We start from the raw sequence: 144,179 nt of genomic DNA, 5'->3' as shown, positions 1-144,179 counted from the left end.
TTCCTTCAAAACCTGGCTCAAAGCTTACTTACCCTGAGATATTTTCTTACTTACATCCTGTCTGATTCGGATTCCTACATATTCCTACAGGATTCCTTGGTATTTATGATGGACTGTTAGATTATCCTGAATGTATTTGGATTTTAGTGTTATATAAATGTGTATATTTTAATGTAAGTTTTATATATATATATATATTAACATCTTTATTGAAGTATAATTCCTTTACAGTGGTGTGTTAGTATATCCCCATATCTCTTCCCCCTTGCGTCTCCCTCCCACCCTCCCTATCCCACCCCTCTAGGGGAACACAGAGCACCGAGATGATCTCCCTGTGCTATGTGGCTGCTTCCCACTAGCTATCTATTTTACATTTGGTAGTGTATATATGTCCATGCCACTCTCTCACTTCCTCCCAGCTTACCCTTCCCCTTTCCTGTTTCCTCAAGTCCGTTCTCTACATCTGTGTCTTTATTTCTGCCCTGCCCCTAGGTTCTTCAGACGATTTAAAAAAAAAAAATTCCATATATATGTGTTAGCATACGGTATCTGTTTTTCTCTTTCTGACTTACTTCACTCTGTATGACAGTCTCTAGGTCCATCCACCTCACTACAAATAACTCAATTTTGTTTCTTTTTATGGCTGAGAAATATTCCGTTGTATATATATGCCACATCTTCTTTATCCATTCATCTGTCGATGGACACTTAGGTTGCTTCCATGTCCTGGCTATTGTAAATAGACCTGCAATGAGCATTGTGGTACATGACTCTTTTTGAATTATGGTTTTCTCAGGGTATATGCCCAGTAGTGGGATTGCTGGGTCGTATGGTAGTTCTATTTTTAGTTTTTTAAGGAACCTCCATACTGTTCTCCATAGTGGCTGTATCAATTTACATTCCCACCAACAGTGCAGGAGGGTTCCCTTTTCTCCACACCCTCTCCAGCATTTATTGTTTGTAGATTTCTGATGATGGCCATTCTGACTGGTGTGAGGTGGTACCTCATTGTAGTTTTGATTTGCATTTCTCTAATGATTAGTGATGTTGAGCATCCTTTCATGCGTTTGTTGGCAATCTGTATATCTTCTTTGGAGAAATGTCTATTTAGGTCTTCTGCCCATTTTTGGATTGGGTTCTTTGTTTTTTTGATATTGAGCTGCATGAGCTGCCTGTATATTTTGGAGATTAATCCTTGGTCAGTTGCTTCGTTTGCAAATATTTCCTCCCATTCTGAGGGTTGTCTTTTGGTCTTGTTTATGGTTTCCTTTGCTGTGCAAAAGCTTTTAAGTTTCATTAGGTCCCATTTGTTTATTTTTGTTTTTATTTCCATTTCTCTAGGAGGTGGGTCAAAAAGGATCTTGCTGTGATGTATGTCATAGAGTGTTCTGCCTATGTTTTCCTCTAAGAGTTTGACAGTGTCTGGCCTTACATTTAGGTCTTTAATCCATTTTGAGTTTATTTTTGTGTATGGTGTTAGGGAGTGTTCTAATTTTATTCTTTTACATGTAGCTGTCCAGTTTTCCCAGCACCACTTATTAAAGAGGCTGTCTTTTCTCCATTGTATATTCTTGCCTCCTTTATTAAAGATAAGGTGACCATATGTGCATGGGTTTATCTCTGGGCTTTCTATCCTGTTCCATTGATCAATATTTCCGTTATTGTGCCAGTACCATACATCTTGATTACTGTATCTTTGTAGTATAGTCTGAAGTCAGGGAGCCTGATTCCTCCAGCTCCATTTTTCTTTCTCAAGATTGCTTTGGCTATTTGGGGTCTTTTGTGTTTCCATACAAATTGTGAAATTTTTTGTTCTAGTTCTGTGAAAAATGCCAGTGGTAGTTTGATAGGGATTGCATTGAATCTGTAGATTGCTTTGGGTAGTAGAGTCATTTTCGTAATGTTGATTCTTCCAATCCAAGAGCATGGTATATCTCTCCATCTGTTTGTATCATTTTTAATTTCTTTCATCAGTGTCTTATAGTTTTCTTCATACAGGTGTTTTGTTTCCTTAGGTAGGTTTATTCCTAGGTATTTTATTCTTTTTTGTTGCAATGGTAAATGGGAGTGTTTCCTTAATTTCTCTTTCAGATTTTTCATCATTAGTATATAGAAATGCAAGAGATTTCTGTGCATTAATTTTGTATCCTGCTACTTTATCACATTCCTTGACTGTCTCTAGTAGTCTTCTGGTAACATCTTTAGGATTCTCTATGTATAGTATCATGTCATCTGCAAACAGTGACAATTTTACTTCTCCTTCTCCGATTTGGATTCCTTTTATTTCTTTTTCTTCTCTGATTGCTGTGGCTAAAACTTCTAAAACTATGTTGAATAATAGTGGTGAGAGTGGGCCACCTTGTCTTGTTCCTGATCTTAGTGGAAATGATTTCAGTTTTTCACCATTGAGAACGATGTTGGCTGTGTGTTTGTCATATATGGCATTTATTATGTTGAGGTTAAGTTCCCTCTATGACTACTTTCTGGAGAGTTTTTATCATAAATGGGTTTTGAATTTTGTCAAAAGCTTTTTCTGCATCTATTGAGATGATCATATAGTTTTTCCTCCTTTAATTTGTTAATATGGTGTATCACATTGATTGATTTGCATATATTGAAGAATCCTTGCATTCCTGGGATAAACCCCACTTGATCATGGTGTATGATCCTTTTAATGTGCTGTTGGATTCTGTTTGCTAGTATTTTGTTGAGGATTTTTGCATCTATGTTCATCAGTGATATTGGTCTGTAGTTTTCTTTTTTTGTGACATCTTTGTCTTGTTTTGGTATCAGGGTGACCGTGGCCTCGTAGAATGAGTTTGGGAGTGTTCCTCCCTCTGCTATATTTTGGAAGAGTTTGAGAAGGATAGGTGTTAGCTCTCTTCTAAATGTTTGATAGAATTCGCCTGTGATGCCATCTGGTCCTGGGCTTTTGTTTGTTGGAAGATTTTTAATCACAGTCTAAATTTCAGTGCTTGTGATTGGTCTGTTTGTATTTTCTATTTCTTCCTGTTTCAGTCTCGGAAGGTTGTGCTTTTCTAAGAATTTGTCCATCTCTTCCAGGTTGTCCATTTTATTGGCATATAGTTGCTTGTAGTAATCTCTCATGATCCTTTGTATTTCCGCAATGTCAGTTGTTAATTCTCCTTTTTCATTTCTAATTCTATTAAGTCTTCTCCCTTTTTTTTGTTGATGAGTCTGGCTAATGGTCTATCAATTTTATCTTCTCAAAGAACCAGCTTTTAGTTTTATTGATCTTTGCTATTGTTTCCTTCATTTCTTTTTCATTTATTTCTGATCTGATCTTTATGATTTCTTTCCTTCTGCTAACTTCGGGGTTTTTTTGTTCTTCTTTCTCTAATTGCTTTAGGTGTAAGGTTAGGTTGTTTATTTGAGGTGTTTCTTGTTTCTTGAGGTAGGATTGTATTGCAATAAACTTCCCTCTAAGAACTGCTTTTGCTGCATCCCATAGGTTTTGGGTCGTCGTGTTTCATTGTCATTTGTGTCTAGGTATTTTTTGATTTCCTCTTTGATTTCTTCAGTGATCACTTCGTTATTAAGTAGTGTATTGTTTAGCCTCCATGTGTTTGTATTTTTTACAGATCTTTTCCTGTAATTGATTTCTAGTCTCATAGCGTTGTAGTTGGAAAAGATACTTGATACAATTTCAATTTTCTTAAATTTACCAAGGCTTGATTTGTGACCCAGGATATGATCTATCCTGGAGAATGTTCCATGAGCACTTGAGAAGAAAGTATATTCTGTTGTTTTTGGATGGAATGTCCTATAAATATCAATTAAGTCCTTCTTGTTTAATGTATCATTTAAAGCTTGTGTTTCCTTATTTATTTTCATTTTGGATGATCTGTCCTTTGGTGATAGTGGGGTGTTAAAGTCCCCTACTGTGGTTGTGTTACTGTCGATTTCCCCTTTTATGGCTGTTAGCATTTGCCTTATGTATTGAGTAGCTCCTATGTTGGGTGCAGAAATATTTACAACTGTTATGTCTTCCTCTTGGATTGATCCCTTGATCATTTTGTAGTGTCCTACTTTGTCTCTTGTAATAGTCTTTATGTTAAAGTCTATTGTCTGATATGAGAATTGGTACTGCAGCTTTCTTTTGATTTCCATTTGCATGGAATATCATTTTCCATCCCCTCACTTTCAGTCTGTATGTGTCCCTAGGTCTGAAGTGGGTGTCTTGTAGACAGCATATATGCAGGTCTTGTTTTTTGTATCCATTCAGCCAGTCTATGTCTTTTGGTTGGAGTATTTAGTCCATTTACATTTAAGGTAATTATCGATATGTATGTTCCTATTACCATTTTCTTATATGTTTTGGGTTTGTTATTGTAGGTCTATTCCTTCTCTTGTGTTTCCTGCCTAGAGAAGTTCCTTTAGCATTTGTTGTAAAGCTGGTTTGGTGGTGCTGAATTCTCTTAGCTTCTTCTTGTCTGTAAAGGTTTTAATTTCTCTGTCGAATCTGAATGAGATCCTTGCTGGGTAGAGTAATCTTGGTTGTAGGTTTTTCCCTTTCATCACTTTAAATATGTCCTGCCAGTCCTTTCTGGCTTTCACAGTTTCTGCTGAAAGATCAGCTGTTAACCTTATGGGGATTCCCTTGTATGTTATTTGTTGCTTTTCCCTCACTGCTTTTAAGATATTTTCTTTGTATTTACTGTTTGATAGTTTGATTAATATGTGTCTCGGCATGTTTCTCCTTGGATTTATCCTGTATGGGACTCTCTGCGCTTCCTGGACTTGACTGACTATTTCCTTTCCCATATTAGGGAAAGTTTTCAACTATAATCTCTTCAAATATTTTCTCAGTCCCTTTCTTTTTCTCTTCTTCTTCTGGGTCCCCTATAATTCGAATGTTGGTGCATTTAATGTTGTCCCAGAGGTCTCTGAGACTGTCCTCCATTCTTTTCATTCTTTTTTCTTTATTCTGCTTTGCAGTAGTTATTTTCACTATTTTATGTTCCAGGTCACTTATCCGTTCCTCTTCCTCAGTTATTTTGTTATTGATTCCTTCTAGAGAATTTTTAATTTCATTTATTGTGTTGTTCATCATTGTTTGTGTGCTCTTTAGTTCTTCTAGTTCCTTGTTAAACGTTTCTTGTATTTTCTCCATTCTATTTCCAAGATTTTGGATCATCTTTACTATCATTACTCTGAATTCTTTTTCAGGTAGACTGCCTATTTCTTCTTCATTTGTTTGGTCTGGTGGGTTTTTACCTTGCTCCTTCATCTGCTGTATGTTTCTCTGTCTTCTCATTTTGCTTAACTTACTGTATTTGGGGTCTCCTTTTCGCAGGCTACAGGTTCGTAGTTCCCGTTGTTTTTGGTGTCTGTCCCCTGTGGCTGAGGTTGGTTCAGTGGGTTGTGTAGGCTTCCTGGTAGAGGGGACTGGTGCCTGTGTTCTGGTGTATGATGCTGGATCTTGTCTTTCTGGTGGGCAGAACCACGGCTGGTGGTATGTTTTGGGGTGTCTGTGACCTTATTATGATTTTAGGCAGCCTCTCTGCTAATGGGTGGTGTTGTGTTCCTGTGTTGCTAGTTGTTTGGTGTGTGGCGTCCAGCACTGTAGCTTGCTGGCCATTGAGTGGAGCTGGGTCTTAGCGTTGAGATGGAGATCTCTGGGAGAGCTTTCGCCGTTTAATATTACATGGAGCCGGGAGGTCTCTGGTTGACCAATGTCCTGAACTTGGCTCTCCCACTTCAGAGGCTCAGGCCTGACACCCAGCCGGAGCACCAATACCCTGTCAACCACATGGCTCAGAAGATAAGGGAGGGAAAAAAAGACGGAAAGAAAAATAAAATAAAGTAAAGTTATTAAAATAAAAGTAAAAAATATATTATTGAAAATAAGAAAATAAAAAAGTGGTTAAAAAAAAAAGAACGAACAAAAGAAGAGAGCAACCAGACGAAAAAACAAATCCACCAATGATAACAAGCACTAAAAACTATACTAAAAAAAACCCAGAAAAACAAAAAAAATGGACAGAGAGAACCCTAGGACAAATGGGAAAAGCAAAGCTATGCAGAGAAAATCACATAAAGAGCATACACATACACACTGACAAAAGGAGAAAAAGGAAAAATATGTATATATATATAAAAAAAGGAAGAGAGCAACCAAATCAATAAACAAATCTACCAATGATAATAAGCTGTATATACTAAGCTCAGATAAACATAAAACCAAAAACAAATTAGATGCAGAAAGCAAACCCCAAGTCTACAGTTGCTCCCAAAGTTCACCGCCTCAATTTTGGGATGATTTGTTGTCTATTCAAGGGTTCCACAGATGCAGGGTACATCAGTTTGATTGTGGAGATTTAATCCGCTGCTCCTGAGGCTGTATGGAGATTTCCCTTTTCCTTCTTTGTTCGCACAGCTCCTGGGGTTCAGCTTTGGATTTTGCCCCGCCTGTGCATGTAGGTCGTCTGAGGGCATCTGTTCTCCGCCCAGAAAGGACGTGGTTAAAGGAGCAGCTGATTAGGGGGCTCTGGCTCACTCAGGCCAGGGGGGAAGGAGGGGTATGGAATGCGGATTGAGCCTGTTGTGGCAGAGGCTGGCGTGACATTGCAATAGCCTGAGGCATGACGTGTGTTCTCCCAGGGAAGTTGTCCCTGGATCACAGGACCCTGGCAGTGGCAGGCTGCACAGGCTCCTGGGAGGGGAGGTGTGGAGAGTGACCTGTGCTCGCACACAGGCTCTTTGGTGGCTGCAGCAGCCACCTTAGCGTTTCATGCCCGTCTCTGGTGTCTGCGCTGAAAGCCGTGGCTTGTGCCTGTTCCTGGAGCTCGTTTAGGTGGTGCTCTGAATCCCCTCTCCTTGCGTACCCCAAAACAGTGGTCTCTTGCCTCTTAGGCAGCTCCAGACCTTTTCCCGGACTCCGTCCCGGCTAGCTGTGGTGCACTAGCCCCCTTCAGGCTGTGCTCACGCAGCCAACCCCAGTCCTCTCCCTGGGGTCCGACCTCCGAAGCCCGAGCCTCAGCTCACAGCCCTGGCCTGCCCTGGCGGGTGAGCACACAAGCCTCTCAGGCTGGTGAGTGCTGGTCGGCACTGATCCTTTGTGCGGGAATCTCTCCGCTTTGCCCTCTGCACACCTGTTGCTGCGCTCTCCTCCATGGCTCTGAAGCTTACCCCCCCGCCCACCTGCCATCTCCGCCAGTGAAGGGGCTTCCTAGCGTGTGGAAACTTTTCCTCCTTCACAGCTCCCTCCCAGAGGTGCAGGTCCCGTCCCTATTCTTTTGTCTCTGTTTTTTCTTTTTTCTTTTGCCCTACCCAGGTACGTGGGGAGTTTCTTGCCTTTTGGGAAGTCTGAGGTCTTCTGCCAGAGTTCAGTAGGTGTTCTGTAGGAGTTGTTCCTCATGTTGATGTATTTTTGATGTATTTGTGGGGTGGAAGGTGATCTGCGTGTCTTACTCCTCTGCCATCTTGGAGCTATCTCTAGTGTAAGTTTTATTGAAATAGAACATGCATACAGAAGAGGGCACATATTATAAGTGTACAGCTCAATTAATTTGCACAAAGTTGATATACCCATGTAGCCAGTACCCAGACCAAGAAACAGTGCCCCTCTGGACCCACTGCATGCCCACATACTTGGTGCCATGTACCGCTAGACCCAGGGGCACAACACACTCTAGCATGACCCTGCCCATACCATAGTTGAAGGTCTTTCCTTACTGAAATTAGTCCATAAAGTCTGGAAGAGGTGACTGTTTTTCTCAAATAAGCAGACACTTACACAAGACTATAAGGATCAAGAAGCATTGGGGAAACATGGCACTACCAAAGGAACATAGTAAACTTCCATCATTGACCCCAAAGAAATTGAGATACATGAATTGTCTGAGAAAGAATTCAAAGTAATTATTTTAAAGAAGCTTAGAGATCTACAAGAGAACAAAGATAAACAATTGAATTAAATTAGGAAAACACTACAAGCACAAAGTGAGCTGTTCAACAGAGAGATAGGAAACATAAAAAAGAACCATACAGAAATTTTGGAGCTGGAGAATACAGTGACTGAATTGAATTCAGAGAGCTTAAATAGCAGACTGGACCACACAGAAAGAAGAATCAGTGCACTTGAAGAAAGATCATTTAAAATAATACAGTCAGAGGAGCAAAGAGAAAAAAGAATGAAAAGGAATGAAGAAAGCCTGTGGGACTTAGACATACCTTTAAGAAAAATAATCTATGTGTCATTGGAGTCCCAGAAGGAGAAGAGAGGGAAAAGGGGGCAGAAAGTTTATAAATAAAGAAATAATGGTTGAGAACTTCCCAAACCTGGAGAGATTCAGATATCCAAGTTTATGAAGTTAATTGGTCACCTTCAAATTTCAGTTCAAAACAATCTTCTGCAAGTCACATTATAATTCAACTGTCTAAAATAAAAGTAAAGAGAATTTTAAAGGCAATAAGAGAAAAAAAAATCTCTCATTCAAGGCAACCCTTATAAGGCAATCAGCAGATTTCTCAGCAAAAACCTTGCAGGACAGGAGAGAATGAGATGTTATATTGAAAGTGCTGAAAGAAAAAAATCTGCCAAACCAAGAATATTTAACCAGTAAAATTGTCCTTCGGAAATCAAGGTGAGATAAAGACTTTCCCAAACAAACAAAAGTTGAGGGAGTGACTTCCCTGGAGGTCCAGTGATTAAGACTCCGTGCTCCCAATGCAAGGGGCACAAGTTCGATCCCTGATTGGGGAACTAAGATCCCACATGCTGTGCAGCGTGGCCTAAAAAAAAAAGAAAATTTGAGGGAGTTCATCACCCTCAAATTTGAGGGAGTTCATCACCCTCAAATCACTAGACTTGCCTTACAAGAAATGCTGAAAGGAGTTCTTCAAGCTAAAATGAAGGATACTAATTAGTAACATGAAAACATAAAAAATATGCAACACACTGGTAAATGTACATATACAGTCAAATTTAGAATACTCTAATACTGTAATATGGTTATGTGTTAAGCACTTAACTCTAGTATAAATGTTAAAGGACAGGAGTATTAAAAATAGCTATAGCTTCTGCTTTATAACAAAATAAATCAGCTATACATATACATATATCCCCAAGCAATTATACTCCAATAAAGATGTTAAAAAAAATAGCTATAGCTACAGTAATTTCATAATGGATACACAATATAAGAAGATATAAATTGTTACATCAAAAACATAAAACATGGGAAGGGGAGTAAAAGGGTAGAGTTTTTATATGCAATCAGAATGAAGTTGAAATCAGCTTAAAATTGACTGCTTTATTTGTAAGATGTTTCAAGTAAGCCTCAGGATAACCACGAAACAAAAACCTGTAGTAGATACACACAAGATAAAGAGAAGGGAATCAAAGTAGACCACTATGAAAAATCATCATTTCACAAAGGAATACAGCAAGAAAGGAAGAAAGGAACTGCAAAACAGTCAGAAAACAATTAACAGTATGACAATAGTAAGTTCTTACTTATCAATAATTACTTTAAATGTAAACGGATTCAATTCTCCAGTCAAAAGACATACAGTGACTGAATGGGTTAAAAAAAACAAGGCTTAAGTGTATGCTGCCTACAAGAGAGTCACTTCAGCTTCAAGCCCACACACAGATTAGAAGTGAATTGATGGAAGAAGATATTCCATGCAAATGGAAACCAAAAGACAGCAAATGTACCTGTACTTATGTCACATGAAATAGACTTTAAGTCTAAAACTGTGACAAGAGACAAAGTTATTATATAATTTTAAAGGGTTGAATTCATCAAGAGGATAAAACAATTGTAAATATATATGCATACAACATTGGGGCACCTAAATATATTAAGCAAATAGTAACAGATCTGAAGGGAATAATAGATGATAACAATAATAGCAGGAGATGTCAGTACTCTACTTTCAATAATAGTTAGATCACCAGACAGAATATCAATAAGGTAACATTGGATTTGAACTATATTTAGATCAAATAGACCTAACGGACATATACAGAACATTCCATTCAAAAGTAGCAGAATACACATTCTTCTCATGTACACATAGAACATTCTCCAGAACAGATCATATTTTATGTCACAAAATAAGTCAACAATTTTTAAAAGATTTAAATCATATCAAGTGTCTTTTCTGGCAACAGTGGTATGAAACTAGAAATTGACAACAGGAGGAAAAATGGAAAATTCATGAATATGTGGAAATTAAACAACATACTCCTAAACAACCAATGAGTCAAAGAATAAATCAAAAGTTATCCTGAAACAAAAGAAAATGAAAACAGTGTACCAAAACTTATGGGATGCAGCAGAAGTGGTGTGAGGAGGGAAGATTATAGCAATAAATGCCTACATTAAAAAAAGAGGAATATCTCTAATAAACAAGCTTACTTTACATCTCCAAGAATTAGAAAAAGAAGAACAAACTAAGACCAAAGTTGGCAGAATGAAGGAGATAACAAAGATCAGAGCAGAAATAAATGAAATAGAGAATAGAAAAACAATAGAAAAGTTCAATGAAACTAAGAGTTGGTTTCTTGAAAAAAATGAACAAAATTGACAAACCTTCAGCTAGACTTAAAAAGGAAAACAAAGAGAGGACTCAAATAAAATTATAAATGAAACAGGAGACATTACAGCCAGTATCACAAAAATACAAATGATAATAAGAGACTAGTATGAACAATTATATGCTAACAAATTTGAAAACTTACCAGATATGGATAAGTTCTCAGAAACATACAGCCTACCAAGTCTGAATAAAGAAAAAATAGAAAATCTAAACAGACCAATAACAAGTAAGGAGATTGAATCAATAATAAAACTTTCCAACAAAGAAAAGCCCAGGACCTGATGGCTTCATAGATGAATTCAACCAAATATTTAAAGAAGAATTAGTATCATCTTTCCCAGACTCTTCTAAAATTTGAGGAGGAGGCAACCCTCTCAAACTCCTTTTACCAGTCCAGCATTACCCTGATAGCAAAGCCAGTTAAGGATACTACAAGAAAAGGCCAATATCCCTGATGAATATAGATGCAAAAAATCTCAACAAAATACTAGCAAACCAAATTCAGTAGCACAATAGAAGCACAAAAGAAGGAAGTTCTGCCACTTGTGACAACATGGATGAACCTGAAGGAAGTATGCTAAGTCAAATAAGCAAGACAGGGAATGACAGATACTGTATGATCTCACTCATGTGGAATATAGAAATGTCAAATTCATAAAAATAGTAGTTTGATGATTATAAGGGGTGGGGAAAATGGGGAGATATTGGTAAAGGGTTCAAATTTTTAGTTAGAAGATGAATAAGTTTTGGGAATCTAATGTACAGCATGGTGACTGTAGTTAACAATACTGTAATGTATACTTGAAAGTTGCTATGAGAGTAAATCTTAAAGATTGTCACCATAACAACAACAACAAAATGGTAATTATTTGAGGTAAAGGATATGTTAATTAACCTTGTGGTAAACATTTTTCAATGTATACATGTATCGAATCATCACATTGTATACCTTAAACTTACATAATGTTACATGTCAATTTTATCTCAGTAAAGCTGGGGGGAAATTTTTAAAATAAATTCAATTTTTAAATTTAAAGTTTGATTTAATTTACGCCATTGTCTATGTTTCAAGGTTGAAGCCATTGCTTATGTATGTCCCGGATTTTACAGTTTTTTACAAGGTTAAAAAAAGAGTTTGTTTTGTGAGGACAGTTTCCAACCTGGGAAAACCTTACATACTCTTTTTAGTGATGAAGGCAAGAAGAGATTAGGAGATTTCTTCATGTTTTTACCCGAGGGAACATCTTTTCATAGCATTAGGCAGGAAATGAAAACTATTTAGGCACATTGAACTTGGCTAGAAAGTTATGGGAGAATTTTAGGTAGGATGAGGTAATTTGGGGCTAGGAAGGAGAGAGGAATTGAGGATAGCACCATTTTCTTTCCTCAACTTTGAGACCAAGTACATTGGCTTCTTTTTTCCTTCTTTCTCCTCCCACCCTTCTGCTGATCCCTTTGGGAAATTTTTGCCTTAAATTAAATTGACAAAAGACTGTTTAATAGGACAAAAATGTCACAGAATTTATTTATACATGCAACATGCATGTATGTGGGGGAACTCAATAAGTAACTCAAAGGGATGATTATAATTTGGGGCTTATAATACCATCTTAACAGAGGGCAACAAATTGTGGAGAAGTGACTAGACAAAGGAAAGGGTGATTTGGGACTTCCCTGGTGGTCCGGTGGTTGGGACTCCATGCTTCCACTGCAGGGGGCATGGGTTCGATCCCTGGTCAGGGAACTGGGATCCCGCATGCCACGTGGTGTGGCCAAAAAAAAAAAGGAAAGGGTGATTTGGGCTTCTAGAGGTGGTAAACTGTGGCAAGGAAACTAGGAAATGTATGGTAAATAAAGGTTGTTTAGTGAAGTTTGTTTTGCAGATGAGTCATTCTTTTTCTGGTACATGAGTTGGGAACACCTTTACAAATAAAGATTTATGTATGGTACCTTTGCAAACAGAAATTATATCCTGGTTTTAGGCAGAAAGGGGGAAGGCAGAGAGTTCCTCCTGTGTCTGCTATTTCTTAATAGTCTTCAGCTCAAAATAGTCCTTATGCTAAAGTGGCATCTTTTGGGGTGGCATTCTGATCCCCTTCACCATATTTCTCTGTTTTTTTTTCTTCATCTACAGTTTTAATCTGCAGTTGGAAGGAATTAGATAACAGTGAAATTGAAGGGGAGACATATGGGAAAATGTCTAGAGCATCACCTATTATAGATCAATTCTGAAGTAACAGTTTCCTCAAGTCTCCTCTGATATGAGTAGTCAGTAAAAACATATCTAGTTATGCATAGTTTTATGTACCTTTCAAATAACTTTTAATCTTAAATAGTATACTGCTGGCCTGTTTTTTTGTTTTTGTTTTTAGCATCTTAGGAGCACTGTAATTCTGAAGCTAAATACAGCATCTGGTGTAGTTCCTATCTCTTTTTCTCAAGTGTTTACCCAGGTGATCAGAGGGAAGGAGAGAAACTGGTAAAAATACTGCTCAATCAGTTGTTTGGACTTGGAAGATAAATTGGTAGTGAATAGATTAAGCCTTTTAGACAGAAGTTGCCTAGAAACAATTGACTTAAGCCACTTAAACATGAACTTTCCTTACTTGTTAAATTAAAGGAATATCCAGAGAAGATGTGGTGTATACACATACACACACACACACACACACACACACACACACACACACACACACTGGAATATTACTCAGTCATAAAAAAGAATGAAATAATGCCATTTGCAGCAACATGGATGGACCTAGAGATTATCATGCTAAGTGAAGTCAGGCAGACAAAGACAGATATCATGATATCGCTTATGTGTGGAATCTAAAAAAATGATACAAGTAAACTTATTTACAAAACAGAAATAGACTCATAGACATAGAAAAAAAACTTATGGTTACCAAAGGGGAAAGAGGGGAGAGCGATAAATTAGGAGTTTGGGATTAACATATACACACTACTATATATAAAATAGATAACCAACAAGGACCTACTGAATAGCACAGGGAACTATATTCAATATCTTATAATAACCTATAATGGAAAAGAATCTGAAAAAGAATATACATATATATACACACACATATATGTATGTGTATATATATGTGTGTGTGTGTATATATATATGGCTGAATCACTTTGCTGTACACCTGAAACTAACACAACATTGTCAATCAACTATACTCCAATAAAAAAATTAAAGGAGTATCCAAATGGCAACATGGATTTTTTTTAAACAATAATTTGAAATATAATATGTTAAGTTCAGGAGACTAACATTTTTTGTATCACCGGTGATGATTCTGAAAGGGTTATTACCCCACCACCCCGCCCATCTATTAATCACAAGACGAATAAAGAGCATGCCCTGCTATTTATTCTGGGATGATACTGGCTTGTGGTTAAGAGTTGTAGGCTATGGATTCACATTTTCTGGGCTTAGAAACTCACTCTATAAATGATCTTTAACAGAAGAAAGTTTAGGGGTTTAGTGGAGTGGGCCATTGTCATTAATAGAGCTTTATAGGATCGTAGGGATTTGATTGCTGAATATATCTCTTGCTGAATTCTAACAAAGTGAAACAAAAAACATGATTTCAGGATGTTTTATTTGGGTCCTTTATTCTGTGGGCCCTTCAGACTTTGGGGTTTTTATTGGGCACAGCTTTATATAACCATTGTTTGATTCTCTTTAATGACATATATCGAATTTAATATAACAATAACAAGAAAATGCTCAGTATAAGATGAGCAAGGCATTAGCCAAACAGAGCCACTTGGAACATGTTCTCTAACAGAAGGTGGCTATTACTGGAGGGAGGTGTCGAGTAGGCATTCCAGAAAGGCAAAAACTACAGCTATCATAGTTTCCTATAGATATATCCAGGTAGAGTGAAAAGTGGAAGAGACCTTAAGAGATCTAAACCAGTGGGTCACAAACCTGGCTGCACATTAGAATCACCTCAGGAGTGTTAAGAATGGTCCTTGGCCAAGATCTATCCCAGAGATATTTGACTGGGGAGGGGTCTGGGCATTCTCCAGGAATTCAGATGTGCAGCCAGTGTTGCATCAATATAAACCAACTTTTCTGAAACGTAGAGATGTTAAAACAGATTCCCCAAGTCTATGCAATTATATGTGGTGGCGCTGACTCTAGGCCTGTGCTTTTTCTAATGTACCATCCTTCCTGCTTCATTACCTTGGCAAATTCTATCTCCCTCTCCCCCTCCATCCTCATTCACAATCCTACCTTTTGACTTGACAAACAGTCTTCTTCTGGCAGTGAAATGGTGTGTTTTGGCTCCAAGAGGTAAATTACTTCTTATGACAAGCACTTTTCCTCCAAGGGAAGCATACTTCACTTACCCTACTTCATGGCACTGTGGGGGGGGGGGTCCACAGAGATGTTAAGCAACAGGAATTCTTTGGTTGATACAGGAGGCATTGTATTAAAAGGGCATGACAGCTCTTTGGAAATACAAAAAGAAAACACTTTTAGGAGCCTCCTGAATCTTGTACATTTTGCTTTGGAAATGAATTCTGAGTTCTTGGGGTTTTTCTGGAACATATGACTTATTTCTAAGATAGAAGTCTTTCAACTCTACTTTTTAAGACTTGTAGGCTTCTGATAAGCTTTTAAAGAGTGGTATTACAGAGATATTTGTGAGACTGGTAAAGTTTACATGGGGAAGATGTAGAATTTTCTTTCTAAAATGAAACAATATTTCAAACATATAGAAAAGAGTAGCAGAAAATATAATGAATAACTGTGTACCTGCCTCTAGCTTTTACAAATCTTAATAATATACCATAATTATAATACATCACAATATAATATAATTTGGTATATAAAAACTTTTTACTAGAAAAATTTCAAAAATACGCTAAAGTAAATATATAGTATGCTGACTACTCATGTAGCCTTTTATCCAACTTTAACACTTATCAATATTTTCCCAACTATTTTTCATCTATCCTCCACCTCCTTTTCTTATATTTCTAGAATACTTTCTTTTAAAATCCTAGACATCAAGTAGTTTCAGTTGCAAATATTTTGGTATGCATCAGTGAGGTTTGTTTGTTTGTTTGTTTATTTTACATGACCACCATGTCATTATTATACCTAACAGAAATAGTGGAAATTTCTTAATGTTGTCTAATACCCAGCCCATAATCAAATTTCCCCAGTTCTCTCAAGGTTTTTTTTAAACTGTTGTTTGGTATAGCAACTTTTTTTTTTTTTTTAATAAATTTCTTTCTTTCTTTCTTTTTTGGCTGTGTTGGGTTTTTTTGTTGCTGCATGTGGGCTTTCTCTAGTTGTGGTGAGCGGGGGCTACTCTTCGTTGCGGTGCGCGGGCTTCTCATTGCGGTGGCTTCTCTTGTTGCAGAGCACGGGCTCTTGGAGCACAGGCTTCAGTAGTTGTGGCACACGGGCTCAGTGGTTGTGGGTCGTGGGCTCTAGAGCACAGGCTCAGTAGTTGTGGCACATGGGCTTAGTTGCTCCGCAGCATGTGGGATCTTCTCGGACCAGGGCTCGAACCCGTGTCCCCTGCATTGGCAGGCGGATTCTTAACCACTGTGCCACCAGGGAAGTCCCAGTATAGCAACTTTTTAATCATCAAAATTTTCAGGGCTTCCCTGGTGGCCCAGTGGTTGAGAATCTGCCTGCCAATGCAGGGGACACGGGTTCGAGCCCTGGTCTGGGAAGATCCCACATGCCGCGGAGCAACTAGGCCCGTGAGCCACAATTACTGAGCCTGCGCGTCTGGAGCCTGTGCTCCGCAACAAGAGAGGCCACGATGGTGAGAGGCCCGCGCACCGCGATGAAGAGTGGCCCCCACTTGCCGCAACTAGAGAAAGCCCTAGCACAGAAACGAAGACCCAACACAGCCATAAATAAATAAATAAATAATTAAAAAAAATTTTTTCAAACATAACCCAAAGTGGAAAGAATGGTATAATGTAACCAGTATTCTATCACCCAACTTCAACCATCAGACAGATGTAGTTTTTAAAGAGCTAAAACATTATTGTATACCTCTTCTGTTGTTTGTATTTGGTTTGTTTTATTTCTGAGAATATTTTAAATAATGTTATTACATGTAGGTAATATATAATGTAAAAAATAAATGTATGGTGTTTGCATGCTTTGAACCATACTTGAATGCTGTACCTATTCTTTGGCAATATGTCTTTTTCACTTAATATCATATATTTTTAGGTTTATTTTTAAATGTTCCTTCTGTGGGTCAGCGGTTTTGGCTGGGCTCAGCTTTTTCTGCATCAGTTGAGATGATCATGTATTCTTTTTTCTTTATTCTGTTAATGCGGTATATTGCATTGATCGATTTTTGTATGTTGAATCATCTTTGCCTTCCAGGAATAAATCTCATTCAGTCATGGTGTATAATCTTTTTAATATGCTGCTAAATTCAGTTTGCTAATATTTTCTTGAGGATTTTTGCATTAATGTTCACAAGGGCTATTGGTCTGTAGTTCTACTTTCTTGTAGTGTCTTTGGCTTAATATCAGGACAGTGCTGGCCTCATAGAATCAGTTAGGAAATGTTTCCTTGTCTTCAGTTTTTTTGAAGAGTTGGAGAAGGATTGGTGTTAGTTCTTTAAAGGTTTGGTATAATTCACCATGAAGCTATTAGGTTGAGCTCTTTGTTGGGAGATTTTTGATTACGGATTCAATCTCCTTACATTTATAGGTTTATTCAGATATTCTGTTTCTTTGTTATTCAGTTCTGATAGATTTTGTATGTCTAGGAATTTGTTTCATCTAAGTTATCTAGCTTTTTGGCAAATAATTGCTCATAATATTCTCTTATAATCCTTTTAATTTTGTGTCAGTAGTAATATCTCCACTTTCATTTTTTATTTTTGTTATTTGTATCTTCTTTCTTTTTCTTTGTCAGTCTAACTAATGGTTTGTTATTTCTGTTGCTCTGTTAAAAGAACAAACTTTTGGTTTTATTGAACTAGTATTTTTAACAATTCTCTATTTTATTTGTCTCTGCTGTAATATTTATCATTTTCTTCCTTATGCTAGCTTTGTGTTTATTTTGTTCTTCTTTTTCTAGTTCCTCAAGATGTAAAGTTAGGTTTTGATTTGAGATCTTCTTTTTTAATGTATGCATTTATAGCTATAAATTACCGTCAGAGCCCTGCCTTCACTGTATCCCATAAATTTTGGTATATTGTGTTTTCATTTCATTCATTTCTAAATAGTTTGTAGGTTCCATTGTGATTTCTTCTTTGACCCATTGGTTGTTTAAGGTTCTATGTGTGTGTGAATTTTCCATTTTTCTTCTGTTACTGATTGTGGTCAGAGAAAATACTTTGTGTGATTTAAATCTTTTAAAATTTGAGTCTTGTTTTGTGGCCTAACACATGTTCTATGCTGGAGAATGTTCCATCTCCACTTGAGAAGAATGTGTTTTTTTTGTTAGGTCTAGTTGGCTTATAGTGTTGTTTCACTATTTCCTTATAGATCTGTCTATTTATTCTGTCCATTATTGAAAGTGGGGTACTGAATACTGCAACTACTATTGTAGAACTATCTATTTCTCCCTTCAAATATATCAGTGTTGCTTTTTATATTTTGGGGCTCTGTTGTTTGGTGTATATATGTTTATAATTTTTATATCTTCTTGATGGATTGATCCTCTTAACAATATATAATGTCCTTTGTCTCTTGTAATGGTTTTTTACTTAGACTATTTTGTCTGATATTAGTATAACCACCTCAGCTCTCTTTGGGTTACTATTTGTATGAACTATCTTTTCCCATTCTTTCACTTTCAATCTATTTGAGTTTTTGGATCTGAAGTTTGTCTCTTGAATACAGCATATAATCATATTTAAAAATCTCTTCTGCCAATTTATGCTTTTCTTTTTTTTTTACTGAAGTATAGTTGATTTGCAATATTATATTAGTTTTAGATGTATAGAATAGTGATTCAGTATTTTTACAGATTATACTCCATTAAAAGTTATTACAAGGTAATGGCAATGGTAATTCCCTGAGCTATATAATGTATCCTTTTTGCTTATCTATTTTATGCATAGTAGTTTGAATCTCTTATTCCCATACCCCTAACTTGCCCCTCCCCCCTTCCTTCTTCCTTTTGTTGACCACTAGTTTGTTTTCTGTTTCTGTGAGTCTGTTTCTATTTTGCTGAATAAAAGCATAAGAAATACAGGAAACTAACAAAAAGGCAGTAGTAATTCCTTCTTTATCATTAATTACTTCAAATATAAATGGATTAAATTCTACAATTTGAAGGCTTAGACTGTATTATTTGCTGCTGAACCCCTTTAGTGACTTTTTCACTTCATTTATTGTACTTTCCAGCTCTAAAATTTGATTCTTTTTATAACCTATTTTTTAACTGATTTCCTCGCTTTGTTCATATATAGTTTTCTTGATTGCTTTAGTTCTTTTTCCATGTTTTCCTTTATCTCTTTGAGCATATTTAAGACAGCTGTCTAGTAAGTTTGTTGCTTGCATTTCTTCAGGGATGATTTCTGGAGATTTGTTTTGTCCCTTTGAATGGGCCATACTTTGCTGTTTCTTTGTATGCCTTGTGATATTTTTGTGTGTGCAGAACAGACATTTGAATGTTGCAGCTCTGCAAACCAGATTCTTCTCTTTCCTCAGGGTTTGCCTTTGCTTTTTTTTTTTTATTGTTGCAGGCTGTAATAGTCCATTTGTTTAGTGGCTTTCCAAATTATTCTTGCAAAGACTGTTTTCCTTGATGTGTATGTTCTCTGAAATCTCTGCTCCTTAGCTTAAGTTCAGCTAGTGTGTTGACAGATATTTCTTGAATGCCAGGAGCTAAAAACAACAAGCAAATAAGAAAAACCAAAACCAAACAATATAAATGAAAAATGTCTCTCCCAATCTTTGTACCTTGGCTTTGTTCTGGGATTCTCCTTCCACACTTAACCTGGCTTGCACTGAGCCTAGGGATTGGCCCAAGGTGAAAGATTGGAGTCTTCTCAGTTCTTTTCTGAGCATGTATCTTGCCCTGGGCATGTGCACAGCTTTGTAAATTCCCACATATACACAGGTGCTATTGAATGTCCTAATTTGCCAAAGAAATTCTCCCCAACTTTTGCTCCTGGGACTTAGGCAGTTTATTGTATATTTCAACATTAACCTTTGGCCCCAAGTGTCAATGGGCTGTTAGTTGGGCTTCCAGTGTTTTTGAATAATGCCCCTTGCTTTTCTGGCCTTAGTCTGAGTTAGGTGAAAGGGAGATAAATACCTTGTATCAGTACTTCAGATAACCCCCAGACAGGTTAGAACAGACATACACAATAATTTGTAAATAGGGTCTGCTTTGTTTTCTCTTGGACCAGGAACCAGCGTCCCACACTGACCATGGGCTACAACTCCTGCCATGCCAGAGGAGGCTTGAGGTAAGGACAAGTAACAACTCCACAAAGCTTTCCCACTGTTTTGAAGTTGCCTTTTTCCTCATTCATTGCCTGCTTGATTGCTGTAAACCTTTGACTGTTTTCCAAAGTTCTGAGACAGTTGTTTTTCATAGTTTCTGCTTGTTTTTTTGATGTTTCTATGGGGGAATGAGAGCTTGGAGCTGCCTACTCTGCCATTTTTTTCTCTAAATTGTATCATGAAGTTCCTTTTAGGAGAAACTTCCTACTCATTGCCCCTAAAGAAGGGCTATTCTTACACAGGTCAGGTGACTCTACCCCCTTGACCATAGTTGTCGGGACCATGGAATGTGTACCCGGTACATAGCTTGGCTTGAAAATATTTTGTTAGTAAAACAGATTACCTTTCTTGGAAATCTGAACTGAGGAAATGAAGCAAATAGTATAAGGAACTGAGGCTAAAAGTATGTATGTCGGGAGGTCACATGATTTAGAATCAGCAGTCACGGGGCCTCATGGCAGATTTTGAGGAAGCAGATATTTAGGAAACAGATACTGAGAGCTACAGAGAAGCCATAAATAAGAGATCATGTGGCTGGTGAGAGAAGAGATAACAGCCAATCCCCAGATTTCCCTTGGCTCCCAATGTCTTTCCGTTTCCAGTGCCTGTGTATCCTTAAACAAACTCTAATTGTCAAAGTTCCTTGTATGATTTCCTGTTTTTCACAACCTGTAGAACTCAGTTGGAACCTGGCACCGTCCTCAAAGGCTTCCATAACCACTCAGACTTTTATGAAATGTGTGTGAGTCACCTCCCTAGCATGGCTTATATTTCTCTTACAAGGCCACCAACATAAATAATGAAAAGGAAAACATGAGAGCAAATGTCTCCAATGAAAGCAACTCATGTGAAAAATAGTCCACGACACCAGATATGACTGGATTCATTCATCCTTAAAAAATAAGCAGTTGCCCTCTGTGTTTTTTGTTTGGCCAAATTCAAAACGTAGTAGAAATTTGAATTTATCTTTGGACCATGTAAATTTCTCTTTTTCCCTGCAATGGAGTACCGTAGTAGAAAGGCTGTGCATGAAAAGATCGTAGATACACCTCAGGCAAGCTTCTCCAAGAAGAGTTACAACTGTATTTACTCAAAGGATTGGCATGGAGAAGCACATAAGAAAGGAGACAACTGCCTTCTAATAGGGTAGTGGAGACAGAAGGCAAAATAGGCACTAAGTTAGACAATTGTTCTGTGTTTGTTTTTTGAGTAGAAGAGGGAAATGTGCTCAGAACAGCTGTGTAATACTTAGGGTGAGTAATTATACTGCCTACAAAAATGCCCCTGCTATTGCTGTTATAAGAAGCTTCTAAAATGGGTGAGACACCAGAACCAGTTTGCCTGCTTACATGCTGAGTCAAAAAAATGGAAAATCCCTTGGGGAGATTTGAGTACTCAAATGATTCTTGTGGAAGTGCTGCTGATTGAAAAGTGGCAGGTGGTGTGTTCACACTGGGATAAATGCCTTTTGAGTCCATCGACATGCACCTTAGGGGCCCACGTTTGAATCAAGCTGAAGGGACACAAGGGGCATTTTTCCTCGTTTTATTATCAGAAATACAGTTTAGGTAAATGACATGGAGTAGTGTTTCTTAACCATTTTTTTCCAACTCATTTCTTTTTTTAACAAGCATAAAAATCTCATGCCCTCCATTAATGTTATTTCAAATTTCTAAGTAAATTAAAATGTGATTTAAACTAAATCAATGTAATGAGACAAAGGAATACTTCATTTTCACACTAAAGACTGATCCTTTTAAAATCACTAAACAAGATAACAGAGTTATCAAGTTGAACTTGCAAGTCAATTTATCAAGTTATCAAGTTAATCAGGTTTCTTGAATGCTTTAATCATCTGTAGCCTTCATGTTTGTCTCTTGTGCTTCTCTATATATAGAGATAGAAAGCTGTATCACATATATATCACACCTCTCCTGAGAGTTATAAAAGAGCACAAAATAGTTGTTGTTAATACATTTGTGAAACAAGACTTTCACATCTAAGTTAGCTACCATTACAGAGTTATGATTCTACTTTGAATCAAGGGAAGATGATGTAAGTGCCAGAAAGAAGGCATAAACAACTACTATTGGAAGGAAATGATAACGGTAAGTTGTTTATGCCAGAAAAGGCTTCTCAAGGTGGGTTAGAGTTGTCCTAGGCCTTGAAAAATTAGTAGGAATTAGATAGGAAGAGGAGATGGGGTAGTGTTTTTAGTCTTTTAGGCTCCTGTGATTTTTCAGAGAATGCCCTGAGTCTGAAGACCCTATGTACACAATCTCCTCATCCCAGTGTTAAGCCTCCAAAACTTTATTGAGATCCTTGTAAAACCCTCTCTTCAATGTCAGTTGGTAGTTTTGGAAACTCACAGGAGGACACGTAATTGTTTTGGGTAGGCCAAGATGCAGCCAGTGACATATATAAAAGAATGTGAAGAGACTGGCTGCGAAGAGGAGACACTTCTCTAGGCAAAATGGTAACTAGCCTGTGGCTGAACTTCATCATAGGCTAGGTTGACTCTGGGCACTGATGTTGAATTCCTGTCGTGCTGTTACATGGGAAACCAAAATAATGTGCCTTCTAAGATGGCTTGTAGTATCTTTGTCTCCCTGAGATGTTGGGTCCGAAATAGAATGGATAGACATTTTAAAAAAAACTCTCAGCTTTTCATATATAATCACTGTCTAATATGCCAAGAAAAGCCAACAAGCTGTCTCAGTTCAGTGGGCAAAACTTGGTGAGCAGCAGACAATTTTAAGGACTCTTATATTGAGTTTTTATTAAGAAATAAACTAGAACAAGGGAAGAAAGAATTGTTACCAAGGCTAAGGCCTGGAATGCAGCACAAGCTCCTTTTAATTGTGCCTGTCAGCCACTTTGCTCTCTAGCCCCCTTGACCTGTTTTTATTTTCTTCCCCTGCTCTGCATTCAGAACCAAGTCTGGAGTGTTTTGAAAGCTCACTATGTGCCTTGAAGCTCTTTTCTCTGGAAATGGTGTAGAATTGGCCACTTAATACTGTTTCCCTCCACTATTGTTCTCTTTTGAGCTGAGTCAAGTGTCCTACAAGTTTGTTTGGGCTCCATTTCCACCTCTATTGCTCTATGGGTATATCATTTAGCCTCTTTTTCAATTTAAGGGGTTCTAACCTTGAGGGAACAAAAAAAAAAACCCTTCAGATGTTTTCTTTGTAAACTTTCAGTTGATTTCAGCTTGATTTTGGCCACAAACTAAATCATTCAAGCATCATCAGTGTTGGCCTACTCTTTTGCTTTCCCTCTTGTCCCACCTTCAGTCCTGGGACCCCACAGTTATCTCGTCCATGCTAGTCCTTGCCTAGAGCATTACAGATAAAAGCATCAAAAGATAACCGAGGCTTTATGCTTAGAATCTTTAAAAGCTTTATATGGCTTCTAAACAGCAACAGGGTAAAATCTGTACTCCTTGGCATGCCCAATGGATCTTTAATACGTGACTCCAGCACACTTTTTACAATCCAGTGTGGTGGGTAACTTGCCTACACAGGATATATACTTCCACACCACCAGGTCTTTGCTCACCCCAGAAACTCTGCCCTGAAGACCCTTTCCCTAACCTACTTCTACAGCCTTCAAGGTCCAACTAAATATGTCACTTCCTCTGTACATTTGACTTATACCCCACTCCCAAATTAATTTTTTCTTAACGGTGGTTTCAGTGAAGATAAGCCAGGTTTTTACTATAGTAACAAATGGCTTCCAAATCTCAGTGATTTAAGTTTAGTTCTCCTTTTTGTTACATGTCCATCTCAAATCAGCTGTGTCTCTCCTCTGAATCATGTTCACTCTGGGGCCCAGGCTGGCAGAGCAGCCTTTATCTGCGATATTGTTGTCAGTTGGCATAGGGAAAAGCAGCGGCTCTTAGCTCAGAAGTGGAGAGTGTCAATTCAGTTCATATTTCGTTGGCCACGAGAAATCCTATGTCATTAGTCATTGTAATGAGGAAGTATAATATACACCCAGAAGGGAGCAGATGATATATTTTTAAATTGAGGAATAATTGACATATAACTTTATACTAGTTTCAGGTGCACAACATAATGATTCAATATTTGTATGCACTGTGAAATGATCACCACAGTGTCTAGTTACCATCTATCACCATATAAAGTTACAAACTTTTTTCTTGTGGTGAGAACTTTTAAGATTTACTCTCTTGGCAACTTTCAAATATGCACAGCAATATTATTGGCAATCGTCACCATGCTATACATTACTTATTTTGTAACTGGAAGGTTGTACCTCATGACCCCTTTTACGCATTTTGCCCACCCCCAACGCCCCTCCCCTCTGGCAACCACCATTCTTTTCTCTGTAAGTTTTGTTATGTTATGTTTGTTTACTTGTTTTGTTTTTAGATGCCACATGTAAGTGAAATCATTCAGTATTTGTCTTTCTCTGTATGACTTATATCACTTAGTATAATACCCTCAAGGTCTGTCCATGTTTTTGCAAATGGCAAGATTTCATTCTTTTTTATGGCTGAGTAATGTTCCATTATATATATAGTCAAAGAGCATAAAGTTTCGTTAAGGCAAAATGAATTAGCTCTAGGGATCTGCTGTACCTGTAGTCAACAACAGTAGAGATATATATACCTAAACATGCCACTTAGGTTTTTTCCATATCTTGGCCATTATAATAATGCAGAACATAGCGGTGCATATATCTAATTATATCTAATTAGTGTTTTTGTTTTCTTTGGATAAATGCCCAGAAGTGGAATTGCTCGATTGTATGGTTGCTTCACTTTTAATTTTTTGCGGAACCTCCATACTGTTTTCCATAGTGGCTGCACCAATTTACATGCCCACCAACAGTGCACAAAGGTTCTCTTTTCTCCACTTCTTCACTAATACTTGTTATTTCTTGTCATTTTGATGATAGCCATTCTAACAGGTTTGATGTGGTATCTCATTGTGGTTTTGATTTGTATTTTCCTGATGATTAGTAATATTGAGCGTCTTTTCATGTGCCTGTCTGCCCTCTGCATGTGTTCTTTGGAAAAATGTCTATTCAGAATTCACTGCCCATTTTTTCAGTCAGATAGTTTTTTTGCTATTGAGTTGTATGAGTTTTTTATGTATTTGGATATTAACCCCTTATTGGATACATGATTTGCAAATATTTTCTCCCATTCCATAGGTTGCCTTTTCATTTTGTTGATGGTTTCCTTTGCTGTACAGAAGCTTTTTAGTTTTATGTACTCCCACCTGTTTATTTTTGCTTTCATTGCCTTTGCTTTTGGAGTCAGATCCAAAAAATCATCACCAAGACTGATGAAAACACCTATGTTTTTTTCTAGGAGTTTTACAGTTTCAGGTCTTACATTCAAGTCTTTAATCCATTTTGAGTTAATTTTTGTGTTTGGTGTGTGATAGTAGTCTAGTTTCATCCTTCTGCATGTGGCCGTCCAGTTTTCCCAGCACCATTTATTGAAGAGACTGTCCTTCCCCATTGTATAGTCTTGCCTCCTTTGTCATAAATTAATTGATCATACAGGTATACCTCATTTTATTATGATTGATTTAAAAAACTTTTTTCAGACATTGATTTTTTTTACAAATTGAAGGTTTGTGGCAACCCTGCATCAATCAAGTCTGTCGGCACCATTTTTCCAACAGTATTTGCTCACTGTGTTTCTGTGTCATATTTTGTTAATTCTTGCAGTATTTCAAGCTTTATTATTATTATTATATTTGCTATGGTGATATGTGATTAGTGATCTTTGATGTTACTACTATGATTTGCTGAAGGCTTAGATGATGGTTAGCAATTATTAGCAATAAAGTATTTTTTAATTAAGATATGTACATTGTGTTTTTAGACATAGTGGTATTGCACAGTTAGTAGACTATGGTATAATGTATATATAACTTTTATATGCACTGAGAAACCACAAAATTTGTGTGACTCTATTGCGATATTCGCTTTCTTGTGGTAGTCTGGGAACCTAATCCATAGTATCTCTGAGATATGCCCATATATGCATGGGTTTATTCCTGGACTCTCTATTCTGTTCCCTTGATCTATGTGTCTGTTTTTATGCCAATACCATATTGTTTTGATTACTATAGCTTTGTAATATAGTTTGAAATCAGGGAGCATGATGCCTCCAGCTTTATTTTTCTTTCTCAAAGTTACTTTGGCTATTCAGGATCTTTTGTGGCTTGATACAAATTTTAGGATCATTCTATTTCTGTGAAAAATGCATTGGAATTTAGATAGGAATTGCATTGAATCTATAGATTGCTTTGGGTAATATGGACATTTTAACAATAATTGTTCTTCCAGTCCATGAGCACAAGATATCTTTCCATTTATTTGTGTCTTCTTCAGTTTCTTTCATCAATGTCTTATAGTTTTCAGTGTATGGGTTTTTAATATCCTTGATTAAATTTATTCCTAGGTATTTTATTCTTTTTGATGCAGTTGTAAATGGGATTGGTTTCTTAATTTCTCTTTCTAATAGTTCATTGTTAGTATATAGAGATGCAACAGATTTTTGTATATTGATTTTGTACCCTACAACTTTACTGAATTTGTTTATTAGCTCTAACGGTTTTTTGGTGGAGTCTTTCAGGTTTTCTATATATAAAATCATGTCTTCTGCAGGTAGTGATAATTTTGCTTCTTCTTTTCCAATTTGGATACCTTTTATTTGTTTTTCTTGCCTAATTGATGTAGCTAGGACTTCCAGTACTATGTTGAATGAAAGTGGTTAGAGTGGGCCTCCTTGTCTTGTTCCTGATGTTGGAGGAAAAGCTTTCAGCTTTTCACCATTGAGTATGATGTTAGCGGTGGGCTTGTCATATATAACTTGTATTATCTTGAGGTATGTTCCCTCTATACCCACTATGTGGAGTGTTTTTATCGTAAATTGATGTTGAATTTTGTCAAATGCTTTTTCTGCCTGTATTGAGATGATTATGATTTTTATTTTGCGTTTTGTTAATGTGGTATATCATGTTCATTGATTTACAGATATTGAACCATCCTAGCATCCCTGGAATAAATCCCACTAGATCATGGTATGTGATCCTTTTACCGTATTGTTGAATTTGGTTTACTAATATTTTGTTGAGGATTTTTGCCTCTATGTTCATTAGGGATATTGACCTGTAATTTTCTTTTTTTGTTGTGTTCTTGTCTGATTTTGGTATCAGGGTAGCACTGGCCTCATAAAATGAGTATGTGAGTATTTCCTCTTTCTCAATATTTTGGAAGAGTGTGAGAAGGGTAGGTATTAAATCTTCTTTGAATGTTTGGTGGAATTCACCAGTGAAGCCATCTGGTCCTGAACTTTTATTTGTTGGGAGGTTTTTGATTATTGATTTAATCTTACTAGTAATCAGTATATTCAGATTTTCTGTTTCTTTATGATTTATTCTTGAAATATTGTATATTTCTAAAAATTTATCCATTTCTTCTTGGTTGTCCAATTTGTTGGCATATAATTTTTCATAATAGTCTCTAATGATGCTTTGTATTTCTTTTGTATCAGTTGTAAGTTCTCTTCCATTTCTGACTTTATTTATTTGAACCCTCTCTCTTTTTTTCTTGGTGAGTCTATAGCTAAAGTTTTATCAATTTTGTTTGTCTTTTCAAAGAACTAACTCTTAATTTCACTGATCTTTTCTATTGTCTTTTTAGTCTTTATTTCACTTATTCCACTCTGATCTTTGTTATTTCCTTCCTTCTACTAACTTTGGGCTTCATTCATTTTTCTTTTTCTAATTCCTTTAGGTGTAAAGTTATATTATTTATTTGAAATTTTTCTTATTTCTTGAGGTAGGCCTGTATTGCTATGAACTTCCCTTTTAGAACTTCTTTTGCTGCATCCCATAGATTTTGGTATGTTGTATTTCCATTTTCAATTGTCTTATGGTATTTTAAAATTTCTTCTTTGATGTCTTCATTGATCCATTGATTGTTCAATAGAATGTTGTTTAATTTCCACATTAATCATGATTTTTCCCATCTTACCGTAATTGATTTCTAGTTTCATACCATTGTGGTCAGAAAAGATGCTTTATGTGATTTCAGTCTTCTTGAATTTATTGAGACTTGTTTTGTGGCCTACTGTATGACCTGTCCTGAAGGATGCACTTGTAAGAATATGTATTCTGTTGCTTTTTGGTGCAATGTTCTGTATATATCTGTCAGTGTTCCAAAGGAAGGGATCTCATTCAGCACCTAGTTTCAGGCTGATTGGAAGCCAGATCCTCATGCAACAGCTTTCAAAGTATGCAAATATATACAGTCCTATGGGACCACAGTTGTAAACCCTGTTGGCCTCCAGACCAGGAGATCTGGAGGTGTCTCTTGGGTGACAGTTGGAAAAATTGGGGCTCCTGATGAGGATATAAGCTCCTTTCTGTGAGGTACTGGTGAACCGTAGCAAAGCTGAGGGAGAGTGTGGAGGTGGCATCCCTTGGCCTACATTCCCTGATAGCACCACTGTACCTTTTAGATTTGTGACAAACTTGAAGCATGTCCCTCAGGCTGAAGCTCCAGGACAAGTAAATAGACCTTTTTCACAGAGACTGGGAGTGTGTTTCAGTTTGCTGTCTGTGCTGTGCCCTGAGGATGGTAGCCTTCCTAGAACTGTCTCTGATTGTCATAGTCCTGTGGGACCCAGGAACGGAAGGCCCCCTGGCCACCAGAGCCAGGCAATCAAGGAGTGTCCCCTGTATGCACTGCATGTGCCTGCTAGCTCTAGCATGGCAGAGGGGGAGCATAGGCTTGGTGCCCACCTGCTGGTTTTAGTGAGGCAGTGGGAGAGTGCAGGGCTGTGGCACATCTGTTGTTTTTAGTGAGGCAGTAGTAGAGCACAGGGTTGGAGCAGGCTGCACCTGCTGGCTTTATTGGGGCAGTGGGAATGTCCAAGGACTGTGCACACCTGCTGGCACTAGCAAGGTAGAGGGAGAGTGCAAAAATGGCACCTGCCAGTGCCTCCATCCTCAGAGAGATTCCCAAAGGGCCCCTACCCCTCTGGCAGATGCTCCAAGAGTAGCAAACAAATCTTCACAAATAGTCTAGGCACCCTTCAAACTGCTGGTTCTGCACTGGGCCTTGAAGCAAGTGAGTCTGCATGTGGACCCTTTAAGAGTAGTATCCCAGCTCCTTATAGCCCTTTGGATTTCCTAGATGTAAGCCCCTTTGGTTGTCAAAGCCAGACACTTCGGGGGCTTGTCTCTCCAGTGCAGGTCCCAGGGGTTGGGGTACCTGATGAGGGGCACAAACCCCTCACTCCTCAGAGAGATGCTTCAGACTTGTGAGATCCCTCCCTATTGTGGGTCACCATGCTGGGGGTGGGGCTCTTGGCGAGACTGCGCCTCTGCCTCACCTACCCATCTTGATGTGGACCCTTTATCATTCATTGTGAAGGAGCTGTTCATTTAGCTTTCAGGTCTTTTTCTGGGTGAATTGTTCCGTATGTAGCTGTAGATTCAGTATATGCATGGGAGGAGGTAAGTTCAAGATCTTCCTATGCTGCCATCTTGGACCTGAAATGAGCAGCTGGTATTTTGAATATTAATATAATCAGCTCAACAATTCCCCATAACACTTTGACTATGTCACAGTTGTATTTGTTGTATAGTGTTATCGTTTATTTATCTTGTTCCTCTGACGTATGAATTCATTAAGAGCAGGGAATGCATTTTATTTATTTGTTTATTTCTATAGTTTACACTGTACCGTCAAGGCACATAAGAACTGCTTAATTGTTTGTTGACTAGCTGGATACATAAATGAATAAATAATTTTTGGCTTGAATCCTGTTGGGACGTTTGAAAAAAAAACCTACTCTATTTAAAATTGCTCAGTGTCTTGGGAAAATATATTTTTGGTGAAATATCCTTATGGTGTCTTTTGGACCTTCTGCCTCTGAATTATTTTCACAAAATATGAAATCTTTGGGAGCCAGTTGGCATCATCATTAGTCACTGGAAATCATCCATTTGACACCAGCAAAAATACAGGCATGACACTTTTTTTTTTAAGTCTTAATTGAGTTTGTTACAGTATTGCTTCTGTTTTATGTTTTGCTTTTTTGGCCCCAAGGCATGTGGGATCTTAGCTCCCCGACCAGGGGACCAGGGATCGAACCTGCACCCCCTGCATTGGAAGGCGAAGTCTTAACCAATGGACCGCCAGGGAAGTCCCACAGGCATGCCACATTTCTCACAAAGGCTCTAAGTTAGTGAAACACCCAGTAGTGAGAATACATCATTGTCCTTTCTGTTCTGAGATGACACAGTTGATGATCTCCCCTCTTCCTGTTTGGATAAGGAGCAGTCTTATACAAATGAGCCTTCGCATACTGAATCAAATTTGCCCATAGGACAGGGCTAGCCTCTCACAAGTTGCTGTGTAAATGATGTTGCTTCAAGTGACTCCAAGCAGCTCTTTCTGCTTCCAAATGATCATTCCTATAGTGTTTCAGGGCCCCAGATTTCCCCATAAGAACTATTACCATGCTCGATTCATTGTTCAGTCGTTCCACCTTGCTTCTGCTCCTTTCTTTGCGTCCTACGCAACGCCGACCCCCCCGCCCCCCCGCCGTAGAGGCAGCAGTTATAGCTTGGCTCTTTTTTCCTACTCCCTAACACAGGCACCTTACATTTTTATAATTTAATTTGGGTTGAGAAATGTAATTTATGCGACAAAAATCTATGCATTGTATACTGGGTGTTAGGCACTGTGCCTTCTCTTAATAAGTTCACAGTCTAGAGGGGATGATAGACAATTAAACCAAGAATTAAAGTGTGGTGTGATAAACGCTATGATAGAGGCATTCCTGGAGTGTACAGACATGGGCCATCTATAAGGTGGAGGTGGTCAGGAGATGACATGAATCTTGAAGGATGAATGGGTGTTGTGTAACTCGGCAGTAGATATTTGAGACTGAGGAAATACCAGGTATATCCATATAATATATAGCATGGGGGTGAGGAAGATCATTTGAACGTTTTGTGAGCTGGCTGAAGCCTAGGATGGCGATTCTAGAAAATGATGCCAGGTCGTGGAGAGTCTTGTTTAAGGCATTAATGGAGGCACTGGGTCTTTAGATTTGAGTTTTAGCATGTTAATTTCAGGTGGAAGAATAAAGCAATGAGTATAAGTGGAGAGAGGGCATTTCTGGTGGTGAGAAATGATATGAACTATAACCTTAGCAATTGGCAGTTAGAAGTCATTGTGATAGGAGGAAGTAGAAATGGTAGAATCTGACTGCTTGCATGTGGTGGTGGGGCTGAAGGGAAGGAGGGAAATAGAAGAGTCTCGGAAAGCTGACAGGTTCCTCATTTGGGTAAATAGATAGTAGTATCTTCTACCCAGATGAAGCTGAGTACCAGGTTAAGGGGCTGAAGAGTAAGAGAGATTAGGGTGAGAGGTGAAATAACAGGGTTTAAAATAGTGGATTTAAGGAGCCTTTATGACACTTAAATGGTGATATGTTGATGTCTAGTAGGTAACTGAGTTAATAGGTTTAGAGTTCAGTAAAAGGGAGTTGACAACTACCAGTGCATAGATTTCAATTAAATTCAATGGAGAGAGGGAGAGAAAATGAGAGAAAGATTGAGAAGGGAGTAAAGAAGAGAGGAAGGGAGAGAGAAAAAAACTATGATCTGAGAAGAGAAAAGAAGAGTCCTGTATCAGTCAGGGTTTTAGGTTCCAAGTAATAGGGATTGAGATTGAGCCCTAGTTGATTTAACTAGAATTGCCAGAAAGGCAGGAGGACCAAGCATGGAGGTTTCCTAACCAGGGTAAGTGCTCCAAATCATGCCAGATGACTGTTACGCTTGCAGATCCCACTGCTGCTAGTATCATAGATTTCACCAACTCTGAGCCACTTTTTACCAGGATGGATTTAACAAGGTTCCTGCTTTATTCTGTTTTTAGTTTTTATATCAGGCAGGGTTCTGACAGGAAATAGATGGCATGCTCAAAAGGGTCACAAAAGAGAATTTGAAGAAGGGACTAGATATTTTCAAAGGAACAGGAAGGGATGGTGAAGCACTCGAGCTAGCAACAGAAAGAAGACTCTACCACCCCTAGGACTGAAGGGGGATAGAAGGGAGCAATTACAAGAACCCAGCCAGATCTAGTACCATAGGAGTGAGGCTGTGGCCTTACCCAGAGGAATACAGCCATTGCCAAATTGCATCTCAGTGAGGAAGAAGCAGAGGGAATAGATACCTCAGCCTCACTCTCCTCTGGCCCTCTTACCTCGTTTTTTTTTTTTTGAATTTTATTTTATTTATTTTTTTATACAGCAGGTTCTTTGGCCCTCTTATCTCTTGCTAGTGTGTTTCATTGGCCAAGCATAGTGGGAAGGATGCTGGCAAGGGGAGCCCAGGGGATGTGGTGTCTAGAGGTCCACTTCTTGAGCACAGAGCAGGGTGGAAAGTGGATCCAGAGGGGTAAATGGGAATATCCAGCATAGCTTCCAGTTCAAATTGTGATTGGCAGAGCCTGGATTATTTAATCATGGCTTGGTTTCTAGGGAACTTGGGGAAGCAAGCCACTGACATTTTCAGAATGCATACTTGGAGTCAGGCTGTATTCAGATGATCAGGGAGAAAGATCAGCCATAAAGAATGACAACTGTCCCCTCAGTGGTCAAGGTTAATGCCCTGGGAAAAAACAAATATTCAGGATAGAGGCATGTAAAGAGCATACTTTGAAAGGCAAGTAAAATGGTGCAGCTAAAGAGGAAGGAAGGAAAACCAGGGAAGACCATAGTCAGATAACCAGAATCACCAGTGTCAGAGGCTCAGAAGGGTTGATTGAAACAAGAGCTGTTTCTCTGGGGTGGTAGGTGTGGAAACTATATCACCAAAAAGTGAATGAGAGGTGATGAGGTGCTGAAAGGGATTGTATATTACTCTCTTTAGAATGTTATGGTTTATGAGGAAAAGGAGAGAGACAAAATAATCACTTGTTTGGGGATGATCATGAATTTGGATGAGGATTTTATTTTTTTAAAGAAGAGAGAACTTGAGTGTTGCTTATGTGTGTGAAAAGAGCTTGTAAAAAGAGTTGGTGGAGGTATACTATGCACTAGCAAGAGAAAGCCCTCTTGCCCTCTTTCTTTTTTCTCATTTGGGTATGCTTTATCTTTCTACCTATCTACCTATCTATGTGTATAAATTTTTAATGGGATTATCCCAACTATGCTATTTATGGTTCATATTTTTTTACTTATTTATATAAAAATAACTACATATTGCTACCATAATTTTTCCAACTTATTGAAGGAAAATTGACAAACATATTCGTATTTATTTAAAGTATACAATGTGATTATTTGATATACATTGTGGAATGATTACCAAGACCAAGATAATTAACACATCCATCACCTCACATAGTTACTCTTTTTTTTTTTTCTTTTTTGTGGTGAGAACACTTAAGATCTATTCTGAGCAACTTTTGAGTATACAGTACTGTATTATTTATTAAGTCACCATGGTGTACTTTAGATTCTCAGAACTTACTCTTATAACTGAAAGTTTGTACCCTTTGACTTACATCTCCCCATTTCTTCCTCTGCTCAGCCCCTGGAAACCACTGTTCTATTCTCTGTTTCTATAAAATTGACTTTTTAGAAATCTCCCTCCACCAGTTTTATTGAGATTTAATTGACATATAGCACTGTATAAGTTTAAGGTGTACAGCATAATGATTTGACTTACATACATCATGAAATGATTACTACAATAAGTTTAGTGAACATTCATCATTTCACATATATACAAAATTAACGAAATAGAAAAAATATTTTCTCCTTGTGATGAGAACTCTTGGGATTTACTCTCTTAACAACTTTCATATATAACATACGGCAGTGTTAATTATATTTGTCATGTTGTACATTATATGCCTAATAATTATTTATAACTGGAAGTTTGTACCTTTTGACTGCCTTCATCCAATTTCCCCCTTCCCTTACCTCCCCACTTCTGATAACCACAAATCTGATCTCTTTACCCATGACTTTGTTTGGTTTTGATGTATAGTTGACCTACAACACTACGTTAGTTCTTGTTACTCAATATAGTGATTCAGTATTTCTACACATTTCAAAATGATCACCACAGTAAGTCTACATGGCTCGTTTATTTTGCAGTTGGAAGTTTGTGCCTCTTAATCTCCCTTACCTATTTCTCTCCCTTCCCCCCCTCCCCTCTGGCAAACACCGTTTTGTTCTCTGTATCTATAACTCTCTTTCTGTTTTGTTTTCTTTGTTCCTTTGTTTTGTTTTTTAGAATCCACATATAAGTGAAATCATACAGTATTTGTCTTTCTCTGTCTGACTTATTTCACTTAGCATAATACACTCTAGATCATCCATGTTGTTGCAAATGGAAAGATTTCATTCATTTTTATGGCTGAGTAATATTCCATTGTATACATGTACCACATCTTTATCCATTCATCTATCGATGGACATTTAAGTTGCTTATCTTTTCTTGGCTATTGTAAATAATGCTGCAATGAACATAGGAGTGCATATATCTTTCCTAATTAGTGTTTTTGTTTTCTTCGGATAAATACCCAGGGATGGAATTGATGGATTGTATGGTAGTTCTGTTTTTAATCTTTTGAGGAATCTCCAAAATGTTTTCTTTAGTGGGTATACTAATTTACATTCCCACCAATAGTGCACAAAGATCCCCTTTTCTCCACATCCTTGCCAACATTTGTTATTTGTTGTCTTTTTGATAATAGCCATTCTGACAAGTGCATGGTGTTATCTCATTGTGGTTTTGATTTGCATTTTTCTGATTATAAGTGATGTTCATCATCTTTTCATGTGCCTGCTTGCCATCTGTATGTCTTCTTTGGAAAAATGTCTCTTCAGATCCTCTGCTTATTTTTTAAAGTAAGTATAGTTGATTTACAGTATTGTATTTAATTGGGTTGGTTTTCTTTTATAGAGAGTTGTACAAGTTCTTTGTATATTTTGGATATTAACCCTTTATCAGATGAATCTAAATCATTGCAAGTATCTATCTGGCCTTTATTATGTTGAGGTATGTTCCCTTTATATCCACTTTATGGAGAGTTTTGAACATTAATGGATGTTGAATTTTGTCTGAAGCTTTTTCTGCATCTATTGAGAAGATCATATGATTTTTTTCTTCATTTTTTTAGTGTGGTGTATTACATTGATTTATTTGCAGATATTGAACCATACTTGCATCCCTGGGATAAATCACACTTGATCATGGTGTATGATCTTTTTTAATATATTAAATTCAGTTTGCTAATATTTTGTTGAGGATTTTTGTATCTATGTTCATCAGTGACATTGGCCTGTAATTTTCTTTTTTTGTGGTGTCCTGGTCAGGTTTTGGGATCAGGGTGATCCTGGCCTTGTAGAATGAGTTCCAGAAGCATTCCTTTCTCTGCAGTTTTTTTGGAATAGTTTGAGAAGGATAGGTATTAACTCTTCTGTAAATGTTTGGTACAATTCACCTGTGAAGCCATCTGGTCCTGGACTTCTGATTTTTGGAGTTTTTTTAAATTACTGATTCAGTTTTATTACTGGTAATTTGTCTGGTCATATTTTCTATTTCTTCCTGGTTCAGTCTTGGGAGATTGTACATTTCTAAGAATTTGTCCATTTCTTTTAGGCTGTCCATTCTATTGGTGTATAATTGATCATTTATTGGTGTATAATCTCTCTGGATTTTTTTTATTGTTATGTTGTCAGTTGTAACTTCTCCATTTTCATTTCTGATTTTATTGATTTGGGCTCTCTCTCTTTTTTTCTTGAAGAGTCCTACTAAAGGTTTATCAATTTTGTTTATCTTTTCAAAGAACCAGCTCTTAGTTTCACTGATGTTTTCTATTGTTTTTTAGTCTCTATTTCCTTTATTTCTCCTCTGATATTTATGATTTCTTTCACTAACTTTGGGTTTTGTTTGTTCTTCTTCTAGTTCCCTTAGGTGTAAGATTAGATTATTTGAGATTTTTCTTGTTTCCTGAGGTAGACTTGTATCACTATAAACTTCCCTCTTAGAAGAGTTTTTGCTGTGTCACATAGATTTTGGATCATTGTGTTTTCATTTTTATTGGTCTCCAGGTATTTTTTATTTCTTCTTTGATTCCTTCACACTCATTGGTTGGTTAGTAACATATTGTTTAGCTTCCATGGTTTGTGTTTTTTGCATTTTTTCACGTCATTGATTTCTAGTCTCATAGTGTTGTATTCAGAAAAGATGCCTGATATGATCTCAGTCTTCTTAAATTGACTGAGACTTGGTTTGTGGCCTAGCATGTGATTTATCCTGGAGAATGTTCCATGTGCACTTGAAAAGAATGTGTATTCTCTTGCTTTTGGATGGAATGTTCTATATATATCTCTTAAGTCCATCTGATCTAATATGTTATTAAAGCCAGTGTTTCCTTATTGATTTTTTGTCTGGTGTTCTGTCTATGCAAGTGGGGTGTTAAAGTCCCCTGCTATTATCGTGCTACTGTCAGTTTCTCCCTTTTTGTCTGTTAATATTTGCTATATGTATTTAGGCACTCCTATGTTGGGTGCATATATGTTTACAATTGTTATATCTTCTTCTTGCATTGATCCCTTAATCATTATATAATGTCCTTCTTTGTCTTTTGTTACAGTCTTTGTTTTAAAGTCCATTTTGTTTGATACAAGTTTTGATATTCTGGCTTTCTTTTTCATTTCCATTTTCATGAAATACCTTTTTCCATCCTCTCACTTTCAATCTGTGTGTGTCTTTGGATCTGAAGGGAGTGTCTTATAGGCAGTATATATATGACTCTTGTTTTTGCATCCATTCAGTCACTCTGTGTCTTTTGGTTGGAGCATTTAGTCCATTGACATTTAAAGTAATTATTGATAGGTATGTACTTTATTGCCATTTAGTTAAATGTTTGGGGTTGTTTTTGTAGTTCTTCGTTCTTCTTCTTTTGCTCTCTTCCCTTGTGATTTGATGACTATCTTTATTGTTATGTTTGGATTCCTTTCTCTTTTTCTTTTGTCTATATCTATTATAGATTTTTGGGTTTTGGTTACCCTGAGGTTTATATATGGGTATCTGTGCATATACATGATTATTTTAAGTTGCTGATCTCTTAAGTTTGAATGCATTTTAACAACTCTGAATTTTTACTCCCCTTGTCCCCCACTTACTGCTCTTGACATCATATTTTACATCTTTTTGTTTTGTGTATCCCTTAACTACTTATTGTGGATATAGATGACTTTGCTGCTTTTGTCTTTTAACCTTTCTATTACCTTTATACACGTTGATTTACTAGCTTTACTCTATATTTGCCTTTACCAATGGGATTTTTCCTTTCGTACTTTTCATATTTCTTGTGGCCTTTTCTTTTTCACTTAGAAAAGTCCCTTTAACATTTCTTGTAAAGCTGGTTTGGTGGTGCTGAACCCCTTTAGTTTTTGCTTGTCTGTAAAACTTCTGATCTCTCCTTCAAATTTGAATGAAAGCCTTTCTGTGTAGAGTATTCTTGGTTGTAGATTTTACCCTTTCATCACTTTATATATATCATTCCACTCCTTTCTGGCCTGCAGAGTTTCTGCTGAAAAGTCAACTGATGAGAGTTCTCTTGTATGTAACTTGTTGCTTTTCCCTTGCTGCTTTTAATATTCTCTCTTTATCTCTAATTTTTGCCATTTTAATTACTGTGTGTCTTTTTAAAAAACATTTATTTATTTATTTTTGGCTGCGTTGGGTCTTTGTTCCTGCACGGGGGCTTTCTCTAGTTGCGGTGAGCGGGGGCTACTCTTCATTGCAGTGCGCAGGCTTCTCATTGCGGTGGCTTCTCTTGTTGTGGAGCATGGGCTCTAGATACGCGGGCTTCAGTAGTTGTGGCACGTGGGCTCAGTAGTTGTGGCTCGCGGGCTCTAGAGTGCAGGCTCAGTAGTTGTGGTGCACAGGCTTAGTTGCTCCGTGGCACGTGAGATCTTCCTGGGCCAGGGTTCAAACGCGTGTCCCCTGCATTTGCAGGTGGATTCTTAACCACTGCGCCACCAGGGAGGTGCCTTACTGTGTGTCTTGATGTGGTTCTTTTGGGGTTGATCCTGTTTGGGACTCTCTGTGCTTCCTGGACCTGGATGTCTGTTTCCTTTCCCAGGTTAGGGAAGTTTTCAGTTATTATGTCTTCAAATAATGTTCTCTGCCCCTTTCTCTCTTCTCCTTCTGAGACCTTTATAATTCAAATGTTAGTATACTTCATGTTGTCCTTGAGTTCTCTTAAACTATCCTCATTTAAAAAAAAATTATTTTCTTTTTTCTGTTTGGCTTAAGTGATTTTCACTCTCTCTTACAGTTTGCTGATCTGTTCCTTTTTTTTTTAAATTTATTTATTTATTTTTGGCTGTGTTGGGTCTTCGTTTCTGTGCGAGGGCTTTCTCCAGTTGCGGCGAGCGGGGGCCACTCTTCATCGCGGTGCGCAGGCCTCTCACTGTCGCGGCCTCTCGTTGCGGAGCACGGCTCCAGATGCGCAGGCTCAGTAGTTGTGGCTCACGGGCCCAGTTGCTCCGCGGCATGTGGGATCCTCCCAGACCAGGGCTCGAACCCATGTCCCCTGCATCGGCAGGCAGACTCTCAACCACTGCGCCACCAGGGAAGCCCTGATCTGTTCCTTTGTATCATCTAGTCTACTATTGATTCCTTCTAGTGTATTTTTGTTTTAGTTATTGTATTCTTCAACTATTTTTAAAAGTGTATTTTCTGTCTCTTTGTTCAAAACTTTTCACTCTGTTCATGCATCCTTTTTCCAAGTTCTTTGAGCATCTTTATGATCATTACCTTGAACTCTTTATCAGGTAGATTTTTTAATCTCCACTTCACTTTGTTTGTTTTCTTGAGTCTTATCTTGTTTATTTGGAACATATTTCTCTATCATTTAATTTTCCCTAATGTGCTGTTTTTCTTTCTGTGTATTTGGTCAATTATGTTTCCTGATCTTGTAGAAGTAGACTTTTTTAGGTGATGTCCTATGAGTCCCAGCAGCTCACTCCCCTTTGGTCACCAGACCTATATGCTCTAGGAGTGCCCTGTATGTGGGTTGCATGTACTCTTCTGGTATACTGGCCTGACTTCTGTGGGTTTTCTGGAAGCCATGGCTGGCCCCTGGTCCAGTTGGTTGCTAGGCTTTGCCTTGTGTGGAGGTTGCCATTCGCTAACGCTAGGGGCTGGGTCATAAGGCAGCTGGACCCCAGCATGGGTCCCGGGGCTAGTGCTGGCTCACTGGTGGGTAGAGCCGGGTTTTGGAATGTGTGGTTTCAGGGCCATTGGTTCCTCATCTAGTGTTGGCCTGCTGGTGGGTGGGGCCAGTTCCTGACATGGCAGGCTGCAGGGTCTGTGGTGGCCCAGAGCTGGAGCCAGCCTGCTGGTGTGTTGGACCTGATCCTGGGGTTGGGTGGCTGAGGTTCACAAGGTGTCTTGGAGGTGGTGTTGGCCTGCTGGTAGGTGTGGCTGGAGCCCAGTGGATCCTGGGGCTGGTGCCCACCCACTGGTAGGTGGAGCCTTGTCCTGGGGCCTCTGTTTGCAGGGCCCTGGGTGTCCCAGAGCTTCTGTTGGCTGGCTGGTGGGTAAGCCTTGTTTCTAATACTGCTCATTGTGGAGTCTGCGATATCCCACAGCTGGTTTTGGTCCACTGGTGGGTGGGGCTGCAACCCAGTGTAGTTGGTTGAGGGTCCCAAGGTGTCCCAGAGCTGGTGTAGGTACACTGGTGGGTGGGGCCAGGTCCCTGGGGGTTCCAGGGCTGGTGTTGGGCTGCTGGTCAGTGGGTTGGGTACTGACATGGCAGGCTGTGGGCTGCAGTGGTCTTGGAGCTGGTGTCCACCGACTGGTGGGTGAGGCCGGGTCCTGGGACTAAGTGTTGGCCCACTGGTAGGCGGAGCCAGGTCCTGGGATCTCTGGCTGCAGGGCCTGGGTATCCTGGAGCTAGTATCAGCCCAGTGGTGGTCACAGCCTGGGCCTAGGGGTTCCTGGGTCTAGTGCCAGCCTCTGGTGGGTGGAACCAGGTCTTGGGGTCTCTGGTTATAGGGCCCTGTGCATTCTGGCATTCGTGTTGGTCTGCTTTTCAGTGAGGCCAGGTCCTGCAGGGGGCAGCTGGGGGCTCAGGGAGTCCTAAGGCAGCTGGTCTTCTGGTGGGTGGGGCATTGTCTCTGCCTGGTTAACTGCTTGGCATGAGGCATCCTGGTATTAGTGCCGACAGGCTGGTGGATGTGGCTGGGTCTGGTGGTAATAAATTAGAGGGAGGATTCCAAAATGGATTCCAGCACCAGTGTTCTCCCCAAAATGGCTGCTGCCAGCATCTATATCCCCAAGGTGAGCTCCAGTTGCCTCCTGCCTCTCCAAGATCAGTAAGTAGGTCTGATCCAGGGTCCTTTCAAGTTATTGCTTCTGCCCTGGATCTTGGAGCATGCGAGATTTTGTGTGTGCCCTTTAAGAGTGAAGTCTCTATTTCCCACAACCCACTGGCTCTCCCAAAAATAAGCCCCTGTGGCCTTCAAAGCCAAATGTTCTGGGGGCATGTCTTCCCAGCGCAGGTCCCCTGGTCTGGGAAACCTGATGTTGGGCTTGGACCACTCACTCCTTAAGGAGAACCTCTGCAATTGTAATTATCCTCCCATTTGTGGGTTGCCCACCTGGGGTTATGGGTCTTGACCACACCCCATCTCTGCTTCTCCTACCCATTTCATTGTGATTCCTTCTTTATATCTTTAGTTGTAGAAGACCTTTGCTGCTAGACTTCAGGTCTTTCTCGTCAATAGTTGCTCTGTGAATAGTTTAATTTTGGTGTGCCTGTGGGAGGAGGTGAGCTCAGGGTTTTCCTACTCTGCCATCTTGGCCACAACCTATGAAATTTACTATAAAAACTGATTCTACATATACGTGATACCAAACAGTATTTGGCTTTCTCTGCCTGGCCTATTTCACTTAGCCTGATGTCCGCCAGGTGCATCCATGTTGTGACAAATGGCAGAATTTTCTTCTTTTGTATGGCTGAATAATATTCCATTGTATCATTATGTACCACATTTTCTTTATCCATTCATCTATTGAAGGACATTTTAGGTTGTTTCTGTATCTTGGCTCTTGTGAATAATGCTACAGTGAACATGGGAGTGCACATACCTCTTTGAGGTACTGATTTCATTTCCTTTGTATATATACTTGGGAGTGAGATTGCTAAGTCATATAGCAGTTCTAGTTTTAATTTTTTGAAGACCCTCTGTACTGTTTACCATAATCACTGTGCCTATTTACACTCCCACAACAGGGTATAATGGTTCTCCTTTCTCCACATTTTTGCCAACATTGGTTATTTCTTATCTTTTTGGTAATAACAATTCTAACAGGTGTGAGATAGTATTTCATTGTGGTTTTGATCTGCATTTCCCAGATGATTAGTGATGTGAGCACATTTTCATGTACCTTTTAGCCATTTGTATGTCTTCTTTGAAAAAAATATCTATTTGGGTCCTTTGCCCATTTAAAAATTGGATTATTTGCTATTTTGCTATTGAGTTGTGTGATTTCTTTATGTATTTTAGATATTAGCCTTTTATCAGATATATGGTTTGCAAATATTTTCTTCCATTTGATAGGTTGTCTTTTCAGTTTATAGATTGTTTCCTTTTCTGTGCAGAAGTTTTTTAGTTTGATGTACTCCCACTTGTTTATTTTAGCTTTTCTTGATGTGGTTTTGGCGTCTTATCCAAGAAATCATTGTCAAGACCAATGTCAAGGAGCTTTTTCCCTATGTTTTCTTCTAGGAGTTCTATGGTCTCATGTTTTAGACTGCTAAATTTTGGGATAATTTGTTACACAGCAATAGATAACTAAAACAGTGGATTGAAATAGCATGTCCCAGACTTACAAAGGGTGAAACTCATTTTCAAGTGAAATTTATTAACTATTTTAACATTAAAAAGCACCTTAATCTGTTAATTAAAAAAATACTTGATCCCCAAAGCTACTACAGTTTCACAATTGCTTTAAAATGAATGTGTTTTATTAAACAAACAGTATCTACATATATCTGAAAAATATCTATATGTATGAGACATGTGAAAGTGTTCAGATTTTAAAACTTCATACCTGTTCCTCAGAACCCCAAAGATCTATGGCCCATTAGTCTTAGAGATCAAACTAATTCTACTTGTCTTAGTAGGTGTAAAAAAATTGGATATGATTTGGGAGCTAGTGGAACCAGCCCTTTGAAGCCCATTGATGATTTATCATTGAAAGATTTTTCTCCATAGGCCTAAGTTCATACATTGACTGAAAAACAATTGGTATCTAGGCAATGGGTAAAAAAAAAATACAAATATATATACATATATATTTATATCTCACATATACTTATATTTCATGATGTTCAGAAATGAGCACTGTGATTATTTTCATCTTTATATATTTCCAGGAATTATTTTCTGAATACTCTAGTTTACCACTGAACATACTATAGGTGGTAATAAATTCTCGTAATATCATTTGACCTTTGACCCTTGTTTTGATCAAATGTTGCTTTAAAATGTCTCATACTGGAGAATGGGAAGCCTTATCTAGAAAAGTAAGTTAAGGAAAATATTAGGTTTTTTCCTTAAAGGTAGAGTGTCTGATTTTAAGCTAGTTCAGTGTTGTAGTTGCATCTAGTATCAGTGTAATTTCTTTCACATTACTCGGTATTATGTGTCTGGTATATTTTCAGAGCAGTTTGGAAAGCAATTGAGTAGACTATGTAAGTGTTCTTTCTACTGAGCATTACCTGGTACGAATGGATTATATAATAAGACCATTTACTTTTGTGGAATTCAGTGTGTGATACATAGATCTACTGAATTTACTCCTGGCCTCCCATACCCCAAAGGAAGTAAACTTAAAACTAGAAGAAAAAGCAATATCCGAGACTAAATTTACTGATGTTGAATCCTTACCTACAAGATGAATGTAGCTAAACATATGAACCTATCTGAAAATAAAAGGAGGATAGCTCATAAAATAGTGTTGGGACATTTGACTGTCCATTGGAAAGAAAAAGTTGGTTTCTTCCTCGTACCATTAGCAATAGTAAGCTCCAGGAGGATTAAATATTTAAATGTGAAAAATAACATCATATAATTATTAGAGGAAAAATTAGGAAATCATTTTCAGTTTTTGGAGGGGGTGAAGGATCTTCTCAGTTTGGCCCCAAGGTTTTACCATATTAAAGAAAAATTGTATCACTTTGACCGTGTAGTAGTAACCATAGTAATAATAATAGTAGTAGTAGTAGTAAAATCATTGACGTGACAACACTAAAACAAATTTTGAAAACCCATAACAAACGAAGATGTCACAGGGTTAAGAACATATTCTTATTATATAAAGATATTTTAGAAATTAATAAAACAGATAAACACTTAAATAGAAAAATGGGCAAAAGATTTAAATAGGCGATTTTCAAAAGTAGAAATTCATATAGAGGCCAATAAATGAGAAGATGCTTAATTTCACAGTAATTAGAGAAGTACAAATTAAAATGGCAATATCGTGGTATTTTGTTCAGGTACCATACTGTCAAAGATGAAAAAGATTGATCATAGCCAGAGTGGATGAAGGTGCCAGGAAACAGGCAATCTCCTGCACTGTGGAGGCAGTCTAAGTTGAGTAACCTTTCTGGAAGGCAAACTTGCATTAAAATTTATTTACCATTTTTCACTGAAGAATTCACTTCTAGGTAATTAGTCTAAAGAGGTAATCATATAAGTATCCCAAAGGTGTTTTATTTCAGTGTTGTATAGAATAGCAAGTTTGGCATGAACCCAAGTGTCCATCCATACAATAGAAAAATAGGTGTTTATTTTAAACAAATAAACCAGGCTATATTTATAGGCATTGACGTGGGAGTAATACCACAATCTACTTCATAGTTTTTAATTTTTATCTATTTTTAACATCTTTATTGGAGTATAATTGCTTTACAATGGTGTGTTAGTTTCTGCTTTATAACAGAGTGAATCAGCTATATGTATACATATATCCCCATATCCCCTCCCTCTTGCATCTCCCTCCCACCCTCCCTATCCCACCCCTCTAGGTGGTCACACAACACCGAACTGATCGCCCTGTGCTATGCAGCTGCTTCCCACTAGCCATCTATTTTATATTTGGTAGTGTTTGTATGTCCATGCCACTCTCTCACTTCGTCCCAGCTTACCCTTCCCCCTCCCTGTGTCCTCAAGTTCATTTTCTATGTCTGCATCTTTATTCCTGTCCTGGCCCTAGGTTCTTCAGAACCATTTTTTTTTTAGATTCCATATATATGTGTTAGCATACGGTATTTGTTTTTCTCTTTCTGACTTACTTCACTCTGTATGACAGTCTCTAGGTCCATCCACCTCACTACAAATACCTCAATTTCGTTTCTTTTTATGGCTGAGTAATAGTCCATTGTATATATGTGCCATATCTTCTGTATCCATTCATCTGTCGATGGACACTTAGGTTGCTTCTATGTCCTGGCTATTGTAAATAGAGCTGCAATGAACATTTGTACATTTTTAAAAGGCTACAGAATAGTGTGTATGGAATGAGAACATTTAGTTTACAGGCATATAAAAGTTAGGAAGACTGACAGATAGCAGAGAAGTTTCTCTTGGCAGTGGATGGGGCTTTGCTTTCATTTTTTTTCTTTTTTGTGTTGTTTAACTTTTTGTTTACAGTGAACTCATATTACTTTGAACTATGAAAAGACACTGAAGGTTTGCATTTTGAGTAAAATTGAAAATTAAGAGTAACTTTTCCATAAAGTACCCGCATTTTATATAGTTATCTTGGATCCCTTGGGCCTTGTTTTAATCACTGTAAATAACTAAGGTAGACAAGAAATCCTTAGCCTGAAGAGTCTTCACAGAAAGAAAAATGGGGAAGGACCAAAAATTGTCCGAGTTTAACCCCTTTTGAAGGACACTCAGCTTTGTCCATATCAGATTGGAGTGTTGTACACACACCTTGACAGTGACACTTTTTGGGAGGGGATGTAGCTGAATTCTTTCTTCCCTACTCCTTCCCACTTCCCTGTTTTTCCACTTCTGTTTTTTTGTGCCCTGTTAAACAGTAGCATTATAACAAGAACAGATACTTGAGACCTTCTTCTCAAGGACCTCTGGACAGCACCTTGTTTTGCATATTCAGAGAATCAAAATGAATAAATAACCCATTCCAACTTCAGTTTAAGGCAACTGTAATGACTGCAAACCTCACCTAAAATATTGGTGAGCTGAGGCCTTCAGCAGGTTAGCCTTTGCTGCAGGAAACATTTGTGAATAGCTGCCATTAGAGAAAGGAGGTCACCAAAAGCTTGGCCTTGCCAAGTCCCTCTGTCTCCCTTCACTTCCCCTCTCAGTAAATAATCAGAATGCTGCTTTTTGCTTGGAGGTGTAAGGTCTATGCAGTGGTTCTAAATTAGGGATGCATATCAGAACTTTGGGAAGATTTTTAGAAATAAAGGTGTCTGGGAAGTACCTCTAAGAGATTTGGCTGGATTGCTGGAATCTATTTCACTTTAAACATTCCTTAGGTGATTCTCATGGTCAGCCAGCACTGGGAAACATTGGAAACCGTAGCTTATTGCATACATCTGCAAAGCTTTGAAGACCTGGAGGCTCATTATGCCCTTAGAGATGTCTCAGGAGTCACTTCTTTATAAATCATGTAAAAATTGGCTTTTGGTGTTCTCTCCAGTTAGCAGTGAGCTCTCCCTTCTCTGAGTGCTTATATTAATTCTCGTATGTACTACATTACTCAAATGGTACCCTAATCCAACATTATGTCCCTAATTCATGTATTTAACATACTTATTTAGCACCTACTACATTCCAGGCTCTAGTATAGGGATCATTTCATATTTACTGTTCCTGATTATGTGTTGCATCTATCCCTGTAGGTACTGTGTTCATCTCAAACCATTGTAATAAGGAATTTACATGTCTGTCTGCCCATCCCACTATGGCTGAGTTCAGAGATTGTGTGTTATTTTTAATTGTGTTTCTAGTGTTTAGCGCCTCCCCTGGCACTTAGTGAATGCTCAGTGAATATTAGCTTATGTTATTATCCTTGAGGGAGCTGGGAGAACTGATGGTGTGTTCTAGGACTAACAGGTCAGTGATAACTACTCAGCATGGCTAGTACATAGCAGGCATGGGAAGAGGTGGTGGGAGTAGAGGTTGAATATAGGCAGGTAAGATGAGACCATGAAGAGTCTTATATGCTATGTTAAGAAGTGTTGATTTTATATACAATGGTCAGTACTGTGATCTGAATGTTTGTCCCTCCAAAATTCATATGTTGAAAACCTAATACCCAAGGTGGTGGTATTAGGAGGTGGAGACTATGGGAGGTGAGATTAGTTTCTTTATAAAAGAGATCCCATAGAGATCCCTTGCCCCTTTCCACCACTTGAGGACACAGTGAGAAGTCAGCAGTCTGCAAACTGGAACAGGGCCTTCACCAGAACCCAACATGCTGGCCCTCTGATTTCGGACTCCCAGCTTCCAGGACTGTGAGAAATGAATTTCTATTGTTTGTAAGCAACTCAGTCTCTGGTATTCTGTTACAGCAGGTTAAACAGACTAAGACAGCAAGTCACTCAAAGTTTTATGCACAGAAGAGGCACGATGAGAGTGCAGCTGGGAGGAGGTTAAGAGGAGAACCAGGAATAGGCCGTGGTTGGTCACTTAGGGTTTATTGCAGTAATCTAGATGAGGTATGATACAGGCCTAAACACAGGCCATAGTGGAGGGATAAAGGAAGAGAGGATAAAATAATTCATGAGGCATTTTCAGTGGGTTGCTGGAGCTGGTTTGTACTAGTTTGTGGTAGCTGATTCTGTACCTCTTTCCCCAACTCCGTGATCCGTGACTTCACATTAGTAGCTTAAAATTGGCCATGGTGGGAGTATTTACACTATGGAAATTGGCAAACACTACAAATCACGGCTTTTGCTTTTTTACCTGGAAAGCCATTTTACCAAGACATCACTGCGTTTACCTTGGTTTAAAGGTCATTTCACCTAGAAAGCCTTACCTTATTGCGGTGCGTGGATAAGGTGCATCCTCTGTGTGCTCTCATAGCATCCTACTCCATGTACGTTAGAATGCTCAACACTCTGTAGTTTAATAACCTGTTTACTTATTTGCATATCATGCTGGGGTGTAAGCTTTGTGACAGCAGCAACATGTCTGCCATGTGCACAACTCTACCCCCACGCTTATCATATAAATAAGTGTTCAAAGATAATACTGTGTGAATGAATGTTTTTTCCCAGTAGTTAGTGTGGCAGATATGTTTCTACAGCAATTCCAGAACTGATGTATTTTCACAGTTCATACTTTTATTTCTTTAGGATAAGTTGAATGAGTCAAAATTACAATGTAATTATCAAAAAAGCCATATATGTCTTCAGCTCTTGAAAGAGAGTAGAAAGAACATATCATTTCTCTGATCATAACATAAAAGAAGTATTTTAAGAGAGAAATTATTTTTCATTTTGTTTTAATTTTTTCTTCATTGCAGATATGAAGACTACAATTTTCTTTGCATTTTTAAGTGTAGCATGGGAAGAAAGAGACTTTTGAAGATCTAAGCCAGCATTTTATAATAGCTAGGAAAGTACTCTTTCAGTGTTGAGATGTGGAGAAGAAACAAAAGGTATTGGGAAAAAACTGAGACTTTCTTTTGCTTTTTCATGTTGTTAACATTACACCTGTCAAAATAGACAACTTTCTGTCAAAATAGGTATGTACTGTTGCATCACATGTGGCCCTAAAACTTAGTGGCTTGAAACAGTACACATTATTGGACTCAGTTTCTGTGAGTCAGAAATCTGGCAACAGCTTAGCTGTGTGGTTCTGACTTAGGGTCCCTCTTGAGCTTTAAGTCAAGATGTTGATCTGGGCTACGGTCATCTGAAGCCTTGAAAGGAGTTGGATGGAGGATGAACTTCCAAGGTAGCTCAGTTGCATGCGTGGCAGGTTAGTACTGGTTTTGTCAGGAGACTTCTCCATGGGGCTGCCTGAGTGTCCTCATAACATGGCAGCTGACTTCCTCCAGAAAGACTGATGTGAAAGAATGAGCAAAGAGGAAGCCACAGTGCCTTTTACTGACCTAGTCTACACCTTTTGTTGCCATATTCTGTTCCTTGGAAGCAAGTCACTAAATACAGCCTACACTCTCGAGAGAGGGGATGGTCAGGCTCTGCTCTTTGAATGGAAGAGTATGAAAGAATTTGTGGACATACTTTAAAACCACCATGATGGCAAAATGGTTGTGTTGTAATTCTGAGTGACAAAAGTCAAATTCACAATTACTTGTGTAATATCAAAATTGGGTTAGAAAAATAGCATAAAAAGTTAGAGATGATACTTATTAATAGACCAATAATCACATAAGAGGTGTTTGAAAAGAGAATAAAAAACTTATGACTAAGAAGGCAAAATAATTGAATCACAGGACTTTAATGGGTTCTTACAAAAGAGTAAGAAAAATTTTTTAATGACTTAGGATAGCAATCAGGGCATGGGGAATGGACAGAATCCAGAGGTGGAGGCAAGATGTGAAGACAGCTGATCAGATTATGGTAAGGAGATCCTGGAACAAAGGCACATTTTGCCCCAGCCAAAAATCTATATGTGCTTTCTTAAGGGCATAGGCTTGTTTCAGAGCAAGCCAAATTAGGAGAAAACAAGGTGAGTTAATTAGCATGGAGGAAGAACTGTGAGTGAGGCTGGAGGTGAGGCCTAATTCTGGTGTTAATGGTTTATCATTAAACAAGGTCTCTCCCCTAGGTGTTTGACCTTCCATACCCATCCTGTCTTTATTCCATGTGTATGTATTACATAATGTTTTCATGCTTTCTTCTGCCATATTGAGTATTGATTTTCTGTTAATCAAGTCTCCAGCTTTCCAAAGCTGGACATTCCAGGTGAGGGGATGCAAATATTGCAGGTGAAGGGGAAAAGATAATTGCCCCATGAGGACTCAAATGAAATTAGAGACCGTATTCCTGAGGTATAAATTGGGAACTGATGGCAAACAATGGAATAAAATGACTTAGAGAAATTAGAAATCAGTGCTCTCAACAGTCAAAGCACAGGTCCCAAAGATAGACAGTGACACTTAATGTTCTTTCTGGCAAATTGCTTTGCAGCTTTGAACATTTAGTGTGAGTCTGCTTTTTTGGAATCATGGCACAGAGCATAGCATATTCTTAACATATGCAGACTCATCTAAGTGGCCTCTTAGGAAAAGAAGGAGTCTCTAGAAAGACAAGTTGAGTGGTGTCTTTCCCAATAAGCTCTTGTATGTATTGAAAAGTAGCTTTTCAGTGTAGAAACTGGCTACACCTCAGTGGAGTGGATGCACGTTGCTTTGTTTCTCAGAAGAGTTGGTAGTCTTAAAATATTTCCTTCTCAGATGCTGCAGTGATGTATTCTAGTTCACTTCATAACCTTCTGATGAAGCCAAGATGTTTCCCAGGATTGTCTTCCCTCTGTAGCCATGGTTCTTACTCTCTCCTCTGCCTTTGGGCCTTGCCCCAACCCACCCTGTCCTTCAGTTCTCTCAAAATCTGGCCAAAAACTTACCCCTTCACAGAGTCTTCTGAGATGAACTCCCTCTCTCTTCCATCACTACCAACTTAGAGTCGTAAGTCTCAAGTCTTTAGTTGATGGTGTATTATTAATAACTGGTTGTTTTTAATCATTTCCAAGCTGTGCCCTTTCTATTGTCCAATGTAGTAATATAGTAGTAGTTGAGACCATGGGCCTAGATCCTAAATTGCAGCTCTACCACTCGTTCGTTACCTGTGTGACTTTGGGCAAGTTACTTAACTTCTCAGCATCTCCGTTTTCTCATGTGTAAAATGAGAATAATATTAGTGCCTCTCTTACAGGGTTGTTGTGAGTATTGGAAGATAATACATATCAAATGCTCAGGAAACCCTCAGTAAATATTAGTTATTAATAGTAAGAGAAGCTGTATCAGCAGGGCTAGTATGTGTAGAGGAAAAAGCGTGATATTGTTGAAACCCAGATCTGCAATTTAGTAGCATACTGACCTTGGGCATGTTATGTAAGCTCTCTGAGCCTTAATTTCCTTGCAGTAAATGGGGAAAATAATAAACACACCTGCTCATGGAATGAACGTAGGGCTGGTACTTAGAGGTGCTAGCAAATGCCTGTGTACTTCCTCAACAATAACAACAACAACAACAACACAACAATTGCTCATTTTAATGAAGCCAAAATCTTATTTCCTCATCACCTCCCCACTCCTGCTGATCAGGTAATTTAGTGGCGCTTTAATGAAGAAAAAAATTAATCAACCTGTATATTCAGCGTCTCAGAGAGTGAACACACAGCTGCTTGAATTTTTCACTCTGCAGCTGGCTGGATTCACATTGCTGGCATTATTGTCTAGGTTTGTTTACTTCTTCCTAGGGAACATTCACATTTCCAGGTAATATTCTTGTGTCCACAGAACTTCCTGCCCTAAATGAAAGAATAGGGATTTGTGAAATGGAGGCAGGAAAGTAGGTAGTCAAAATTGACCTGAACCAAATGGTCAACCCTTTCCTTGGGCCTATAGTATTAACCTAAATAGCTGATTCTGGAACCTGATTTTAGTGTTGCCATTGCTTCCACATCCTCAGTGGATATGGTCATTGTCTCTAGATGCATCCCCTATAGCTCTCATGACAGTGACAATGAGAGCAAATACTGCATTTGCTTTTTTCTTTATCCTTATTATACCCCATGAAAAAACTGTAAGGAGTTTGGGGCTTCATCTTAACACATAATGTAGACCCCAGTTTTGTGAGGAATCCTTTAGAGTCTGTGATCCACGGGCTGACAGCATCGGCATCAACTGGGAGTTTTTAGATATGCAAATTCTTGTGCTGCACCCAGACCTACTGAAGAGTCTTTGGGGGTGAGGGACACCCATCTGTGTTTCGCATCTCTCCAGGTGATTCTTGTGCCAGAGTTTGAGAAAGCCAATAATCCAGAATCTTGCCAAATTTGGGTGACTTGTAACAAAATGCTTTAAAGAAAGAGTCAAACTCTATTAGCCATGAAAACCTAAAGAACGTTGGCCTAGTTTAAATTTGTATTGTTTAATTCTTGAAACTCCGAATCACTGATTCTTCACTTTAGATTTTATGACAATCCTGGAGCTTTCAGTGACCTTGAAGGTTGTCATGGAATTCTAAAAAAATTAAACCTCAAAACAAAATTAATTTTAATATAATTAAATAATCCACTCTGGGCAGATTATGGAGCCATTGGAAAAGAAACAAACAAAAGGATGGCATAACTTTGTAAGTTTTAGAATCACTGTCCTCAGTATTGGCCAGGAATATTTTACGATTATATCACTAATTCATGTAAACATGACTTGTACTGTTGTTTTCACTTTAAACCCATGCTCAGTTGTGATCTGTAGAATTATAGTTCTTAATACAAAAACATTTCCTCACAAACCAGACATGATAAATAAGTCTGGATGGGACCACATAAATACACAGCATGCTGGACTTCCACGGTGCAGATCCCTCTTGAATTAGCTTTCACTCCTTTGGAGTAATACATAATATCAGGGCCGCCTGCTGTAATGCAGCCAAAACAAAAACAACCCGTCAGCTGCCAAGCACACCTCTGTTGCAGAGGTGAATGATTCAGGTAGACTTCAGCATTTAATGAAGCCCGTTGTTTCCTATCAATTAACTGAGTGCTATTAAATTTTGCTGATAGAAAATAACTGTTCTGACCATGAGCCCCTCCATTTATCAAGCTTGAAAGACAAACAAGGATCTGGAGTGGCACAGACAAGAGAACATAGAGAAAATCCCCCTAAAGGAAGTAATTCTTTTTATGGCCTTGTAACACGTTGGCCTCCGTATAGAGAGATGCTGTTGGTGATCCTGTCACTGCCCTAGGATAGGTCATGTGAGTAGTTTTTCCAGTGCTAGGACATAGAGTTACAGGCATAAATTATGGCTTGGACATTCACTACCAGCTGGCTTAACTCCTTTCAGAGGGAAGTATTTTGGAAGCAAGGCCTGATGTGCATTGTGGGCACTGGAGAAATGTCCGTCCAGAGCAGAAACCACAAGAGGGGCTGGCTTCCCCCTTCTTGCCAGTGAGGTATTCCTATGACTGGTGTTATAGCTTCTTGCTCCTCGGTAACTTCATCTGTTGATGAAGTGGGACACCTGTAGGTCCTCCAGTTTTTGCTTGAAAAATAAGTACAAGGATTAAAATATCTGAAGTGAGGCCATGGCTGATGAGAGAGCAGAAGAGCAGTAGGGTGATGCCCGCTCTATTGATGTGGGTGCTCTTGTCCTCCTTGCTGCTGAGAGGTGAAGCCTTCGGAGCAGGAAGTGGGGAGGATGGCAGGGAGGTGGAGAATAGATGACGGCCACAGATGAGAGTGGCGGGCTCCCAGACAAGCAGAGCACTTCGGGAATTACTCTTCGAGGGTGCCTGCCTCCATCCTTTGCTGTGGTACAGAACTCTCCTACGTTCTTGAGTCCTTCGACAGCCGTTCTGCTGGGCAGCTCCTTTCTGTGTGCTCATGGTCCCCAAATCACTGGTGTGTAGAACTGCTTGGTGTGTTGTATGTGTCAATCATAGTCCTGTAGTAGCCACAGCCCCTGCTGACACTGTCTAGCCTGTGACCCACTATTGACTAAGATCATCCAGCTTAAAAAAGTGGCTCATTTTGTTAAACAGGAAAGGAATATTTCTGAACTCAGGCCTGTACGTGCCGTGCCCTCACCCATTTCTTATCTTTCAAAACACAAAACGCCCAATCTGAGCTCTCCTGACGCTTAGGTATGAGGAAAGCAACGAGGAAGGACGAGTGTGGATGGTGGCTTCTCCTCGCAGGAGAAGAGTGCTCCTCTGCGGGCTTCCTTCTTCAGCCTAGTAACCACAAGTGTATTTCCGCAAAGCTTTTGCTCAACCGTGAGAGTTTTGGTTCCATTCCCCCAATTGCTTTTGGGGAAACTGACCCTACCCTTGGCACTAGGGGTGAGACCTGTCACTTAGGCCTGAGCTCCTCGGAGTAATCCCATTCCTTGGTCATAGATATTGCTTCACGGGTGGAATTGTGACACAGTAATAGGTGTTCCTGGGTAAGCAGCTTCCAGGCCCTTTAGAGCTAGGTTGACTCTCTCCGTATCTTGAAGGGGATGTAGCTTTGGGAGTCACTAGAGTTATCTTGAGACCAGAAAGGGGAAACAGCCTGAATATAAAGTTGACACATGGAGGAAAGAACCTAGGACTTCAGTTTCGCTGTTGAACTGCTGAGCCAAACCTGCCCTGAAACCTACATGCCCTAACACTGAACTTTCAAATTACACAAGCCTTTTATTGTTTAACCTATTTTGAGTTGGCTTTTTGGTTACTTGCAACCTAATTCATCCTAATAATACAATGGGTGGAAATGGGATTTGAGGGGTGTGGTTAAATTAAGACAAATTTCGACTATGCTTCCAAATTAACAGAGGAGATGTCTTGGGAGTGGAAGATTTCAAGGAGGGGAAGGGGCTAGTAGAAGACATTGCAGACATGAGTGAGGCTCTTGGATGCTATTATTGATGTGCATATCCTCTTTTTCTGTCTAGGTATAGGTTCCCCTGTAGGCTGAATGTCTCCCATAGCTACCTATTATTGAGCAGATACTCAATGACTATCATATACAATTACATGAAACCAAAGCTATGCTACTGAGAAAGCATGTACACCTCCTCCATTCACTTCTTGGTTTATTTAGTAGTGTCACAAAAAGGTCATATTTCCACAGTCCATCAGATTCTGAGTCATTTGGACTTTTTAGTGAAGAGTAGATCTTTGGGATTATGGGTGATGACCCTTTGCAGGACACTGAAAACAGATAGTGCCACAGAGCAGAGGAAGGGCAGGCAGCACAAATTAAGCCTTCATTCTTGCTGTAGTTGCCTCCAAAATGTTTTGTCACTCCCTTGCCCTCTTTAATTCTTTTCTGAGCTATATTGACCCCCGCATCTTTCAGTGTCACTTGTACTATATACTCATTATTCCTGAATGAGTGTGTATCAGGGAACTTCCACTTTGTGTAAAACCAGTCAAGAACAAATAACACAGTGTTCACTCCTGTAAGATGCTGATAGTACATACTTGCTGCCAGTAAAATGACTGAGATGTGTTTCTCTTGGGTGAGGGGCTCCCATGTTACCCTTCACACCCTCTTGTCCTCACCATGGGTCCCATCACAGTTCATGCCCACCACAACATAGGGCCAACAGTTGATCCGAGTAGACTTGCCTTTAAAAATAATCTACTTAGTATCTGTTTTTGAAACAAATGGTACAGTAGGCCTCCAAGTTAATGATGCAATGAATGTAATCTATTTTATGGAATTACCAGGTTAGAGGCAAGCAACAATTTTAAGACTTTTAATATATAAAGTATCCAAAATATCCCCGTTTGGTTTGAATTTTTCATAAATTTACTTCTATATAAGACAAACAATTTATAAAATGTAACAGAGAAAGCTTTTATACAAGATTTAAATAAAATTGTTAATGCTTCATTTGTTATAACATTTATTTTGACTTATATTCATAGCTGTATACAAATGTATCAGAAATGATGGCAGAAATGAAAGCTAACATTGCTGTAATCAAATGAGCTAAATTTGGAGTTTTCCAGCAGTGGCAAAAATTTACAAATATCCTTTTCCATGAGATATGAAAACTTCTTTGATTTCAGAGAATTTTCTCACTTTTCATCATCTGAAGCAACTTATTATATTAGTAGTAAATGAGAAGCTAGTATGGGCAGGAGAAATATTTAAACCCCACTTAATTTCCCACTGCATTTTTCTACAAGTCTCGTAGATTCTGAGTATCCTTTGTGTTTTCTTTGGTGAGTGATTTGAGGAAAACTTAGGTGACTTTTGTGTAGGAGCTTGGAATGTTTCATGGGTGAGTGGATGCAAGGAGTTTAAGAGGAATTGTTAATTAGTAGTAGCAGAAAATTATGATTTGTGTGCAATAGCTAATAATCAAGTTCATTCCTTAACAGAGGACCACTTTGCCAGACATGCTATTTTTCACATGGACCAATTAAGATGTAAAGCTTGAAATCAGATCAACAAAGTGTTTTTTTTAATCTTCCTGTCAGTTGGGGGAAATAACCTTACTCCATAGAACCTCTCTTTTATAGTGATACATGTTGTGATTCCATTTAACCAAGGGATTCTTTGAAATAGCAGGCTCCCTAGTTCATTAAGGAATTTGTCTGGCAATCATTAGTCAAAAGACTGGTGAGCAGAACAGTTTAAACCCAAGAGGAACTTAATTGAAAATTAATTTGAAATTAAGAAAAAACCTTCTGGGATGATAACATAAATCATTTGGGTTTCAACAGAAAAAAAATCCATTTAGGTATCTTTTTTATTGACGTATAGTTGACTTATAATATTATATTAGTTCCAGGCGTACAACATAGTATTCAATATTTTTATAGATTATATTCATACAAAGTTACTATAAAATATTGACTACATTCCCTGTGCTGCACATTATATCCTTGTAACTGATTTATTTTATACCTAGTAGTTTGTGCCACTTAATTCCCTTCACCTAAAAAAATTAGGTATCTTTTAACAATATTATATGTTTTTTAAAAAGGTATTCTTCCACCATTGACAAGTTCTAGGATAGAGATGACAGCTCCAAACAACCAAACACCTGATGAGAAAAAAATACTGTAAAAAATACTGTGTTAAGGAAATAATGAAGTTTATTTAAATACAGATTAGGCGCTCCACTCTTCCTCTTCCCACCCCCACCCCCTGTCTCATCTCCTTCTTGCCTATCCAGATACTCTAATCCTGTGGTGATTCCTAAGTGACAGCCTGCTATCTTGAATCCTATCACTGTCCCTCAAGTTTAGTTCAGTTTTGAGATGAAGCTAGGGGTTTAGAAATGTTGCCTTGGGACTTAAGATGCTGGGAAATGTTAAAGCTGACACATTCTTGCTACCTGGAACCAAGAGTGAGTAACAGGGAAAAATATATCAGGCAGTATTTCTCATTGTTCAAAGGCCAGTTGTTCTTGTCTGATTATTTCTTTGACTAATAAGTGCTGTCGGGCTGCTGTGGACAGAAGGATGGGAGAGATGTAGGAGAAAATGAAATATTTTGTAGGTCACAACTTCTCCAAAGGAAAATCTGCCAGGGAATAGTAAAGAAATACTTCTCTTTGAATGCATCTTGAGGAAATGTTGGAACTTAATTGAAAAGTTCTTGTGAATGACATTGCTATTTCCTGCTACTAGGCTTCAGATGAGAGCAGAAAATTATACAAAGAAGTTTAAAATCATAGCCTTGATTAGAGGCTATGATCAAGGGGCAGCTACCATGAAGGGAAGCCCTAGAAAGATAAAGAATTGTGAACTGGATGGTTCCTTCCTCTCCAGGCCTTCCTTGAGATGCCTTCTGAACGCTAGAAATTGCAAAGCAGCAGTGTACAAATAATTGGAACTTTGTAGTCTTTTATCGTATAGTACTCCAATAGACATAATTTAAAAGTTCTTTGTCATAAAACATGGGAACACAAGAATTCAACTCCAGTTTGCCACCTTAGCAGGGGAGAGGTGTGAGGAGAACTTACTGAGGTGCAAAGAAATCTGAAGAGTATATGAGAGGTGTCTTAGTAACTTTAAACTTATGGAAGACCAGAGAAAGACAGAGAAAAGGGAATATTTTACTTTGAAAATAGATCTATCTTGCTTTCTGAATAGAGGAGAAACAACCAAGAAATTGGAACACAATTCAGCATGAATCCGGAACAGAACTGGTATGGCTCTCAGGGAGTTTATAAAAATGTAGAACTTAATAGTTAAAGAAACACAGGTTTTTGGTGATATAAATCACTTGGAAGGCAATAGTTATCTTAAAATGTGAAAGCTGTGGTGAATGCCAGTTAGTGGCATGCAGCCGTTTGAGCCATTGCTTGCTTTTTTTTTAAAAAACCATTTTAAAAATTGAAGTATAGTTAATTTACAATATTGTGTTAGCTTCAGGTGTACAGAAAAGTGATTCATATATATTCTTTTTCAGATTCTTTTCCATTATAGGTTATTATAAGACATTGAAAATTGTTTCCTGTGCTGTACAGTAGGTCCTTGATGTTTATCTGTTTTATATATAGTAGTGTGTATCTGTTAATCTCATACTCCTAATTTATCCTTCCCTCTCCCCCTTTCCCTTTTGGTAACCATAAGTTTGTTTTCTATGTCTGTGAGTCTATTTCTGTTTTGTAACTAAGTTCATTTGTGTCATTTTTTAGATTCCACTTATAAGTGATATCATATGATACTTGTCTTTGTCTAACTTACTTCACTTAGTATGATCATTTCTAGGTCCATCCATGTTGCTGCAAATGGCATTATTTCATGCTTTTTTATGGCTGGGTAATATTCCTTTTATACACACACACACACACACACACACACACACACACACACACACACACACACCATATCTTATTTATTGATTCATCTGTCGATGGGCATTTAGGTTGCTTCCATGTCTTGGCTATTGTAAATAGTACCGCTATGAACATTGGAGTGCATGTATCTTTTCTTTTTAAAAAAAATTATTTATTTATTCATTTTTGGCTGCGTTGGATCTTCGTTGCGGCACGCGGGCTTTCTCTAGTTGTGGCGAGCAGGGGCTACTCTTCGTTGGGGTGCGCGGGCTTCTCGTTGCGGTCGCTTCTATTGTTGTGGAGCACGGGCTCTAGAGCGCAGGCTTCAGTAGTTGTGGCATGTGGGCTGTAGTGCGCAGGCTCAGTAGTTGTGGCACACAGGCTTAGTTGCTCCCTGGCATGTGGGATCTCCCCTGAGCAGGGCGCGAACCCGTGTCCCCTGCATTGGCAGGCAGATTCTTAACCACTGCGCCACCAGGGAAGTCCTGGGGTGCATGTATCTTCTCAAATTGGAGTTTTATCTGGATATGTGCCCAAGAGTAGGATTGCAGGATCATATGGTAACTCTATTTTTAGTTTTTTAAGGAACCTCCATACTGTTCTCCATAGTGGCTGCACCAATGTACATTCCCACCAACAGTGTAGGAGGGTTCCCTTTTCTCCACACCCTCTCCAGCATTTGTTATCTGTAGACTTTTTAATGATGGCCATTCTAACCAGTGTGAAGTGGTACCTCATTGTAGTTTTGATTTGCATTTCTCTAATAATTAGCGATATTGAGCATCTTTTCATGTGCCTGTTGGCCATTTGTATGTCTTCTTTGGAGAAATGTCTATTTAGGTCTTCTGCCCATTTTTGGATTGGGTTGTTTGTTTTTTTGATATTAAGCTGTATAAGCTGTTTGTATATTTTGGAAATTAATCCCTTGTTGGTACCATTGTTTGCAGATATTTTCTCCCAGTCTGTGGGCTGTCTTTTTGTTTTGTTTATGGTTTCCTTTGCTGTGCAAAAGCTTTTACGTTGACAGTGACTCTGATGGGGGAGAGACAGGAATCCCTGTCCTCTCGGTGAGGTAGAAGCTAGATGTTGTGTGAACTGAACATGTCTCTCAGTTGAATTGCATGTGCAACATTTTGTTCATGGTTTGGGGCAGATACAATCTGCATCAACTACAATATCCAGAAGAGGGCTGTGCACAGGGGTGTGGCAGTAAGAGTTCATTAACTTAAGTACTCATGCCAGTCCCAGGTTCTTCTGCTTTTGGATATGACTATAGTTTGATTTTCTTATAAATACATGGTGCAAATGTTAGGGAACAAGCTATTGGAACAGACATGGAATGAAATAAATACATTATAGATGCCCATGTGCAGGTGGGAATAAAGGACTGCCACGGTCTGACCCAGAGGCACTTCTGCCAGCATCTTAATTTCAGGCACAAAGGGCTTCAAAGGCTCTAAGGAAGATAACAGTGAAGGGGAATCAGAGAGTACCAAGAGGGCAGTCTCCACTGAGGAACCCCAAAACCCAAATCAATAGTGTCTTCTACCCACAAAGGTACTGAGGTAGTTACAGGATAACCTCTAACTTTAGGATCTGGATATGTTCTAGTGGTTAGCCCTTAGCCCTTCAAACCTCAAACAGTGGCTGGATGTTGGGTGGAGAGCAATACGCAGTGGTGTGCTGGAGCCGGCTCATGCTAGCTTGTGAGACAATTATTAAATTTTTAGGAATTTTTGAGCTAGTTACTAAACTGTGAATAGCTTGAAATTGGCTATGCCCGCCCCCCACCCTGCCCACTTCCCCAGAAAGCCAGTTGTTAAAGTTTTTCAGCACACCACTGGATATGAAACTTCTTGTGTATACAAAGGTAAACCCAGAATTGGAACTCTTCTTGGTCCAAACACTGAAGACCTGGTTTTTCTGGAGTCATCCGGTTTCTTAATTTTGTTCATACTTCATGATGACCTAGCTGCCATGGCACCTGATGGGCCATGATCTTTATCTGCGTTGACCGTGCCTATAGCCTTAGATCTTCCATATCCTTAACCAGTTTTTAGTTTTCCCTTGGTGGTGTTAACTCTGCTGGAGACCTTAACTAGGCCTCAGTTTGCCTGCCTTGAGTCCTGGCTTATGGCACTACAGCTTCAACACCCATGATGTCTCAGAGAATTAAATAAGATTCTGTTCATTATCTGTGTGTATCTTGAAGAATATTCTTCATTGTAGCAGACATTACTGGTGCTCTGTCCATATCCTTTGACACTCACTATTTTAGTGTATGCCAACAGCATCTACAGAGAACACCTGCACTCCAGTGTCTGATGGCAGTTGTAAGGTAAATCCCTCAGCTTCCTCATTTCTCAGGTGGAACAATTCTGGCACATTTTCCACAACTATCTCCCAGAAGTCTCCAGTGGGATTGAGCCCCAGTTGCCCAGAGAGGTAACCGGTTCATTTACATATCCCCTATTATCTTCCTTCCCTATATCACTTTCCCTCTCCCCTGCTGGTGCTCCTGGAATCACCTCCTAAATAAATGACTTGTACCCACATCCTTGTCTCTGGGCCTGATTCTGGGGAAGAACCAGCCTAAGACACTCATCCCCCTCATTTTTATGCCAACAACAGAATGGAAGGCACTTATGAACTACATTCTGAAAAATTCTTGAGTTACAATACCAAGACAAAGAAGATTCTTGATTGGCAGATCACATATTAATAAATGTTCAACTTGGCATCTCCTTATTTTTAATGCTGTGTGATGGTCAAACATTTTTGCAGTGGTGCTTGTTGCTTTCCCTTTGCCATCATCAAAGTGAAGTAAAAGGGACACACACATATTTGTTTTTAGTCCTGTGCTCTATTTTTAATTCTGTATAAATAAATACAAAATGACAAAAAGATATACGTTTACTGAACATTGCATTGATTGTGTGGCATTACACAGTGTGTCACAATATTTCAGCTTATAATTGTGTCCTTTAGCTGTTGATGCATAATTCTATAACTTGTAGGATACAATTCGTCTGGAAGCTTTAGTGGAACCCCTGAGTGCTTACACTTGCAAAAGTTTGTTTGGGGAGTATTTGAGCCACAATGGCTCAAGTCTAGGGATATTTCTGGAACATCTAAAACAGTAAAAGAGTAAGGGATGGAGAGGATATTCTTTTTGCGTTCATGAGAGGCATGCAGGGGTACAAATCTCAGACTACCACACTATAGTTATTTCAAGTTTAAGCATTGGATTCAGTATGTATATTTATAAAAATTATTCAGTAGTACTGATTCTTTCTAAAATTTGCGTTTTAACCATGGGAGGTCAGTTGGCAAGGCCTGTTAACAACATTAGTATTACTTTCAGGGTTTTTTCTTTTTCTTTTTTTTTTTGTCATTTTTCTACAATACAAGGTCAACAAAAGTGAAAGATTAAGTGGGACCCTTTGCCAACAACCTCACATTTCTTAATTCATATAAATGCAGACAGATAAAACAGCCTGGGATCTTTTATTTAATGACCTCCAGTTCATGGGACTCAACATTCTTACAGATTCCACATCTGTGTTCCTGTTCAAGCTGTTGTGATAAGTATTTATTACACATTCTTTTAGGGCTCCCTCTCAGTGGATCCTCTTGAGTTTGGTGAGTTAAGTGCTATGACTCAAGGGAATTTTTTAATATTCTTGTGAATCAGTGATGCCTTCTGCAGAAATGAAGATTTTCATGTAGATGATGAAATGTCATCTCAACGTAATACCCTGGGGAAGATAACACTTGCTCCCAAGAGGGAGGGGCCTGGCATCTTGAGTCATGCCTTGGTGATGAGAATTTTTAGTTTTTCCAACCCTCACTCTTGATTATTTTTTTAATCCTAAGAAATGACTTTTCCATTTTAAAATCATTGCCTACCCCTCCCCCCAGGTTTTGATTACAGACTGTCAGCCCCCTCATCCCTGTATAAGACCACCCATTCAAGTATAAAGCACAAATGAGAATGTGGTGCAGTGAGGTTGAAAACAAAAGTCTCATGTTTAATATCTAACATGAGTTTTGTCCTGATGCCCTGTTGATCTTTGCCAGCTAAAACATACAGCTTTCCATCCTGTTTTGGATTCCAGCAAAAGCTAAATACTTCGTGAGTTACAAAACTCACCACCTTTACTGAGGGCTGTGGTAAAAGAATCTACTTTGAGCTCCAAAATTATCATCTACAATTCATTTTTAAGTGAAATTCTTTAAAAATAAATCCCGTTTTTATCTTTTCCTATGGAAAAAAGACAGAAATGGAAAGTAAAATATTTCCCCTATCAGAAATTGTCCATGTATTGAAGGCGTCCAGGTTGCCTGATGACGTCTTTGCAGGAGTATGGAGAGGGGCAGTACTCGTTCTTCTTCCAACCTTACTGAAAGTTTTAGCAGTGCCCTTTTATAGGCAGCAGCTTGAGTGTTGGTCTATTTTTAAGTGAGATTTGGACTAAGATGGAATCATTTACTAAATATCTGCATAAGTCTGGAATGTGCACATATTTTGCCATTAGGATTGAAACTTAACTAAGTATATGTTGAAATATGAAAATGAGCTCATTCATGTTCGCTTTTCCCTTGGTCCTTATTTTCTGGGCTATTTAGGGAAGTGTCGATGCTTGAGAGTAGAGCAAAGTGGCAAAAATCCAAGGGATTAAATTTAGTTCTTATGTATGTCTTCCTACCATAAAATATTTCCAAGTTAGTTAACTAAATTAATTGAACATGCAGTTATGAAGTGGAATTCTTCAAGGATTTGCTAGTGAAGGCCTGGTTTTCTGACCTAAGTTTTTTTATCTGCATTACAGATTGGCTTCTGAAAAAGGAAGCCGTTCTGGCCTTTCTTCCACTTGTTGGAGAGCTACCACTGATGAGAGAGTGTCCACACAGAAATTAGCCTGTGGATGTTTACACACACACACACACACACACACACACACACACACACACACACAGAGGCACCCACCAAACTCTAGACAGCTTTTTTCCCGTGTGTGTGTGTGTGTGTGTGTGTGTGTGTGTGTGTGTGTGTATGTGGGGGATGTGAGAGACAGAGAGACAGAGACAGAGAGAGACAAAGAGAGAGAGAGAGAAACAAAGGGGGTGGGGGCAGAGAGGGAGAGAGAGAGATCTGATTTCAGTTTCCATGGAAATGGGCTAAATAAGGACTTTAACAGACAGGAGTATGAGTGCAACTTCTTTGCTATTCCCAGCTCAGAACTATTGAGAGAAAATCTGAAATCGTTCCAATCCGTTACATTTTTACAAGATCAATATTGTAATTTGGTACCTGTGACATATAATTTTGGATTCAAACTTTCTTTGTGATGGTGAAATCATGCATCCATTCAGTAGGCCCTGTGAAATAAACTAAAATGAAACCCCACCACACCCCCCAACCACTGATTTGACACTGCACGCATATATACTGCTTTGTCACTCCCCTTGCAGGCTTTTCTCCTCCCTCTCCATGTAGGTGTTGACCTACACCGAGCATTTCCTTCGCAACTCTAAATGCCTGTGGGAGATCAGAATTCTATGGAAAAGAGAGGCCACATTTATATTTTTCTTTGGCCTCTGTTGACTTCCTTTAAGCCCAGGCATGTAGGTACATAGGATTCTTCCTGCTACAGTTTTATTCGACTGTTTGTGATCATATGTTAAACTGAGGCCAGGAAATGCGTTTTTCTTTTCTTTCTCCAGAGACAGAGAGGTAACATTGTGACCATTAAAGCCAAAGAAGGCACCATATGCAGGGTTTTTATTAAACGACATCTGCTGCTAAACAAACAAAAAACCCAAATCTCTATCTGTAAGACATTAAGTCATATAAACTTCTTTGATTGCTCATCTGGAAAAAACAAAACAACAAAAAAGAACACATACTAACTGCTGTTAAAAAGCACTGAAATATCTGAGTGTAAAAAAGAAAGGAAAGGAAAAAAAAGTAAAACTGAAGATATTTCCCTGGCCCACTGCCATTTCTCTCTTTGGTTGTGTCTATCAGAAGATTAGAAACCTGTATGAAAAAGTGAAAGCAATAAGTTTGAAATCTTCTTTACCCTTGGAATTTGCTCTCAAGATTGAAAACAGGATGCTTTATTGGAAGATGGGGTTTTAATATGAAAGGATAGTCAGCTAAGGCCTCGATGTATTTGGCATGAGGCATTTCCCAGGTTTAGTGTGCTAAGTGGCTCGGGGGCTGCTACAGCCTATAAATTCCTTGTGTAAGCCTGAAGTATTGCCCTCTGGTGAAAGCTGGTCAGATGGAGAGGAACTGTGGGATTGCCAATCATCAGTGGGATGGTCTTCCCTGCTGATTTTGTTTTTGTGTAGGTGTGAGATGACGTAAATACATATTTCAGGTGTCAGAGAAACTCAAGTGGTACAGAATATAGGGCATCATTTTTTGTTTCCTGAAGGAGTTGGTCATTTTTTATTCCTAATTTTCTTTAAACATCTTTAACATGCCTTGACTTTAGGTAAAAAATATAGTTGGTTAATTCTCCTTGATAGACAAGTGTTTTAACTCTTTGTGGGAAATTCTTCTGGGCAAGTTTTCAATTAATTCTACCTGAGCAGGTGTTGCCTGCCATGGATCAAAGTGGTGTGACTCACACTTTGTCAAGCGCGGGGTGCAACTGTGGTATTTTTCCCAGTAGGGTTTGATGCTTATCTGTCTCAAATCTGACCAAGCTGAACTAATTATGTGCTCTAGGATTTGAATATTCCTTTTTAATTTAAAACGAATTTAATACTGTCAGAATCACCTACTTTCCTGTTGTGAAGAAACCCAACTAAAATAGTGGGAAACACAAGGTAACACTGGGGTCTCTGTTGAAGAATAGATAAGACTTCTGAAGGCTGAATTTAGTGATTAATCTGACTGACAAGATGTAACCTTCAGATCAATTGCCATGGATACAACTTTAAAGTTCATTGTGATTTAGCCCAAAACTTTACAGAATAATATGCAATTTCAGGAACTTCTTTCATTAGCGATGACAATAAGAGAGGGACCACATTTTGCTATCTAAACTATTTTATGTCTAGGGTGAGGATCTTTCCCAGCATCACTAAATGTTTGACATAGATTCTCTTCCCTTTTGTCACCCACTGAAGTTGGACTGCTAAAGGAACGTTTAGCTGTTATGACTATTTCATTGTTAATAATTGTTGCAGGAGTTACCTTTGATGTTAAAAAAAATGCATGGGCTATCTAGACACCCTTTTTACAGCTTTGAAACATCTGCACATTTAGAGGAATGAGAGAAATTTGGCCAAGGAATTATTAAACCCAAGTTGAAACTGTCCTTGTTTGGGCCTAGCATTCAACAACTCTGCTCACAGCATCTAAGCTGGAGTGTGAATATGTAACTGTGGGTGGGTGAATTATGGGATCACAGACAATAAAAATAGAACCTGAGTGTGTTCTCATAAAGTTACTAAGGAGGAATTATGGATCGAGAAATCAAAAGAAAATGTGGGGTCCTTTTACTTTATTTAAAAAGTATAGATTCAGGCTCCATATCTTTTATCTTATAGAGATTCCTGAACAATTCCATTATTCTCAGCTCATGTTTCTATTCATTGCACACAAATTTGATTCATTTCACCATCCCAACAATTACCTTTTTTCCTGCCACACTCTGTCTAAATCTTAGGAACTGCACTAGGGCTCCTCTCCCCAACTTCTCTTAATGTCCACTCCCTGTGTGTGTGTGTGTGTGTGTGTGTGTGTGTGTGTGCGCGTGTGTGTGTGTATGTATGTGTTTGTGTGTTGTGGGGTGGCTATAAGTTTCTGGTGTTGGATAGTTCTTTCTGTTACTTGTGTGACTTTTCTCCCAAACTGATGTTTCTTATCACTAGGCTTCCCTGGGCGGCACCTCCTTTCCTTGAGGTGGATGAAAGGTACTGGCTTTCCCATCAAACTAATGCTGCAGATAAACGGAAAATGCCCACTCCTTCTTAAGACTGGGAGTTGGCAAAACGGAGTGACCACCCCATATGTACTTCTTCCTTCCTCTCCACTCCTTTCGTCCTTGTCCGGATTGCAAAGCAAAACTTCTAGGTAAATTTCCACAATTCCAGACTTTGGGAGAGATCTCTGTGGTTTGCGGTCACTGCTGTTCTCACCTATGACTTAGAAAAATTCCATCAAATGCAGTTTTCCACTATATAGCTGTTAGTTAGCACTTTGTAAATTCCAAGAAACATTCACTTCCTTAGGTTTCTTTTTCTTAAAGTGTATTATATGGCTGGTCTCAGACAGGAAACATATAAAAGGGGAAGATAATATTTTTTATGGTTCCCTACAGATAGCTGAAGCCTTTGGCTTGCCAAATCCCACCGAACCACAGGGCTGGGCCTGCTAAAGCATTTTAATGTGCCTCAAATGTGTCAGGTATGTTGTAAAAGGCAGTGTGCATGTGCATGTATGTATTTATATGTGTACATGTGTTATAGGTGTGAGTGTATGTGCATTGTGTGTGTGGTGTGTGTGTGTGTGTGTGCGTGGTGTGTGTGTGTGTGTGTGTGTGTGTGTGTGTGTGTGTGTGTGTGTGTGTGTGTGTGAAGCAGCGCTAATGGGTCATTACCTATGGTCCTGGGAGGCATCATGGAATTTGCCTTGGTGATTCTGGAAGGGGGCAAAAGCAATTCTGGCAGAACGTTAATTTAAAGAATAAAGATGTGAAAGTCTGAGCCAGACATGTTGAAGTTTCACCCTGGAAATTAAGTACATTGTTTTGCCAAAGAGAATCATATGGGTTTTCCCCAGGATGAGCCTGGAATGGGTGGGTAATAGGAATGGGCCGAGTCTTTGCCATTTTGTGGGAATTAAACGAAGCACTTTATAGATCTCAGTGAGCAAAGTCTTCACACTTCATATCACGTGCTACAAAGTGGGGCTCATATTCCTCCACCTCAACAGAAGGCTTCCCTTTTCACGGCTGGGCAGAGGGCTCTGTAAATGGCACGGCTCAGTCACCAGTGTCTCCTTTGCGCTTCAGGGAGGGCTAAGCAGTGCTTCCCCAGCCTTGCCCTTAGGACAACCCAGGTACATTCCTTGTGCCTAAAGTTATGCCAGAGGAAGCACAACTAACAGGTACAAATAGAGTTGTTTATTCTCTAGCTTCCTCCATCCATGTCCACGATATCTAGCTGATGGTTGGGAGTCAAGAGAACCGGGCTTCAATTTGTATATCTGTGTCCAAGACACATCTGTCCTTAAGTGTAACCATATGTCCATGGCCATGATTTCCTATGTGTTCACTACAAATATTACCGAGATGAATGAGACACATTCTCTCCCTCTCTTGAATAGGGATCACTTGGGAACACCCCTTCAAGGATGGCATGCTGCTGCCACAAGCATAGACCTGTAAAGCTTGGAAATAGGCTGCTCTGCTTCTTCTTCTTTAACAGGGCCCATGTCCACATGTCACCTCTGCTGGCTGCCCCCTCTGTGTGTGTCTATGTGTGGGGAGTGGTTACTGTAGTTTGAGGCTATATATTCCTTTGTTGCAACAGTAAGAATGTGGTAGTGGCCTGGCATTCTTTCTGCCAATAAGAGCATGCTGCAGAGGGGTCCTTTCCCCGGTCTTGCCCTGGAGAGTGTGTTTAAGTGGTGCTAGAACATAGATTGGACAGTGAAAACATGTTTGCACATTAAATAAATGAATGAATGAGGAATAAAGGAAGAGTAGTAGGCACTTGGCTGGGCCTGAAGAGACCAATACCTAGAAGCAGTTTTGGCTCCTTGGAGAAAAGATGGTTGAGAAATTCTTGATTGCCCATTAGCCAAAATGAGGACACCAGGATCACACTCCCAATGAGGTCTTTATTAATTGAGGACAGTGGTTCTTCACCCTTTTGGGGTCGCAGACCTCTTTTGAAACCTGATGACAACTATGAACTCTCTTCAGGAAAATGCACATATGGAACATATATACACATTTTTGCGTATAATTCAATTTTCAGGAGTTCAGAGTCCCGCCCTCCCACCAACTCATTCATGGCCCCCAGGTTAAGACCCCGTAATTTAGACACATAGAGTTTGGCAGTAAAGTGGCAGGATGGAGAAAGGACTGAGGCTAGGAGCTAGGAGCCTTCAATCATAGTCCTGTATCTGCTTCTAACTGGCTCTGTGCATGTAATTTCACTTCTCCAGGTTTCCATTTTCCTAAGTGAAAAACAGGAGGGTAAGCTTAATTCTATCCAACGGTTCATCTGGTGTCAACATTCTGGAGGGGGAAGAGGCTGGCGTGTCCCACAGGAACAGCATTCCTTCCACCAAGGGCCCTCTGTGGGTTGCCTCCTTGGTACACCTTGCTTTCTTTGTACTTTGAAAAGAAGCCTCTTTCCCCGGGCCGGCTCCTCCAAACCTTTGCCGTGCTCATTTTAATCTAACCTGAAAATTGACACACAGGCCGTAGCTGTCTGCTCACCTCACTTCCTCTTCCTTGCATGGCGCCCTCACAGATATCAGAGGACTTCAAACACATCACCTGGGCAGAAGGGGGGCAGGTGAGAGGCGGGCTGGGGAGGACAGCCTGACACTGCCTATTCAGGTGAATGGATTTTAGCTCATTCACTTTCCTCTTTGCTTTCTCCTGGACTGGCGTGAAACAGAAATAAACAGTTGTAACCACCACGGGGAGGTACTCTGCAATGTGTTGGCTGAAGCCATTCTCAGTTCTTTGCCAGAGAATCTGGTAGTACTAATTTAATATTTTCCTTCGTGTTGCAGATTTACCATACTTTAAAAAAATAGGAACTTTGTCTTTAAATACCTGGTGCTTTTTATGTAGCACAGACTTAAAAGCAAATTACCCCAAAGGAATGTTCAAATGCCTTCAGACAAGCCGGGCATAGTAATGAAATAAGCGCCCTCCCCTCCCCACTCCATTCCCAACTGCCTATATCCCTTTCTTTCAAGGATTACAATCCAACTCCACCATCTAGGGCTTGTGCCACCTTCACACTCGCCCCACTAAGTGATGATCCAGCCAAATTTTGAATGTCTTAAAATGACCAGGACAACTCTGTATTTTTACATAGCCCTAATCCTGGGCTCTGATCTGCAAAAATCTGCTTCTCTGTAGCTTTACATCCTGAGCTCTAGTGCTACTGTGTGGGATGGGCAAATTACAAATAATAATGTCTTGAGTTCCTTCTCTGTGCCAGGCCTTGCCATGAGTGCCCTCTGAACATCTTCTCATGTTAATCCTTACAGTAAATCCACAATATCACTCAAATGTAGGCTCTCGAGGGCAGATTTTTTTTAATGTGATTTGTTCACTGCTGTCCCCAGTCTCTAGAACAGTATCTGGGTGATATTAGGCACTCAGTAAGTATTTGCTGAATTGAAAGATAGTTACTGTTATTATCGCCATTTTACAGATGAGAAAACAGAGATTCACAGAGATCAAACACTACTATAAGCTGCAGGGCTACTTTAATAGGATCCGAAGGAATAAAAAGCCATTATGAGGAGGATATCATTTGTGTCCAAGAGGCTCTGACTCATGCCACACCCCCAGGGCGGCTGCCCAGCCCACTCGTTCTTGAGACAGACACAGCCACGCTCCATTGCTGGGGCTGGAGGAAAGTGATGTCATGGTCCCAGAATGCCACTTAGAACAATTGGGTGGTGGTTAGTTAAAATAAAAGGGTTATCAAGGGCCTTGTTCAGAGCAGCATATTGCACAAATACCTGTAGCCATGGAGGATGGCATCTGATTATCTCACTTCTGCCTGAAAATTGAGGGGGTAAAAATGGTAGAAAAGGTAGGAGCAAAACAAGCAAACACAAACAAATGTCACAAACCAAAGCAAAGCAAAACCCCAAAACCTAAAACCCCCCAAACCCAAAACAAAACTTATGAGCTGGAACAATGGCAAAGGAGTTTCATCAGCGATTATCTTACTTTTTCTGTGGAACAAGTATGCTCTTTTTAGCCCGAGGAGCCCTCATGCTATTCATTGGGCCATTGCTATAGGACTTAACAATAATACCCTATTTCAAGTGTCATTTTCTTTCTTGCAAACCCCAAGCTTCTTGTGAATTTACATCTTCTGCTGAGTTTCACTCAATGAGAGAATATCACCCTTACCCTGACTTTTCTTTTTTTCCTTATGAATGGCCAAGAAAGCCCAAGGATCACAGCTTTTTTTTTTTTTTTAGTTGAGCAGGGGAAATATTTTTGATGAATGGAATATTTTCTTTGGTAAACAAACAATAAATACCAACTCAAAACCAACCAAATAAGTTTCTTTGGTAAAGTGGACATTAATGTCTTGGTTGGAATTAATTGAAAAATAAAACTTTTGCAAGTGTTTGCTAGGATCGTTCCTTCCCTCTTTATAGCAATTGAAAAAGTAAAACTTCATGAAGTAAAGACTTAAATTTTGGGGGGATGTGATTCTGAGCTATTTTTAAAATGTCTTCTCCATGGTGGGGCTAAACCAATGCTATCAGAGCAATTATTAATAATGAATATGAACAAATAATAATGATCTAACAATAAATAATAAGTAGTCAGTCTTGGCATGCAGACTCCCCCCAAAATAATTCATTCATTCCGCAGTCAGAATTCCATAAGCTTTGATTTCAAGTGCTGAAAAGAGAAGTTGACAAGTTTGAAAATGCCCTTCATTTAAAAATACAATATCCCAAGGTGTACAGAGACCCAATCAAGAGGGAAAACTACTATCTGTCATAAAATAAAGTTCCACAGTAAGTCATTCTGGTTGACCAAATTGAATGGTTAGATTCTCAACAAAATCCGCTTAATTGGTGTGTGTTGTATCAGTTTTGTGGAGTCACTGTAACCCAAGGTGCTCCACGTGGCCGGCACTAAATCAATGGCTGATTTAGAACACGCTCTTCAGAAAATGATTTAGCAACATATGATTTAAGAATAAAACCAATCCCCTCTTCAGCTGTGTTTTATCAATGATAGCCTAGTTGCAGGTCCCTTGGAGAGAGAATTGATCGCAGATCTATTATGCGAACTTGCCCTTTTTCGAGGAGTGCATTTGTCCTTAGATTAAAGCTCATTATCTCTAGTAGAGTGCATAACACATTGGTATGATCACTTAGTGTGTTTGCAGGAGAGATTGAACAAGTGTGTAATGCACTAGCTATGATCCCCTGCACATATATTTAGAACTGGGTGAACAACAGTACATGAAATAGAAAGCACAGGTTTGCACTTGGTGTAGTTACATCTGAATCATTTGGGCATTTTTGCTGTCTGGAAAGACAATGGTAAACCTAAATCCCAAACAGTACCCAGACATTAAAGAAAAGTCTGCCTTGTGGCCAATAAGTCCTATGTTTCTTCCTTGGAAATGTACTTTGAAGGGAGTAGTAGCCCTCTTATGAGAAGATCTAAAATTGGCCTGCCCTGTCTTAGGCATGCGAAAATGATGGAAACCCTCCGGTGTTGTGACCCTGGGTGAGTCACTTTATTCTCCTAGGTCTCAGTTTCCTCCTCTGCAGGGGATGGGGAAGTTGCACAGTACATCCGCTAAGGTCCAGAAAGGTAAGGTGCTTTGGGGAAATGCTTACCACTACAGATGTCTAAATAAGCTACGTCTCTAAAAGGGAAAAATACTGTAGACGTTTACCTCAAGTGTGACCAGGTTTTAGCTTCATTTTTATAGACTTAAAGAAATGCAGGGGTCGGGGGCAACATACACAGCCTCTTCAGATCAAACCATTTCTGTTTAGATCCTGTAGATACTGCAAGTCAGCAGTATAAACATCTAGGCTCGATAATGTACAGAAGGGCCGTGCAAGGAAGTAGAGGGGTACCAACGAAGGTGGGGGGCGTGGGGACCAGGAAGATGAAAGTGCAGCCAGGTTAGCAGGAAAGCTTGACTGTCATCGTTGATAGATTTATGGTGGTGATTACATCTTCCAGTCATTTCCATTTATCTCACTTTCAGCCCTTTATGTCTGCCTGAAGTTCTCAGTTTCAGGACTTACAAAGTTTCAGGCCTTTTCTCCTCTGTATCTCTGAGCAAGCACGTCTCCTGAGCGAAGGCAGACTGGCACTGCAAGTGGGAAGCTGTGGCAGATAACCGTGTCAGTGTTCATTTCTCCTTCCTCAGCTTAACTCTGCATTGCTGGAGCTGTCATTGGTTTAAAGGTATATTAACCAAACCATACCAGTGTTAAAAGTATATTGATGGTGGGGTGGGTGGGGCGTATGATAAATTCATTCTGGACAACAAAACTGCCTCACCTGGGTGAGTTTAGAGGCGACTCAGTTTCAGCCCATGGGTGATGGCCACCCCGCCATGTGTCTGTTTCTGAGGTTCTGGCTTGCTTTTGGTGGCCAGAACTTTCACAAACATCTCATTGGGGTGTTGGGGAGCTAGATGAGATGGCAAAAACCTTAGACCTTAAACCACAGACCCTGCTTGGAGCTACCGCTCTGCAGAAGTTCTGGAAGCTTTATTGTTTGAGCAATGCTCAAAGCTATTTCCGCCTTGGCAGCTGACCTTTCAATCAGAAGGTTTTTGTCACGATACCAGCAACATCTGCAGTGTGAATAAAAGAGGATTCTGCTTGCTAATAAGCTTTTGCTTATTTGATCTTAGTTTAAGAGACTATGAGTCTCCTAGGGTGTGTGTGTGTGTGTGTGTGTGTGTGTGTGTGTGTGTGTGTAAATTTTCTCTGATGACAACCTTTTGTTTTAAAGATTGAAAATATGCAATGCCCATTTCCCCACCTTGTCCTTTACTTTTTTTGGCAATGCCTATTTCTTATTCTTAAAAACCAAAGAACAACTTTCAATTTGTTTCCATTAACATCATCCCTTTGCTCTTGATAAGACCTAGGGTGAAAATATAACAAGCAGACGCTATCACACTGTTGTAATTTGGTCAACCACTCTGGTACTATCGATATCCACCATTTCTACACACTCAATTTCCTCCCGATTTTCAGGGTTTTTCTTCTCTTTCCTTTTTTTCTTAGAGGGTGGCAGGAAAGTCAGTATCACAGGTAAAATGGCAAAGCAGTGAAAGAAGGTGACAAATGCTATTAAAAACAAGCACCTGAACAGTGTACAGGTCAGATTTGAAGGCACAGCTGCAAGAGGAATCAGACCAACAAGATAGCAGAGGTAACTCTGTAAAATAGCTACCCCATGCACTTCCAGGGCATTTTTTACCCACTTCGTTCTTGTGAAATCCTTGCCCAGAACAAAGGTGGATAATAGTGGAGCACAGTTGTCAATTGTGTAGTTAATTCCATAAATTAAGCATAGCACAGAGATGCAGTCCAGTTCTACTTTCCATAATGTCATGAAACCTATAACTCCAAACTCCACGGACACAACCGTTAGAGTGAGCCAGACATTAATCAGAGAGTCTGCCACCAGGAATGCCGAGAAGAAGAGCAGGAACAAAGCACTGATGCAGGAGTTGTGCAGGGGGGCTCCCAGAGAGGAGGCGTATCGATCCATGTACACGAAGGACGGATTGAAGACGATGAACTTCACCTTGGAGGTGACAGAAAGTCTCCTCAGGGTCTCCAGGAGATCATAGAGTTCTTCTCTGTTCGTTTCCATGGTCTTGGCCACCAAAAACATTCTGGAGGCCACTACATCAACCTCATCATTGTACTTTTTAGAGAAGATGATGTCCTCTTGAAAATGTGAAAATTGGGGGGCTTTCAGGAAGGAATTTCTCAACATGTCTGTGAAATTTTTCTTAGGCAAGCCAGTGGTCACATTGAGTTTCCGAAGGTAATTTAAATAGCTCTCAAACCAGGATATTCGCACAAACCCCTTGGTGTATTCTAGCACGTCTTCTTGGACACTAGTGTTCCAGTATTCTATAGACTCGTATATGTAAAACCCAATCACCGGACTGTAGTTGCTAAAGTACTTTTGCTGGGCAGTAGTGTACTCAATGGTTTGTGTCGCCGTTGCTACGATGTTACTAAGGTCTGACCCTTCACTGACCTGCAGATAGCCCATTAAGGCAAAGGAAATATAAATAAGGTAAAAGAGAACTACAAAAGGCTTGACATAGGTGTTGGTTATCCAGTCACAGTAATAGCGTTTGAGGAAACATACCAATAGGTGACTCTCGTAAGTGTTCGCCTCCTCGCCGTCAGTTGTGTCCTCGCTGAACCTGGCCGTCAGGAGAAACCTGTACCATGCGGGCTTCTCCTGCAATGCCTCGGGCTTTGGGACTTTCCTACAGAAGATACTATGCTGGTAATTGTTTTCTATGTAGCCAGTGAATACCAGGCTGGAACCATAAAACGAGAGTACATAGAGGTAGTTGAAGAAGATTGCGATACAGGAATTGCAGCAGAAAATCCTGGCTGCCTCAATGTTCGTGAAAGGGCTGGCTCCTATGCCAAAGGTGACCAGGTACATGGCAGTGGTGAGAGAAAAGGAGAGCATTGAGTCTGCATAGACTGCTGCAGTTCTCTCTTTAACGTGTTGGTCTTCTCTAGTTTTCCTCCAGGAGGATAACATTTCAAAAGTCCCATATAATCCATGACCTGAGGGGGCAGAAAAAGACCAGATCAAAAATTTAAAAGGCTACTCTCTCTAAAGAGGGGAAACACCTTGGTCCTGGGGAACTACTGGGTCAAAGGAAGTATAACCCGTCCTAGGGGTGACAGGTGACAGTAAATGTCACTGATTTCTCCTGTGGAGAGAGAAACTCGTGTTTTAGTGAATCATAAATGTTAAGGGATAGAGGGAAGATAGAGGAGCTAAGATCTTCATGCTTCCTTCTGGCTCAAGAAAGCTGGGTGGACTTTTGCCTATAAAAATCTGAGTAGACGTGTGCCTATATCTTTTGGGGATTATGCACATTGATAGTTTAGGGTTGTTGGTGCAGTTTGCAGAGTATTTGTTCGCCTTGGTTGGTGGAACACTCCAGAGAGGATGCCTGGCCACTCATCATTTTGCTTGTCATCCCCACAAGTCTGGCTGGAGGTCAGCACAGACGAAGGCGGTGGGCAGAGGGTTCTGAGTTAACGTCTCATCACCTCATTTAAGTTTGGCCAAGTAGAAGGCTTTAGGGAGAAAGAAGCACTGCATTTAATCTGAGCCTTCACAGGAACCTAAATCACAGCCTCTTTTTTCTTCTTCCCCAAATATCAATGCAAGAAGCAATAAATCTGCGAAACAGAGGGAAGCAAAATAAGTAGAGATAAGTTTCAGTGAACAGGAAGGATGGAAGAAGGAACAAGATTCGCATGAACTCAGTGGATAAAAATGAAAATTCAGGTTGAAGGTTTGTGGCGTGTCTCTTGTCTTCAGGGATGTTTGACCCGTTTTGGTTGTTTATGGATGGCGTCTCAAGCAGGCGGTGGCTCTGCCGGCTTCTCTGCACTCTTTGGCAGTGGCCTCTGAGGGACCGGACCAGATCAGTAACCTCCCTCCCGAACTACTTAGTGCCTTTGGCTCCTTGGTTAGTATTCCAGTAACCTTGGAACAGCACAGGTACAGTAAGTGCCCGTTTTGACTTTATTCTACTGCCTGAAACCAGATCTAGTTAAACTTCTCCCATCTTTCCTAGTTGGAGCCAGACATTTCCTGGACGGGCCTCCCCAGGTTTCCAGGCCGCTGCAACATTGAAAAGACCCACAAAGTGACCTGTTGTGGCTTTCTATCACCCCTGTCTTGGCACTGAGTTCAGCAGATCTCATTTTCTGCTTCTACGCCTTGGCATATTCAATCCCATTATTGAGGATAATAAAATCTTTACCCTGTGGTACAATAGTCTTGTTTTTAAAAATGAATTTAAAATCTCCAGCCAATCGTAATACTGAGTAAAGTGAGTCACTGTTATCTTGTGTTCAGTCATTGAGCGCTCGTCTTCCCTCGTGCCCAGGCTGGTATTTATATATTTATTGTGAAGTCTTGGCCTCAAACCCGAATGCCCATTTCATAGTCACGATATAGGCCTGTTTTCTCAGAGAGATTTGGCATTTATCTTAATTTACTAGGCACTGCTTTATAGCCGCTTTTAGAGGGCAGGTCAAGACTGTCAATTTGAGAACTAGCACCGTGGCCCCTATTAAACTGGAGGCACCTAAACTCCCCAGACATGAAGTAAAAAGTGCACTCGTTGACTGGCATACTGTTGCTAATTATGTTTTAGATAGTTAATGTCTAGTGTTACTAGGGAAAACTATTTATCAAGTTTGTTGCCACTGTGTTCTCAGGAAGGACCAGCTGATCTTTGTTTAAAATAACTGATCCCTTGAAATGAGGGTAAAAAAAGTACCTCCGAGGCATCTGCATCCTGGGGAAACAATACTGACCATTTCATCTGGCGCCATGTAGAATAAGTTCTGGTGGGCAAAACACACTTCAGAGTTTCACTGAAAATGGCAAATGGAATTTTATGTGTTTTCTTGCTAGGAACAAACAAAAAAAAGTTTTAAAACAGGGCTTTGGTACTGAGTCATTAAATATGGTAAGAAAATAAAGATGCATGGAGCAGGATTAGAATTACTCATATAGTAGGATTTGAATTAAATCTGTTTTGCAGTCCTTTTTTACAATTGGTGTGATGTTTTATGATGGCATTATCTGACCCTGATTCTTGTTGGAAAATACAATAAGAATCCTTTTCTTACCTTGCTGTTGGATGATCTTAGAAGCTAATTGACGAAAGGAATTTGAGTTAACAGAGCTATTAGGTGAAAAGAGTAAGGCATTTGAGGGTCCAGAATGAAAATAATCAAACTCAAGGAAAGGTGGAAGTAAGCTGTTCGCCTGTCTCTTGAGATCTGTTGCTGCATTTTAAATGCCTTATCCTTCTATAGTTTGACCATTTTTATTGAGTCCTGACTCCTTTTGCACATCACGTGTTCTTGGTTCTGGGGGCAGTTCCAGAGGATTCTGATTTTATTCATAGGGGCTTATGCTTCTCCTTCATTCCTCTCGCTACAGGGGTGTGCATACAGATACAGAGGCCAGAAGAGGAAGCCCTGAGAAAGAATCTGTTTTACCTGATCACTCAGCATTTGTTGCTAGTCACTGTTGGCCTGGCCTGCAAAGGCTCCCACCGTTATTCCTGATAGGCTAGATTCTTGATTCTCGAGCCACACCCCTCTAGCAGATGCCTACACCCTAAACTCCAAATTGCAGTTGTGCACTGTCTTCAAAGAGCTCTTTGGATTTCAGGGACAACTGCTAACACCATAACTGGGCCTCCTTACTGAAGCTCAGTCAGTCAAGGGAGGGGTGAGTGCCAACATAGCTGCGGGCGCCTCCCAGGGATGAATAGCCTGGACTGCCTAGCTGGCACCAGACCTGATTCACAGCTGGGTATTTATGTCGAAGAGGTTGATCTGTTACCCTAATGGAAAGCTGAACTGTGGAGCCCCTGTTTTCTGGCCTGGACTCAAGGGGAGACATGTTCCAAGAGCCGTAGGACATGAGGAATGCTCTGCCCCCCAAGAATGTCTGCTCTGCCCATCATCACAGCTGAACTCCCTGTGGTTTGGCCTTCAAGGGTATTCTTTTAAATGCAGCCCCCTCTGGAATAGTGTGTCTACTGAAGCAGCTTCCCTTTGGTCTGGGGAATGGGACAGAGAATGGAGATGGGGAGGGAGTGCAGAGGAAATCATAGGTAAGGAGGATCTCACAGAGACTAACTCCTTCCCAGTTTTTCCTCCAGCCAGCCCTGGTCTTTGTTTTTACATCCATTTCAGAAACTGGGCCAGTGAAAACCAAGGAAAGGCAGGGAAGAAAGATTTTGGTACATTCTGTTCCTCTCCACTTTCCTCTCTCAGCAGCTGCCTCCTTTCTTTAGTGTCAACAAATAGATTTAGCCCTTGGTGACCAGAGGCCCTACACGTAATGGGAGCCTGGGCTCATCATCCAAGGGGCAGGTCCAAGACCTGGGGCAGCCTGAGACCTGGAAGTCAAAGACTGCTGTGTGGTAGTGAGCCTGCCAGGAACTGACCAGCATCCTAGCGCGCTCCCTCTCTTACAGTCACAGTGGTTAAGGCTGATGAATTGCCAGAGGGAACTGCTAAACAATACATACTGATTCTATCAAATTCTGAAGATAAAGAAGCTTTTAAAGTATTCACTTAGTCTTTGAAAAGCACATTCAAGATGTTTGTTTCTGTTTTGATTCATCGCATGTCTGTATAGTTACATGCATATGAACACATGCCTATCAGTGTGTCAAGACGCACACACAGGTCCAAGTTCTGATTATTCATGAGTGAATGCTCTGTGGCAGCGTAGGCTTTTAGCCAGGCCCTGGGATAAGGACAGTAGAGCTCTTCACCAGTGTTCAGATACAGTTTATACCAGGAGTGCAATTTAAATTTTATTAGCAGTAGACTTTGGGATTTTCATCTAGTAAAGTCAAATACCGAAGGATTTAGGCTAATCATTTTTCTTCTTTTCCAAAGAATTTTCTATCTTTATGTGCAGTTAACTTGCAGGCTTTGGAGGCAATGAAGAGACAAGGCAGCACAGATGATAAATAACACTAATGGTGGAAAATCCTCCAGTCACTTAGGGTGAGTCTCAGGAATACTCACAGATTAAATCTCACTCTCACCCACACTCTTTTCTGGGACCTGACCCAAGCCTTTGGGATTGTTTACAATCCACTGACGCAGGAATCGACAAGTGAATAGTTGAGAGTTAACCTAACTTTACCCAGTAGATACACTTCCGGAAAGTTGTTCATAAAGTCAGTTATATTTTAAATGTATTTAATGGCTTTGCTATCAGAGGCAGTCTGGGTGATTTGTTTATTTTTTTATTTTTTGGCCAATGAATATCACAGGCAAATCGATCTACTTTGTCCATTTGGACTTTGTAAGGCAGATTTTTCTTCAGGCCCAGATCCTCCTGCCTTCCCCAGCACACAGACCACAGCTCGGAGGCTGATGCCTTTGGACGCTCCTCGCATTTTAATCCTTTAATCCTAGCAGGATTTCCTCATCCTGAGTTCCTAAAAGTAAGGAATAACTAAGAAGATGGAGGAGGTAAAATGAGATGGCTTTCAGTTTCAATGGGAAAACATTTAATATCAGGAGACAATGAAGCCATTTATAGCATGCCTGGGCAGTGCCAGATTTCATATAAGGAAATAAAATGACTACATTCTTCTAGAAAATCCATGGAGTATAATGAATGCATGAGCAAAATCTGCTTAAAACATATTTTATTCTTAGGCAAGTTTCACTAAGTAGCTCATGTTTATAGAAAGCTTTTCCTTCCATGACATCCACATAAATTCATGATTTTTGTTTTTCTGAGAAGAAATTTAAAGTGTATATATGTCTGGCTTGAGTAACATCTGTTTTAAGGGAGAAGTTCATTAATTGGGTTACATTTACACTTTGCCTGTTACAAACATTTACTTTCTATGCTGAATTGTTTGGTTTATCACAGCCTGTTTTGTCTCACAGTTAAGAGTGAGAGTAAAGGTGTACTCTGTTTAAGTTAAGACAGATGCTCACATCAGGGCGAATACACACATCTTACTCTTTCTACCAGAGGCTTGTCACATTTTGGTAATTCTAATCACAGCATTGGGTTTTAAACTGAGAAATGATTTTCCTTCATTTGAGAGCTGCAAATAAGAGTCCAAGAAATGAATTGGCTAATAGCTCTTCCTTGTTTAAAGATAAAGTATTTACATACTCTGTGTGTGTGTGTGTACGCGCGCGCACGCACTATATAAAATCAGTGTGTACAACTGTGGCCCATAATATATGCTATGGTCATTGTGTAATATCTCTTCATATAGAAGACACATGTAATATATAAATATATGTATATGTGGCATATCTTATTCAAACACATTTTATATATTTACATATAAAATGTGTGAATATATACTATGTAATATAGAGAGAAATATATAGTATTTCTATTCAAACATTTAAACAATATATGTAATGTTATAAACACATAAAAATATATATAAACATGAACTTACTGCATAATATATCATATTACATATGATATATAATATAGGTAATGTGATATATAATATGTATTATGCACCCAGATTACACAGAGACACACACACGTGTACCCATATACACACACACATGCATCCACATACACACAAGATGACTAGTAGGTTGATATGAAATTTATTTTGCTGGTGCTACACCAGTCAGTGCAGCGGAGGGGCTAGAATCCCTCCCTTAGGTTCCATCTACATTTTGGTTCTTGGCTGGTGAAGTAGCCTAGGTGAAATGCAGGGTTTCCTTGACAATGACTATGAATCTGCTGGCGTTGTGAGCTACTGTAGACCCATCTGGTCAACACTGCCGGGCCCCAGCAGTGACTTTCTGAGATGCTAATCCAAATGCAACAACAAGCTAGGTGTCTCTCCTCATGGTCTGTTTTTTTTTTTTTTTTAACCAGCTCAGTGTCCTGATGTTGCTTCCAGCTGCCGGACCTCCATGGAATTGGCCACTCTCCTATTCCCTAGACTAGTTGAATTGGCCACTCTCCTATTCCCTAGACTAGTTGGCTAGGCCACCCAGAGGATACCCAAGAGACCTGGGTCAGAGATGAAGCACCCTTGCATTCCTCTGCCTAACTGAGCTCTGCCTTCCTGGACTGTGCCCCGGTTCTTGTCTTCCTTTATGGTTAAGGATAGAACAATAAAACGTGTTTGATCCATCCCCTCAAACCTATTTTTCCCCACCCACCCCTTACTGTAAGGAGTGGTGGAGCATAAGAATAAAAAGCTGAGAACTAGCCACAAAACTTGCTTACACAGCATCCTTGTAAATTAGTCCCACAGTGAGCACAGGTCATTAGAAAAAAGCTATTCAGGAAAAAACTGTGAAAAATTACTCTCTTATTTCAAATCAGATGTAAACAACAGTGGGAACAACAAAACCCCTATAAATCAATTATTTTTCTAGAAACTACTGAACCTTTTAGTGATTTATATCTACGCAGAGTATTTCCACAGCATTCTAACATACTTCTACTCCATCATGTAGATTGTCCTATTGTTGCAAATAATGGACTTCTACGATAATGTAGTAGGTTGAGCCATAAGAAATGACCACGTCTGCCATTCAAAAATGGTCAGATATTGGTACCAATTTTGTAGGTGAAAAATGGTTGAATATTGACAATTTTGTATTTTATTATTATCTGGCTGATTTTTCCCTCCCACATTTCTCATGACTTTAGAAATATACCAGAATACTCATCAGGAAAGCAAAACTTTGCAGGTTTGCTTAAGTTTAGAGCCAAGATAATTATGAGTTCCAATTTCTCCGTTAGAACGAAATTTCTTGCACAGGAACTTTTACCTCTTTATAAGCCTGAGCTCCATATACTGCATCAGATTCTAGGTGGCAGCAAATAAGAACAAATTCTCAGAGAACTGAACCTGATCTTCTGGTTTCTGCTACACACAGATAATCTTAGAATATATACCTGAACGAAGCCAAACATCCTTGCTATTAGTCTCCTCCTAGCACTTAATCACATCCTTTCTTCCTTTCCTACCCTTGAATTTGAGTGGCCTGGCTGGATAATTTAGAAGGAAGAGGGAACCCTGGATCTGACATTAGACTGTCTCAAAATCCCAAACATGTGAAAGGGCTTGAAGAATATTTTTCTTGAAGAAAAGTTTTTGTCTCAACTGGTCTCTGAGGCTCTTGTATCTTAATAAATGCAAAGCAACCCTTATAAATTAGATTACCACATATAAAGTAATATCCAAAATATCTTTCACCGCAACTTCAATTCTCCCGTTTTAGCTGTACAGAAGGTACATGAAGCACCAAACCTGCCAGATGAAGAAGGAAGAAAACCTTCCTTCTGTTCCCTTCTATATTCTCCAGCATTCCATTCCTTTCCTGATTTGTGTCTGATCAGCAAAGCTGTGGAAATATTAAGCCTGTAAGGAGAGCTTGCATGTACAAAATCTGTGCCAATTTCTTAAATCATACCCAACTGCAGGGCAACGTTGTAAATCCTCATCCTTTAAAGGAAATTCCATAACGGATTAACATGATGAGTGTCAGATGTTTACAAATGGCAGTTCAGGTACCTCAATACCTGGTGTTAACATAGTTTGGAAAGAAAGGATATTACTTTACGCGTAAGGGGTATGGATGAAATAAACTCCTCTCCAAATTATAACAACTAAAAAATGTCAATGAGCATTTATGATACTGTAGACCTTTAAGAATTTCAGCTCTAAATAAACTGATCTGACTCATATGGACAGGGGTTTTGGCAGAAGTGGGGTTGTCTAATATGCATGACACTGATTAAAAACATTCTAAATCCTGATGTATGTATGCTTACATCATTGCCAAAATGATTCATCTGTGTAGGATATATTCTTATTGCCAGAGATGTCACGTATCGTCTTGGCTAGAAACACACAGTCACATCCCATTATGGTGAACTCTCAGAGTTTATCCAAATTCTTTCCTATTCTGGAATTTTGTCAGGTTAATACTGCTTGACACACATGGTCTTAAAATTTTCCATTCTAAATCTACTGCCATTTTGGCATTTGGCTGGATCTGGCCTTATGTGACTGGCATCACACTGAGACTGTTTAGTTTGTTGAATTTTAAATCTATAATTGTTTACCACATTATAGACCTATTGTCGGCCAAGGAAATGTCTGGAAAGGAAAAAGAGACTTTTTCTAAGATACTTTTCCTTCTAAAGGAGGCCATATATTTTTAAAAGTTTTATTTGATAGTATATTAATATCACAGAAAATCAAGAAGTTTTGCTTAAATCTGCTTAGTTTAGAAACTGGACAAGTTTACTGACTCATAGTGCAAAACGCTTTGCACTGCATTTCTTCTTGGTCATTTGAAATATTTACTGGCATTTTAGGACTGGTCATCAAAAAACCAGAATTAAACATTGGTCCTGAATGCCACATTTATGAGCATGCTCTGGCTTATATTTCATTTTACAATCAAATCTGAGAACGAAGAGTTTATCTGAGAAATACAGAAGGGCAACTATCCTAAATCCAGACGCTGTTGGCTTTACGAGCATATTAAGCATCCATTACGCGATGCAAAGTATTTATTGCAAATGGGCCTTAGCTACTGAAATGCGTAGCTTCCTTTCATGTTGTGACTAAGTAATTTGAGATCTCTTTGAGCTGAAAATGTACAGAAAGGTTGCCTACTGACTGTCAGCAGGGAAAACTGCCATCAAATCAGTGCATGTAACATTCCTCACAAATTACAAGCAAGGGTGTGTGGAGCACTGTGGCGCTTGATCTCTTTCATGACAAATGCCAGATTTTTCTGAATTGAATTCATGTGAAGTTCACTGATACTGGGTCTCCCTTGCTAACAGCATCTTTCCATCTCTTCCATCCCTCCCCACACCAGTACTACCTGCTGTATTCCTTTTTGTGTTGACTTTTACTTACAATATTTAAAACTTAAAAAAGTACAAAAATCAGTTTTAAGAAATTTTAAATATTATAATTTATTTTACTTAATAAAATTCAAGAAGTTTTGAATATTTAATTTCATTTTACTTATAGTGAAATTGATTTTTTAGTGAAATTAATTTGAAGAAGTTTTGAATATTACTGTTTAGTTTTACTTAAAAATTAATTTTAAGGACCTCTAAATATTGTAATTTTGTTTTATGAATGCAGTTCATTTTCAGGAAGTTTTAAATATTGTATCATTCTTTGAGCTCACTGGTAACTACTTAAGAGTGTCATAAGACCAGGAATAATAGTCCTTTTTCTAGCCCTGACATCCTTTTTTCCTCACCTTAAGAACCTGTCTCCCTTCAGTTTCCCATAAACCCTTATCCCCATTTATCTTCCTCCCACAAAAACAATCACAGCAAAAAAAAAAAAAAAACACTGTATTTTTAAAATGAAAAGCTAAAAAACAAACAAACAAAAAAACCCCCCAAGCATCTGACTAATCATGAGCAGAACATTTTAACTGAAATCTTGACTCAAGCCTCCGTGGAAGCTCCTCATGACCAGTCCTTACTCACGCTTCAAGGAACCGCCCTGTATTCCACAACTGACCCACATTGTCTTGGGGTTACTTAAAGAGGCAAGTGATGCTGCCATCTTAACAGACTGAGTTCAGGAGGAAGTGTAGCAGCCTCCTCCGGTGCTGAGTTCGGCAGTGATGAGTAAACCGAGCTGGTAAATTCGCAGCATGCTCAGTCTCCGCACGGTGCCCCACTTTTCCACAAAGCCTGCTAGTATGTGTTTATTGCCTGGGTCTCGATTCCCACAGGCCGCAGAGCATGGGAGGCCGCCAGCCCCGCACGTTATCATTTAACCATCATGCAGCTGAGATTTCCCGAGTAAATTCCTTTCTTCTCTACTACCCCCAAACGGGACACAAGGCATACTAATGAACTCCACCATAGTTTTTTTCTCAGCCAATGAGAAATGTCACTTCATTTGCCATGTCAGTATCTGATTGCAAATGACATTTTAATTTTGCTAAAGGGATTGATGAGAAGTTGCCAAAGAAGAGGGGGAAGCTAACTGGATCCTTGGCCCACGAGAACTCTGACATCAGGTTTGCTGGGCATGGCACCTTCAAGATCAGATGGACAGAGCAAGTGACATTATGTTATGACCACTATGGCTTTACGTTGACAATTATCTCTATCAGGAAGTTCCTGCAGCCTCCAAGAGAGAACATAGTGGGATTCTCACACTCTCATTTTAAAACGTTCTCCTGAGTTCATAGCAAAGACAGGAAAAAGTTACCTTCTTATTTATGTCTCACTTGTTGCCTTCGAAGTTCTCGTACGTTTACCATATCCTTCTGTGTGATGTTCGCATCCCCTCAGTCCATCGGGTAGGGAAACCGAGGCCAGTGGACACTGTTCGTGCCCAACCCGTGCGCCCTCCCGTTCCCCGTGCTTGAGCTCACGGAAGTCTTCTTACTCCAAATACTGGTAGCCTGAGGGATTTCTCCAGCTGCAGGAATGTGCTTGGTCTTCCCTGGGAAGTGCTGGGGAGTAATGACTCGGGGGAGAGCCCTCAGTGAATCATACATAGGGTTTCTGGGTACACTGTGCAGCTTTCAGCCTCCTCACCCCTCAAGGAGACCTCTGAGGTCTCAAAGGTCCCCAGTGGGACTAAGCCACAGGTGCCCACAGCAGTAACCTGCTGATTAACATACCCTGAATTGTCTTCCTTCCCTGTTTCATGTCCTCACTCCCATGCTGGGGTCTCAAAGTACTTGTATCTAAATCCTTGTCTCAGGGTCTGCTTCTGGGGAAGCCCAACCTAAGGCACTGGAGCACAGAGATTAATATCTGCTAAACACCACGCAGCTACTTAACGGAGAACCAGGGCTGGAACCCAGGACTTTGGACTTCCGGCACATTTACCAGATAAGGCTGCCTCTTGTGACCCAACACCACCTTATAGAACTGGCCCCAGGGCTTCTGGGCAAGAGGAGGATGCCATAAATGAAACAGACTTGTTAGGCGGCTTCTCCTTGCCTTTTAGGAACCCAGTCACCACCACCAGAAGGAGGAAACAGAAGAACAAAGGGTAGTAATTACCTAGCATGATGAAAGGGACTCCCAGGAAGGTGGAATTGTATTTCCCACCAGTCAGATTGATGATCCCGGCCGCAGTGAGAGTGGCCAGGCTTATGGTCACCAGCCCGAGCAGGCCCAGCCAGGGTTTGCTGCGGACGCAGTCCTGCATAGAGCAGCAGAGGATGGCCATGGTGACCACCAGGATCAAGCTGGTGACCAGGTAACGTTCTGATACGCGGCTGGTCTTCTGGAAATCTTCCCTCAGTGAGGAGGACGTGTAAGGGTACATTTTGACTTTGCTGTTAGATTTCTGGAACAGTCGGACGGTGTCGCAGAAGCTGGACTCCCACCTCTCTGCCACCATGTCGTTGAGACTGTTGATTGACTGCAGGTAGTAGGTGAGCTGGACGGCCTCTGCGGATTTCACTCGGTCCTTGCTGTGCACGGTGACGCCTCCAAGCTGGTGCCCGTTGTAAACTGCCCTCCCGTCCTTTAAGTGAGTGATCGGGTACGTGATAGCAAAATTGGTCCGGTTGGTGGCCCGAGCATTCTTTAGCTCCTCCAGGACATGCACTATGTCGTCCACGATGCAAGTCTTATCGTTATTCAGGATACATATGTGAGCAAATGTGTAATTAAATCCAGGCCTTGGAACCTGGATCCTGGTCACAGCAGCATGCAACTATGGGGAAAAAAATGAGAGTCAGTGTTTATTACCAAAAATAAGACATTACTAAGTGACACTAGCTCTGTGGATTCAAACGTCTCTATTTTTTGTGGCGGAGGGGAAAGGGAGTCACTCATGCCATCTCATCTCTAAGCTAAAGAGTTCACATTAAATGTTATAACCTTACATCAGAAGTGGGAAGTAAGGATGTAAACCACAGATTTGACTAGTGGTCCTCACAGTGTGGTCCCTGGGCCAGCAGCATGGGCACAGCCTGGGAACTTGTCAGAAATGAAAATTCTCAGACCTGGCGAGTCACAGTCTCTGGGGTGGGGTGTGGCCTAGGAATCTGGGTTTTCACAAGCCCTCCGGGGGATTCTGATATAGCTAAAGTTTGAGGAGCACCAGCATTGTTGTGTGTTCTTTATGTGTGATTCAGTTGGTCTATAAATATCTGAAAATCTTATATTGGTCCACCCCAGTATAAGGTCTCCCCCTTGAAAGTGTAAAGAGTGAACTAAGGTGCAATTCCAAGTGCACAGATCCCCTGTAGGCCCATCCCTTGCTGCCGATTTGTAGGGCAGCTAAATGATTTCCCCATTCAATGTAGTCACTCTGTGACATAAAAGACAAGCGGTTCACCTCGAGGGCCCTTGTATTCTCTGCTTCCGTGGGAAGGGAGCTGTAACTGCAGAGCTAGGCTGGGATACGTGGCAGTCAAGCTCAGGGGACACAGTAGGATTTATTCGGCACACCTTGCCCTGAATCAGATTTGCTGTGCCCGGGTTCTGTATGCCTGTGATCCAAGTGCACATGGGAATACAGACACTCATTTAACAGCCCCGACTGCGTGCCAGGCACAGTTCTAGGCCCTTTATATGGATTAAGTCATTTAATCCTTATAAGAAACTCTAAAGTAGGTACAAATACTAGCCTCATTTTACAGACGAGGAAGCTGAGACACAGAGAAGCCAAGTCACTTGCCCAAGGCCACACAGGGCTGGGCTCTACCAGGCAGTCTGGTTCCAGAACCTGTGCTCCTAGCCCCTCACCATACGCCTCTAGGTTGGCAATACCAGAAGCTAGATGAAGGTTCTTGCTAGCAACTAAATCCTGGTTTTGTGCTTTCACTGCCCCACCTCTAAAAAATTACAAGGGCTCAAGTTCAGATATGTAGGAGCGTGTGTAATCTACAGTCTAAGGTGAGAAAATAAGGCCTTCTCTCTGTGAAATGAGGCCATTAGTGGACATGTAGCTGAGTGTTAAACAAATGAGCACATCTAGGTCCGTGTCTGGCACTGAGAGGGCTCTCCCAAGAGCAGAGCTAGCCATTATTACATACCTGATGAACGAGGAACATTTCACACTTAAAGGGAATAAAAGCCTCATATCCAGAGTTGCCATACTGTTGCTGCGCCATTATAACTCATAACCTTCTGAGCGTCTCCATGACCCTGATAGATTTGCTCTTAAATCTGCTGTAGCTGGATTATTTGCTGAGACATTTTCCTGTGCGTGCATGTGCCAGGGTGAGTGGGATACTTACTATGTTTTTTGAAAATGTCTGAGGGGCACCAGCTGTCAAAGTCCTTTAGTTAGCACAGAGCATGGGTTATTAATCCACATTCTCAGTGCCTCCTTCCTCACATCTCCTCATGGGCCCCAACCCTGAGGTTCAGGAGACACTTCATTGTATTACATTTGGCTGAAATATTTTGAGTCCTTTCCTTCATACACACACACACACACACACACACACACACACACACACACACACACACACACGAGTTGATGTCCCAGGGATACCAAGGAGACTGTTTTCACAAAACTCTAACCGTATGCTAAATTTTTGTTTTGGTGCTTTGGGATTGATGAAGAGCAAAATGTCTTGAATGGTTCTAAACACTGAGAGTGTGTTTTCATCCATTCTTCTCTAAGCTTGGCCCAGTGAATTTTGATTAAAAGAACTCCTAACTACAAAAAAAATTCCAAAATATGAAAAGTTACTTTGGAGGAGAGAAGAACCAAGAGGAATTTAAAGACAAGAGAGAGTTAAATGAAAGACTTTGGGGGAAAGATTCAGAATAGGCTAGAAAAGGAGTGGTATTGAAAGCATGCATATGTGTAATATTTAGTGCATTGTTTGTTCCCATGAACAGCCTAATAAATCTCCCTTAGAGTGATTACCAAATATGTCAAGAGAAAAAGATTGCCAAATAAGATGGTGCTAAGCCACAGGGCTGAACCCAGTTATAGCAAGGGGATATTTTCCATCCATTCTCTAAGGCGACCATGCCATGCTGGGTGGGGAGTTGTTAACTATTTAGTGATCTGCCAACTCTGCCGATCTACTGCTGGGACCCCCTGGGACCACAGACCAAAGAAAGCAGACATGCTGTTAACCCCTGTACCACCAGCTCATAGGAGGGAGGCTTGGAAAATAAGAACCTTACTGAAGTTTGAGAGGGAAGAGTTCTTAACTCTCAGTACCAGAACTGCTGTGAGATTCACCTGCTTTGAGTTTCCGAAGGGAAGGTGGGTAGAACGTGTGTCACTGTTGCTTCTCAGTGGCGGGGAGATGCTGGGTGAAAAAGCAGCCAGAGAAGGGGTGTTGGCTGAGGCTACCCACCTGGCAGGGGGAGTCTACTGGGATTCTGCTGTGGGATAAGAGGTGAGAGGATAATGAGAGGTATGGGAAAGGAGAATGGAGACTCCCTCCTGAGACTTTTGGGATTACTCAGTTCTGATCTTTGGTTCTTATGCCTACACGTCAAGTACACACACAGTCTACTCTTGGCTCTCCACACTGCACACTGCACGTGCTACTTGGACATCTACCTGTACAGGGTTTTAGAATACCTTGATTTACTTTCCTAAAGGAGCCCCACTCAGGACAGCAGAGGCATTAGTAGGTGATCTTAGATTATATTCACAGGGGAAAACGGAAGCCAGAGATCAAAGCTATGCTTTTTTTTTTTTTTTTTTTTTGGTTTATACTCACTTTAAATTTCTGCACTGAAAAAGAAAAGGAACGTGAAAACGATGACAAGTTAGTTTACAGTGACTTCATCTTTGCCTTTAAATTAATCTTTGCTCTTAGGGGCAGAAGGGGGAAAGAAAGATAGGAGAACATCATAGCATGATAGTGAGATGGTGACCAAGACACCTCAGTCCACGAAATGGACAATCTCAATCCCTGTAAGCTTATTATTGGTTAGAGACCCTCAGAAAAGAAAAGGAGAGGGAAATGACATAAAGTAATAGTCCTGACCCTTAATATAGTCTGAATCTGTCATGTGAATCAGCATATAATCCACGTTTCTATAACTATGTATAGATTTTGGATTATTCACTCAACACACATTCAATAAGTACTCATCAAATCTACTGTGTTGTCAAAATAGGCTAATTTCCCTGAATTTAGGGTGCTCACACTTACACATGGAAAATCACATAAGAGATCTGACGTCCAAAACAAAGGGACTATCCTAACAGTAGACAATGCCGAGCGCTCTAGTAAAGCCTAATCCAATGTCAGTCTTGATCACAATATGTTTATTATTATTGTATTTGCCGCCAAAGAGGCCAAACTGAATGTTAAATTGAGATTCATTCTAGGGCTCTGAACATACTGTTTAAATTGTTAGATTCTTTTCTCTCATCACCCTTCAGGCTAAGAATGATGACAGTAATAGTAACTAGTCTGCTAAGTACTCTCTATATAGTTTTCAAAATTTATTCAATACAAGACTCTATGGACATGGTTAAATCATTATTCCCGTTTTATAGCTGGAGCAATTGAGGCCTAGAGAGTCTAGACCAGGGCAACTTTAGAACTTTTGGGGAAGAATAAAGAATTGTAAGCCCACCTGGTTCAAATGACCGGCCTTGATGTGACTGAACTGTGGGACGGCCACATTTGGGGATCTGGGGTCCATTAAGAGAGACCAGAAATAATCCAAACAGCCAAACTTCATCTTTAGGCAGCAACGGAACATGGCAATGTTAACAGGTAATGAAGGGGATGGGTTTTGAACTTACTGAATTTTCTTATTCTCCATCCAGCCTCTTTAGTTGCCAAATGAAACTTCTAAAACCGGCTTCCCAAGAAAAAAGACCGGGGGGTATAATGGAATCCAGTAATAAGAAGTTTTGACTTCAAGTCTGGCTTTTGCTGCTTAGGTAGGAGTGTCGGAGACCCTAGGAATGTCACTCTGCCTCTTCATGTCTCAGATTTTTCAGTAAAAAAAGGAGGTTGGTCTAGCTAATCTCCACGGACAATTTGGTTCTAACATGACATGATTTGAAGATGAGTGACACCCACAAAGTATACAATCAGATCCTCAGTGAGAGAAAGTTAACTTCATAAATATCAATTTGAGATTTGTTACAGCTGCTTGAAGTATGCTTTTCCAACACATTGAAGTTCTTTTTAGGTCAGTGACAGATTTGATAGTACATGAAACCCAGAAAGAAAACCACAGGATAGGGAAAATAGGTTTACTGGAAAAAAAAAAAAGATTCCCTTCTCTGAGTGATTTCCCGTGCTGGGGAGGCACTGGCTCTTATAATCCCCTTCTGCCAGAGCCTGGGACAAAGCCAGTGTGGGCTGCTGGTCACGACAGGCCAGAGTCTAATTTCCTCTCTGCCTCTCCTTGGCACACTCAGATCTTCCTCAGAAGACAGCAGGGGCACCTTGTAGAGGAGAGTACAGAAGGGATCTGGGAGGAAGGAAGTGTCTGCTCCTGAGTGGTAATTAACATAGGAAAAATACCTGTGGGTTCAGAAGAGCTTTTACCATACCTTCCAGCTCTTTTTGTATTTGTTTCTTGTTGAAAAAGGGGAGAGAGAAGGCAGGAAGGCCATTCTGCCAGGCAGGGCAATTAACACCTCAAGCTGTCCCCCAGCAAGCTCAGCTGTGCCGGGAGGCTCAGAGGAGGTGGGTGGTCCCCAGGGGGGATCAGTCTGATGGCACCACCTTTATCAGCTGCCTTCCTTTCCTTATCTCACCTTCCTGCCCCCTCCTTCTGCCACTCCCAAATAAGCTGCACACATGGAAACAGTTTAAAAGGGGAGCTTATTGGTTTGCCTTTCTAACCTATATCATTTGCCCCCAAGTATTACCTTCAAAGTGACGCTAAATCAAAATTGCTTTAAAATGCTTTCAAGGAATATCTGGTTTTCATCCCCGAATGAAGTGTTTTCTTCACTGAGTCCCTCCAAATTCCAGGCCTTGATCAGGGTCTATATTCTGCCACTGTAAGTGGGTAGGAACTGACTGGCAAGGTATCCTCACCCAGGACACAAGAAAGCACCTTGAAGTGGATGGATCTGGTCTCTGCAGTTCATCAATTACTCTAGCTCCCTCGGTGTTATGTTCTGTCTCTGCATGATCTCACTCTCACCCACTCTCTTTCCTCTTCTTTTAATAGAAGTGTATTACATCAGAACATCAGTCGCAAGTTGGGGATTGTTACTGTGATTCATTTGTAGTGCAGCCAAAAGCAAGTTAGTCATGCCTTAATAAGTGGACAGAAATATCATTCTGCCTTTGAAACATAACATGTTCGGAGGACACGGAATTTAAGCTGTGGATATAGCTAAACAAGTGACTATCCACACGCTTCCTTTACACACAGGTGCCTGGTGTCATGCTGGCCTGCTCCAGTGACAAGAAAACCAAATGGTTACCTTTGTCAGTGCTGCAGTGCCAGTGCAGGTCTGGGAGAGTGGAATGTTTCTGTTTTTCTCCTTGCTTCACCAGGGGGTAAACACTGTTTTGCGGGTGCTGACACTAAAAGCCCCACATTATAATTCCCGAAACAGGTTGTTTGTCTTTGCAGCCTTGGCTGAAAAGACATTGCAGCTTTGGATTTGAAGTAAATAAATCTGCGATTTTCAAAACAAAATATAGTAATGACGAAGGAAAAGGCAATTGCAATATCTCATTGCAACTTTTGCCTGATTCCACGTTGGTCTGGATGAGATAGAGTGCAATGAACCACAGGTTCAATACTCTCTTTTTTCCCGTAGTCTGGGAGAAAATTTGACTTGCTCTTGATTACCAAAAAAAAAAATCCTTGATATGAAGACTCCTGGAAATCTGTCAAGTTAAACTTTCTGATTAGAGTGGTTATTTTTGAATCCTGCTGTCCTCACTTGACTTTCATGGTCAAGCTTAAACTCTGCTTGAGCAAGTTTGTGGGTCATGAGTTTTGCTAGGTAACTAAGAGAACAGGATGCTCTCAGAAATGGGAGAATATTAAAGCTGACTGGCTAAGAGGCAAAGAGAAGTCCCAAGGAGCCGAATGCCTGGGGAACTGGCGACAACCGTTTTAAGATTTGGTCAGGAGACCACAAATAACTATGCAAGGGGACAGAAAAAATAAAAAAAGGAGACCAAGGACGTCTAGGTCTGGAGAACAACTGTGAACCTAAGTGGGAAAAGCACTGGATCAGGAGTCAGAAGACTTCAATTTGAGTCCTTGTTCTGGGTCTTGCTGGCCACATGAGTTAGAGAAAAATAAAGAATGAACTTTTGAAAACACATACCATGCCACTTCCCTGCCCTAAAGTCTCCAGTGGTTCCTTATCGTGCTGAGAGCAAAAACCCAAGTCCTGACTGTAGCCAACAAGATGACCCATTGCCCTTGGCACTTTCTACGGGTTCATATCTCACCGTGCCCTAGTCACACTGCCCGTCTTTGTCATGGTTCTGCCTGGAATGTCTTTCCTTCAGATAGCCTCACTTCCTTCACTTCCCTGCTCAAATGTAATCATCTTCCCTGACTCCACCCCCAAGTTAAAAAATAGCATCCCTTGTCATCACCATCATCTTTGCTTGTTTTAAGTTTTTCATGGCACCAATTATGATATGGCATTACATTAAATGCAATATATACGTATTTGTTTCTTTATTCTGCTGTCCCCACTAGAATATGTGTTTTACCACGCTGGAGTGTTTGTCTCTTTGGTCTACTTCTATATCTCCATTACTTAGTTCCTGAAACATATACTCAATAGTTATGGAGTAAACACATGACTATAATAATCTTGTGAGTGAATGGATTTTAGTCTGTCTCATGGGCATGATGAGGGCCAATGAGGTGACAGATGTGCATGCATACTGTAGACTCTAGAGGGCTACACAAATGTAGTTCTTATTCAGCAGGGAAGCATGGAGTGGTTAGTATCTTCCAGCTGTCCAGACACAACCCTACAATTGATTCCTGATTCTCCTGGAGCCCGTGATCTTTCCCACGATTTGGCAACATCTTGTGCTGTAGTGGGAGGGACATGGGTTATGAGGTCAGAATGCCACCAGTTCAAATCCTGCTGCTTAGTGCTAGCTTTCAGGGCGTAGATAGCTGCCCCTATCTCCTTACCACTTCAGTGCACACCAGCCCTATTTCCAGCCTGATGTGGAAATAATGAAGCATTAACGTACTATCTCAATCCCAAGCAGCCTGGATCGATGACTAAAAACAGTTTGTGTATAAATAGCCCAGCTCCCTTGTCCCCAAGGTGGGCTGACTCTGCGACATGTGTTCCTCATTGGCTCCTGGAGTTGCCCAGAGGGATTAGGCTTCAGTTGCCCACAGAGTAACCGGCTTGACAATGTCCCCATAACTTACTTCTTCCCTTCCCCGTCTCATGTTGCCATTCTCTTACCAGTGCTTCCTGGGGTTGTCTTCCAAATATACTACTTGCATCAGTTCCTTGACTCTGCGTCAACTTTAGGGGGAACCCAAACTAAGACAGTTACTTCAGGCATTTAATTCAGTTTCATTATCTGTAAAATGGGGATAAACCTGACCTCATAGGGTCATTATGAAGATCAAGTGTGATAACATAAAAAAGGTGTGTGGTCTGGCATTTAATATTGGGTTAAACCATATGAAATTTCCACTTCTATAGGTAAAAGAGTGGTTCAGTATTGGCAATTTTATGTGGATCACCTAACTGACCTTCAGCAAGGGTCTGTTCTTTCCCCTTTTAGCCCCTCCTCCTTTCCAAGAGTCCTGCCAGAACCCCCCTGGGGGGAGGGGGTCACAGACAATTTTATTTGGTTTCCAAGGACCAGTTTGGTGGTACCAGGACAGGCTTTTAGGAAAAAGACAACAGTTTGGGGCTAGAATATCCACTCATTCCCTTTTCCACGAGCAAAACTGAGACTTGCAGATACTGTGGCCACGAGTCCCTGCATGCAACTGGAATGCACACTTTTAGCAGTTTTCAGCTTAAGGGAAAAAAATGCCATATAACCCACATCACTGAACTCTTTGGAACTGCAAATAATTGATAACAATATTAAATCTACAAAATTATGAACAAGCGTCTTCATCAGATGAGATCTTTGGCAATTTTTTTTCCTTCAGAGGATTCACTAAGTTTGTAATGGGCACTGAGCAAGGAAAAAGTTCCGCCTGATGACATGGCGGCGGCACTCCTGAGTGGTGGACCGTGAGCTTTATAAGAGCGAGTACTTGATTTAATTCATAAAAGAGTGTGTTACCTGATAGTGCATTTTTTTCCTGGAAATTGTTTTTTTTCTGTTTCCCAAACTGCTGACCTTACAGAGCTACTGACCTTAAAAATCACAGGAGTGTCTCAGCTGCTGCCCTCCTTTTCCAGATCGGAAAAGAAGTCTTACAGAGCAAATGGTCAAGGCCATGATAGTTTCTGTGATTCAGCTTGCTAGGGCCTTGACCTTTCTGGGAGGTGCCATTGTTGGTGGCCTCATGTGGCGTGGAGAAGACAGGCTGCCTGGACTCAACTGCCAGCTGTGGCTCTTAGTAGATATGTGATCCTGAACACTAAGCTGTTACTTAATAGCTCTGTGCCTCAGCTTCCTCATCAGTAAAATGGGGTCAATCATAGTACCTATCCCCTTAGGATTGTTGGAGGATAAGTGAGAAATTGAATGGAAACTGCTCGATATAGTCTCTGACACACAAGTGCTACCCAGTAAAGGTCTGTTAGCAAAAAAACCAAAATGAACAAACAGAAAGCCCCCTTTCTATCCTCTGTTTTGCCTTGTCCCCCTTAATTTTTTTCTTTTACCCATAGAACTTCCTCAGTGTTTCTTGAAAAGTATCTTCAATGAAATGTAAAGGTGACAGATTTTTGCTCACATCTTTACTAGAGACTAAAGGGTAAATGGGGTTAATAGCGTGCATCAATACACATAATTGAAGAGAAGAGCTGGACTGTATGTGTTTACAAGTTGCACTCCCTAATTCCAGGATAAGCTCCCAGCCTGAAACCATTCCGCCTTTTTCAGGTTAGCTGCCCAATTAGATTACCGTGCACATCCGACTAGGAAGGGGACTGTGGTGTGGGCGGAAGAAGGAAACTAAAAGGTGTTAACTGCCTATGAAGGGTTGGGCTTTGTGCAGAGAATGCTGCATCTATCATCTCATTCAATCCTCACAGCAATTCAGAGAGGTCGATGTTACATTGCATTTACAGGGGAGGAAACTGAGCCTCAAGGAACTTAACTTGCCCACGGTCACAAATTTAGTAAGTGGATCAGCCCAGATTTAAATCTTGGGCTCATAAGATTGTCTCCCAATGGGGGTTTTTTGGCACAGTAAAGACTTTACCCCTTCATCTCTGTGCTTTGGCCATTTGGATATTGATAAACTTGTTCTGGGGTGTTAGGCTTAAGCATGGTCAAGCCACAGAATGACATGGTTAGGGGCGGTTATGAATTAAAAGTGGTGATGACGTAGCAAAATCAAGGGGTCAAACGTGACAAAGCAGCCTAGGGGAAGCAGCAAGACTCTGACCTGTACTGAACAGTGAGACCCAGCAAATGCCAGATATCTATGATAGAGACCTCAGAGAGAAGCTACAATCTCATTACTAGTGACAAGCACATGCCACTAGCTGGAGATGCGGAAAACAGATGTATGAAGACAAGCCTTTCATCGGTCCAGATAGCATCCTTTGCATCTTGTATGTTTTCTATGTGACTCTCCCCCCACCCCCTATACACACACGCAGAAGGAAAAAGAAAAAAATACGTTATAGAACATATTTGTGAAAAGGGCTGGCAATTTGGGGATTTATTGCAAAACATCAGATTTAAGTTGGGGCTGTACAGGATTTGGGTATCACTCCTCCACAAAGGCAGTTGAACATTAGAATATAAATGCTCCATGAGGGCAGGGACTCTGTTTCACTCCATCCTGTATGGTACATAGAGGAAGCCCAACAAAGCCGTGCTGACTGAACCTTCAGTGTTTGTTCCTTCTTGCTGATTTATATTTTCTCTGGTGACATTGAATGATACTTCATTTGTACCCAAAGGCTACTGTTCTACCTGCATATCATTTCCATCTTAAATAAACAGATGACATTGAATTTAGTCCTGTCACTTACACACTGCAGACAAATGGCTGACCTCATTAGACAAATGGATATGGTTAGAATATAATCTAAAAAATGTAAGAGCAGAGAAACAATTTAGGTAGGAGATTAGGTACTGAAATAATTATGTGTTATGCTTAATTATGGAGTAGTTTGAATTTTTTCTAGTGTTTTTGTTTGTTGGAGGGGAAAAGTTTTTTTAAATACAGAAAAGTTTAGAGACTAACATAAAAACTCCCATGTACCTATATCCAGTGTCATGTCTGTTTGAAGATTCTGGCCCTGATGTTAATGCTGTCCATGTAGGTGACCATATAATTTATCATGCAAACTGGAACACTTTTGAGAGTGCAAGAGGGCACTAGTAATTTCACAGGAATACCAGGCATAGAGTGGGACCATCATAAGCAAAGCATAGAGTGGGACCATCATAAGCAAAGCAGGATGTTCTCCCTATCTATGGGGGTCTCAGAGGAGGTAAGCACTGATGTGACTTCATCCATTTATGCCTCACAACGGGCATGAGATGCCAGTCCTTTGGTTTGCAGACCCATCACTGCTGATGGAACCTAGACTATTGCAGGTGATGCTATCCTGTCATCAGACAGGCCTCTGGGAAAGGAATCTGGAGAAACTCCTTCCGTCTCTAGCTACTTCCAACCACACCTACCTTCCCACCGTTGCACCTTCCTTCCATGTCAAGGCTCTGATGTTTTGCAAGATTCAGCTCTCACATAGCCTAGTTCTGTTCACTCCTGCAGAGGCGGAGTGCATCCATAGTACCCTTAGAACATTCCATCCTCCTGCCCTGAGCACACTGGCCTTGCTGGAATTGACAGATAGCTTCCCCTTGGTTGTCTTACTGACATGTGGCTTCGTCCAGCCAGGAGCCGAGGTTGCTTTCCATGTCCAAAGGTGTCACTCTGGGTGATTCTATCTTGCTTTAAGGCCGACAGTGGCGCTCAGACTTGGCTGATGAAATTTTTCAAGGCTCGCAGATGTGAAGTCTGTGATGGGTCTCAGGCAGGTGGGAGGCCAGAGCATTTTTGCTTCGTTAGGAGTTAGAGGTCATACAGAGAAAGTCTTAGGCATTTCATCACCAGTTAAAGCAGTGAACCATCTACTCAACATGTACTAGGTGTCTACACTATGCTGGGCATTAATATAAGCCCTGGGGAGATAAAGAATATTGACATAGTTTTACCCTCAATAAACTTAGAGTATTGTAGAGGGACTTTAGGCAGATTGTCAGAATTGGTTAGCACAGGCGAACCACAGAGTGAAGTAAAGTGCTAAAGTTCTATAATAGGAGTAAAGGGGGGGTACAGGGAGTCTAGTATGTTGGTGTGTGTGTGTGTGTGTGTGTGTGTGTGTAGCAGTGGGGGGTACAATGAAATACAAAGTTGGAGAGGAGACGGGACAGATGAGGGAGGATTTTCATATTCAACAAATATGTATTAGTAACTATTAGTAAATCTTACATCAAGCCATGTGAACAAGATAGGTATGGCTCTGCCCTCACAGAGCATTCAAACTATGGGAGATACAGACAAGCAAAGAGGCAATTACAAAATCTGCATGGAGTTCTAAGATGGGAGAAATACTGGATATTAAGGGAAGGGCACCTACACCAACCTTGCTGGCACCAGGGAAGTCTTCTTCTTGAGGAAGTGACTTCTAAATTAGCACCTGAAGAATGAGAAGAAATTAACCACAGGCAGAGGCTTGGCATGGGTTATGGAACTGGTGGGGAGAGTATATCAGGTGGAGGCTACAGCATGGGCAAACTCGAGGCACAGAATGGATGTCGGGGAAAAGGACGTGATTCAGGCTGGTCCGGGAACTGAGAGGAAAGCTAAAGAGGCAAGCAAGGTCCAAACCACACGAAGCCTTGTCTGCTGAACCTGGGAGACAGGCTTTGTCCTGTCGGCACTTGGGAGCCAATGAAGGGTTTCAAACAGAGAATGAGGTGACCAGAACTGTGTCTTAGGAAGACCACTCTGTCTGCAACATGGTAGCTGGAATGGGAAAACTGGAGAGTGGAGGTGGGGAACTGGACTAAAATATCAATGCAGTAACTAGGTCATTGGTGAAATGAAGATCTGAACCATAGTGAGTAGTCATACTGGCTTGAAGGAGGCAGAAGGTTGATGTCTCTACCTTTTTACAGATCTGGACAGCTTAGCCCAGGGAGTAAGTCAGGTAGCAGAAGCCGATGACATCTTTTAAATCTGCAGTACTGATTAAACACTTGAACTGCATTTCTTAGGTTTGAGTCTTAATGTGTTGTCTATCAACTGCATGTTTATAGATGTGCAGGTCTAGCCGATGTGTGGCCTTTCACTTTTCTGTGTGTATGATTGTAAAGTGCAGTCATAGACCATACAAGTGCAGAAGTTCTTGGCCAGTTGCTTCAAGTTCCTCTGTAGCAGATGTGGTTGGCACCCTGTTCATATCCTCCAGCCCTTAGCTCTTGAGAACATACCTACCTAACCTTGAATCCCAGTACCCACCCCTCTTTGTCAGAGAGCCCACTTTGCCATCTGCTTGGCAGGCCAAAAGTTCTGGGGAATTAACATCCCCTGGGAGCAGACCTCAAGCAATGACAGATGGGAGTTGGCACAGAAATACCCAGCTCCCTCCCCATGGGTGGGATTACTCATGGGTGAGTGTGTTTTAAACTGGTTCCCAGAGCTTCCCCAGTGGGTTGTGCTCTAGTTGCCCACAGCCTTGGTCTGCTTGATCACATACCCTTTGAGGCTCCTTCCCCTTTGTCTCACTGCCCTGCATCCCTTCTGGTTGCCCTTCAACTCCCAAATAAACTACCTTTACTTGATTTCTTATTTTAAGGTCTGCTTCTGGGGAAACCCAAACTAAGATGTCTAACAACGCTCAAAGCCTCTGGAATTAGAGTTTCCTAGTATCCTCAAAATACTAAACCATTCTAAAACCAACCCCCCAGTTTCTTGTGTATTCAAATAATGGTTATGTCAAAACTCAACCCTTAGGGAGTAAATTTATGATCTTTTGAGCTTCTCTTCATATTGTCTTTTGATGGTGGACACATTTCTTTGATGTTGCCAACTTGCATGCAGTAGGTAAGCAGCAAATATTTCTCAAGTGGCTCTGATGTGTTCATGAATGTAAATGTCCAGATGCTAGCAACAGCACTTCTCCCTCATTTGGGGCATAGTCCATTCTCTTCATTCAGGTTTATAGCTAACCACATGTTGGGTCCAGGGTATACTGGTGACAAGAATGCACGGTAATCCCTCAAGAAAGGATTAGGCCTACGTCCTGCCAGGAATGAACTGTGAGATTACATGACCTCTCATCTTTCTTGCTGATGGTAAAGGAAGCAGGCATTTCTTTGGCTTTTCTTCATTTGAAAAAAAAAAAAAAAACCACTCAGAGACACAGTCAGCAGCCTCTTTGCATGCTTCTGGAACATCTCAGCAGGTAGGGTCTCAGGCTTCAGTGTTCTCTGTTGACAGCAAGTGCTGGAATATCGCCAATGTTGGATGAGAGTCCCTATCTTTACATTTCTGGATTTCTGCTGTTATGGTGGTAGGTGTGTGGGAGAGACAGCTGATGTGTTCACTGGATTCCTTCCCAGGCAGTGATGTGCCCAGGGAGCATGTGCTGCCAGTACAGGTGTTGCAAGTCTCCATGATGGTGGTGTGTCAGATGTCAGTAGAACTGAGCTGATTTGTCTGCCAAGATTCAGACTGCTTTTCTTCATGTCGGTACTCACCACTGTTGGATGCTCTGCTGGGATGGTGGTCTAACGCTTCCGCCTTATTAACAGGGTCACTGAATAGAATGTGTATGTGTGTACAGTGTTCATTATTGAGGTATAACGTGTATATAGGAAAGTGCACAAATCTTAAGTGTACAGCTCAATGAATTTTATATGTACGTACCTATATAAACATTGCCTGGATCAAGACACAGAACATCTACTGCACCCAGAAGGCCCCCTTGTGTCCTTTCTGGTCAATACCCCTACAACCCCCAGGGGAAGGTTATTCTGACTTCTATCAACATTGATTAGCTTTGCTTATTCTTGAGTTTGCAATAAATGGAATCATGCAGTATGTATAGCTGACCCTTGAACAACACAGGTTTGAACTGTGTGGGTCCACTTACATTCGGGTTTTTTTCAGTAAGTATATTCTACAGTATTACATGATCTGTGGTTGGTTGAATCTGTGGATGTAGAACCACGAATCTGGGGTCCAAACTGTAAAGTTATATATGGATTTTCAATCATGCGGAGGGTCGGCATCCCTAACCCCTGTGTTGTTCAAAGGTCAGCTGTACTCTTTTGTGTCTGCCTTCTTTTACTCAGCCCGTGGCCTCTGAGGTTCATCCCTGTTGTGTTTATCTATAGGTTGTATTTTAATTCTTGCTGCATAGTATTTCATTGCGTGAACATGCCACAGTGTATTTTTTCATTCTCTTATCGGTGGTCCTTTTGGGTTGTTATCAATAAAACTGCGATGGGCATTCTTGTACAAGTCCTTTTGTGGACATCTGTACTCATTTCTCTCAGGTATATGCAGTGGTGTGTTGGTAAACGTGTAACAGTAAGTTCTCTAACAAAAATAGCTCTGACTTGGCCAATTTCAAGCTACCAAGGGGATGTGGGTTAGGAAGAGATGTGCCCAATCAGCTTTCAGGAGCCAGTGGGAGCCAGTTTCAGCATACCACTGGGTACAGAGACCAGGAGTGGAATTTCAGAATCAGAGAGTAGGCATATATTTGGTTTAAGTTTTCCAAAGTGATTGTACAATTTTACATTCCCGCCATCAATGTGTGAGGGTTCCAGTTGCCCCATATCCTCAGCAACACTTGGTATTATCAGTCTTTAAAATTTTTACCATTCTGGTGGGTGTGTACTGGTACCTCATCTTGGTTTAAAGTGCATTTCCATGATGCCTGAAGCTTAGCACCTTTGCATATGCTCGTTAGCCATCTGGCTATCCTCTTTTCCAAAGTGCCTGTCCAAGCTGTTTGTCCCTTTGGTTATTGGGTTGTTGGGTCTTTTCTTTATTGATTTTTAAGAGAATATGTAAGTTCAAGACAAGTGGGGCTGGCTTGTAAAGAAAGCCAAAAAGAAGAGCTCCAGAGGCAGCCTGGCATGCTGAAAAGAGCCTGACATTGGGGTCACACAGACTTGTGATCATATCCAACCAAACTGGTGACTACCTGATAACGTTGAGCATATCCCCTTCCTGAGCTTCAGTTTCCACATCATCAAAATGGGCTTGCTATCTAGAGTGCTGTTGGTTTCTGAATGGGTCAATATAGATGGAATGCCTGGCAGAGGAACACATCACAGGTTCTTAGTAAATGTTGGAGCCTCTCCCCGTAAATGTTGGAGCCTCTCCCCGTAAATGTTGGAGCCTCTCCCCATCTCAGTCAGAATCACCTGTGAGCTTCTGTTCACGAGGCACATGATGGTTTTAATGCCTAGAAATCCCATATTCTTCCTGGCTGTCTAGTGGTGTCTTGTCATAAAGCTACCGCCTGTCTCATGATGTGAGGGCTTTATTCTTTGTGAGAAGTAGCATTTCTCTTTTTGTGGGAGGCACGATGGCAAGGTTTCCTAAGCATGATATTTTGCAGTGCCTTATTTGATGTGAGGCAGGAAGGATCTGCAGGGCACTTTTTAGAGCCATGTTCTCTATTTAGGGGGAGAAGCTGCTGCAGAGCAGGACCAATAAGAAAGTGAGGCTGCTTTGGAAAGGGCTGCAGAGTGAGCAGCCTACTTGTGGTCCCCAGCCCTCCCTTCTGGGAGTTCGGACTTGTGAGGAGCGATGGACTCAGCTCAGGCACCACCCCCTCCAGGAAGCCTGCCCTGGAAATGCAGACAAGGTCCTCTCTGGTCCCCTGCGTGTGGACACATCTGTCTCATCACCTGCCATATTATAAGGACATCTTCTTTCAGCTCTCTGAGTCTTATTCTTTGTTATATCCCCACTCCCAGCACAGTGCAGGCACACAGTACTTAAGACAGAAACGTTCTGGACAAGCCAACACACTCTTGCCCAGTCGCCTTGGCATCACCAGCATGCTTTAAACAGCTTCCACTTGCATGGCCTAAAGCCTAGTTAAATATTGAGAAGTGATCAAGCAAAAGAACTAGGTAGTTCTCAAATACTCGGGGGGGAAAAGCAAAACAAACAAAAAAGCAAACAGACAAGCAAGAGGAACCAGAACACGTGGGGGAATGATGGTCGCTACAATGAGTATATGCACTTTTATGTCAAAAAGTAAAGATGCTGTGACAATTTAAACACAAAACAAAACAGCACTGTAATGCTTTTCCAGCCCAGCTCTCAAGGGAATACACAGGCAGTTATTAATATAGGCAGTTCCAGAAAGAATAGGACATTGGAATTTGGAATAAGGAGATTTTTAAATTCTGAGCCTATTATTTATTTCCTCTCCCCTTTTCCATGCTGAAGTAGCTTTATCAGAATCAATATAAACCAGCCTGCAGATCTCAAAGTTAGTTCGGGTTCATTTAAGAAATGGCTGAGCCTAGGCATTACTCTGTTACCTTGTAAATAACATAGCTAGTAGAAAGCTGAGACATAGACACAGAAGTATCCCTGTAAATGTCACCTTAGTGTTTTCCATCTCACATTAACCACTTAACTCATTGTTACACGCTGTAATGTGCTTATTATATGTTATGAGGTGCTTCTGCACTATTATAATGGATATCAGTGAGCTTTGTAACTTCTCTTTTTAAGTTAAAAAAGGGGCAAAAATGTCTTTAATGGGGAAAACAGAAATGCTAAAGAAGAGACCATTTTGAGATGGAAACATCTTCATGGTGCTTTGCACACAGCTTTATGAAGAGAGATCCCAATAGGCAGCAAGCACCTCTCAGTGGGGAAACCCCAGATTGTTTTTACGAGCTGGAGACTGGTGGCATTGGCGGGTCACCCTGAAGAAGATAAACCACTAGCCATCGGCTACTTCTGACTTGAAGCTCTGAGGGCATGGTGCACGGCCCCAGAAGCCCTTCTACGGAATCCGGGGGCTTATTAGCAGTGAGCACTGACTGCGGAGGCTCCGTTGTGCCTGCTGGCCTGGTGACCCAGGTGTGGTGGTGGCGGCGAGGGTAGTGGGTGGGCAGGAGCAAGCGTTTGGATGGATTCCAGAAAGCAGCCTCAGCAACCCCAAAGGAAAGACTTGTTCAGAGGAAAACGGGAACAGCATCTGCGTGGATTTGGGAGAAAGGTTGGGAGGGGCTTCCAGAATATGCAGAGGGGCCAACGGCAGTAAAAACAAGGAATTTCACCTTGTTCTCAAAGCATTTAGTCTAGCCTCCTGAAGATTTGTTTGTATAAATCCTTCAAAATTTGGGGTTAACAGAAAGTTGCTGTTGTCGGTGGTTTTTTTTTTTTAATTGAAGTATAGTTGGTTTACAATGTTGTGTTAATTTCTGCTGTCATCATTTTTATTTTTTAATACATTTATTTATTTATTTATTTGTGGCTGCATTGGGTCTCTGTTGCTGCGCGCGGGCTTTCTCTAGTTGCACCAAGTGGGGGCTGCTCATCCTTGCGGTGCGCGGGCTTCTCATTGTGGTGGCTTCTCTTGTGGAGCTCAGGCTCTAGGCGCGCAGGCTTCAGTAGTTGTGGCACACGGGCTCAGTAGCTGTGGCTCGCGGGCTCTGGAGCACAGGCTCAGTAGTTGTGGCTCGCGGGCTCTAGAGTTCAGGCTCAGTAGTTGTGGTGCACGGGCTTAGTTGCTCCGCGGCATATGGGATCTTCCCGGACCAGGGCTTGAACCCGTGTCCCCTGCATTGGCAGGCGGACCCTCAACCACTGCGCCACCAGGGAAGTCCCTGTCATTGTTTTTAAATAAGCTGAAGTTATGTTTGGATGGCACAAACGAACTAAGGTTTTATTTTCATTAAAAAAATATATGTTTAGACAAGCCATGGGAAGACAGCTAGGTTGCAAGGATAATGGCTTTACACATTTTAACTCAGAGTCTTACAGTTTTACTCGATGTACAACAAATGGAAGAGGAAGGGCTACCTCCCTAATTTCTCCTGGCTGCCTGTCTGCTGCCTCCTCGTCATCCTCTGTGGTTCCAGCACGACTGGATTGAAAACCTGTGAGGTTTACCCTGCACTTCCCGCCTCCTCAGTTGGAGCCGGCTGCTTTCAACCCTGCCCATGTGAACCACCTGTGGAACTCTACAAACTCAGCTGCCTGGGCTCCCCCTCATACCTTTAAATCAGAATCCCTTGGCAAGGGCTCAGGTATCTATTTGAAAAAGCTTCCCAGGGGCCTCCACACACAGCCAAGGTTGACAAATCCTTGAATCATTCATCACATCCTGTGGATTTTACCTCCAAAATCTCTCAAATCCACCCTCTCGTGCTCCATTTCCATTGCTCCTGATTTGGTTCTAGCCCTTATAATCCATCTGGATGACAGAAGCAGGTTCCTAACTCATCTTTTTTGTTTTTAGCCGTTCCTCCAAACTGCCACCAGATTTATTTTTCTAGAACACAAATCCAAACCTGTCATCCCTCTGCTTTAAATCCTCCAATGGTTCTGCTCCGAATGAATGATGGAGCCCGTTTATTTCTTAGATGATGATGGACAACAGCTGCTCCTCATCCTAGGCAGGTGTTCTCTTAGCTTAAAATGTTTTCTTTTTAACTTTTTAAAGTAATTTAAGACCCACAAGAAGTTGTACATACAGTTCAGAGTTCCCATGTGTCTATCACTCAGCTTCCCCCTAATGATAATATCATACATAACCATAGTACATGATAAAAAGCATGAAACTGACTTGGTACAATCCTATTAACTCAACTACAGGCCTTGTCTGGATTTCACCAGTTTCTACGTGCACTCTTTGTGTATGTGTGTGTGTGTAATACTATGACACTTCATCACATGAGCTTAATTAATACGGTTTCAAAAGGATCTCTTTTTCTATGTAGCAGTGGTTCTCAAGTCTGGTTGCACGTTAGAATTTCCTGGGGGAGTTTTAAAAAGTACCCATGATTGGCCCTGCTCTAGGCCATGCTTTAGTCCAGCATTTCTCAGACTTTAATATGTACACAGATCAACTGGGGATCTTGTAACAATACAGATTCAGATCTTGTAGGTCTGGGTGGAGCCTGGGTGGAGTCTGCCGTCCTAGTGAGGTCCCAGGGGTTGCTGCTGCTGCTGCCAGTGTGAGGACCACATTTGGAGCAGGCCACCCTGTTGTCAGAGCAATGGGATGAGAATCTATGGGTGAGAGACCTAGGCATGGTATGTTTGAATTCCTCCAGGGATTCTACCATGTACCCAGGGTTGAGGACCACTGAGATATGGGATGGAATTCTAAGGCCATGTTACCCTTGGAGATCACACCATCCCAACCTCTCTTTGAACCATTCTAGGTCATTTCAGTCTCCTCTGATGAGCCATTCAGATGCCAAACAACCCTTGGAGTTAAGAAATCCTTGCTTCTATATAATCCATATTCTTCTGAAATGTAAATGTAGCCAGTGTGAGCTCTCTCAGCTTGCCTCTCACTTCCACTTTAATTTCTTCTCTATACTTTTGCCCATCTTGAGACAAAAGGGAGGAAGAGACTGTCTCTTCACATTCATACCCAAGTTCCAGAGAGATTGTTTCCAGTTTACCACCTAGTCTCTTTATTCCCTTGTCAATTAGCCTCCAAGCCCATAGATATTATAATGACAAACGCTCACTTTCTTCAGCACTTGACAAGACTTTCAGCTACTGACCTTGTTTTCTATCTTGCAGAGAAAACCCCAAGCCATCAGATGGAAATTACCCTCAACTTGCTGCCACCATATCTCTAAAAATACCCACATCCATTCGTTTCTATCCTCCCCCTCCTGTGAAAATCAAGGCCATGACCCTTCCTCTCTCTAAGATCAATTGCTTCCATTGGGTTCTGGCTTTCCTTTCCTTCTTCCTAGTATTGTTTATCCCCTCTTCTCCCATGTCCTCAAACTTTCTACTAGTTCCTTCCCATGAGCTTTGAAATAGGCTTATGTCTTTCGCATATTAAAAAAGGCCTCATTGACCCCACTTCCCTTCCAACTTCTGCCATAGCTCCCCTTCTTTAAGAAGCTCTTTACATATGCTGTCTCCAACTACACTTGAAAGAGTGTTTCACGCTTGCTAACTTCATTTCCTCACCTCCCACTCACTTCTCAAACCACTCCATTCTGGACTGTATCCCAGCACTCAACCAAAAGTCCACAATGACTTCTAAGCAGGTAAATCCAATGACTACTTTTCAGTCCTCATTTTTTTGAACTCTCAGCAGATTCACACAGTTAAGTCAAAATAGTACTTTAAACATATCTAAGATGGTTAGGCATTTTTGAGATTTTCGTGGGAATCCAATAGGTTCCATTAAGGCATGGGCATGGTTTCTTCACTGCTGCATCCTTGATTATGTGCCTGGCAAACAAAGGTGCTCAATATGTGTGGTTTGACCAAAACCCTCTCTCTCTCCCATGGTGAATTCCATGACACAATTTTCTCCTCTCCTCCTACCTCTCAACCTGGTTTTCCAGTGTCTATCTAACCGACTTCTCTACCTTTACCTACCTTGTAAATTTGATACTACTCAAGATTCTATCTCTGGAACTTCTGATCTTGTCACATTCATAAACTCTTCTTGGGCAATGAGTTCCATCTCCATGGTTTGGCTTGTCATTTTTATGCTGACAAATCCCCAGTTCACATCAGTGCTTCACCTCTCTTCCAAACTCCATATCTGAATTTCCATCTGCCTCCTGAAGATTTGCAAATACATATTATGGCAATATTTCAACTGGCATATGTCCAACAGCTGAATCTTTTCTTCCAAATTTGTTCTTCCACCTGTTTCCTGTTATGGTTAACATCCTTCTCCTCTTTCTACTTAACCCAGGTGGGCAACTTCTAAGGTGACTTCACCCTTTTCCCTTTGTTTACTCACAGATCCAGGGAAGCTCAAATCCTATTGATACCATCTCCCTATTTTTGGGATAGTATTTTCAGTCTATATTCTGAAGCACATTAGTTCCTTGGGTTGTTAAGAAGGGTCATCAAAAAAGTAAAAAGTATTCATGATCAAATGAATTTCAGAAATGCTGAACTGGATAGAGTTAAATAGATTTCTTTACAGAGGAGCTTTTAAAAGCCTTTGATATGCTAATGTGCATTCAATATGGGGCTACTACATGCATTGTTTCCCAAAGTTATTTGGTCACAGAAGCCAATTTTCTTTGCCGCATCACAGGAAATTTTTACTAAAGCACATTTTGGAAAATGGTGGTCTAATTTAGCCCCCATCTTTTCTCCTTCTGCAGCTTTTCTACTCAAAGCCTCTTGCTTACAAACTTACATATGTCTCCTGGGTGGAGGAGGGGATCTCCCCCTCTCCAATATCTTGCCTCTCCAACTTAATCTCTATACTTCTATAAGAACTGTCGTTATAAAATTTGGGTCATGACTCTCCCCAGAGTATTAGACATCCTGGCCCTTACTTCTGTCCATGTCATCCATATCCTTACTGATTTTCTGCCTGCTTGCTCTATCAATTACTAACAGAGGAATGTTGAAGTCTCTAGCTATAATAGTGGGTTTGTCTATTTCTCCTTTCAGTTCTATCAGTTCTTGCCTCCTGTATTTTAATACTCTGTTTGTTAGGTGTATACATGTTTAGGGTTGTTATGTCTTCTTGGAGAATTAATCCTTTTATCATTATGTAATGCCCCTCTTTATTCCTGAGAATTTTCCTTGTTCTGAAGTCAGCCATATCTTAAATTAATAATAGCTTTCTTTTGCTTAGTGTTAGCATGGTACATCTTTCTCTATCTCTTCATTTTTAACCTATCTGAGTCTTTATATTTAAAGTGGGTTCCTTGTAGGCAACACAGAGTTGGGTCTTGTTTTCTCTTGATCCACTCTGATAGTCACTGCCTTTTAATTGGTATATACCATTCATGTTTTAAGTAACTATTGATATGGTTGGATTAATATCTACCATAGTTGTAACTATTCTCTATTTGTTGCATTTGTTCTTTTTCTAAAAAAAATTTAGTGGTTGCCCTAGCACCTACAATATATATCAATACCTAATCTAAGTTCACCTTCAGATAATACTGTAATGCTTCATATGTAGTACAGTTGTAACACAGTAGTTCCAATTCCTCCCTCCTGTCCCTAGTGACATGGCTGACATTCATTCTACTTATCCATATGTTATAGTCAATCAATATATTGTTACTATTATTGCTTTAAACCGTTATCTTTTGATCAATTAAGAATAAGAAAGCTAAAAAGATTTTACTTTACCTTCATTTATTCCTTCTCTAACACTGTTCTTTATATAGATCGGAGTTTTTGATCTATGTAATTTTCCTTCTGCTGAAGAGAATTTCTTGCAGAACAGGTCTGCAGGCAATGAATTCCATCAGTGTTTTTTTTTTTTGGTGTGAGAAAGTTTTTGTATCTCCTTCACTTTGAAGCATAATTTTGTGGAATTACAGAATTTCAGGTTGGTGAGTTTTTTTCCTTTCAACTCATTAAACATTTCATTCCACTATTCCTGCTTGTGTGGTTTTTGATAAGAAGTCTAATGTAGTTCTTACCTTTGTTTCTATATGTAAGGTGTTCCCCCACCCCAATCCCCTGTCTTCTTTCAAGATTTCCTCTTAGTCTTTGGTTTTCTGTAGTTTGAATATGATATGCCTAAGTGTGCTTTTATGGGTACTTGTCCTCCTTGGTGTTCTCTGAGATACCTGGATCTGTAGTTTGGTGTCTATCATTAATTTTAGAAAATTCTTGGCCATTATTATTTCAAACATTTCTTCTGTTGCATTCTCTCTTCTCCTTCTGACATTTTAATTACGTGTATGTTATTTTGATATTGTCCTACAATTCGTGGATGTTCTGGGGTGTTTTCACTCTTTTGTCTCTTTGTGTTTCAATATGTGAAGTTTCTTTCATCCTGTATTTAAGCTCACTGATTCTTTCCTGGGCTGTGTTGAGTGTACTGATGATGGTCCATCAAAACCATTCTTCATTTCTGCTACAGTTTTGATTTCTAGCATTTCCTTTTGATTTATCTGGAGTTTCCATCTCTCTGCTTACAATATCTATCTGTTCTTGATGTTGCCTACTTTTTCCATTAAAGTCAACAACATATTAATCATAGTTACTTTAGATTTCTTGTGTGATAATGCTGACATCTGTGTCATATCTGAGTATGGTTCTCATGCTTCTTTTGTCTCTTCAGACTATGTATTTTTTCTTTTTTGCATGCCTTGTAATTTTTTCTCTAAAGCTGGACATGTTGTATCAGTTAGTAGGAACTAGGTAAATAGAATTTTATAGTAAGGACTTAGGACGTATTTAATGTTTGTTGTGGCTATAGGTACCAGAAGCTTCAAATTTCTCTATTGTCATTCTTTTTGTCTTTCCTCTTAACTTTGGCTTCCCTAAGTACTCCTCCTCAGAGAGAGTCTGTGTCTTGCAGCTCTTCGGCTATAATCCACTATTATTATATTGGAGCCCTGTTGGTGTGGTGGTAAGGTGATGGGAGGGTAAATGGTATATAATCTTTTGAAGAAATCTCAGTCTTTAAGTGGGCCTGTGCCTTGGGGCTATGACCTTCACAGATATTTCTCCAGTGGTATAGTTTTCTTCCCCTGCCTCCTACTCCCTTTCCTGGCTGCTGCACTCCTAATCTATTTCCTTGAAGCCCTGACACCTGTGGACTCTGCACCCCCAACTTACATGAGACAAAAGCTAAAGGGGGCTCCAGTGGGAAGGAGGAACCTGGGATAAAGTTTCAGAATTGTGCTCTGGCAAAGTCTTCTTCCCTGGAGAGTAGCCCTTCGTTATGGAGAAGACTAGGTGAATTTCAGGAGGATTACTTTTCTTCCACTCCCTGCCAGCAGTATGTCAAAATTACCATTTAAATGTTTCTACCAGAGGCATGTGCTCCAGGTCAGCAGATTGTTTCCATGCCTCTATGGATTTGGGGATGGCACTTTGCCCTGTGACCTCAGTTCTCTGATGTGCTCGAGAAAAATCACTGATTTTCAGTTCGTCTAGGTTTTTCCTGTTTTAAGGATGGGGATGACAACTTCCAAGCTCTTTACATGTCGAAGCTGAAGCCGAAAGCTCCTCCTTTACTCTGTTACTGATTGTAATACTACTTCAAGGGCATCTGGCACCAGGGGCCATGCCTTGCTCATCTATTTCTGTATTTCTTGGGGGCAATGTGGTGGAGTTAATTTTTTACTGACGCTTTAGAAGCCAGATCTGTGTTTCCATCTTGATTCCTCTGCTTATTAGTTAAGCTGTATGATGCATCGGTTATTTATTTGTGAAAAGCAGTGTTGTCGAATAGAACTTTTCTGATGATGAAAATGTTATCTGTTCTGTCCATTACAGGAACATGTGGGCTATTGAGCACTTGAAAAGTGGCTAGTGCAAGTGAGGAAATGAATTTCTTATTTTAATTAATTTAAATTTAAATCAGATAGCCACATGTGGCTAGTGGCTTTTGAATTGGACAGTGTAGGTCTAAGGCTTTAGAAGTGTAGACGATAGGTGATCAGATATGCTATTTTAAAATTCTCCTTGAGTAATTCAAAGTAAAAATATAGACTGATGTAATATTACATCATCTGGGAGCACAAGGCCATGTCAACAAAGCTTCTGGTTAGTAAAAGGTAGTCACGGACTGTACAGACACTTTTTATAAAAGGAGACGGTGATTTGGAATGTGTCAACTGAGTGACTAAGGTGGTTAGTCTTCTCCCCTGGGAATCCCCAGGAGGTTGTTCTCTTGCCCCAGACAAACACGTGTGCGTTCAGTGCAGATATTGGGAGGTTTGTGTGGCTTTAGGCATGCTGCACTTTACAAAGTTTGTTTACACACGTTATATCTCCTTCTGTCTTCCAACACCATGATGATGATATTGCTGATCCCATTTTATGGGTGAGGAAATGAAGACCCCAGAGAGGATAAATGACTTTTATCACGGACACTTTGATGGTTCACAGCCTCAAACACAGAACTTCGGGGCTCTGAAACAATGCTAATTCCACTATGCCAAAATCAGTACTCACTGAACTTCACTCCAGTTCGACTTCACCTCTCTCTAACAGAACTGACATCAGTCAGTAGTTGAAACTGAACATTAGCTGCCAGGGCCCTCCCCATGGACACCTCACCTCTGGCAACCACAGAGCTGGGTCCTTGTCTCAGAAACACAACATGTCGCTCCTATTTGTACCTGCTGCGCCTTCTGGTCTGATGTAAATTATGTTTCTGCAAAGGCAAATGGCAGGTGACCCTGTGTGGGAAGTCTTTGGAAGGAAGGAAGCTTTGGCCATCACACAGTGATGGTAGTAACAACATCCACACTGCATGTGTGTGGAGTGGGGGGCTATCTCTCTCCTCCTCATCTCTGAGCATCCTTTCTTCTACTCAGCCCCTTTCTCCTAAACTCCAGCTCCTGGAGACAGGCAGCAGGGGCAGGGCCCTCTGTCCAATATGCTTGCCTTAAACCGCAAACTTAAAGGTTCAGGCTTATGTAGTCTCCTTTGAATGACAGCATCATTCAAAATTAACGGCTGAACAAATAACTTTTTCACCCTGCTGTATCTGTTGTCCAGGTTTCTACAGACAGAGAGAAACTGCATGTTTAGAATTAGTCCTGGCAGCTAATTACTAGGATGCTTTATAGCAGTGGTTCTCAAAGTTTGGTCCCTAGACCAGCAGGAACAGCATCACCTTGGGAACCTGTTTGAAATGCAAATTCTCAGGCCCCACCCCAGACCTACAGAATTGGAAATTCTGGGGGTGAGATCTGAAATCTGTGTTCGGACAGGCCCTCCAGGGGATACCTACTCAAGGTGGAGAACCACTGCTTTAGCCTATGGAGGCAGTTAAATGGCACTAATTAGTCAGGATATATTATACAAAGGTTCTTCAGGTCCACCAATCCACTGATCTAGTCAGTGCGGTTCTCAGACCAGCAGTAGCAGCAGTAGCCCTGGGAGCTTGTTAGAAATGCGGAGGCTCAGGCCTGCTGTCTCAGACCTATTGAATCAGAATATGAACATTAATAAAATTCCCAGGGAATTCCAAAACATATTCAAATTTGAGAAAAATTGCTAATCTTCACTTAAACTGAGGTTAGTTTTGTTTGAAGAGTTTAGGCATAGAGAACCAGGAAAGTAGAGAAATTTTCTTTGATCCTAAATAATTGTAGATTTCTTTTATAACCCTATGAAAAGAAATTTTAGACAAGGGAAGGTGGAGAAATGCACTGACCTAAATGACTAAAACCCCCAGTCAGCAAAATTTTACATTTCACAGTTTCAAGGGGCTTTATTATCACTTGGCCTGGTTCTCCTGATCTCTGGCAATTCTGACACACTCTTCCCTTTGAAGTGCTTGTGGATCTACTTATGTGGGGAAGATTTCCCAGGGAAACAGTGTAGTCATGTCAATTAAGTGAGAGAGGAGAGTTATCAACTCGCTCACCTAAATTGCTGGAGAATCCCTTTCTGGCATGCTGGGCTGTGAGGAGCGGTGAAGAGAACCTTGAAGCTGGAGCCCACAGACTCCCAGAGCTTTTCATTCCAGAGATACTTCTCGACAAGAAGTGAACGCTTCCTTTGCGTGCAAAGCCCTGTCAAGCATGAAGCTTCTGAGCCTTGCTACTCAAAGTGTGCGCCACTGACCAGCAACATCACCATCATCTGAGAGCCTGTTAGTAATTCAGAATTGCAGGTCCCACCCCAGGCTGAATCAGAATCTGTATTTTCCCGAGATGCCCAGGTGATGTGTGGACATAAAGAGCCTAAGAGCAGTCAGTTTACTGAGCATGACCGCTTGCCTACATGCTATACCAAGACCAGAATAAAAACGAGACAACAGTGCAAAACTAAAAAAATTAAGGTACTGAGTATTACGAAGATTTTTTTTTTGAGCACTTATGCTAGTTGTATAGCAGAGATGCGGTTTTTATTGAGACAATTGGAAGGAATTGACAAAGCCATGGTATTTGACAAATTCGTGGAGCCCATGGAAGAATGAGCAAAGGAATCTCCCCTTTAATGCTGAGAAATTAACAGTTCTAGTGTTTCTGTTAAACTCACCAGAGATACACTGATTTTGTACCAGCATCATTTTCTAAGTTCACCTCTTAGAACAAGTCTTTGTTACCCTGGGCTCCCTCTTGAGAAATTCGAAGCTGAATGACATCAGAATGGTGATCTCTTGAACACTGATGCTACAGCTGGGAAAACCACTCGTCCTTGATTTTTAAAAAATGTGTTTCATGTTTACATTTGAGTATGGGTTAGGCCAATGTTTTGAGACTTTACTTCATGTACATAAGGACACGTGTAGTGGAGAGCTGACTTTGACGGTACTTGCTGGGGACTGCAGAGTGCTCTGCCCTCCCGGATGGGAATGGACCACTGGAGACTGAGGTCAATTTACACCTTTCCAAACTACTTGAACCAAAAGAGGTGGTCAGGCGTTTGGTTTTGGTTTTTCTTTGTATGAGTTTCTCCCCATATAAAGTAAGTATCAACAGATCCTAAGGCAGAATGGATGCTTATTGCGTATCATCAAGTTTGAAACCAAAATTTATCAAGGATGAGAAGTGAAGACAGATCTAAAGAAATCACATGGTCATGCTACCCGGCAAAATTATATTCAAGCAAAATAAATGAATAGGGAAGGCAGAGCGTGTTTTCCATCCTACAAGCCATCAACCAGCGACAATTTATTAAGCACCTGCTGTACATTCCACATTATACTAGTTTCTAGGAGAGATGTGGGAGTATAAGACATTGGTCCTGCCCTTGAAGAGCTTTATGATCTTAAGAGAAAGTATCACATGACAATAGAGCAAATTATAGAATAGTATCTAGTTAAGCATTAAAGAATGTGGGTACAACTGAAAGCCAGATAGATTTAAGGGAGGGAGGGAGCCATGAATTTGGGAAGGCCTCACAAAGTAGGAGACATGTGAGTCTGACCTCATAGTAAGCAGCGGGTGCACTTCTAGTGGGGGAGAACAACACAGGTAGATGTGTGAAGATGGGGGCTGTGAAAGGGGGGCCTGAAGGCTCCTCCTGTATTCCTGAAGGGAAGAGGGGCTGGACACAGGCCACTCAAATGTGAGGGCTTGATATAAAACCACAAATCCAGGTGGCATCCAGGTCCAGCTTGGAATCATCTTTACCACCATCCAGTGGCAAAAATGAAAATGGCAGTTACTTATCAACTTCAAGAATAACTGAACAGCTATGCTGGGTCATTCTTGCCTGGGTCATGGCCATCTTGTTGAGTGAAGGGATGAACATCCCTTAGCAATGTGGGCCCTAAACTCCTAGAGGTATATCTCTAGATGGGGGTAAGACCCTTAGTGCAGATGCTCTCAGGGCTCCACCTGTATTCTCTCCACTCACACTCACCTCTACATGTCAAGGCTGCTCACCGTGAGCACCTGCAGCTCTTTGCCTGTGGCTTTTATAAAACAACAACGGAAAACAATTCTGATTATGGGAACACATACAGCATCTGGAATTGCTAGAGATTTATTTACTGTGCCGGGCTGCAGCCGGATCAACTAATGATGGCTGGAGACTTGGGAGAAGAATATCCAGGTCCTTCACCCACAGTTGGGATAACTTGGATGGAGGTTATCCAGTGTCTCCCAGAGTTCCCCAGTGAGACTGAGCCCTGGGTGCCCGCAGTGGACACTGGCTTGAGAACACTCCCTTGACTGGCTTCCTGCTACTCCCTATTTCATGTCCTCACTTCCTTACCGATGTTTTTGAATATCATGCCCCAAGGTAACTGCCTGCACTCAAATCCTCATCTCGACTGTACTTGAAGCCCACAAGTTAAACCTAAAGTAGAAGACCTAACAATGGGGATCTTTCAAAATACCAGAAACAATATTCTCAAGAGGATTTCCTGGAGAGCAAGAAGATAAAAATAACTTCCCTGTTCCCTCATTGCCTTCTTTTGTTCAAAATATGACTTCTGAAGTTGAAGGCATGACATATTATTCCCATATGAAATAACAACTGGTGTTGATTTTCCTTTTTTTTTTTTTTTTTTTTTTGTCTTTTAAAGGTTAGAGATTACTCACCTCCCCTGCTGGTCATTAAATCAGTCTGGCAGGGTACCTCGGAAGTTCTGTGGCCTTCCGGGCATGTGGCAGCAGCACAGGCAGTGTGACTTCAAAGGCCTGCTTCAAGCCTATCTCAGGTATCACTTGGGGCTCATACTGAGCCCCAAAGTCAGGTACCAGCTGGCATATACCACAAAGTCAGAGCTGATCAGATCCCCTAGCTCCTGTGCCAAGGGATGCTGCAACCTCTCAGGTAGGAAACAAATAACTTCTTTTAGCTTACTTCTTCTCTTAGTTATCACAAGAAGTCACCGGTTAAATGCTCAGCTGTTGGATGAGGTTTGTAAGTCTGGTGAATTCTGAGAGGTTCAGTCTTTGTGTTTGTTAAAAAAAAATAATCATCCTTCTCCAACTCTAATATGGCATCTGTCAAGATACTCTGAGTCATTAAAAAGGTGGGCTTCCTCTCACACTACAGCTTTATATTTACATTTCAGTTTAAATTAGCAGTTTACCCAAAGTTTGTTCCAAATGCTTATCTACATGGGCAAGTAAAAGATTGCTCCCCAAATCTAAATGAGACAAACAGAGTGGGCATTGGAGGATACTAGTCACACAAATGACATGTGCTTAGAAGTCAGACAACCCTAGAATGATACTGAACTTGGATTATTCAGATGCACCTCCCATGAAATGCAAGGAGAATGAAACGAGATCTCACCCTCTCCTTACTTTGCTCCTAGTGCAAAAATAAAGTGCAAAAGGCAACTGGCTGGTCCAGCAGATGCACGAATGCTGCCCTTTCAGGCCTGGCCTCAATCTTCTCTAAGAGTACATGCCACTTGGATAACTCATCGAAGTGACAGGACTGCCCAAGGCATCATAGCACCTGTCACCAGACAAAGCACCCTGAGATGCTAAGAGCACATTCCAGTGTCTGCGGAGATGACCTTTAAGGTGCCTTCCAAACCCAAGGGTCTTTGATCCCCTGTCCTTTGGATGCAAGCTCTTCGTTTGTCATTTTATGTCCAGAAAGGCAAAGCAGCTGGACTAGGCAACAGAGCACGGCCTCCTGTCTCCTCGGCAGGTCACTGTTCACAGTGGGGTCTTACGCAGTGTCAGGAGAAGCCCGGCCTAGTGGGTGACTGCTACGGACTGAGGGTCAGGCCTGCCAGTAGTGGGCACTCTGACGAGTCCCAAGGCCAGCAGCAATTCAGCAGCTTTATCATTCAAGCAGTTAGACCGTATTCAGTTTCCTGGGTTCCTCTACATTGGGATTTAGACCATAAAGGACAGAGCTCTAGGCGAGCGAGATAAGTGCATCTTGGCGAAGGTTACGTTGGAAAATCTGGTCTTTGGCCAATTGCCCGAGCGAGCGTCTCCTCACAGGTTGTAGTATTTGTCCCCAGTCAAACTTCTGTAAGATTTTTGGATGTGAACTTCTCTTTGGCATTTTTTTATTTTACATAATCAATGCAGATGAAAAAATCCCAGCAAAACAAAAAGAAATACACACATGAACCCTTTCAAGCAGGATTTGGGGCCAGAGAATTCTTTGCTGTATGGGGCTGTCCCGCGCACAGGGGATGTTTAAGAGCGTCCATGACCTCCACCCACTAGATGCCAGTAGCAACTCACCCCTGGTTGTGATGAGCTAAAATGTCTCCAACCATTGCTGAATGTCCCGTGCAGAGCACAATCGCCCCTGATTGAGAACCACTGCCTTAGAGATTACTTAACAGCATTAACTTCCTGAAATTGCTCCGGTAAGGGGGTTTTGGAATGTAGTATAGGAACTTCTTTATGTAAAGGACCAAAGAGTAAATATTTTAGGCTTTGAGAGTCTTAGACTATCTCTGTCTCATATTCTTCCTTGTTTTTGTTTTGTTTTGTTACAATCTTTAAAAAATGTAAAAACTCCTACACTCAAAAATAGGCTGGAATTTGCCGATCCTTAGACTGTAGAGAAAGACATAATGGCGATTCCTGTAATGATTGAAAGTGCTGAGACAGTATTTGGAAAAATTGGGATCTTGATCCAGCTATCAGGTCTTTGTGACCCTGAGCTAGCTGTTGTGCTGCCCTTCGTGGAAAGCTTGAATTAAATAATTCCAAGTTAAATTCTATCAATCTCATTTTGCAACTTAATTCTCCTTAATATAATTAAACATGAAAAGTTTAAATAAAGTAGAAATCAATATTTGAACAAAATGAGATTCCCCAGTAAAAGGAAGAATGTCTGCATAGTGAGTATGTGTCCTTCCCTTGGTTTAGAATAAAACAGCCTATGAGGTCCCCCTGAAAAAGAGGACGTTATGCAAAGGAGACGCCCCTATGCAATTGCAAAACTGAAAAGTGTTTTGATATGACTACAGAGGTGATCTTGGAAAACGAGAAAGGAAGAATGGTATCTTGGAAAAAGAGAAGCCTTAGAATCTGCCTATAAAGTTGTACACATAAAAATGTCATTTTGAAAATACATTTCAGAGTAGTTTCTGTGGAATTTTCTTTGCCCATCACGTAAACGTCTGAGCAAACTAGGGCAGGTCCCTTGGACAGATATTTACTGAAGGTCTACTCTGTGCCAGGAACTGTGTGAGTGAGGCATTGGAGTTGAATTCACCCGGACCTGGCCAACGAACAGCACTCAAACAGGAAATCGCTGCATTCAATCATCCAGAGATTTTTTTTTCCAGCAAAATAGTCTATCTTTCTGTCTTTGTATATTGCTAATTACAAGTATCTTATGCTTTACTTTGGGCATGTAGAGTTTCTGTAAGTGGATTTCCATTGACACTAGGCAGCATCAGTCGAGAGAATGTCCTTATGATCCAACTGCCACTGTTAGAACAACGGTATAGGATGGGGATGAGACTTTGATTGAATATACCTCATTTGGATACCAAAAATGTACATTTAAAATCATTCAAGTAGTTTATCATATGGGAGGCAGTAAATGATAGTGAAAAGAGCACTGGGCGGGGAGTCAAAACCCTGGGTCACAGTCCTGGTTCTGTCCTTGTCTTTTTTTCTATAGATAATTCGGTTAATTTCTAAGGCGCAGTTTTCTCATCGGTAGAATGGAATCACACCATTTCTCCTGCCTACCCTTAGGTGTTTGATGTATTTAAACATACTATATGCTTATAACTTATAAGCTGTTATAAAGGTGATATCATTATTATAAGGAATGGGCTAAATTGGTTCTTTACACAGATGGAACAAATCAAGTATTGTCTTGGTCACAGCCAGATCAGTTATCAACTAAGACCTGCTTACACTTCACTTTGGGTGATCAGGAAGAAACATATCCCTAAAAGCTCGGGAGGCACTACTCTGAAATTTGCTCTGAGATGAACATCATGGATTTTTGTTAAAATATAATAATGAGCTAAATTTAATATTCTAGTGAAATGAAGACTTTTGAAGATCAACATGTATTTAAAGGGGTTCAGAAATTAATGGTTGATCCTTTGCCAGTACCATCAGGCCCCACCTACTTTCACCCAGAATTACATCTTTGCTTCTGCAGCGTTAGAGTCTGAAGCCTCAGAGGAAACCATTGCTAGGGAGAGTCACCTCTCTCATAGTCTGTGGTCAGACTCTAACGCTGCAGAGGTCAGAGTATGGCAGTCATGTCACTTGCATGAATTTGAGAAAGCTCCTGCAAAGCAGATCAGCTGGGTTGTCAAGGGTGGATTATTTTTTTCTGTGATACTCTCAATTATGTTTTTGAAAAAAACCAACCTGGATTTTCATTTTTTGTCATCATCCCTTCCCAGTCTATTTTTGATCAGAAAGTCGTTGGACTAATATTGCCAGGAGGATCGCCTTCACTGAACAGGTACAACCCCGGAGCACTACGAGGAGTGAGTGACACAGCCCTGCAAGTTACTTCCTTCAGTTTTGTCGTGGGGCATGAGAAAGCCTCAAGCCCTGGTTATGCTGTGTCCACTTTACTTCCAGTGCGATGTTATAAAACAGGCAGGGGCTGGCCGGTGTTGGGTACAATGTTAACTGTCAGTGCTCTCCTTGGTGCCAGCAACAAAGTATCAGAATAACACTAGTAAGGGCGGAAACAGTGACTCTTTCACTCCTAACATCTTGTGTAAAGGACAAATCTTTCATGTCTCTAATAGAAAAAAAGAGGAAAAAAGTAAGTGCTTGTTCCCACACTTTACAGTACCATGACTACCGAGGGTCCATTTTTCTGTCCCCCTGCTCCATACCTACCAAATATAGGCGTTGGATATAAGAAGAAAAAGATGGATATATAGAATTGAAGGCAGTTCCCTCAGTTTCATGAGTCTGGGTTTTCATAAGCTCTGTGAATTCATTTTCACCAGAGAGCCATCAGCTAGAAATGAGTTCTGACCACTATGCCACTTGGTTTTGATCTTCCCCAGAAACCTAGAACCTGAAAAACCATCCCATTTCTTAAAACAATTCACTCACAAGACCGCCGTCCTTTAAAGTTACCCTTTAGATATGAAGGCAAAGCCAGCCTCCCTGGCTCTCCAGTCCCAACTTTCTCTTCTAATACGGTTTTCTGTCCTGAACAGATCAAAATCAAATAGGAGAGAAACGGTCCAGTTGAAAAGACATCTTATGTGCCCGTTGATGTCTCATTAACCTTGAGAGTGAGCAGAACTGGTGACTGCCCGTCAGAGTGGCGTGACGGTTTGTTAGGGGGAAAAAACACCCAAAAAACCAGCCAGTGGAAACATCACCTCAAAAAACAAAAAACAAAAAACAAAAACAAAAACAAAGAGAAACATCATTTAGTAGCTCATCTATCAAAAGATGGGGCAGCCTTCTAAATGTCAGGACTGGCTAAATTATAGTTTCCTTAAGCCTATGATGAAACTACTACATGTTTTCTTGGGAAAGCATTTGGAGCAGTATTTATCTGTGTGTCAAAATACGGTAACTAAAGTATCGGGGGGAAAAAAAACCACTTCGATGTTGGAAGCATAATCATGAAAAAAGCAAACAACTCAGGATTAACGTTACTAAGGTTCTGAGGTGAGTATGTGTGATGCTGTGTGTGCCATTGAAAATACCACGAGCCACCAATGTGCGAAGGTCCTGACTCCACTGAGCCTCTAGTCAGATTCTGCTCATTACTAATTGCTGATTGATAACATGTCAACAAATACAGGGTGGAAAATTAGCTTGTCTCTAGGGGGTTACCTGTAGAGTAAAAGAGAAGGAAAGAGTCCCCCAGGTTCACTGGCTGACTCCCGGTGGGATAAGTAGACTAGAAATCTAACCAGCCTCCAAGCCTGGATCTGGACCAGAGACCCACACAAAACCAGCACCTTCCATCCCTGGGCCCCAGGGCTCCAGCTGGGACTGGTTCCTGTCTGCCCTCCCCAGAGGAGTACCTTAAGTAAACAAGACCCAGAATCCCCACCAGGGCTTGGGTGGAACATTCTCACCTCTTTCTGCTTTTCTCTCCCAAGGTCTCCACTTTTCCAACTCTAGTCCTCACTCCTCTGCTTTCCTTAGGAACTTCCTGAAAGTTATCACCATTAACCTCACTTTTTACATCAAATTCCCACCTCAGGCTGACAGCACAGCCTGTTTCTTTGAGTGTCACCCTCTAAGCAGCTGCTCGGTTTCCTGTGCTCTTCTCAGGGCCACACAGCGTGGCTTCTGTCCTCACCCTTCTGGCTCTGCCCCTCACCCTCACGCCCAAATACACCCAAATGAAAGTGCATCAGTCGAATCCCTCATTTCCCAAAGAACTTTTTGCATTTCAAAGGAGAGGAGCTACTGTGAAAGATGAAACAACTGCGAATTACAAACGTTCTCTCTCACCCTATAAGTCAGAGATGGCTACCTCGCCCGGGGAAGAGGGCAGCAGGGCAGCCCCGGTCCTCTCTCCAGGACCATACTTCTTTCTGGTGGATGGGAGGCATTTCCTTTACCATCCCGCTCACAGCCCCTCCGAGCAGCCTTTTCCAAAACACTCCCGGGTCAGAGGAAGGGAGAAGAAATGAGGACAGGGGAGAGGGGTCTCTGAATCCCCCCAAGATAGTATTTTGTTTTCAAGTAGCAGGACTTTCTAGAATGTCTTCTCTAGTTCGGTTCCTTCTGGCCCAGTTACCCCAAAGCCTCCCCGCCCCCAAGACCACTGCAACCAAAACAAGCGCACGGACCACAGCACCGTGGCCGCCGCCGCCCCAACTGTTGCAGCGGCTGCCGGGGTGGCGGCGACGGCGGCCAGGGCAGGGCCGGGCCCGGACCCGGACGCTCCCCGCCCGGGAGGCTGGGAGGCTCCGGGCGGCCTTCGAGGGGCGCGCGGTGCAGCAGAGCCCCTGCGGCAGTCGCCTGGGATGGGAGAGGCGGCGCTCTCAGCCCGGACCCCCGCGCTCAGTCAGCCCAACCGCGGCAGCGGCGCCCGCAGAGGCTGCCCGTGCCCGCCCCCCTCTCACCTTTAAGATCAGGTCGGTGTGATGCTGGTCCAGCATGTTGGCTTTCTGGAAGGAGGTGACGATGACCCGGCCGTAGCGCCCAGGGGTCTGCAGGTCCGAGTAGAGCCGGTGCTTGGAGCGGTTGACCGGGAAGAGGCTGTTGACGAGGTTGCGCTCGATCTTGGCGAGGCTGTGCTGGGGCGCCAGCAGGTGCTCCACGCTCTCCTCGACCTGGTAGCGGCTGAAGCTGGCGCCGAGCAGGATGGAGATGAGCACCGGCGCCGAGGCGAAGAAGACAGGGTGACTGGCAATGAAGTGGCCGAGCCGGGAGAAACACGTCCTCAAGCCCCTGTGCAGAACCTGCCGCAGCATCCTAGAGCAGAGCGGGCGCGGGAGGAGGGCGAGGCGCACGCTCGGCGCGGGCTCGGGCGGCGGCGGCGGCGGCGGCGGCGGCGGCGGTGGTGGCGCCCGCGGCGGCGGCGGCGACGGCGGCGGCGGCGGCGGAGGCGAGACCCGGTGCTCTCCCGGAGCCGCGGCACCACCATCGGGGAGTCCCGCGCCGCGCCTCGGGAGGGTCCCCTCGGGCCGGAGACACGCCCTCCTGCCCGCGGCCGCGCCGGCCCGGAGAGCCCCCCAGCTTGGCGGCCTCCGCGCCGCCCCCACCCCGCCCTACCCCGTGCGCCCTCCCCACCCCCCGCCGCCTCCCCGCCAGAGGGGCTCGGAGCGGCGGGGCAGCGTCCCGGCTCAGCGCCGGAGGTGCCCGGGGCAGCCCCCGCGGCGCGTCATGACCCCACTCACCCGACCCCCGAGGCCAACGACGGGGTGGCGCGGGGAGTGGCGGCGGCGCTATCGCGGGGAGCTTCTGCGCGCCAGCCTAGGAGCACGAGGACGGAGAATTCCAGGCTACACCCAGTCCCCTCCCCTCCCCGCACTCCCCTCCCCCGGCCCGGCCCGCCGCGCACGCCCTCCCCTCCCCTGTCCTCCTCCGGGGAGACCCAGAGATGAATAAAGAAATGGCCCCGATTTTCCAAACAAAAAGTAAAGAGTTTTCCCGGGGGTCGTCGGGCGGACCCGCTCAGAGCCGAATCCCCCCAGAGGCGGAAAGGAAGAGGCTGAAGACTGCGTGCGCCCAGGCTCTCTCGCCAGGCTCAGGTGGTGGCGCGCACTGGCTGGTGCGGAGAGGGGGTGGGGAGCGAAGACGCTCGAACGTGGAAATCACGCCTCCTCTCAAGTAAGAGCCATTTAAAATATCCCCAACATTGCAGCTTCCGCGGGACCACAGAGTCCGGGTGTGCGTCTGGGGCACGTCCACTCCAGAGGCGCCTCTGGCGAGTCTTCTCGCTCTCAATTAGGGTCACTCCAGAGTGGGTTGGACAGTTCTGCTGCGCGCCCCTCAACCTCCCCACACCGTCCCCCAGTAATAAAAGTGCTGATAATGATGGTCAGTCGGTGGAGCCGCCGGTCGCCAGGGCTCTGTTGCTCCCGGACTCCCGCCTCTCCGCACTGCCGCCGCCGCCGCCGCCGCCGCCTCCTCCTCCTCCTCCTCCTCCTCTTCCTCCTCCTCCTCTCTCTGTCGTCACTGGCGGGTCTGGGGGACCTGGTGCGGCGGGGCTGGAGCGGGCGCCCCTGCGGGCATAGAGTGTTTGTGAACAGCTGGTTAGGGAGTCTGTAGCGTTACTCCTCTTCTCTCCTCCACCCCGCCCTCTCCTCCTCAAATGGGCGAGTGTGGGAGTGGGGGACACCTTATCTCAGACCTGGAGAGATGTGGTCTCCGAGAGTGCCGAGCCGCAGGGGGCGCGGGGGTACCCGGGGGGCGCCGACGGCTCGGCAAAGTTGGGCGTGTGCTTGTGCGCGCCAGCCGTGAGCTAGAAGGCAGCCACTGTGGTTCCCCTCGCACACCCCCTCCAGAGAATTCCCCGAGAAGGCGGGCGCCGGCTTCGGGCCCGGGATAGACCTGCGGCGGCGGCGGGAACGGCCACGCACAGGTACAATTTAGCGCGGTTCGTTGCGCGCTCCAATCCCCGGGTCCATCCATTGCAACGCAGACCGAGCGGGATCTCGGAGTCTGGGCCGCTGAGGCGCTCCGTCCGGCCAGGGGGGTGGGGACCGGGGCGCGGAGAGGGGTCCCCAGGCTTCGCGCTTTGAGCGCTCGGCCTTCCCATCCCACGCCTCCGGTCGCTCCTGCTTAGCTTTTTAGTGCCAAGGGTCAAGCGAGACGCGGCGGTGACTGGAGGCGCGGTCCCTGGAGTGTGGCCCGCACTACTGAGCATGGGCATGCATATTAATCAAAGCTGAAGGAAGACGGGATAGGGAGAGGGAGAAGAGGAGGAGGAGGAGGAGGAAGAGAGGAAGAGGAGAAGGAGAGGGAGAGGGATGGGAGACCGCGACTAAGGGAGGTGTTTCCCTAACGTTCCCAGCCCAGATTCCCCAATGCCAAGCGGCCCTCCACTTCTCAAACTGAACTTGGGAACTTGCACGTCAGAAACAGGAAGTCGTGGGCCGGGAAATCCTCCTTTCTTGGTTCCTCTTCTCCCTTTCCCCACACCAGACCCTCCGTCCTATATTCCCTCAGCAACACGAGCAGCTGCTGCGCTGCCCACCACCCCGGGGGCGCACCCTCCGCTCTGCCTGCGCTCAGCTCTGCCTGCGCTCCCTAGGTCCTTTTACCCAGCCGTACTCTCGTCCACTTTCAAAGCTCCCCCTCGCTGTTCCCCACACCGCTCTCTATTTCCAAAGACTCCCTCTGGTTCACCAGCAGCTTCCAGCCGACAACGCTCCCCCCCACCCCCTCAGAATTGCCATTCCCGGGAGGGGCTAGAAATTCCCCTGCAACACTCCACTTGTGCCCTTCCCCCGTCATCTTAATTTCTGCTCGCGGAGACGCCGCTGCTCTGCAGCGCTTTGCTGATTCACGATGATCGCGGAGGGAAAAGCCTCATTGACTTGTGCCCCTGCTAGCGGCGACTCGAGCGCGAGCGGCTGCGAGGGCACACGCTTTGGGAAACCACCCACCACTGCGCAGCCGAGGTGCTAAATGGCAGGGTGGTTGCCTCGCCTGGCTCTCGGCCGGGGCACACGGAGAGGAGGAAAGGGCCGGCGGAGGGAGGGGGGTACGGTGGCAGTGGGAATTACTGCGAGCACTGTTCTCTGCGGCCGAGCCGGCGGCAGCTGGTGGGTGGGCACCTCTCAGGAGGCCTAAAGTCGGCCTCTGCGCGGGGAGCAAACAAAGATGTTTCCTGTTGCTCTGGTGCCAGCGCAGCGACAGAAGTAAGAGAAGGGAAACCAGCCGACAGGTCTGCTGGGAAGCCTTTAACATTTCGGCAAAGCTCTTTGCATTCTGAAGTCTTTGTCCCTCCAAATGGTTCCCTCCTAACCTTGGTTCGCTCCCGTCCCTAGAATTTTCGGCCTTTTAATACAAGCCTTCACGCGGGCTGAAGAGCTGGCATCCCCGCTCTCAGTGCCTGGGCTGAGTCCTAGAGCGGGACAAACCCAGCGGTGCTCACCGGGCCGGTTGGGGGTGTTTTCTCCCACAAGGAAAGGGCCTTCCCTTTGAGACCGAGGCATTTGCCTCTAGTCCTCCCAACTCGGTTCCTAATTGTTCTTCTGTATGCTGGGGGGAACTTACCCTACCGGCTTTAACTCAGACACACGGACCGGCCTGAGAGTGGGTCTTCCTGCCACTTTTTAATGCGGGAAATCCAGTTAGTATTGTCTAAATTGAGTTGGAGTAAGAGAAAGAGAGCGCGCGCGCAGAGAGGGCGTTGCCTCCTCCCGATTTGATTCGTCTTCTCTTGATTCAGGCGTTCAGGGGAGCGTTGCCACCACCAAAGACTTGAGTTTGCATTAGGACGATGACCTTGGCTTGGGTACAGAGCTGCCATAAGTACATTTGTAAATTATTCCTTTTTCTGATTAAAGATTAATACATATTAATTGTAGAAAATTTAGAAAATAAGAACAAGAAAAAGAAAAAGACACCTGTATCCCTGTACTTTCACCACCTTTCAAAGGTGACCTCTATTAATAATTTATTGTACACATAGACAACATAATGTAGAGGTTAAGGCTATTGGTCTATAGCCACTAAGTTGAATCCTTGCTCTACTACTTTTGTTGGATAAGTAACTTAACCTCTTTATGCCACACTTCTCTCTTCTGGAAAATGGGAATATTGATTGTACTTACTACATAGAGTTGCCATGAAGGTTAAATAGGTTAAAAATGTGGGGCACTTAAAACGGTGCCTGGAATATCACAAACAGTAAATGATATTTGTTACAATTCTAGTTTTCTCTGACTGAATATGTGTGTATGTGAAAAAGAAAGTCAGTCCCTGCCATGCAGAAGCTGGCCTGGTATAATCTGCTGGGACTTGGGGTTGCTAGGACCTGCTCACAACTAAGCTTTGGTGTTCTCCTGTTGAGCAAAAACCATTCCCCCAAACACTAATGGCAGATAAGGTCACTCTGTAACTGTGATGGATCCAGACAAAATTAGGAACACTCCATAATCATGTCTGAACACAGACAAAACAGGAACCTTGTCCAAACCACAAAAATGACCAAACGTGTTCCTACCCTGGCTAATATGAGTGACTGTTGTGGTGTGTTGAAAAACAAATGACAGCTTTAGCCTTGCTCTAGTCTTCTCTCCCTCTAGATGAAGATTTAGTAAGACACAATCAGAAAACTATGCCTGCTTCCCGAGAGCATCCAAACCAGAGCCAGCCCCACTGCTTTAAACCTTACCCCAAATCATTAACACGAGCCCAAATCCTATGATAAGTCCTCTCTAACACCTTCTTATTGAGACGCCCCTCAGTTCTCCATGGTGCGTGTTCTCCCTGGCTGCAATGAAAAATAAAGCCAGCTTGTTCAATTATTGGCATGTTCCTGGTGGTCTTTGGCAGGAGGGCTTTGGCAGTGCATATACAATGTTTATACACTGCCTTTTTCTAAAATTGAGGGTTATAATAAACATTCTCTTTGATAAACATTTTTCCCATTAAATAGATTATGAGCATTTTCTCATGTCAATTAATATTGCTATAAGACATTTTAATGGCTGCATAGAATTCTGTCATATGGCTGAAACTTCAACTTGTACCATATTGCTGGACATTTAGGTTTTTAAAATTTTTACTTTTGTAAATAGCAGTGAGATGAACAGCCTGTAGATAAATGTCTGACTGCATCTCTATTTTCTTAGGGTCAAATATCCATCACTACATTTTAAGTGGACAGCTCCTAACCAATGCCTTTCTGATTATTGTTAAATTGGAAGGGACAAGGGCATTCCTTCACACGGATTAAATTTCTTGGTCAAATAAATGAAGTATTCCTGCTTGGGGGCAGGGGATTTCTATCATCTGTTAACATTTGGAATCAGTCTCTTGGCTCAGTATGGCTCAGAGATGCCAGAGGGATTGATCATGGTGTGGAAGGAGTGTGGACCCAAAGGAAAAGCTTATTTGGTTTGAAAAGGTTAGAAACAAGGGTATTCTCTGGTCTAGCAAGTATGTCAAACATTAGCTTTCAATAATCACACCACCATTTTCTGCCTGAGAAACAACAAAATATTTTCATGCATATATCTTAAATCTAAACTGTTCTATATCCACCATGAAATCATTGTACATAGCAGGATCATGCAAAGGAAAGTTGGGTGGCTGCAATTTAGGGTAGTACTTAGCATAGTGTGTTTATCATCACTTTATACTATCCTAATCTCAGTAACCCTGATATATTTCTAAGTGGTGGGTGCTTCTGCCATCCTAAAAGATGCCATCTAGGTAAGATTTCTTGGAGAATGGAAACAGATGCAGGGAAGGGAAAAGTGTAGCAAGCATTTTCCTTTCAGAGTGGGGAGGGTCCCCTGTTTTTTGCAGGGATGCCTCCGTAAAATATCTCCTGGGACTCAGCCCTATTTTGATCAAAAAACCGTTTTATGCAGAGCAACACTGTATTCACAGAAAGTTTACACAAAGGGAGACTTCGACAGATAGTTTGAACTTGCAGTTGAAGAGAGAACACATGTGTGTGGCAAGTCCTAATAGGTTGCTTAAGATAAAGAGGCACGCTGCTGTGTGTAGATGATCCCCTCTGAAAAGTGTGCTGATTGGATATCTGAGTCTTTCAGGATATTCTGCCAACTCAGTAGGCTCTCAATATCATCATGAGTCTTGTAGAAAAATGATCAATCATGACATAAGGAAAAAAGTCATGCAAAATAATTTTCTTGAATAAACATAGGACTCAGGGCTAAGAGAGGGATATTTCATGCATCGATTCAGGGAGAAACATTTTGAAAGACGCTATTTGGGTGTCTGGGCTCACCACGCCACCAGTAGGTTGAGGTGGCCAGGTCCAAATATTTGCTTTGCTTTTTTTCTCCTAAAAAGCAGAAAGCATGGCCTTGCCCTTTCTCCATCTTTCAAAATCCTTCTGTCCTTCAAGGTTCTCTTAAAATCCTAGCTCATATATCTAATAAGCTTTCTCTGACTGCCAAAACAACATTGATTAATTTAACTTGATTGAACAATTTTATTTGAATTATTTCAGTGAGCAAGTTTCTACTGAGGTCAACAACTAGGAGAAATTGAGTGAGGGATTCCCTGCTCTCTAGAAATTTTTAGTCTAATAGGGTTGGATAAATATACTGAGAATTAAAATAGGAACCAGAGTTAAGGGTTAGAGGAGAGGCAACAAAAAAGGCATAGATGATATCTGGTTGGTTTCCAGCCTTAGAATACCTTTAGCCTCGAGTTAGCATCTTGCTGTTTTGAGCTTCTTCGTTAGCTAATGTTATAGATATCTATGCGTTAATGAGATGTAAATATTATGTATCAATTTTTGATAGGCTTTTGACCACTGGGCTGGGCTGATAGAGGTCCCCTTTTCTCTTCCCTTGGGATGGTCCTAAAGTTTTGAGCTTGGTCAAAGATGACCGCTCCTCATTCTGGGAATTCCTGAGTGCCACTTTCTTGAAATCTAAGTGCAGCTCAGGTTTTTCATTAAGTGAAGCTGGCTTTCCTTCCACTGCATCTAAATGAGGAGAGTTTAGGTACTTTATTCACTTTCAGCACCAGGGACAGATCCATTAAAACCTAGTTACTCCTCCCCTTTCCAGCCTCTATCACTTCTAAATTGGTTTTAGGGAAATTTTAGAGCTAAAGAGTTTCTTTAAACTAATATAATCAGGGAGTTGATCATTTTTTCTAAGCCAGGTCATTTAAAATGGAAATAAATTTAAACTGGTAGACCACTAAATCCAATATGATCATATTTAAAATTGTGCCCAATAATTTGATGCATTTGTGGTGTGTTTGTATTGGGGGGGGGACATTTAAAGGAAAATGTTAGAACTAATTCTAAACTACAATCTCTTGAATTTTAGGAGTGATTGTGCTGAAAACTCACAGGAATGATAGAAAATGAGGAAAAGAATACTCTCATGTGTTTTATGTGCTAAGTTTAGCCTTAGGCACTTTCCCGTATCTTAGCCCATGTAATTTGCAAAATCACTCTGTGGGCTATAGGTATTGTCAAACCCATTTTAAAGAGAGGAAATTGAGGATTAAGATAAACTGTCTTGTTCAGGGTTGCACTGTAATGGAAGTATAAATAGAATCCAGGCCTATCTGATATCAAAATCCATGTTTTCCTGTTCAATCATTCTTTTAAGCAGAAAACTACCTGATTCCTTTTCTAAAATGCCTTGACTGAATATCATAAAGTGTAAAAAAATCATAATCAGCTAATATAATGTGCCATGAATATTATAAACAATTTCATGCTATTTCTGTATTTATTATTCATTTAATAGTGTTGTAAAGTGTCAATATCAATGGCCTATCCATTAGTCAGGTTTTCAGTGTTTGTATTCATTTCTGATGTTGGTATTCCTTAGAGGAGTTCTGTGGACCAACAAAAATATTGTTATGGAACCCAAAGTGTTTGCTGATCTAATCCAACCCACTCTTTTTGCAGATGGCAAAACTTCTGCAGTCCTTGTCTGGATTCTACCAAGAAAAATCCCTCAAAATGTTAAAATGGAAAACTGTCAAGTGGTTCCAAAATACATAGCAGAAAAAGCAACCAAATAGACTCTGACCTTATGCCTGTTGAAATTCTTCCATTTTTTAGTGGTTCACCAGTAGTCATTATACTGCAAAGGAAAGACTCTTTAATTCTCTTCCTTTACTTACTGTGTAAAGTGAACAGAGACCCTTATAATCACCAGATCCATTGTCTTATGTATGAGCATAGGGGACATAAGAAAGCAGGGGGTTTCCTGATACAATTCTTAGCTTCGGGGCAGTCTTTCTTTGATGTTTATATATTTAATCCCTTTAAAAATTGTACTCCAGAGCATAACCTAAGAACAAAGCACTTCATCTCTTCTGTTATTAGAACTGTGTACTTCTTGCTTTGACTTTTAAAAATGACAGAGCTACAAGGCATTCTGTTCCCCATGGCTGATAACTTCCTTCTAGTGAATGGCATTATGTTGGTGAATTAATTAATAGTAAAATCTGATTTACATGTTCACAAATATTAGAATTCTAGAAAAGTTACATCGGAGGCAGCTCCTAAGAGAGTCTAAGTGAGAGAAGAAAAAAAAAATCAAAGAATCCTTTTTCAGAAAAAACACAAGACTTGGCATTTCTGGGGCTGCTTTGCTTCCACCTTCAGGCATCTTCTGAATATTGTAAAGGGGATTATTCTAGTTGTGGAAAAGCTTTTTCTTCCATGAGTTGAAAGGTTTAGCCTCAGGTGAATGCCATTGCCTCCTGTGGTCCGCCTAGCAGCAAAAACTGAAGCAGTTTGGCTACTGGCCTAGCCATCAGCAAATATGGTCCTCCATCTAGCTCTTTCTCATCACCGTATTTCAGATTTCTCTTCATAAAAATCAGAATGATAAAGATGATGATGCTATCTCCCAGGTAAGGAGATTTTCAGGTATAAAACATGATAATGAATGTAAAGTGCTTTGAAACGACCATACCCATTATTGGACTTGATAAGTCCAAGGCATCTTGCTAAATGTGGAGAACGAAGATGTGTAAAGACCTTGCTTTTGAAGTGTCCACAGTGCAGTGGACTGAGGCCACCAAGTGAAACAACAAAGTTGTGTAGTGTGGCAAGGACATTGGTGCTATGAGACCAGTGAGAAGGTTCCTCTAACCCAATCTGAAAAGCAGAGGTAGGGTTTGGAAAGGCTATGAAGGGTATGTGTAGAGGTGCTGTCTGGTGCTCCAACCTTAGCCTCTTGGCCTGCTCTAGAAGTTCACTCGAGGTAGTTCCTATATATGCTGATGGCTTCCTACTTCTCTCTGTCTGAGATATTCTCCGGCCACGGGGGGCAGGCTGGAAGTGCCAGAGAGCTAACAACCCTAGGAGTGACCCTCAGTTAGTGAGGGATACGAAAAAGAAAGAAATACCCAAATTTCTTTGCCTCTCTGTAGGACAACTCAGAGAGATGTTTCACACAGGCTCTCAAAGACACCACAGCAGAGCTGACCCCACTTGTGAACACACCTTTTATTGGCTTTTCTCTCTTCTCTCTCTCCCTTCTCCACTCCCTCACTCTGCTTTCTGGAAATCCCCTCCCAAATAAACTGTTTGTGCCCACATCTTTGTTTCAGTATCTGTCTTTGGGGGAGCCCATCTGAAAACAGGAGATGACGTCCAAATGGCATCTCAAAGGTTAGCAGTTAGTCAAGCCTAGTGAATTTAATGGTATGTACATTATACCTCAGTAAATTTGTCTAAAAAAAAAAAAAAAAAGGAGTTGGCCAACGCATCATGGAGGGAAAGAATATTCCAGGCAGGGAGAATAACGTTTGAGATTATAAAGATGGCCATAGAGAGCTTAGCTTGTTTTGGTAACTACAGATAGTTCAAGATGGATAGACAGTAACTTGGAAAAGTAGACAGGGGCCGTGTTAAAAAGGGACTTATAAGCCTAGATAGAGAGCTGGGTGTTTATTTTGAAGGCGACGGGGAGCCATTTCAAGGCTTTAAACAGGGGAGTTTATGGCCAGGTTTATGTTTTATAAGGTTACTCTAGTGGCTATGTGGAAGGTGGATAAAGGGAGGGCAAGACTAGAGGCAAAGAGACCAGTTAGGAGGTCATGATAACAATTAGAACAAGAAGAGATTAGGGCCTGAAGCAAGGTGGAGGCCAGTGGGATGGAGAGAAAGGGAAGGATTGATACATTTTTGGCGGGGGGGGGGATAGAATTGACAGGACTGAGATGATTGCAGAATGGAGCTAAGACACTGCATCATGGTTTCTGAAGACACAGTTTCATTGCAAAGAGCTATGCTAAACCATATCCAACCTTAGAGATACTAGTTTATTGTTACCAGATTCTACTGGAGGACAGAGCTTCTTGTCAGGGTGAGGAAGAAGGAAAGATGGACTGTGTAAGCTCTAAGCTACAACAAATGGGGATTGAGTGTAATGGTTTGGACATGAGAGTTGGACAAGAGAGGTCAGTAGCCTGGAGGAGTCCACAATGTGGAGGCTAAAGTCAATTAGGTCTGTAATATGGTGATTCATGTGGATTAATAAATGTCCTTGCTCCCTAGGGAGTTGAGTTATATCTTAAGGCCAGTTGCTTAAATGAGACAACTTCACTGGGGGGAGAAGGAAGAGGAGATAAATGAGGAGGAGGCAGTGGGGAGAGGGGCAGTGGGAGGAAAATGAAAGATATGGCCTTCATGGGTGAGATTTCCCAGAAACCTCCCTCTTTGGTTTATCTCAATTCTCTTCATCTTTATAATGCACCCCTGCAAATTTCCCCTCTGATGACCCTCTAGAACCCATCTCCGAAGGTGACCAAAAACCAGACCCTATACATAAGGCCCTCATTCCTTGGCAGAAGCTTATGTTTTTGTTAGGAAGCACACACCCCCATATGCCACATGTGGGTGCTTTAATTTACACAGTTAGCAATCACATTGAAGAAAACGGGCACCAGCATTTTATAGTATTAGACACTCATTCTTTCACTGACGCCTATATGGGAGCACTGTAAATATTAGACCATTTTAATGAAATATTTTTAGTCCTATTATGAGTTATGCTGCTATTAACATTTGTGCACAAGTTTTTTGTATGGATATGTGTTTTTATTTCTCTTGGCTATATACCTAGAAATGGAATAGCTGGGTCATGTGGTAACTTTATGCTTAACATTTTGAGGAACTACTGAACTGTTTTCCAAAGGGCCGGAACCATTTTACATTTGCAGGGGCAATGTTTTTTGATTGTTTGCTTGTTTGTTTCAATCATATTTATGCTAGTTTTTTCTCTGCTTATTATTAGATGGTAGTTTCACGAAACCTTTCTGCAATCTCTTTCTGGATTTGTCTATCTTTTATTTATTGGGGTATAGTTGCTTTACAATGTTGTGCTAGCGCCTTCTGCACAGCCAAGTGAACTAGCCATGAGTATACACATGTCCCCTCCTTTTTGGATATCCTTCCCATTTAGGTCACCACAGAGCACCGAGTAGAGTTCCCAGTGCTATATAGCAGGTCCTCATCAGTTACCTATTTTATACCGTGGTGGTGTATATACGTCAATCCCAGTCTCCCAATTCATCCCACCCCCCCCCCCACCCCCCGGATTTGTCTGTCTTTTAAATTCTCCCTTTGTGATGAAAGACATTTTTTTTTACATCTCAAAATGTTACTTGAAAATCCCAATAATATCCTAATAAAAATTCGGATAATGAGATTGTCTGGAAAATATACTTGATTGGACTAGTGTATTACTTAGATACATGTGGAAGCTCATTGTTTGGGGATTTTGAATTTCAGATTGTGATGTCCACATCTTACCAGGGATGCCCAAACCTTCCACAGAATCTCCAATTTGGGGGGGATTTCTTTAAGCCATGGAACAGCAAAGATGGCAGTTGGGGCCACTAGGATGCTCTCTCAGTTTACACTCAGAAGGGGAAAGAAAGGAGAGCGAGGCCAAAAGGAGATGAAAGACTCAGAGAGAGCTGTGGGAAGGCCACAAAGACATAATGTGCCAACTATGGTTTATAGCTCTGAGGGTAGCCAGAGGGGGGTAGAGCCTGAGGTACAATAGTGGGTCTGGTTTGGACCCACTTGGAAGCTTGTCAAATTCACTTTATCCCCTTTCTCCAGTTGAAACTACTCACCCCAGTTTACTCCTTCCAGTTCCACCCTACATTTATCCATCTGGTCCCCGTCAATCTGGCCAGTGGCTGGTGAGGAAAATTAAGGAACGGGGAAAAGAGAACAATAAGAACATATGTATTCATGACCCTTCGCCCACTTCTGCACCTCCCTATTTATTATCAGTCCGGTAGGCGTTCTGTTTAATTTGCCTCACCTGAAGTGATAACACTTTGGTCTCCATAAAGCAGTAGTATCACCTAGGTCATGGTAATGAGGTAATGAACTCCCCTATAAAGAACAATAAAGGTGAAATTAGGTGGTGACAGAATCCCACAGGAAAGACTAACTGTTATTAAGTGATACTTTCTTAGTGAAGGTTCCCTCCACTGTAATATTTCATTATTAATAGTCCTTGGGAATTTAAAGAAAAGAAATACCTTTTTATGTCTCTGGCTTAGTCTCCTGGTACTCATAAAGGAATCCAGGCTATGCTTTATGATGCCAAAACCCACCGCTCAATCCAGTCAATATGGTAATAGAACAACAACCAACCACATGATTTGGCATTATATAGACAAAACAGCTAATTGTTTGACTGAAATATTCACATGCAAATCGGTTATTTTGACATCATATGGGCACAATCCAAGTAAATATTTAAACGGTAATTTAAAAATCATTAATTGGAACCATATTTGTTGATTATCTCATATATACAGGGATTTTTCTCATTTAACAGATGGCTTTGCATCAAGCCCATCTTAGAAATTAGTAAACACAGATTTTTCTAACTGTGGAAAGAAATAAATACGTAAGAAGGGGCCAGAGGCAGAAGGCAACTTAAAGATAACTCTGAAAATGGTGGCAGTGGTAGTTCTCTAGCGGTCGTAAGATAATGTATGGAGGAGCTGGCACTTGGGAACTCAAATATTGGAAGCTTCAGTGATTAATCTGGTGTGTTAGATTCCTGGGGTTGCCATAACAAAATACGCAAAACTGTGTGGCTTGAACAACAGAGATTTACTGTCTCACCATTCTGGAGGCTGGAAGTCTGAGATCAAGGTGTTGGCAGGGTGGGTTCCTTCTGAGAGCTGTGTGGGAGAATCTGTTCCACGCTCCTTTCCTACCTTCTGGCAGTGTGCTGGCAACCTTTGGCATCCCTTCATGCAGTCTCATCACATTCACAGGGTGTTCTTCCTGGGTGTGTGTGTCTCTAAATTCCTCCTTTTTATAAGGACATCAGTTATATTGAATTAGGGGCCCATTCTACTCTGTATGACCTTATCTTAACTAATTACATCTGCAATGATCCTACTTCCAAGTAAGGTACTAGGGGTTAGGACTTTATTATATGAATTTGGGGAAGGAGGTGGACAATTCAGCCTATCACATCTGGTATAGATTACTGTTCCAGTATAGAGATTAATACCGCCTCCACAGAGGCCCAGAATTCTCCATAAGCTCTGGCAAGAGTCATCTTTTTTTTTTTTTTTTTTTTTAGTTTATATTGGAGTATAGTTGCTTTACAGTGTTGTGTTAGTTTCTGCTGTACAGCAAAGTGAATCAGCTATACGTATACGTATATCCCCTCCTTTTTCGATTTCTTTCCCATTTAGGTCACCACAGAGCATTGAGTAGAGCTCCCTGTGCCATACCGTAGATTCTCATTAGTTACCTATTTTATACAGCCACTATGGAGACCAATATGGAGGTTCCTTAAAAAACGAAAAATAGAACTACCTTATGACCCAGCAATCCCACTCCTGGGCATATACCCAGAGAAAACCATAATTCCAAAAGATACGTGCACCCCAATGTTCATTGCAGCACTATTTACAATTGCCAGGACATGGAAGCAACCTAAATGTCCATCGACAGAGGAATGGATAAAGAAGATGTGGCACGTATATACAATGGAATATTACTCAGCCATAAGAAGGAACGAAATTGTGCCATTTGCAGAGATGTTGATGGACCTAGTGAACGTCATACAGAGTGAAGTAAGTCAGAAAGAGAAAACAATGATCATATATTAATGCATATATGAGGAGTCATCTTTGATTGGATGTTTTGGGGTAAAGATAAGGGCAAAGTAGAAATCTGCTGCCAACTAGACACTAAGAACATAAAATACTAATTTTTCACTTAATGCCCTCTTGATGCCTCCTCTCCATATTTGAGAGGACTGGCTAACAGATACCTTAAGTTTGGGGGTCCAAGAGAAACTTGAACATCGGTGACTCCCATGTTTTTTGAGAGTGCTTTAGGTCTCCCCTTGGCTTGAAGCTTATAATGCAAGAAAATTCCTACTTTGTATGTTTTGTATATTTTCCAGTCCAATTTGAAGTTTTGTGTCAGATGACTCCTGGGTATTTTCTTTTTTTACTTTTTATAAAATTACTCTCTCCAATAAGAGATATTTCCCCCCCATGAATTTTCATATTTTTAATCTAACAATTATGCTTTCCGAGTCTTCCCTTCTACCTTGTTTGAAAACAGTTTACCTGCCAATGTCCCCTTCCTCAGGCAACGCCGTGGCCATCTCTACCCCATCCTCACCCTTGTGTGGCTTTCTATTTGGATTCGGGAGAATCACTTGACAACCATTTCCCACCTGGAAGAAAGGGGATGGAGGTCATCCTTTTAAATATCTTAAACGTCTCGGTTAGAACCATCATGTCTCAGTGGTCAGCCCTTGATGTGAGTGATGGATTATGCTTTGCAGGGTTATCTCTTTCCTGAGAACATCACTAGCAAAGCCCTGGTAGACTTTTTCTGAGTAATGTCACAGGATATTTGTATCAGTGTTAAACTGGCCTTAGAAGGCACCTTGCTCTTACCAGTGATAAACCCTCTTATCTTGCTCTGCTTCATTTGGGAACTTCTTCAGAAGTGGCTCCTTTTAATTGTTGATGATTTTTGTTGCAAAGCTTTTAGTGAGAAAATAATAGAGGCTATGTATGCATGCAGGAAGAACAGTTGGAGGGTTGAGTCAAACCACTAGGCAGTTTGGTGGGGAAAAAGTTGTCAGGCCAAGCTTTCATTTGGCACCTCTTGGCTAAGTGTTGTACATACATATTTCACGGTTACATGTTTGTATATGTGCATATACAAGCAAAATCATGTTCCTTAGTTGTCAAGTAGAAGTTATTGAAGTAAAACATGGTTGTCTATACAAATCAGTGACCAAATATCTATTATAAGCCCACCGTGTGCATCACTAGAGGGGTGGAAGGAGGCAAAAATCTAGATTCCTGTTCTCAGTGAGCTTGATATGTTGGTAGGGAGATGAGATTCTTCATTCATTCAACATAAATTTATTAAGCACCTAATATGTACTGTGTCCAACTTGAGAACTGATAAATGTTGTAAGATAGCATCCCTATCTAAAGAAGGTCATAGTTTACTGGAGGATGTAGAGAAGGTGACAAAAGCCTGGTGAGGACTTTAGTAGAAGAATGCGTAAGGCATTGCAAGAGTTAGTATTAGGGGTGACTAACTCAGACTGAGAGGGTTGGGGAGGCTTGCTGGATGTGGAAGATAATTAAGACCAACGCATAACAGTGCCATAAGTGTTCAGTACTAAATGAGTGGTGCAACTGTTAGTGGCATTCAAAGATGAGGAAGTCACTTCATGTTGGGGTGATGAGGGAGGACTTCATGAAGGAGTGAGGTTTGAGTGAAGATCGATGTCAAGAACTGCACGTACTTGGTCTTTCTGCAACTATGTGCTGTGGAACCTCTTTGTAGGGCGTTGGGTGGTAAGACAAACCCAAGATCTAGTATAGGTTGGAGCTAGATATTATTAACCAGAAGAGAAGGATTTGACATTGAATGTGAACCCAGTTAGTAGTGCTATCCAAGGGTTGTCACCTGTGGCGTCAGTGTTTGGGTAGTCTCGGCGGTTGCTAGGGAGGGGTGGGCCTCACAGTAGATGGGTTTGGGAATGGAGCAGAGCTGTTACTTTGAGTTGATGGATAGATATTGGAAGGAGGAGACTTTTCTGGTGTATGAGTTAGGAATGCTTTTGTCCGCAAGTTCCAAAACGCAACTTCGAGTGGCTTTAACAAAAAGGGACTGATTTTTTCCTGCATAATCCAAAATCTAGAGGTAGCCGCTGGGCTTTGGTTCAGTGGCTGAAGAACATTTGAGATGGCATCTCTGCCCTTCTCCTGGCCTTCCCTTTGTGTTTGTTGCCTTATGGTTGAAATATGACTATCACAATTTCATTTCAGGCAGGAAAAGGGGGCAAAGTTATGTCTGTTCCTTTAATAAGGAAAGGGATATTTTCTCCAGAAGACCTGTAGCACATGGCTACTCCTAAAATCAAGAGAGGTTGGGAAAGAGATTAGGGTTTTACGCTTGTCAGAAAAGGGAGAAGGAGGTGGGAAATGTGTGTTGGGAGGACCAAGCAGGAACTAGGGTGTATGTGTGTGTGTCTGTGTCTGCAGGCCTGGGCAGGGCTACCTGTACCCTGGCTGGGGTGCAGGACTAGCTGCAGTACCACTAGTGGCCTAAAGGGGGGACCAAAGAGAAGGACACTCGGCTGGGCCCCCGCACAGTGCTCGTTTCTTGACTCTTTGGGGTGACTCCTCTCCACCGTTGTTGCTTCTGTACTGCTCCCTTGAATCCAAATCCTCGGCCTTCCCTTCAAATGTTGGCTTTCTTTTCGACTCTGTCATTGGCCCCCTTCTTTTCTCACTCTGCCCACACGTGGAGGGGAGTCAGGAAGCTGACATTGGCAGGGCCTGACTCCTGCCAGACCTAGAGGCTGTGCCAACCATAAGCTCCCTCTGGGTAGGGTTCAGAGTTGCCAAGTCTCACATCCCAGCCAGACAGAGGGAAGTAAAAGAACAGGGGCTTGAGTGCCCCATGATCCATGCCAGGCCAGCCAGTGTGCAGCCAGACTGCACTCACCCTGGGATAAGAAATCTGTTCTGTGAAGACAAGTTTGATTCTGTACGTTCGCATTTTCTACATGCTTTCTACCTTTCTCTTTAGTGTCTTAGCAAACTTTTCCAGAAACCCTACCTTTGTCATCTCAGAACTAAAGCAAAAGAGGAGTTGCCCACATCACACCAATGAGCCCCTCTCCCTTACATCCTGGGCCAGGAATGGGAGAAGCCAGCCTGCGATTCTGGTCGGGGTAGGGTGCTTAGTGAGGTAAATACCTTGGAGAGGGTAGCCAAGGACGGGGTGATCTCTAGGTGTGTATCCTCTCCCAAGGGCATTCATTTAGAAGGTTGTTGGTGAGATTGGGGAATCAGAAGCTCTGGCAAAGTTGACATGTGATGGTTTAAAACAAAGCAGCACTTTGCCCCACTGAGTGGTTTTTAATCACAGTGTTTAATTTGTTTTGCATTTCAGAGAGCATTTCATTTGCATTTCAGAGACCATCATTAAAGGTGGTCATGAATGTTTATTAAAAGGTGGCATGGCCCACAAAAGCTAACAAACACTGCTAGGGACAGTGACACAGGACAGAGTGGGGTGTGGTGTGGAGACAAGTAAGATAAACTTATCTGCATTGCAAAGTTGCCTAAGGCAAAAACTTCTCTGAAGTATCAGTGGGAGGATTTGGCCACTTTAATATAGGATCTGAGGTGGGAGCTAGGCTTTGGAAGTCTGGCAAAGCTTGTGGCATTCCTCTCAGAAAATGTTCTTAAATACATAAAATAAAATACATATAACAAAGGAAATCAATTATATTGAAATACTGCTGTATGGGAATTCCCTGGTGGTCCAGTGGTTAGGACTCCATGCTCTCACTGCCAAGGGCCTGGGTTCAATTCCTGGTCGGGAAACTAAGATCCCACAAGCCGTGCGGTGTGGCCAGAAAAAAAAAACCAGAAATACTGCTGTCAAAATACTAAAAAAAAAACCCCCCAGATTTGTGCTAGAGTAATATGTGTCCTTCTTTATCAACGTGGGAAATAACAAGATCTAGTGATAGGTCTAATAACTGTTGTAATGTTGAAGTAGTGATGGGTGTTCACAGTATTTTGAGCTCTGCAACAACCAAAATGTGATATGACAACAACCTTGAATTTTAGTGGTGACAAAGTCACAGGCAGTGCTAGTACTGCTGAGGTTTCCTGCCTATGTTGAGTTGAAGGAAATGCCAAATTTCAGTTAGAGAATGAAAACAAAAAGGTAAAAATTTCCCCATTCAAGTCATGGACCCCCTGGGACTTCCCTGGTGGTCCAGTGGCTAGGACTCCATGCTCCCAATGCAGGGGGCCCGGGTTCGATTCCTGGTCAGGGAACTAGGTCCCACATGCCTCCACTAAGATCCCGCGAGCTGTAAATGAGACCTGGCACAGCCAAAATAAATACATAAATAAATAAATATTTTTTAAAAAGTCATGGACCCCCTGAAATCTACCCATAGACCTCATGGGGGTCCACACGTTTAGAACTTCTGACCACAAAGAGGAGAATAGCAGGTTAATGTTGCCATTAAGGAGGGCAGACAGAAGCCTAGACACTAACGACGGGGGCAGCTTTGTCATTTGTCCCACGCACTATCCGCGCTTTCGTGAACGGCCTGGAGTAGAAGCTGTGCTCCGTTTTCTGGGTCTGTTTGGACTCTTAGGTAATGCCAAGTCCAGGAAATGGTGCTGTTAATGTTTTATTGGCAGTGGACTTGGTTATCTTGCAGGAGATTAATGGATTTAGAGTCTGGTCCAAGCCTGTGGGGATTTCTGGGGACGGTTTGCTCCCAGCCTTCCTGCCCTGACTGAATCCGATGCACGTTCACACAGTGTCAGCCAGTGTAATGTTTATTTGCCTCCTTCCCGAATGTGCTAAATGCAAACGAAAAGCCAACATCAGACGCAAAGGAAAGGTGCAAGATAAAGATTTGGCTTTGGGTCATCCCTCTTTCTGAACGTGGCACTGGGAGTCTGATCGCTGACAGACATTGAGTCCTCAGTCAGAAGGTCGCCTGAAGACTCACGTTAGTCATTATTCTCATTTTGCAAACAGAGAACGAGGCCTGGCGATGAGTTCAACGCTGAAGAGCAGGTCGGGGTGTGATGGATAGAATTTCCAACCAAAGAACCACAATCCTTCTGGCCAAGGACACAGTTACACTTTTAAAAGCATGGCCACCAGTAAGCAAGTGGTGACTGAACGCCGGGCACTTGACCAGCAAGGTGGGGATGGGGGCCTCTTTAGCTCTGGTGGCCAGGTGAGGCCTCCCTGAAGAGGTGACAGTGGAGTTGAGAGCTAAGTGAGGAGAAGCAGAGGGAAGAAACGGCATGCAGGGACACCCCGAGAGGGCAGCAAGCATCGCAGCACAGGTGAACGGCCAGGCAGAGGGAGAGGGATCACTGCAGGAGCTGGAGCTGGAGAAATCGGTGGGCCCAGAGCTTGGAGGGCCCCGAGGTCACGGTGAGGGCTCGAGATTGTGGTCTGGTTGAAATGGGAAGGCCCTGGAGGGTTTGAAAGGGAGCTACCTGCTTGATCAGCACGCTCCGATTTCGATTTCTCTTTCCCACCATAGCTCACACGGTCTCCCGGGAGGGAGTCGGGCCGACTCGGTCTAGGGTTGTAGCTGTGCGGAGAGTGAGAAGTTGCTAGATCCTGGAGATACTTGACAAGCGTAGATAATAGGACTTAACTGATGAATTAGGGACTTCCCTGGTGGTCCAGTGGTTAAGACCCCATGCTTCCACTGCAGGGGGCGAGAGTTTGATCCCTGGTCGGGGAACTAAGATCCCTCATGCCGCGAGCTGTGGCCAAAAATAAAAAAAAATAAAAAAAAAAGAGTTAGAAAAAACTGATGAATTAGACGAGGGGTGTGAGAGAAAGAGCGAATATCAGGGATGACTCCTCGGTAGCCCAGGGAGAGGTTTCTGAGTCAGGGGAGGCTGCCTAGAGGTCTGCCAGAGCTGGCAGCACTGTCCGTGGGATAAACAGTGACTTATGGAAAGTATGTCTTGTGTCCTCTGATACTTCCCTCCGTGACCCTTCTCAATGCCACCACCTTCTCAGACTCTAATTTCCTTTTTGGCTTCTCAAGGGTCTCAACCATCCACCTCTGTCTTAGAAAGCAGTATGGGGGTAGCAGACAGATGGTAGGATTTGGAACACAAAGGGACTAGAGCTTGAATCCTGCATCTCTCCCCTCATTTACTTGTTGTGTGACCTGGGCAACTTGCTTCTCTGAGTATCAGTTGTTTTTCATGTATGAAATGGGATGAAAAGAGTTGTCTCATCAAATTAAAAAAGAAAAATTTTTTTTTGGCCATGCGGCGCAGCTTGCGGGATCTTAATTCCCTGACCAGGGATTGAACCTGCACCCTCAGCAGTGAAAGCACAGAGTCCTAACCACTGGACCGCCAGGAAATTCCCTTAATTTTTTTTTGAATTTTTTTTGATACTGAATAACACAGTGGGTGAAAAATGCCCAGCCCAAAGCAGGCTCTCAGCAAATTCATCCCAACTTCAATCTGCCCCTCTTGTAACCCATTTGGGCTGGGAACAGACTGGCTAGCTGTTTAGTCATACACTAAATCATGTTAAGATGTCCTGGTTCTCAAAGCTGGACACATATAAAAGAAACTGGGGAGCTTTCAAAAATACTCAGGTTCACACCCTACCTCCTAGGGGCTTTGATTTGATTGGTTGGAGGATGTCAAAGAGTCATTATTTTTTTTTTTGAATTTTTGAATTTTATTTTATTTATTTTTTTATACAGCAGGTTCTTATTAGTCATCAATTTTATACACATCAGTGTATACATGTCAATCCCAATCGCCCAATTCATCCCACCACCACCCCCACCCCCAGCCGCTTTCCCCCCTTGGTGTCCATACGTTTCTTCTCTACCTCTGTGTCTCTATTTCTGCCCTGCAAACTGGTTCATCTGTACCATTTTTCTAGGTTCCACATATATGCGTTAATATACGATATTTGTTTTTCTCTTTCTGACTTACTTCACTCTGTATGACAGTCTCTAGATCCATCCATGTCTCTACAAATGACCCAAGTTCATTCCTTTTTATGGCTGAGTAATATTCCATTGTATATATGTACCACAACTTCTTTATCCATTCTTCTGTTGATGGGCATTTAGGTTGTTTCCATGACCTGGCTACTGTAAATAGTGCTGCAATGAACATTGGGGTGCATGTGTCTTTTTGAATTATGGTTTTCTCAGGGTATATGCCCAGTAGTGGGATTGCTGGGTCATATGGTAGCTCTACTTTTAGTTTTTTAAGGAACCTCCATACTGTTCTCCATAGTGGCTGTATCAATTCACATTCCCACCAACAGTGCAAGAGTGTTCCCTTTTCTCCACACCCTCTCCAGCATTTGTTGTTTGTAGATTTTCTGATGATGCCCATTCTAACTGGTGTGAGGTGATACCTCATTGTAGTTTTGATTTGCATTTCTCTAATAATTAGTAATGTTGAGCAGCTTTTCATGTGCTTCTTGGCCATCTGTATGTGTTCTTTGGAGAAATGTCTATTTAGCTCTTCTGCCCATTTTTGGATTGGGTTGTGTGTTTTTTTAATATTGAGCTGCATGAGCTGTTTATGTACTTTGGAGATTAATCCTTTGTCTGTTGATTCATTTGCAAATCTTTTCTCCCATTCTGAGGGTTGTCTTTTCCTCTTGTTTGTAGTTTCCTTTGCTTTGCAAAAGCTTTGAAGTTTCATTAGGTCCCATTTGTTTATTTTTGTTTTTATTTCCATTACTCTAGGAGGTGGATCAAAAAAGATCTTGCTATGATTTATGTCAAAGAGTGTTCTTCCTGGGGGCTTCCCTGGTGGCGCAGCGGTTGAGAATCTGCCTGCCAATGCAGGGTACACGGGTTCGAGCCCTGGTCTGGGAAGATCCCACATGCCGCAGGGCAACTGGGCCCGTGAGCCACAATTACTGAGCCTGGGCGTCTGGAGCCTGTGCTCCGCAACAAGAGAGGCCGCGATAGTGAGAGGCCCGCGCACCGCGATGAAGAGTGGCCCCCGCTTACCACAACTAGAGAAAGTCCTCGCACAGAAACTAAGACCCAACACAGCCATAAATAAATAAATAAATAAATAAATAAAAAACTCCATAGGTGAGTCCCACGTGCAGCCAAGGTTGAGAACTACTGCAGCTGGCCAAGAACGGGGGCTACATTTCAAGTGACAGGTGAAGGGAATTAGCATTTGATAAGCAAAAAAAAAAAAAAAAAAAAAAAAAAGAGTGTTCTTCCTG

The 144,179-nt window shown here is 41.5% G+C and overlaps 1 protein-coding gene across 2 annotated transcripts; it reads right to left on the bottom strand.

The window, feature by feature from the left end:
- Positions 1–67,466: 67,466 nt before the first annotated feature.
- Positions 67,467–122,726, bottom strand: PTCHD1 (patched domain containing 1). 2 transcript variants are annotated; one of them, XM_082376906.1, is made up of 4 exons: positions 122,608–122,726; positions 121,831–122,182; positions 85,197–85,857; positions 67,467–74,179 (listed from the first exon to the last, which is right to left on the bottom strand). In XM_082376906.1, the coding sequence occupies exons 2-4, from the start codon at positions 122,179–122,181 to the stop codon at positions 72,525–72,527; spliced, it is 2,667 nt and encodes an 888-aa protein (XP_082233032.1). In that variant the 5' UTR covers position 122,182; positions 122,608–122,726; the 3' UTR covers positions 67,467–72,524. The 2 variants fall into 2 exon arrangements, with proteins under 2 accessions (XP_082233032.1, XP_082233031.1); XM_082376905.1 differs by lacking the exon at positions 122,608–122,726 and having other exon boundaries at positions 121,831–122,449.
- Positions 122,727–144,179: the final 21,453 nt, after the last annotated feature.

This window comes from Balaenoptera borealis, assembly GCF_965194805.1.
Source record: "Balaenoptera borealis genome assembly, chromosome: X".
Classification (NCBI taxonomy): domain Eukaryota; kingdom Metazoa; phylum Chordata; class Mammalia; order Artiodactyla; family Balaenopteridae; genus Balaenoptera; species Balaenoptera borealis.
This window is presented reverse-complemented; position numbering and strand designations above follow the sequence as displayed.

What these genes read in the sequence shown, in the direction of transcription:
- PTCHD1 (XM_082376906.1), bottom strand. Translation starts at nt 122,181, where the DNA reads ATGCTGCGGCAGGTTCTGCACAGGGGCTTGAGGACGTGTTTCTCCCGG. An exon ending in ACACCGACCTGATCTTAAAG is followed by an intron (nt 85,858 to 121,830) that starts GTGAGAGGGGGG and finishes TTTTCCCCATAG; the next exon opens with TTGCATGCTGCTGTGACCAG. An exon ending in AGTCCCTTTCATCATGCTAG is followed by an intron (nt 74,180 to 85,196) that starts GTAATTACTACC and finishes CTGCCCCCTCAG; the next exon opens with GTCATGGATTATATGGGACT.